The sequence below is a fragment of the Balaenoptera borealis genome (genome assembly GCF_965194805.1).
Source record: "Balaenoptera borealis genome assembly, chromosome: 5".
NCBI classification, from domain to species: Eukaryota; Metazoa; Chordata; class Mammalia; order Artiodactyla; family Balaenopteridae; genus Balaenoptera; species Balaenoptera borealis.
In genome coordinates, this window is record NC_138862.1 from 12,496,507 (window position 1) to 12,618,402 (window position 121,896).

Genomic DNA, 121,896 nt, shown 5'->3' on the forward strand with positions numbered 1-121,896 from the left:
GACAATTCCACTCTGGAATAACCAAAAGAATTGAAAGCAGAGTCTTGAAGAAATATACGTACACCCATGTTCACAGTAGCATTATTTCGCAATAGCCAAGACATGGAAGCAACCCAAGTGTCCATCCCTGGATGACCTGATAAATAGAATGTGATATATAAATGTAATGGAATGTTATTCAATCTTAAAAAGGAAGGAAATTCTGGGACAGGCTGCAACATGAAAGAACCTTGAGGACATTATGCTAAGTGAAATAAGCCAGACACCAAAGAACACATATTGTATGATTCCACTTAGATGAAGTATCTAGAATAGTCAAACTCATAGAAACAGAAAGAATGGTGGTTGCCAGGGGCTGGAGGGAAGAGGAAATGGGGAGTTGTTTAATGGATACAGAGTTTCGGTTTTGCAAAATGAAAAAGTTCTGGGGATTGGCTGCATGACAACGTGAGTAGGCTGGACAATACTGAACTACGCACTTAAATATGGTTAAGATGGTAAATTTTATGTTATGTGCATTTTACCACAATTTTTTTTAATGTTTTTAAGAAATTGGAAAAAAAATCTTGGTTTTAGAAACATTGTAAAAAAAAAATTCTTTTTCTACCAAGAAAGCCATATTTCAGCTAACTCTTATTCAATTCTTCAATGGGCTGGTCAGCTGTCACCAGTCCTGATACCAGCCAAAAAAGGATTAATCAATTTTTCTTCCACACTCCCATGTCCTCTGATCAAAACTCTATTTCAGTAATTATTGCATTCTGATCAATGTTCAAATTCTGTGTGTCTCCACCTCACTCTCTCGAATGTGAGGTTTTGAAGGCGATGGTTTGCCCTACAGCTATTTGGTAGATGCTGCTGGAGGCCGAACCTTCAGGCACTTCTTCTCTCCTCCTTCCTGACACAATCCCCATTTTACTCCGGTGTCTCCCCTTCTCCAATCTGTCCACATGCTTCCGAGGAGGCTGGGCCCCTAGTGCGTGGGCCATGAGAAGTCCAAGTCAATCATGATGGCGCCATTCCCCTTGTCAATGACTGGTTCCAACATAGTCATGGGCCAATTTTGTGGTCAATGAGATAGGAGGGGGTTCTGCTGAGGAGCTTCAGGAAAAGATTTCCTTGCTTTTTTTTTTTTTTTAAAAAAGACACATTTATTCAGCTTCATGATCAGACTATTACATTTAGCAGTCAGCAGCATGGGTGCAAAAAAAAAAAAAATCTACATTAAAACCCTTTGTTGGAATGCTTTATACTTTCCACAGAACAGAAACTAAAATAATCTGTTATACAACTGGTCACAGGGCTTCCCTGGTGGTGCAGTGGTTGAGAATCCCCCTGCCAATGCAGGAGACACGGGTTCGAGCCCTGGTCTGGGAAGATCCCACATGCCGCGGAGCAACTAGGCCCGTGAGCCACATTACTGAGCCTGTGCATCTGGAGCCTGTGCTCCGCAACAAGAGAGGCCGCGATAGTGAGAGGTCCGTGCACCGCGATGAAGAATGGCCCCCGCTCGCTGCAACTAGAGAAAGCCCTGGCACAGAAACGAACACCCAACACAGCCAAAAATTAATTAATTAATTAAAAAAAAAACAAAAACAAACAATTGGTCACAAATACAGTCCTCCAGTTTTTTTTGCCCATACACATGAGTTTTGTCTAAACCATGTCTTCTTTGTAGCAGCTGGGCCCTGCCACCACTGTGCTTGGCTGAGTTCACAAATCTGTTGTAGCCTGGAGCTTCCCTGTTACTTCTCCGGGTCTCCTCTCCTGCTAAGCTTTGTTTCCCGGCGGTAATTAAAATCTTCTGCCCCCGCCATAGCTCCTGCTGCTGCTGGAACCACCACAGCCACCTTGTTTTCGTGGTTTGGCAAAGTATTGGCCTCCACCACCACAGGGGCCAGCACTTCTGCCTCCAAAGTTTCCTCCTTTCATGGGTCCAAAATTTGAAGATTGATTGTTGTAACTGCCAAAATCATTGTAGCTTCCGCCACCTCCAAAATGGCTTCCATCATTACCGAATCCATTATAGCCGTCCCCACTGCCACCATATCCCCCACCACCGTGGCTGCCACCAAAGCCACCTCAGCCACTGAAGTTTCCTCTGCGACCAAAGCTGTCATTCCCACCAAAACCACCTCCAAGACCACCACCAAAGTTTCCAGAACCACTTCGACCTCTTTGGCCGGATGAAGCACTATCATCTCTTGCTTAGGTAGGGCTTTCCTTTCTTCACAGTTGAGGCAATTCACAGTGTGGTATTTCTGAATGACAATCTTGTCTACGGAGTCACGGTCATCAAAAGTTAGGAAAGCAAAGCCTCTCCTTTTGCCACTGCTTCCGTCAGTCATGAATTCAGTCACTTCGATTTTCCCATACTGTTCAAAATAATCTCTTAGGTGATGTTCTTCAGTGTCTTCTTTAACGTCACCACCAAAAATCTTTTTCACAGGTACATGGGCACCAGGTCTTTGAGAATCTTCTTCTCTTGAGACGGCCCTCTTTGGTTCCACCACTCTTCCATCCACCTTGTGTGGCCTTGCATTCATGGCCGCATCCACGTCCTCCACGGTGGCATACGTGACAAACCCGAAGCCTCTGCAGCGCTTGGTGCTTGGATCCCTCATTACCACACAATCTGTGAGCGTTCCCCTTTGCTCAGAATGGCTCCTCAGACTCTCATTGGTTGTTTCAAAGCTCAAACCTCCGATGAAGAGCTTCCACAGCTGTTCGGGCTCTTTGGGACACTCTGACTCGGACATGACGGCAGTGGAGGGGCGAGATGTCAACGATACTTACTCAGCAGCAACCACGGGCAGAAGGCCCATCTACCGAACATATCTCGATTTCCTTGCTTTTAAAAGAAGACACAAGGAAGAGATTGTTCCTCTGCTTAGGAGGGATGTGGTCCACCCGAATGAGACACAGGGGATGAAAGCCGCTCTCTTGACACCAGTCTGAGGGTTAAGCCAGCACCAGAAAGGGGCAGAGGCAAAGGAATCCCAAAAGACAGAGAAAGAGCCAGAGCCACGCTGCCTTTGGATCCCTCACCATATAAAATAATAGAGTGCTTCATGGTTTAAGCTGGCTGAGTAGGAGTGTTCTGTCTCTTGCCTCCAAAACCACCTTAACCAACACCAGTACCTTGCAGACAGGAGATACTCTGCAATTTGCAGGATGAATTAAAGTAGGAAGACGGGGCTGGTTCACTGCCCGCAGAGGACTCCTTAGGCAGCATGACCGTCCCCCATGCTAAGCAACCTCATACACGAAAAGGTTTTTCCAGCTAGAAAGATACAGGGTCTTTTTGTCTGTTTGCTTGCTTGTTTTATTAAAGGATTCTTCATGGGCTACTTTTCCTAGAAAACATTTTAAATGTCTTTTAATTTTACCTTTTGACAGCCTGTGTGTTACAGAGCAAAGTTCAGGAATAGGTCATCACAATGGCAGATGTTTATTGAGCACTTATTATATGCCAGACATTATTACGCTGTTGTCATCTACACAACATCCCTCAGCTTGATACCGTTATCACCTGCCTTTTACAAATAAAGAAACAGAGGCACAGAAAATTTAATTCCCTTGCCCAAGGCTAGCAACTGGGATTTGAACCTGAACAGTTGGCTCCTACATTATGCTGTGTAGGTACACTTTGGTTAGGTGCACTGTGGCACTCCTTAGTTCAGATAACTGCAATCCATTCCGTAGAGGGTGGTCAGAAAAATCTTTAAACTATTAAAATCTCCTTAAGACTCAAATCATATTAACCTCCACTCAGTGCCCTTCAGTGGATTCCTGTGGATGTTCTAGAGAGCATCCAAGATAACTGACACAGCCCACAAGGCTCTGCCTATGTTACCCACAGTCATTTCCAGCCCTGCCCCCATCCTACTGACCACTCTGGCCACTCTGACCACCTTCCAGCTCCTCTAACATTCAGTCTTTTTCATCTCAAGGCCTTTGCACCTGCTTTTCATTCTGCCTGGGCTCACACCTTCCCCTCTCCCCTCAGACAGACAGACAGATACACACACACACACACACACACACACACACACACACACACACACACCCCCTTACTCCTAGATAACTTCAGCTCATCCTTCAAGTCTCAGTGTAAACATTTTACTTTCTCAGAGAGTTCTTTGCTGACCCGTTAGTCTAAGTTTGTCCCACCATCATCCTCTCCCCTGTCACCTTTGTCACAGCCTTTATCAGAATGGATAATCCCATCAGTCAGTATGACTTGCTGCTATGTCTCTGTCCTCCCCAAGGAGAGGCTCAGCTCCAAGTCTGTGTTGTCACTAAGGTGTCCCCAGCGACAGACAGGCGTATCATCGGCAATGGTGGGGAAATATTCAGGGAAAAGGGGGAGAAAGGAAGTTGAGAAGGGAAGAAAAAGTTGGACGGAAGGAAGGCAGGTGAAACTGGGAGAAGACTGGAAGGAAGGAAGGGATTGTGGGGCTCCTCTGAGTTGCCACTTTCATCACTGTAACATTCTCCACTCAAATAAGCAAGGGCTTTGGCCTTAGCAATGGCTAGCTTGTTTCCTTCCTTCCGCCCTCCCTTCCTCCCTCTTTTTCTTCCCTCTTTCCTCCCTCCCTTCCTTCCTTCCTTTCTCTTTGTATGTCTACCCTCCTATTTCCTTATTCCTTTTTTTAAATCTCCATAAAACAAAGGTAAATTATTAAATAGAACCAGCATCAAAACATTAAATTATCCTTAAATTTGAAAGTGAAACATCTGTGTTGGGCACACAAGACATTTTTACCATTTTTTACAGAGAGTCACAGGGATTTTCCTCCTTCCACCTTCCTTTCCTTCTCAAGGACGTATCCATTTACATTATGTGGATGGGTCTTACAATCTCCCCTACATTTCGGTGCAATAATACCAACCAAGCTAATATACTGGAACTAGGCATATTATAACTAAGAAAGGCAACTAGACAAATAGCTGGATCTTTCACATATAGGATTAAGTGACTGTAAAGAAATTGTATCATGGGGTCAAGAGATTTACTGCTTAAACATTTTCCTTTAATGAATTAAGAAAGAACTAGTGAGAAAAATATAATGACATGGAAATATCCAAGCAAACAGAAAACATTTAAAGTTGAGAACTGTTAAAATAGAGAGTAACCTGAGAAAAGCAATACAATTTCTAGCACTTTAAGTCGATTTAAAACAGACAAAATAAATTCATTCTAGAACATACCCAGCTACCTATGAAATGTGATTATATTCAATATACTGCCTTAAAATTTATTTTTCAGAGCACTTCATTAATAATATAAGTAAAATGGTATTGACCAACAAAACTTTACACCACTGACGCCATACATTGTTTTCCTGGGTATGAAAGCACAAAGGATTGTGCTTTGGAAAAGGATTGTGTATGGAAAAACGGGAAATGCCTTCTTTCTTTCTTTGGGTCATTTTCACATTCATTTTATTCAGAGTACCCATCAGTTAAGAGCCTGATGTAGCAATGAGACTGATGAAAGCAAGGAAGGAGGGAATCTATGCATTCAAATTAGTATTATCATTCAAGGGTGTTCCCTGGAGATTATGCATTTATTCTTCAGTAACTCCATCCGCAATTATTTTGGGAAAATTTCCATTTGGAACTATCTTTTCTGTGGCGGTTCTGCTTGGCAGGAGGTGTACAAGTTAGCTCATCACTGATATATGTGTATCACCTGCCATGATAAAGGTTTAGGCTTGGAAGGGACTCTACAGTTTATCAAGTCTTTATTCTATGGATGAGAAAACTGAGATCCAGAAAATTTAAGACAGTTGACAAAGTCACAGAGCTTTCATTCACTTAAAAATCAATGAGAGGGGGCTTCCCTGGTGGTGCAGTGGTTGAGAATCTGCCTGCCAATGCAGGGGACACGGGTTCGAGCCCTGGCCTGGGAAGATCCCACATGCCGCGGAGCAGCTGGGCCCGTGAGCCACAATTACTGAGCCTGCGCGTCTGGAGCCTGTGCTCCGCAACAAGAGAGGCCGCGATAGTGAGAGGCCCGCGCACCGTGATGAAGAGTGGCCCCCGCTTGCCACAACTAGAGAAAGCCCTCGCACAGAAACAAAGACCCAACACAGCCAAAAATAAATAAATAAATAAATATTAAAAATCAATGAGAGAATGAGAAAAGGGATTTGAATCACCACTTCTTTGAATTGTTCAACGTATATAATTCTTTTTTATTGGATCCCCTCATTCATTCATTCCACAAATATTTACTGAGTACATGCCCGGCACTGCTGAGGATATAGCAGTGAACAAAACAGACAAAAAACTGCACATTTTCATGGAGTTCACATTCCAGGGATTCAATAAAATTCCTGATTCTATTTTCTGTTCTAAGGTTGCTGTTTTAACAATTCTCAGGAACCACCTGATTAGAATCAAAGATGTTGAACAAAATGCTCTACTGACATAATTTGATGAGTGTAGGAATTACAAAAATGAGTCAACTCTATTGATTACAAAGAGACAAGAAAGCAGTGTACGTTCAATTTTTTAAAGGAGAAATTAAACCCCATGAAAAAACAATGTTCCAATATGACATCCAGATTCACCAGCCATATCTCCTAAAACAGAGGGCAAGACTGTTAGAAATAAGAGAAAAGAAAACTAAGCATTTTTAAAGGCTTTCCATGTAGGGTAAGAAAACATGAAACTTTTGGCAAGCATCCTGGCAGCTTGCAGGATGAAACCACTCACTGCCTGCAAGTGTTTATCCCACAGCTGTTGGAAATGAAGGATGTCAAAATACGCAAAAGTAAGAATCCATGCACACACATCAAAGAAGCAAATCTCCTGGGCGCACCCAGCGTCGAAGTGGACAATAGATGGAGCTCATGAGGAGACGCAGGAATGAGAGGTCCTGGACCATGTAGAAGACCAACCAATCTTGATGTCACAACCAGAACCTGGCCTGTGTTCATGTCTCCTGTACCGTCATGGAAAACTATCCCAGACATTCGGAAATCCATTTTAATAGGATACAAGGCCTGTGGCTGTTACTTCATTCTGTACAAGGTGCATTTATTTACTCAATGATGACATCAGGAAAACTTAGGCAGAGCTCCCTTTTTTCTTTTTGTGTTTTTTTTTCTTTTTTAAAGAAATCTCATATTTACTGCCCCAAAAGAAATCGTTATTCTTAAAAGCCAAATGTTGATCCTATCTTATAAAGAAAAAAATTTTTTATTTTGAGAAGCTGATATTCTGCAAGTTCATACAACCCTGTAGTTCTTTGGTTTAAGTGAAAATACCACATTCCAGGCACAAAGGAGCGGCTAAATTCACTAATGGGGCAAAGACTATGCAACCTTCTAGGTGACAGTTTCACAATTTGGAGAAATGGTGATATGCTTTGTTTCTCTGTTTTTCAATCTTTGTGGAATTTGACCATGTTTGTTTTACAATTTCAATAAATGTTTACTAAAAATAAAATAGAGTGAATCTCCACTAGGGCTAGAAGAGGCATGTGCTAAGGTTCCCCGTTTCACATAAAGTGACAAAGGAAGGTGACGAAGCCATAGAAAGCAATGGAGAGATTATCCACAGGTCAACCAAGTCATAGAACATGGGATATACAAGGATTAAGTTTTTTCTCTTACATCACCTATTCATTCAAATAATTCAAGACACTTTTGTAAGCATTAGGAAATTGGTCCCTAAAATGTCATATGCTATTAAGGTAAGAAAAAGAAAGAGGGGGAAGGCAGTCGAGGTGCATTATAAATCACTCTGATGAGAACCTAGAGAGGACACAGGACAAGCCACAGTTCAGAGCTGCAGGCCACATGAGGCTGAATCAATAGGGGCAAATATGGCTTCCCAGCCACCGTGTGCTCTGGCCCGCAAAAGTCAGCTGGCAGGACTTGTACCATATAATAAATTCCCAGAGGACAGCTTGACTACATATATAAAAACATGTATATCCTTCAACCCAATAATTCCTCTTTTAAGTCTTTAAGAGCTAATCAGAGAAGTACACAAAAATGTCTGCATAGAAGATGCTCATTTCAGCATTCTTTATAACATGAAAAAAATGGACATGCCCTCAATGTCCCACAAAAGGGCTATATGAGGGACTCACGCTGCCTTTAAAAGGAAATACACAGACATAAAATCAGTGATATGAAAAATATCTCCATGACATACTGTTGAGCAAAAACAAGCAGTTTATAAAATGACATGCATGGTATAGTGTCATTTTTATTCAATGAGATGTACCAATGATAGAGAGACATCTGGAAGAATGGTCTCCAGTCAATTGGCAGTGGATATCTCTAGGCGGAGAATTTAGGAAAACCTTTACTTTGTTTCTTATTCTGTCCTGTGTTGTTCCAACCTTCTAAAAGAGTGCGTGTGGATTTCATCATCTAGTCCTGGAAGGACTGGGAAAGGACCACCGCTGGAGCCTCTTGGAAAGTCCCGGGAAACCCTGGGATACCGGTCAGTGGGAGGCCCCGTGGCTGGATTGGAGGGTAGGCAGAAAGGCTTAAATGATGTGGAAGCATAGAGAGAGCCAAGGCAGTTTATGGCAAGAGGAAGGACTGTGACGAAGCAGAATTTCCGGGTGATTAGACTGAATTCTCTTCAAGTCTGCATGGGATTGCGTGTCCCCATTATTATTCATAGAATTCCTGCCATCAGAGGACTCAGTGGGCCACTGCAACAGCCTGGCTAACCGAGATTTCCCGGGTTAGCTTAGGGCCTGTGCAGGAAAAACAAATACCAAGTTAACTTTCTCAAGAAATACCACCGTGTTTCGAGGTGGAGGAGAAATTGTTCCAGGGAACATACTAAATCATCAACGTCCACGGGTAGGCTCAAAACTATCTTGAATGGCAGTTGCATTCAGCACTATGAGATATACTAAGTTTTTCTTTCCTAAAAAAGGATGAAAAAAGAGATCAAAGGGTATATTTCTTACTATGACAGGAATCCAGCAGTGATTATGGAATATCCTGTAACTATTATATTTAGCTTTGAAATCCTCATAAACCAAAGATGTGTGTAGTTATCTACTAGAAGTGTAAGAGCTCTAATGGGTAAAATTTTCTGGATGGGTAAACGAGAAGCATTTTGGTCCTGGTTACTAGTTTGCCTGATTGGAGATTTCTTATAGAGTGGGTAGAGCTAGCAACAGAAATTAAAAGTATTCACTTTTCAAAGAATCTTCAATACTTCAATAACACATTTTCCATTACCTAAATTCACGAAGGTGTCATAAAGATATACCCAAAATACTTATTTAAAAGGAAAATATCTCCAAAATTATTACCCCAAAGAGTTCCAATTTAAATGTCTGGGAAAATGACATCCTAATTTTCAGAGGGCTTTCCTATTTGATCCTTTTCAAACTTAACTGCCAAAAGAAATAAAAGATAAAACCATAAAGTAAAACCAAGCTGCAACAAAGAATCTTCAAACATTTGAGCCTCTTTAAACATTTTAGAACATCTCAAAGTGAAAAACGTCTCTGCTCAAACCTAGTTAGAAAATATTTGATGTTACAACACAGATTTTCTATCATGCACTTTGAGTTAACACAGAGATACGACCTAATACAAGAAGCATGGCTTCTCCCACTGGGAATTCTTAAGATATAAGAAATATAGCATGCTGCCTATTTACTTGGTTTGAATTAATAGCAATGTATTTATAGGATATTACTGAGATCAACTTATTCTCTGGCTGTTCACCGCTTAAAATTTTTCCCATTTAGCAGAATCCATACATGGCTAATGTTAAAAATGAGTTTTTTTGTGAGACCAAAAAAGAAAAAAAAAAGTATTTGATTGTATAATCTTCAAAGTGTTTAATTTGTATTAAAGCTAAATCCAGAGGCTCTGAAACCTTCGGGGCTCTCCATGTGGATTTTTGTTCTGGTTCACACACCTTGAGACAAAGGCTCATAGTCAAGATGTGAAAAAGACGTTTTTTTGTGTGCGAGATGCGGGGCAAATTTATTCCCGAGGCAGCCTGGAATGGGCTTCAGAAAATGGATAGAGTGTCTTCTTAAAGAAAGGGCCTCTAAGTAAACTCGACTGCCATTCAAAAGATTTGCTCTGACACTTAACAAGTGGTGCGGGAAGAAAGGAAAATCTGTTGTTAGGTTTGGGGTGTTTATCAGCCCCCCTCGAGACACTTGACCTAATGCTTTGGCCCCCCTAATCCGCTGATCTGCATGCCGTGGCTTCGCAAGCCTCAGCCCCCAACTGCCGGCCAAACTGCCTGCAACACTTGTCCCAACATACAGCTCCCTGGGTACATTGTGTGCCGCTCACCTACTCCCCCGCCTCCCCTGCCTCCCCCCTCTCGCGGCTCCCCCTAAATTTAATTCTGCTCACAAATTGTGAAATAAGTTGTTTGGGCTGGATTTGTCGAGGGAATTGTCCCACTAATGAAACAGTCTGTTCATTATACAGTTGTAGGACGGAAGATTTAGCGCTCCCATACCCCGGGCCCCGGGCAGGTTAAGGTTTTTAGACTGACAGTTGACAAAAGAATGAATAGCTCTCTCCTGTCAAATCAGGCTTACAAACAGCTTGGCATACAAACAGTTACTGCTTGTATGCATGCGGATTTAGGGTCCCCGCCTGCTAATGCCCCAGATTTGTAAGTACAAATTGGTTAGGCTTCAAACTGTTTGCAAAAGGAATAAAATGACCAAAAATTAGTTTGTGTTAGCCTTTCCCCAACCTCCCTGCTCCTGCAAGTGAAACATTAAAAAAAAAAGAAAAGGATAAAATAGTGTGTAATGGTCTCATGGAATATTGTTGGGTTTTTGCTTAAGACATCAAATTAAGCAGGACCATTGTTTGGCAGGAAACATTTTGTTCTGTTCGGGCACCCTGCTTCCCAGAAAGCAGCTGAAAATCTAATGGAATTAATTTAAGATGTGTGATTTTAAAAGATGGCGGGGAGGAGATCAAAAACTTTCATTTCTATTCATTTTAGTACCTGTTGCTTAAAAGTAGTCACAATACTTCCCTTCCTTTTAATTGCATTGGTCGTTTAAAATGAGTCATTTAGATTTCTGAACCTTTCTCATAGGCAATTATGTGTAAATTAGATAAAACCCATTTTATTTTTCTATGGCGTTTCAATTGTTTTGTGACTACGTTAAACTAATTTATTGAGGCAGAATGCTTTACAGGTAATAAGGTGAATATTTTTACCATGTAATGTATCATCATTTTGGTGATAATTTTTAGTCTGGATTGGCTTAAGTATAACTCTTTGATTTATTATAAATGCAGGAGAATAGCAGACAAAAGTAATATCACGTATTTCTATCACTTTATAGGAGAAACAAACAAAGGTAACAAACTAAGATTTTTTTCAAATTCAAGCTTGATCTAACTAACATTTTTGACTTAAGAACTCTTTCCTTCTTGATCAGATACAGCCCCAGGAAGGCCAAATTCCCTGTAATACTAGGAGTTAGCACTTCATATTTTAGTAAGTTCGTTATTACGTTTCTGTGTACCCTAAAGACAATTTTAAAAAACCAGATCTTTTGGCAACTTTGCAAGCAGCCATTATAAATTAGTTCAAACATCCCTTAAAACCTTTACCCTTATCAGTGTCTAAATCCTGTACTGTTATCTTGCAGCATTTAGAGTTCCAAACAATAAATATAATCTTAACTCATAAATGTGCAAGGTCAATGATATTTGGCTGTTGGAAATCTGAATAGAGCAAAAACATTAGGCTGCTAGAGGGTAGGAGGGACAGCCTTCATCCCTGATGTGGTCAAATCATTTTCTATGATGTTGTCCAAGTATATACTGCACACGTGAACCCTGATGTCAACATTCGTCCTTTAAATCTGGGGGCAGGAGTAGGAAAGAAAGTTTCAAACAACTCAACAACAAACTCTACACTAGGGCTGCACAAAAACCATCCCCGGGGGGTCTCTTTCCATTTTCCATCTCTCCTCCAAAACTTTGCCAGTATTTCCCTGTAATGGCCATTCTTTTTTCAGCAAACCTAAGATTTTTTCCTACTTCATCATGACATTTTAAGGCATTTCAAAGACAGACGCCATGACTTGTGAAGAACTTTGGGCTGAGGAAACGCATATGTTTAGTGAAATCTTTTTAGAGAATTATGCTTAGAAAAATGGCATTTCCCCATGAATTTTGCCATGGAATGACTCCTTTATCGTGGAAAGCTGTTGGAAAAGTCAAGGGCTTCAGTAATCGGTCACCTGTTTGGGGCAGGCTTCTCTTTACAATCCACTAGGATTAAAAAGAACTCAGGGATGAGTAAGACCAAAGCTGATCCAAATTCCATGCAAAGACTGAAGAAAAATGAATAAATACTTAGGGTTGCCTATTTGCCTTAGTACTGATGAGATACGGAAGTTGCTGGTGGAAGCCATTTTTAATAGCAAGTGGTAGACTAAAATACAAAGCTTTTCTGCTCAAAAAAGGAGACCTGGTGCTAAAGAAAACGGCATAATTAGCAGGGTGGGGGATGGGCATTGTATGCAGGTCTCTGTGGAAGGAAGTGCCATTGACCTACATGTACAGTCTTCCAGCGTGGCAAGATGACCCCTCTAAGAGCTACCTTGCCCCTGCAATATGGGAAGAATAGTATTTCCTACTGTTGTTGTGATGAATAATTTATGTGTAACACTATGCCTGGTCGCCTGGTCCAGCAATTAAAAATATATATAAGATCAGTATCTACATCTAGATCTGTATCTATCCTTATGAGGTTTTTGAGCAATCTCAACAGGCTAAAGCAGAAAAGTACTAGTGTCTTCTGAGGCATCCAAAAAACCCAGTGGAAAACACAGGGCCATGGTTGTAGCCTAAAAAGCTAACCTGACTGGTAAACCCCACTCTGGTGCTAGACTACCAGGTAAGACTTAATTCATCAAGTGTCAGGTGTGGATGTCTTCCTCCCTCATTTCACAGATGAGGAAACCGAGGTTCAAATTCACATGGGGTTAAAACTCAGGTCCTCTAACCCCCAGTCTAATAATGTCTTCAGCACATTCATTTTAAAGGAAATACTGTAAATGCTGTAAGCTGGTTTATCTTTTGGGTACGTAATTCTAATTTTATTTGTATAAAAAGGGACATTTGGGTGAGCTCAGTGCGTTTTCTAATTGACACTGTTTGGCCACTTTTTGCCTTCTGAGTGTGTGTGCAGATCTGTAAGAGCTATTTTTAGAAGTTAATTACAGTGCCTAATTTTTCCAGGTAAATGCTGAGGTGGTGGTTATTGTCTTGTTACTTGTGAAGTCAAATAAACCAAACTAAACACATCTATTCTTTTTTCTTAACATCTTTTAAAAATTTAACATTGAAAATACATTTTTCATATAAAAGAATTATTGATTTGAGAAAACTGTACCTAAACCTGGACCCAAGGGAAAAATGAATGGCAAACAGGAATGCCAATTAAAACAGGTTTTATGAGAAATGTACTTGCTTCACCTTACACAGGTTTTCTAAGATGCCCTCAGTTCCCCTAGAAACCTCTAAAAGGTTTTTGTTTTCTTCTTTCCATTCCCTTTCCGGGGTGGCTGCCAGACCAACTTCGCCACAAGCACCAACTCAACAAGAAGGGACAGAAGCTAGAACAACTACCCCTCAGGGCTCAGGTTAGACTATTAGCAGCTGATCTCTTGGACTACATATTGCATTGATTCAACAGACTCCTTGTAAAATTCAAGTATTATCAGCACACCAGTTTGGCAGAGATTATCTTTTAGAGAAAGGGGTACAGAAAGAGAAAGCTAGATCCCCCAAGATGAATTTCATCAATTCTCCCAGTACCAGCTCACAGAAGATACATACGAGAGCCACCACTGTTTAACTAAAGATGGGACCTGGATATTCAATCCCATGTGAGAAGGAATATGGTGTAGGAGGTTGAAAAGCAAAACAAAAAACAAATAGGCTGTGCAGTCAGAGGACAAGCCTTTGAATTTTATTTTAACTACTCAAAAGCTATCTGACCTTGGTTATTTTTTTCTGCATGTATAGACTTTTTTTTAGTTAATTTTTTGTTGACGTGTAGTTGATTTACAATACTGTATTAATTTCAGGTATACAGCATAGTGATTCAGTATTTTTGCAGATAATACTCCATTGTCGGTTATTACAAGATAATGACTATAATTCCCTGTGCTATATAGTATATCCTTATTGCTTATCTATTTTGTACTTAGTAGATTGTATATCTTATTAATCCCATACCCCTAATTTGCCCCTCCCTCCCCCTTTGGTAACCACAAGTTTGTCTTCTATGTCTGTGAGTCTGTTTCTCTTTTGCCTATACATTCATTTGTATTATTTTTTAGATTCCACATATAAGTGATACCATACATCTGTCTTTGTCTGATTTCACTAAGCATAATACTCTTTAGGTCCATCCATGTTGCTGCAAATGGCAAAATTTTATTTTATTTTTTATGGCTGAGTAATGTTCCATTGTGTATATGTAACACATCTTCTTAATCAAATCACCTATTGATGGGCATTTGGGTTGCTTCCCTGTCTTGTCTATTGTAAAGAGCCCTGCTATGAACATTGGGGTGTGTGAATCTTTTCAAATTAGTGTTTTTGTTTTTTTCTGGCTATATGCCGAGGAGTGGAATTGCTGGATCATACGATAGTTCTATTTTTATTTTTTTGAGGAACCTCCAAAACTGCTGTTTTCCGCAGTGGCTGCACCTTGTTTAAGTTATTTAACTAGGTTGTGCATGGTTTCTTCATCTATAAGGTGGGGGTGACGTTGGATATTCTCAAGCTCCTCCAGTGCCCTGCTCTTCTAACTGAGGTCCTTGGACCAGCAGTATCCACACGACCTTTTTAGGAATGCAGAATCTCAGGCCCCGTTCCACCTGCGGAATCAGAATCTTTTTTAATAAGACACTCCTATGATTCACACACATGTTAAAGTTTGAGAAACGCCGGCTTAGAATACACTTTCCTCTACACTCTCAACTTATCCCTTGAGGTTTTGGCTGGGTGGTGTATAAATGAAGGCTAGGGTTTTCGACTAGGATCCCCCATACACCAGAACACTACCCAGCAGTAGGGGTTGCCAGGCTGGTTATTTAATGAGTTTTATGATACATTGAATCTTCCAGACATCAAGGCAATTTGACCATTAAAGAAATAACTTTTTTTAAGGTAGCCCAAAACAAGCCAACTCAAGCGATTAATGGGATTAGCGTGGCGATACTGAAATCAGAGCTGTACCACGTGAGTCTCTCTCCGTCACTCACCACTGCTGTCCTCACGGCTGATTATGGCACATTGTTTCATCAAATTAAACACCAGAGGGATGTTGTAAAGGCAACATATGGTCCTCTTTCAAAAGTAGTTAGCCTGACATTGCACAAGTGGCCTCATCGTGGCTTCCCTGAAACCTTCTAAATCAATGCATTGAGGGTATTTGCTTTTGCAAAACAATGTCTCATAAAAGTAGTTGCTTCTAATTGCAGGGTTGCTGTTGTCGGAAGCACGACCAGGATATGAGATGCGAAGGAGAGCAGACGGAACCAGGTTAGGAGGGGTTCATCTTTTCCTGGGAGACCATCACGGTGGCAGCAATCATAGGAGAAAAGATGTCTGTTCTCAGAACTGCCACTTGGATGGATGTGGAGCTCTCAGAAATCTATTTTTTGCCCTCTCTATTAGGCATAGCAGACAGGGCGTAGGTTTTAGAATCAAGATATGAATAATTACATGCAATTAAAAGACTTGCTGAAAGGGAGAAGATTTTCTTTAATGATCAGGAGAGAGAGAGGACAGTGTCTTGTGGAAGAGCCAGGCTCAAGGCAGCTTCTTCAGCCTCTGCTGGGTCCAGTGGAACCTTCGGAGTTTATTAGAGGCAGTTTATACACCATTGAAAGGTGAGACCAGCCCAAGACTGAATTTCAAGAGAAAAGTCATTAGGCAATATTAGGAGTAATGTTTGGTTGTTATTTTGCATTTATGTGTCCGACCTTTCCTCCAAGTAGCATGAGCACTCACCAAAGTATAATTACCAAACAGCAATCCTCACAGAGCCCCTGTGAGCCCAGAGTGGGATGGCATCAAAGCCATCTTCCTTTCTTCTGGTTGCAACTCTTTTTCCCACTCTCCCCTCAAAGCACCTCCAAAATAAGAGGGCTTGACCAAACTGGGTGTGGGATTTAGATTACCACGGGGTATGTCAAGTCATTCTGCGGCACACCTTAAATTTATACGGAGCTGTATGTCAATTATATTTCAATAAAACTGGGGAAGAAAAAAGATTTTGCCATGAGGTACCGCCTACCTTCTGGTTTGTGTGTAACACTTTGTCAAATGCTATGGAACAGTTGCCACCATCCGTAGGGGGCAGCCCTAGGTCCATAGCCCCTACTGTGTCTATGCAGAGGCAAACACGACCAAGCAGGTAGGGAATCTTTGAATCACAGCCTGAAAAAATAAATCTTTTTTTTTTTTGTATTATTGAAAAAGAAGATATGATTGTTTTCTAAATTTTTTAAATATACTATAGAGGATAAAATAAAAAGTGAAAGTTTTGTCAACTGACCATCCCCTCTGATCATCCTTCTCCCTTCTGCCTAAGGACACCATTGTTACTGGGTATGTTAGGTATTCTGAAAGGGATCTTAGATGGTGCCTCATCAATTTCCCAATGGTTATTGGAATCTTCTTTATGATGCTGAGAATGAGCAGAAATATCCCTGTAACTTCACCCTGGTGAGAATATCTCACACATAACATAGCCTTTTACACTGGAAGTTGGGAGATACTGATTTTTATCTTGATTGATTGATTTTTTAAACTCTGGTAGGATCATAGGGATATTATTTTACTCTTCATAAAATGGACATGATAAAACTCACCCCCTTCTTACCACAGGGCAAGAAGCAATAAATAACTAGGTATCCAGGATAATAAAATCCAGGACAGTGGCAATTTTAGTGACCTCAAAATTCCAAGTTGTTTTCCTTAACCCAATGAAAGCTTTAAAAATTTAAATAGGCAGAAGTTGAATAAACAGTCGTTAAGGTCGTTATCTGCCAAAGAAGCTATTCGTAAAGTAAAAGGATGATTTTAATAAGAAATAAAACTCATCTACTGGTCTATTAAGAAAATTCAGCGTGAAGAGATATCATTATAAATGTGAGCGAAACATTGTGTTCCTGCTGGAATAACAGGGGCGTGTGTGTCTTAGAGTGGAGCATGGCCCCTCCATTACAAGGCTCAGAACATAACACAAATCTATGCCCTCAACCACGACAGGGGCAGGACCTAACGACCAGGTTGCTCCTAGTGTGGGATTCATGGGGGTTGGTGTGCATGTAGAGCCTTTGTCACTCAGCTGAAATAATAGATAGTCTTAACCAATTTAAATGACTTTAATAAACTCGTGACCCTGGTGTTTTGGCCACTTTGGGATCTGCTGTAGCTGAAGCGTAGCAAACAACCAACCTGCTGGGGGAAGGTGCTACTCAAAACACACCTGTGATGAGTTATTTTTTGGTATCAGTTTAAAGCCCAAACACTGATGCAATTTGGCCCTCTTTAGAGCCAGGCTGCATCAGCCGCTCTCCCCATTAATTAGCGTGAGCTCTAAGATGTTGCTAATAGCTACACATCTTGTAAACATGTTGAGTGGACCCTGCCCCTGAAGGCTCTCACTGTTAAGTGATATCTCAGCTGGGGCTGGCAGAGCCAGCGTCACCCCCAGGGAATAGCGGAAAGGTGTGCAGCCTCTGTGCAGAATCAAAACATCGTGCTCTGAGCGCTCCCTTTCTGGTGTGGTTCCCATAGAGGTGACTGCCTTTTGGTAGTAATGATAGTAATACTGAGGAGAATAAAAATAAAGAAGAAGGGGAGGCGCAGGAGACAAAACTTGCCTTTACACTCACTAGGGAACATTTCTGATGAGGCCGGGTGGTGGGATTTTGGAAATAACTGGTTTCTTGCCCCCAAGGTAAATGGAGACATCAGCCCTGCAGAGAAGAAAGTCTCTTGGACTGTTCCTTAGTCAGCTGAGATAATCGGTCAGCCGCTTTAGAGCTACTAGCTACCAAAACTAAAACCACAGCTGAAGATGATGAAAAACAGGTTTGCAAACCAGCTTTCAGCTAGGAAACAGCTAAGGGAGAAGAAAGGATGAGTGAGGAGGTGGAGAGGCCGCATGGCTGCAGCATGGTTGGCTTGCTAACTTTATGCTTGAATTCTTTTGTAGGATTAGGTTCAATTTTAAGTGTGCAGTGGAATATGGGGAAGGGTGATGGTGGAAACCAAGGAGAGAGGAAGCCTGAATTTGGGGTGAACTCATCCCTGTTTGTCAGTTTCAGCTGAAACTCTGCCAGTTTCAGCACTAGAAGTCCAGTGCCCAGGGAAACCTCTCAGTCCCGGACCAGGACAATTGGTCACCTTCCTGGAGTCACAGAAGTGCATAGTGGACAGAGACCCCAAAGACCATCTCATCCAACTCCTTCATCTTATATAAAGGGAAACTGAGGCCCAGTGGGGTCCATGAGCAGCACAGCATGGGGCTCAGGTCTTCTTAATAAAGGATGAATAGATCTACTGTCTTGTCACGTGGGTAAAATCACCAGAGATTACTAAATGCAAATATGGCACAAGACAAAGGACAGGCTCAAAGGAAGGTGGGTTCTAATCCCAGTTCTGTCACTAAATGGGGACCTTGGATAAGATAATTCCCACCTGCCAAGCACTCTCCACAGATTATTTCAGAATCTGAATGATAGTTCTTTGAGGGAGGATTAATCTATCCATTTACCAGATGAAAAATTGGATTCAGAGAAATCAAGTAATTGGCCTAATGTCATAGTAAGAGGGGAGATTTGAAGGTGGACTGTTTTGACATCAAAGTAAATATCCTTCCCAGAATGACACTTAACTGGTATGAAACTGCAGGCAAATTCCAAGAGCCCATTGCTCCCACCAAACGACTCATCAAATAGGAACGACTGTTGGAAAATAATTTTTTTCTGTTTGTGCACTGCAATCAGAGAGGTAACCCAATCATCACAGAACGCCCAAATGGTTGATAACTGAGGGATAAGTACCTTGCTACTTCCAAGAAGGATTTAGCTTAGCAAGATACACTTATTGACCTGAGCTTTCATTTCTTTTCTCTTCTTTTCTTTTCTGAGAAACTCAGTATCTGATAGACTTTAAAAATTTTTTATGTCATCAGTTTCTTATCTCTACTAGAGTCAGAATATAAACTCAATGAGGACAAGAATTTTGTTCACTGCTATCACATATATACCTGGCACATAGTAGGTTTTCAGTACATCTTTGTTGAATGAATGAAAGAAATTCAAAATTAGACATATAGAAAAGTTAAATAATTTTGCTATACATTTTTATTTTATAGTGTATTCAAAGTTGATTACAAGCTCAATAGAGGAGGAAGTAGAAATTAGGGAAGCAAAGATGTATCTGCCAGAAAAATTTTACTCAAAAAATTATTGGATGGGCTCTTAAATAAATGTGTGTATTTTTAATTTTTGTAAATTAACTATTTTAGTTATACTAAAGGAGATTGCTATTTAAATGAATCAATTTTTTTATGTGTGTGGGGATCATATAATGAAACAAAGAAATGAAATTTTATGGTAAAGTTAAGTCTCACTTCCCTTTGTTTACACAGTGATATATACATAGGGAGCACAAAACTGAATGGTGTGATATTTTATAATTATTTTTGCCTTTTGCATATTTATCAAGTATCTACTGTCAAAACAATAATAAATAAACCGAATTTTTCAAGCTGATTTTTAAAGTAAATCTTTGGATCTTTTCTAAGTGATTAACATTTTTAAAATTAAAAATTTCTACAAATATATACAAGCACCTCTGTTTTTTCAGCATATATGTTATATATAGGTTTCCTCTGATACTGTGGATGAAGTGGGTATGCAAAATTAGGGTTTGGGATTTATGAATGAAGCTTTATATCACTTACCAAGTTTTATGTTCCCTAACTAGTTAGCATTTGAAAATGATAACACATCTTTGAAATGTATATTTGACAGTGTCAAGTAAATAAGAATAAATCACATAACTTCAAAAATGTTATTAAAATAGCCTCAGCCCTTAAAACACATTTTAGAGGAAAAAGTAAACTCTTATACAGAGTTAATCATAATAAAGCAATAAGTCAGGTTTGATGGCAGGAGATCAGAAAGTAAGCTTAAAAGCAATATATGGTGTTTGGAGTTTCTGTACAAATGTAATGGTCTGAGAAATAACTTTCTGATTGGATTGCACTGCCACTCTGTTTTAGATGTGCTATTAAGATACTGATGGAACATCTTCTTTCTTTGTGGATACAAGAGGTCTAGTACCATAAAGAATTGATTAAATCTGTGACCATTTCAAGGCAAACAGTGCATGAAATACCCATACTACAACAAGGAAATGTGTCAAAGCCAGGTTAACAGATGCATGAAGCCATATGAACTCTGCTTCTTTTGGCTTAGTCTTTATATCTCCCTAGAACTATGACTAATCCTCTTTATTTGAACAACTTCAAAGACTCTGATTTAAAACACATGGCACACATATAACAGACAAACTTAGTTCCTGCCAGCAGGTAATCAGAGGCAACAAAAAGTGTCTCTTGATGAGGAATTGCCTTGTTGTCCAAGGCACCACTTCAGTTTATCCAACAGAAATTCATCATGTCACAGCCCACTGCTCAGAGGCAGAATAAAGCCTGGTTTGCTGAGGCAAAAAATAATATAGCCTATCAGACTTGGAAGTGTTCAATTTCATCCCACTGTGCCTACTTATAGAAAAACCTATTAACTTTTGTATAACTAACTTTGTAACCAGGCCCTTTAGTTAGTTATCTTGTTTCTAACAGCTTTTCAATTGACTTTTATGAATTTTAGAAATATATAATAATATCATCTGCAAATAATTCCTAACCCCATATGTATAGGGGTTTTTTGTTTGTTTGTTTCTCTTCTCTTTTGTCTTCTCTTTTCTTATTGCATTGGCTAGTACTTCCAGAATAATATTAAATAATAGTTTCCATAGTGGCCAATATTGTCTTATTTTTGATAATAGGAAAATGTTTTTTCCCATTGTGTCTAGGATCTATTCCTAATTAAAACTTTTTAAATAAAAAATGGCTGTTAAATTTTGATAAAAAGTTCTTTTGGCCACCAAAAATATACTTATGGGGTTTTTGCCCTGTTACCTATTAATATAGTGAATTTTGATATCAGATTTCATACTGTCAAACTATCCTTGCATTCCTATGACTTTTGCATTTTAATAAACTCCTGAATCCTATATGCTAATATTTTCTTTTAGAACTGTACCTAAGGATATACAATATAAAGAAATAGTATTATCCCTCTCCACACTGCTGTTTCTATTCTCTTTGGCACTGTAGAAAGGGGGATGCTGTTAATACACCTCTAGAAATTTTTGCTGAAAGCAAATAATAATAATAATTGTAGTTTACACTTATATAGCATGTATTCTGTGACAGATGCTAATCTAACAGCTTTGCATGTATTAATACCTTCAATCCTCAGAGCAGCCTGTAAAGAAAGTACTATCATCGTCATCATCATCATCATCTTTGTTTTTCAGATGAGGAAACTGAGCTTAAGTAACATGTTCAATGTCACACAGGTAGTAAGTGACAAAGTCCAGGCAATTTGCCATGAAAGTTTATGCTTTTATTCCCTAAGTCACTCATTTATTCAACTGTAACATGTACTTACTGAGTGCCTACTATTTTGAAGGCACTGCACAATACATTTGCCTTTAAATAAGCAAATGAATATTTAGGCCTATGTAATGAATCTAATATTTATATCCCTTTAGTCCAGGCAGTATTTCCATAAATCCTTCTCCCCAACCTTTTTTTTTTTTATACAGAAAATGCACAAATCCTTTGTTCAGTTCACTGCATTTTCTTTTTTTTTTTTTTTTAATTTATTTATTTATTTATTTATGGCTGTGTTAGGTCTTCGTTTCTGCGCGAGGGCCCTCCCTAGCTGCGGCAAGCGGGGACCACTCTTCATCGCGGTGCGCGGGCCCCTCACTATCGCAGCCTCTCTTGTTGCGGAGCACAGGCTCCAGACGCGCAGGCTCAGTAATTGTGGCTCACGGGCCCAGTCGCTCCGCAGCATGTGGGATCCTCCTGGACCAGGGCTCGAACCCGTGTCGCCTGCATTGGCAGGCAGATTCTCAACCACTGCGCCACCAGGGAAGCCCTCCCCAACCTTTTAATATTTCTGTCCTGCCTACTGAGACCCAGTATGTAGACTGAGGGAATATTAAGTTTAGCCCAAGATACTAGCTTAGTCTGATGGCATCCTGGCAGATCCTGTGTGGGTACCCATGGTGACAAGGGAGAACTAAATACCAAATGTGATCAAATATCAGTTTGATAAAGAGGCTGCAGGTGATACTGCCACACACATGTATTATCTGGAAAAGGTAGAAAACTAGCTAGGCTAAGATGTGCCATAAGACACAGAGTGCTTGGTCGGGAGAAGGGTAAAAAACGGGGAGAAAGTACTTCCTCACATCCATCAGCACAAGAAAATCACTGAGTGCAAGCTCCAAACAAAGCTTGAGAGTGGAGCCGTGGCCAGGAGGTGGCTTTCACACCATATGTCTTTTCCCCTGCCCCAGAGCCCCTGTGGCATTTTTGAAGTGTTGGTCCTTGATACCTTCTATTACCTGGTTTTAATTAACCTCCTGAAGCCCCTTTGTCTGGGTGGCAGTGTCAGCTGTGAGGGCGATGAATAGAAGGCACCCCTGTCAATATTTTTTGGAAGGAGCCTTGTGAATGGGCCTGATGAGCCGAGGTTGGGGGGCAGGGAGGGTTGGAAGGAGTGCTTCCTCTTTAATCCGGCATTTAATCACTGGAGCTGAGGACAATGGAGGCTCCTCCAGCCTCCCAGAGCCCAATTCCATTTGGCAAGACCAGCCCTCTTTCGTCAGCCTCCCAAGGAGGCCCCACCTTCCCATGCTCCGCACAAGATTCGCTTCACAAGTGTCATTGAGATGAAACAGCCAGTCCGTGGGACTTAGGACTGCGGGGCCCAGCCTTTGCGACCAGCCCCAGCCCATCCTTCACAGGCCTTTGTTACTCTATAGATCCATATTTCCCTGAAAAGCTTTATTTCAATTTCCAGGCACCTTTATATTTAAAGTTCTCAAAGCAGGTACAACCCAGTGGAGTTATTTTCGACATATATTATTTTTCCTAAGAAAATTATGATTCCACCGAAGAGTTAAGGGTGCCAGGTGGTTTCATAGCAATATGAAATTATAAACCCAGTGGCACTAAAATAAAAGGAAACTTCTCAGTGATTTTAATCTCTTCCTTTTCCTTCTAAGTCCTTAACTGCTATGACTATCTAATTCTATATAATAATCGCAGCAAAGATGGGATTTTTGTATTTTGCGTTTTTTCAGCCATGTGTTGTTGAATATTGCTATGCTGCTTTCGTAACGATTGTTTTAGTGCCTAGATATGTATTTCATCAAGCTCATATAGTTAACCTGTACCCTACTGCTGGATATATATATATATATATATATATATATTTATATTTATATTTATATTTATATTTATATATAAAGGGATGTTATACTATAGGCGAGACAGCTTCAGCCCTGGGCTGCCTTTTTCCAACAGTGTGATCTGTGTACCTTAACCAATCTGAACATGCGTTTCTTCGTCTATGAAGCGAGGGTAACAGCGCTGTACCTCCCAGGGCCACCATAAAATCAGAGATGATGTGCATGAGAGCTGTTTCTGAGCTGCAGAACCCATACAAGTGGTAGTTATTATTAGCTTGTTTCCAAATGTTCAACCTTAACAGTAAAGGTTATAGTGAACATTTTCAAACACATAGTATTCAACTTCTTTTGAATTCTTTGCCTAAGACAAATTCCAAGAAGTCTGATTACTGGATCAAAAATTACGAACGTTTATTTCATGTTATTAGATCTTAAATCCGAATTGCTGCCTGATTTTCAAATGCTTTGAACCAATTTACATTGTAACTGGCTATGTAGCCTTTTGCCAAGGCCTCAGGGACACAGCAAATTTTCATCCTAAAACATGTTGGCTAATCACATAAGTTGCTGCCATTTCCGTTGCTGGACTACTGGTGAAGTCTGAATATTTTTCATGTCTTCCTTTATGAAAAATAATTCCTTTTGTGTGTGATTGCTTATCTATTTGTCACTAAGTGAGCTTTTATACAGTATTAAGACCATTTTTAAAAGAACACAAATTCCCCAAGGTAGCAAGAAAGAGACTACAGCATGTAGAGAAACCAACATGAGCTTTAAAACATCACTTACGTACAAACACATTTGCAGGATTCTGTAGTCAATGAGCTCTCAAAAACCAAGAACCCAAGTCTCAACTTTCTTCTTGAAATACCTCCCTCCACTATGGTTTATCCACATCTGATGCCTGACCCTGACTCTGTGGTCCTTTCCTGGAGAGCGGTGTAATCCGATGGTGTTGCCTCTACGCATCCCAGGAGATCAGGAAACTGGGAGACCATGTAGCCTGAATTGAGTGGGAAAGTCTTTTTTTTTTTTTTTTAACATCTTTATTGGAGTATAATTGCTTTCCACTGGTGTGTTAGTTTCTGCTTTATAACAAAGTGAATCAGCTATACATATACATATACATATAACCCCATATCTCCTCCCTCTTGCATCTCCCTCTCACCCTCCCTATCCCACCCCTCTAGGTGGTCACAAAGCACCGAGCTGATTTCCTTGTGTCATACAGCTGCTCCCCACTAACTATCTATTTTACATTTGGTAGTGTATATATGTCCATGTCACTGTCTTACTTCATCCCAGCTTACCCTTCCCCCTCCCCGTGTACTCAAGTCCATTCTCTACATCTACGTCTTTATTCCTGTCCTGTCTCTAGGTTCTTCAGAACCTTTTTTTTTTTTTAGAATCCATATATATGTGTTTGCATACAGTATTTGTTTTTCTCTTTCTGACTTCCTTCACTCTGTATGACAGTCTCTAGGTCCATCCGCCTCACTACAAATAATTCAATTTCGTTTCTTTTTACAGCTGAGTAATATTCCATTGTATATATGTGCCACATCTTTATCCATTCATCTTTCGATGGACACTTAGGTTGCTTCCATGTCCTGGCTATTGTAAATAGAGCTGCAATGAACATTGTGACACATGACTCTTTTTGAATTATGGTTTTCTCAGGGTATATGCCCAGTAGTGAGATTGCTGGGTCATATGGTAATTCTATTTTTAGTTTTTTAAGGAACAAGCGGGAATATCTTGAGAGAGGAGGCAAAATTGCCCTGCCTCGGATCAACGACAGCAGAACACAGATGTGAGAAGCTGGTCCACCTAAAGCATTTAGTGCTCAGCTGTCCTGTCTATGAGGAACTTCTGTTCCATCCAGGAGATGGGTGTTCACAGAGTCAAAACTTGGAAATAAATGGCAAAACACAAAACAAAGAGATAACTATAAGAAAACTCAAATGATAGTATTATAATCACAATACGTGAGTGTAAATATAATGGTATAATATTTGAGTACGGTGTTATAATTACAATATTTTAGTATTAGTATATTAGAATAATATTTGAGTATGGCATTATAATATGTGAATACTGGTCCTATAGTATATTCTTTGAGTATGGTATTAATCTTATAACATTTGAGTATTAGTATTTGAGTGTAATATTAATATTATAACATTTGAGTATAACATTTAAGAATAGCATTATAATTATAATATTTGGGCTGTATCCTAGCTGGAGGACTTCACGTTAATGTACTTGAGCCTCAATTTCCGCATCTGTAGATAGATATTTTTGTTTTTCAGATGAAGATATTTTTTTCTCAAGGTAACATGAGAAAAATGTGTGTTGAAAGATGCATTTGTAATATTATTTAATGCTTTACCATTTACAAAGCACTCTCATGACCCGGTCTAGATTGAGCCTTATGGACTCATTTTACAGATGGAAACACGGAGGTTCAGAGGAGTCATGTGAATTTCCTAAGGTTACAGGAGCCAGATTAAACCCAGGCCTAGAAGTCTACATCAAATGGTATTTTATTTTGTATCTCCTAAGTATGTGGCAAGCTTATATTTACTTACGATGTCTCGTGCAACCCTCCAGCCTCTCCAGATGAGTGGTCAGTCCTACTTAGCCGTGGCTCATAGAATGACACTGAGGCTCAGGGAGATGTAATCGCCCAGGCAGTTGATGGCAGAGCAGCATGAGACTCCAAAGGCTGTGCTTATTCCACGGCACAACCAGCCTCCCCAGAAGATGATGGATCTTGGTTGGGGGAGAGAGTCAGGAGGCTGCTGGACCCACATGAGGCAGGGGCACTGTGACTTTCTGCAGAAACGCTGAGTGGGCTGGGGACCACAGAGGCCAACAGCTTTTAGCTCTAGCTCGACCAAGCAACAGGTTGGTTCTGAAATGTGTGCTCCTATCTTCACAGCACATCATTGAAAAAGAAGCCAAAATCCCACTACTTATTATTTCGTTTGGGGCGGGCAACGAAGATGAAACGTGAGCAAAAAATTCTTTGCCATTTGAGCTAATCACGAAAACAGATTGCTTGCTCAAGGTAACGAATCTCTTTCTTTTCCTAAACCTTAAGACACACACAAATAAACAATGCACTATCATTATTAGCTTGTTGATAAATAGGTTTAATGCAAGTTTCTATTTCTTTGGTTTTTGTCTTCTGATTACGGTGTACTTTGTAAACCTCTAACAAAGTAAAGTAACAATTAACGGAGTAAAAATTTTCGAGTAAAAATGAAAATGTTCTTCTCACCTCATTTAAATAGAGAAAGTTTATTCTTCAGGTTTAGGGTTCTGCTTTTTAAAGTGTGTGGTTTCGGACTTCCCTGGTGGCGCAGTGGTTAAGAATCCACCTGCCTAATGCAGGGGACACGGGTTCGATCCCTGGTCAGGGAAGATCCCACATGCCGCTGAGCAACTAAGCCAATGCGCCACAACTACTGAGCCCGCATGCCACAACTACTGAGCCTGCATGCCACAACTACTGAAGCCTGCGCGCCTAGAGCCCGTGCTCCGCAACAAGAGAAGCCACAGCAGTGAGAAGCCCGTGCACCGCAATGAAGAGTAGCCCCCACTCGCCGCAACTAGAGAAAGCCCACGCGCAGCAACAAAGACCCAACTCAGCCAAAAAATAAATAAATAACTTTATTTTAAAAACAATTATTTTAAATAAAAAAATAAAACGTGTGGTTTATTAAGAAGGATTTTTGTATTATTCTCACAAAATTCCATGTTAATTTGCATTCCTTCCTTTTTCAGGAGATGTAACAACATTGTGATTGTATTAATCATATGAATTAAATATAATATGCTTTGTTATTGATTTTCATTTCATTCCTTAGCATCCAGTACAAATATTAGAAAGGCCATGCTTGAGTTATGATCATTGCAAATGACTGTAGGTAAACATTTAATATTTTAAAAACAAAATCTTTTCATAAGGTTTCTTTTTTAAAAAAATACAATTAAACTGTTAGTCCTCCCATATTGAAACAGATGCTGTTAAAATATAATTGTTAGTTACAAAGGGAAATGGAAGTCATATTAAATTAATATCATATTATAGCAAATTAACTTGAAATCTATTTATATTATCAGTTTTCATTTTATTTACAATTTGATGGCTTTAAAAAATTATGCTGCCAACAGACACATGAAAGAACGCTCAACATCATTAATCATTAGAGAAATGCAAATCAAAACTACAATGAGATATCATCTCACACCAGTCAGAATGGCCATCACCAAAAAAATCTACAAACAATAAATGCTGGAGAGGGTGTGGAGAAAAGGGAACCCTCTTGCACTGTTGGTGGGAATGTAAATCGATACAGCCACTATGGAGAACAGTATGGACGTTCCTTAAAAAACTAAAACTAGAACTACCATACGACCCAGACCCACTACTGGGCATATACCCTGAGAAAACCATAATTCAAAAAGAGTCATGTACCAAAATGTTCATTGCAGCTCTACTTACAATAGCCAGGACATGGAAGCAACCTAAGTGTCCATCAACAGATGAATGGATAAAGAAGATGTGGCACATATATACAATGGAATATTACTTAACCATAAAAAGGAATGAAACTGAGTTATTTGTAGTGAGGTGGATGGACTTAGAGACTGTCATACAGAGTGAAGGAAGTCAGAAAGAGAAAAACAAATACCATATGCTAACACATATATATGGAATCTAAAAAAAAAAAAAAATTGTCATGAAGAACCTAGGGGTAAGACGGGAATAAAGACGCAGACCTACTAGAGAATGGACTTGAGGATACGGGGAGGGGGAAGGGTAAGCTGGGACAAAGTGAGAGAGTGGCATGGACATATATACACTACCAAACGTAAAATAGATAGCTAGTGGGAGGCAGCCGCATAGCACAGGGAGATCAGCTCGGTGCTTTGTGACCACCTAGAGGGGTGGGATAGGGAGGGTGGAAGGGAGGGAGATGCAAGAGGGAAGAGATATGGGGACATATGTATATGTATAACTGATTCACTTTGTTATAAAGCAGAAACTAACACACCATTGTAAAGCAATTATACTCCAATAAAGATGTTTTAAAAAAAAATTATGCCATTGCTGTACACCTGAAACTAACACAACATGGTGAATCAACTATACTTTAATGAAATTTTTTTTAATTATGCCATTTCTCCATGTCTATCATTAGTTGAATCTTATGCAAAAAAAAAAAAAAAAGTCTGTTAAAACCAGAGATGATTTTGAAATAAATTGAAACAAAAATTTGTTTCGCTGTTTCATTCATAGAGCAAGTTACAAAACACAGTTTGATCTTGAGCTGTGGATGATTAGCATACGTTGAACGTGGTGGAGAACAGTTTACAGAATTAAGTTTGCCCTGGGAAAAACATGTTAATGGCACAATTTTAAAACAGATTTCCTGCATTTTCAACTACAAGCAGGAGAGGATTTTTATGAATCACAGAGGATAGGACTGTGGTCTCTGGAGCTGCAAACTGTGGCCCTTTGTAAGTTTTATTTAGCACCCTTGCAAATCCATTGAACAAGCACAGAAATATTTTAGATTTTTGAAACAATTGATTTCTTGAGTTTCAAAATATTTTTCCCATATTTCAACAGCCATGAAATTACAAAGAGAATAATAACAATATTCTGCAAAGAAGTGTGGTTTTTGTATGAACACAGTTTTTAAAAACCTTACAGTCAGATTTAACTGGCTGGGCTCAGTTTACGGTGCGCGTGTATGACTGATGACTATGTCTGAAGGAAAAATAAAGTGAATAATGATTTGTGATTGTTTGCTACCTGTAACCACATTGACAGCATTAGAGCATAATGCTGGTGACATAAGTAAAATACAAGAGAGCTATGCAACCCTCTGGGGAGAAATCCGAGCCCGAGGAAGGGTAATCTCCCAGCGCCAGGCCCCAGCTCTGCCAGGTTCATTAGGACACCTCGGCCTGGAGCCCTTCGCCCATCTGCCAAGGGGGACTTGGCTTTGCCCACCTTTCCTGGTTCAGCTCCAGAGCTGGGAACACAGGGCTGAAAGACCACGTGCAACAGGCAAACATGGGTGAGTTCTCCTGTTTATCTTGAATGCCCGTGGCCTCTTTTCTCGTCCTTTGCACCCCTTCTTAGTCCCAGCTCTTGGTTAAAGATCTGATATCCATATTTATGCCCTCCTGTCATTTTAGGTAGTGGGGTTGCTTCTTCTATTTAAATCTGAAAACTTATCTCTTAAATAGACGGAAGGGGTTGAAGCTATAGTTCACTCATGAAACTATGAGAACACAGATGGGGTAGGAGAGCCACGGGCCCTGGTGACCAGGCCTGCTAACGTCCCAGGTCTCAAAGCTGCAAAGGCCCCCAGGGGCCATCTGGTTGGGCCTTCAGCCTTCAGCCTTGAGGCAGGTAAGGTGATGGGCCTGGTGACTGCCTAGGTTTGTCAGTCCACCGGGGGAGGACCACTGGGGGAGTAGCACGGGGGAGTAGCACCGGGGCAATGCCAGCCCCCCGACACCGGCCCCACCCCCTGCTGGAGTGAGCTCCTCCCTGTAATGAGGTACACAGCACTTACTTTCCGTGGGTTTCGTGAAGACTAGAATTTCCGTGGCGGCACTGAGAGGAAACAGTAAAATAGCAGGTGATTACATACAGGCTGTAATCAAACAGGCCAGGCCCATGTAGACAAAATGAAGAGCATGGATGAAATGACTTCTCAGGTCCTCTGAGCCCCCAGTTCTGAGACTCATAACAATTAGGGCAAAGACTGCTTTTATTTTTTTTATTTTTTTAACATCTTTTTTGGAGTATAATTGCTTTACAATGGTGTGTTAGTTTCTGCTTTATAACAAAGTGAATCAGTTATACATATACATATGTCCCCATATCTCTTCCCTCTTGCATCTCCCTCCCTCCCACCCTCCCTATCCCACCCCTCTAGGTGGTCACAAAGCACCGAGCTGATCTCCCTGTGCTATGCGGCTGCCTCCCACTAGCTATCTATTTTACGTTTGGTAGTGTATATATGTCCATGCCACTCTCTCACTTCGTCCCAGCTTATCCTTCCCCCTCCCGTATCCTCAAGTCCATTCTCTAGTAGGTCTGCGTCTTTATTCCCGTCTTACCCCTAGGTTCTTCTGACCATTTTTTTTTCTTTTTTTTTCTTTTTAGATTCCATATATATGTGTTAGCATATGGTATTTGTTTTTCTCTTTCTGACTTCCTTCGCTCTGTATGACAGTCTCTAGGTCCATCCACCTCACTACAAATAACCCAGTTTCGTTTCTTTTTATGGCTGAGTAATATTCCATTGTATACATGTGCCACATCTTCTTTAATCATTCATCCGATGATGGACACTTAGGTTGCTTCCATGTCCTGGCTATTGTAAATAGAGCTGCAATGAACATTTTGGTACATGACTCTTTTTGAATTATGGTTTTCTCAGGGTATATGCCCAGTAGTGGGATTGCTGGGTCATATGGTAGTTCTAGTTTTAGTTTTTTAAGGAACGTCCATACTGTTCTCCATAGTGGCTGTATCAATTTACATTCCCACCAACAGTGCAAGAGGGTTCCCTTTTCTCCACACCCTCTCCAGCATTTATTGTTTGTAGATTTTTTTGATGATGGCCATTCTGACTGGTGTGAGATGATATCTCATTGTAGTTTTGATGTGCATTTCTCTAATGATTAATGATGTTGAGCATTCTTTCATGTGTTCGTTGGCAATCTGTATAGCTTCTTTGGAGAAATGTCTATTTAGGTCTTCTGCCCATTTTTGGATTGGGTTGTTTGTTTTATGGATATTGAGCTGCATGAGCTGCTTGTATGTTTTGGAGATTAATCCTTTGTCAGTTGCTTCATTTGCAAATATTTTCTCCCATTCTGAGGGTTGTCTTTTCCTGCTTTTAAATCGAGAACACCATCTAGCTTCCTGCTCCCTGGCACCACCTACATTCCAATTTCTTAGCTCGAAAATTGTCTGCTTCCCCACCCCCGTCCCCCATCCCCACCTCCATCCCTTATGCCCCTTGTCTCCAAGTCTTATTATTTCCTCCTTCAAATTGTTTCTCAAGTCTTTAGCTTCTCCTTCCAGTTATATTATTGCACACACATCCTATCACCTCCCCCACACGTCAGGGCCACTCTTAGGTACTTAATATGAGACGAGCTTTGCCTGCCTAAAATGTCACCTCCATCACGTCACTGCTCCACTCCACAGTGCACCACCCCTCCCCATGTTCTGGCCTACGCCCCTGCCCACTTGTACTCCTTATCGCCTCCCTGATGTCAATCAACCCTCTCCTCCAGGACTCCACTCTCTAGCTCACTACACCCTGCTCGCTCTTGATCAGCTCTTTGTTCACACTGTTTCTTTTCCTGAGAAATCGTTCCCCTTCTCCAACCTTTCCAAGTGTTATGGGCTTAACTGTTCCCTCGAAATTCATATGCCGAAGTCCTAACCCCAGAACCTCAGAATCTGACTCTACTTGGAGATTGTGTTTTAAAGGAATAATTAAGTTAAAATGAGGTCATATGGGTGGGGCTAATCCAATATGACTGGTGTCTTCATAAGAAGAGGACAGGAGGACACAGACGTGCATGGAAGGGAGAGCATGTGAGGATGTGAGGAGAAGACAGCCGCCTACAAGCCAAGGAGAGAGGCCTCAGAAGACATCCATTTTGCTGATACCTTGATCTTGGAGTTCCAAGACCTAGTCTCCAGAACTGTGAGGAAATAATATCTGTTGACGATGCCCACCAGTCTCTGGTACTTTGTTTCACAGCCCCGGAACTCACACATCAGTATCACCCACTCACCAAAGGATCCGTCTGAGTCCCACATTCTCTGACTGCTCTTGTCTATCCTGTTCTCCCCTTTCTCTGAATATCATGATGGAACTATTGAGAGTTCAGCTGGGCAAGGAAAGACATGAGGATGTGACAGTGATAAGAAGTAGTGACAGGGACTTCACTGGCAGTCCAGTGGTTAGGACTCCGAGCTTGCTTCCACTGCAGGGGATGTGGGTTTGATCCCTGGTTGGGGAGATAAGATCCCACATGCTGCACAGCACAGCCAAAAAAAAAAAAAAAATGTAGTGTCAAATCGATAGCAACAATGGATTACAGGTCCAAGTTGGGTCAAAACTTGTGGGAGTTGGGTGTTCCAAAGATAAGTGGTCATAGTTGGAGATTGGAATGCGCAGGAATGGCAGTCATGACAAGGGGTCACATCCAGTGGTTTGCTCTTCAACTGGCACTTATTAAGTTGCACTTATGATCAATCCCTCAGAGGCTAGTTGTTAACAATTCTTGAATTGTCCCACTTGTTTGGGCACCTCCAAGTTACCACATTCACTATTCAGTACTTAGTAGCCTCCAGTGGCACAAGGGAAAGGAGATTGGTCAAAGGGCTCGTCGATTCAGGGCTGCAAGTTGAGGATGAAGGCTGAAAAACAGAAGATTAGGGGAGCACAGGGGGCTAACTTATACCTACCCCAGTGATAGACACTGGGGATACAACAGAGAAGAAGCAAACCAATGCCCTCAGTGAGCTTACCTACTAGTAGGGGTTGGAGATGCTCCAGGGGCCACTGGGGACAGTACATCTATACCCACAGAAAAGTAAAAATAAGGCATGGCACTTTCCCAGTCCAGCTCATGAAAGTCTATTTTGAAGTTAGAAATGGGTCAAATAAACCATACGTCTTTCAAACACAGCTCTCTTGCAGTCATCAAAAAAAAAAAAAAAAAAAAACCACTAAGGTAGCCCTTTATGTACTGATAAGAAATGAATTTCAGAAATGTTAAGAAAGAATCCAGGGACACAACAGTATGTATAGTATGCTTCCATTATGTAAAAATGGGCGAACATACATACACACTTGGACTTACACACACACGAACTTGTGTATTAGAATAATTCTGGAAAGTTATACAAGAAACAGGCAACACTGATTGACTCTGAAGAGGGGAACTGAAGGACCAGGGTGAGAAGAGAACTTAACTTTTTTTTTAATTGGAGTGTAGTTGACTTACAATGTTGTGTTAGTTTCAGGTGTACAGCAAAGTGATTCAGTTATATGTATATATCTATTCTTTTCCATTATAGTTTATTACAAGATATTGAATATAGTTCCCTGAGCTATACAGTAGGACCTTGTTGTTCATTTATTTTATATATAAGAGTCTGGATCTGCTAATCCCAAACCCCTAATTTATCCCCCCACCCCAGCTATCCCCTTTGGTAACCATAAGTTTGTTCTCTATGTCTGTGAGTTTGTTTCCATTCTGTAAATAAGTTCATTTGTATCATACTTTAGATTCCATATACGTGATTATCATATGATATTTGTCTTTCTCTGTCTGACTTACTTCACTTGGTATGATAATCTTTAGGTCCATCCATGTTGCTGCAAATGGCATTATTTCTTTCTTTTTTATGGCTGAGTAATATATATATATATATATATATATATATATATATATATATATATACCTCATCTTCTTTATCCATTTATCTGTTGATGGACATTTAGGTTGCTTCCATGTCTTGGCTATTGTAAATAGTGCTGCAATGAACACTGGATGTATATATCTTTTTGAATTACAGTTTTCTCCAGATATATGCCCAGGAGTAGGACTGCTGGATCATATGGTAACTCTATTTTAAGTTTTTTAAGGAACTTCTATACTGTTCTCCATAGAGGTTCCACCAATTTACATTCCCACCAAGACTGTTTGCATTTTTATCACACAGTGTTACTTTTTCAGTTAAAAAAAAATTAATTAATAAAAAGTAAATAACCACACCTGGAAAGAATAAAGTCAATTTAACTTTTCCTCTCATACTGTATTCAAACCAAAGTCCAGATGGATTAAAATTGTTACATTTTTAAGAATTAATTATATATTGCAATCATCAATGAAATAATTGATTCAAGCAAGAGCTATCAATGGATTTAAAAAGCGAGTAGTGAGAGTTTTGGGGGGGAACAAGAGAGTCACACAGTCTCAAAGCTTCACCCCACAGATTACTTTTTAACTGTGGAAGAAAATTTAACCTGATCTTTGGGTGAGGAAGGATGTTTTCAAGCATAGAAACAAAAGACAAAATCCACCCCCCCACCAACACACATACAAATTAAACAGGTCTGATTGCACACAAATTCAAATTTTCTTTCCCTCAAGAAAATTCCACTGTAAGCCTAAGAAAAAGTAATCTTCAAATTTCAAAAAATAACTACTATGAATACGGTAATGAGTTAGTATATGTATTATATTAAAAACTGACACAAATTGACTTTTAAAAAATAAGATCACAATAGGAAAATGGACAAAAGAAAAAGATATTTCACAGAACATATGATAATAGGAAAAAAAATATTGCCGCATCATTCATCAAAATCATGCCAAGTAAAACGAGATTGCACTTTTTACTTTTCAAATTAGCCAAAATTTGAAATGGGAGACTACTTAAAGTAACAGGCACTCTCACTGAGGCTGGAGGAAATATAAATCAGTTGAAATGCTCTAAAAAGAATTTAGCCAGTGTACATCAAGAATTGAAAAACAGTTCATAGGGCTTCCCTGGTGGTGCAGTGGTTAAGAATCTGCCTGCCAATGCAGGGGACATGGGTTCGAGCCCTGGTCTGGGAAGATCCCACATGCTGCGGAGCAACTAAGCCCGTGCGCCACAACTATTGAGCCCATGTGCCACAACTACTGAAGCCTGCACGCCTAGAGCCCGTGCTCCGCAACAAGAGAAGCCACCGCAGTGAGAAGCCCACGCACCACAATGAAGAGTTGCCCCCAGTTGCCGCAACTAGAGAAAGCCCGCGCCCAGCAACGAAGACCCAACGCAGCCAAAGAATAAAAAAACAAACCAATCAACAAAAACAGTTCATATACATCAACTTAATAATTCCAGTTCTATGACATTAATCTAGATAAATAAGCCAAATGCAAACAAAGCTTTATATCTAAACTATTCATCACATCATTGTTTATAATAGCAAAAAACTGGAAGGCACTCAAACATCCAGTAATAGGGAAATAGTTAATTACAATACTCCCGTACAATAGACTATCTTGCAGCCAATAAAATCAGGATTTTTTTTTTTTTTTGGTGAGATAATAAGTCAAATAGCAGCAAACAAAACCATACAGTAGGATCCCTATTTGGATTTTTTTAAGAAAACTGTTAAAAAAGAATTGGAAGATTAACAATGATCATCTCTGTGTAGTGAGACTATATGTGATCTTTATGTTCTTATTTATACTCCTTTGACTTTTCTAAACTTTTAATCGATTATATAATAGAAGAAAATTTTATGTAATAATGGTAATAACAACATAAAAGCTAACGTTTATTGGGCATTTCTTACACGCCAGGCACATTACCTGTATTATCTCATTTATAGATAATCCTGTGTTGGAGGGATTCTCATTACTCCCACTTTACAGATAAAGAAATCAAGCTCAATGTTAGCTCCAGAAATCAAATCAGGCAGTCTCTCTCCAGAGTGCACATGTTTGAAGAATTTTAATTGATGAAGTGAAATGCTCCTGATAATTAAAAATTATGACAATTTTTTTGTAATGAACAGAGAAAAATGTTGACATCAAAATGTTAGCAGTGGTTATCTCTGGGGATGGAATTTGGGATGATTACAATATTTTTATTTATATTTATATTTTAAAAAATAATCATAGATTGATGATAAAGGAAAATGATAAAAAATATGAAGTATTAATATTATGGGTTAATTCAGAAAACTGACAGCCATGTAGTAGGAACATTTTAATTAGAAAGTATATTTTGAGTTCCAAAAAATTTGAAAATACAGCCCCTTCATAGAGAGGTGGCTGGCTGTGCCATTTTTGACAACCCAATATGCTTATACAGCAAGATAATAGCACTTTTTCAGTGCCTACCAAGTACTTCTTTGTGTATACCAAAGTGCTAGCACAATTATTTTTTATTACTTTCCCTTATCTCTATTTTTTTAAATTTTGTAAATTTATTTTTTATTGAAGTATAGTTGATGTAAAATATTGTTAGTTTCTGGTGTACAGCAAAGTGATTCAGATATATATATATATATATACTTTTTCATATTCTTTTCCATTACGGTTTATTACAGGATATTGACAATAGATCCCTGACTAGCACAATATTTTGAACATAGAATTATCTCCATAAATGTCTATTGATGAAAAGTGGCAATACTAAAAGAAATGTTCTGGAAAAAAAATTTTTTTTAATTAAGAGGCACAGTAACATAAAGCATCTTATAAGGTGAATTGATTCCTAGCTGAGTCATATTAAGACCTAAAGCTGCACTGCCTATTATTCAGATTCTTTCCAAGACAATCGGATAAAGAAAGCTTGTGAATATAGAACATCAGAAAGAAGGAAAGCAAGATTCATTCTCAAATCCAAAGTTAGGTCCAAAGACACTTCCTCAGAAAAGTATCTGCTTCCTGCTGTGTTTTCACTGAAGTGTTTGCTGTAATTAAGTATACCCTCTCTTCTCTTTCACTCATTCTCTTCCCTTCCCTACTTCTAACTCAGTCTCAGTCCTCAGGGGACTGTCAGTATCACTCCTTCCTCAGTAAATAGAAGCTTGTACCACTTCTAAATTGACTTCCTGAGTCAGGAAAGCTACTGAGAGAGCTTGGGCACCTCCTAGAGGAAGCTGGCTAGCCTGTCAATCTGGTTTGGTTTGCAGAGAAACACTGCCATCTAGTGCAAGAAAAAGCAACGTTTCCATTCATTTTCTTGAGCTAATGGTGGATAAAATATTTATAGCACAATCTCACTTTTAAGCTGAATCACATTTAAGCTTTCCCAGGAAAATGTCTGTACCTCTTTCTACCTTAAAACGTATATTTCAGTGAATTGGAAAAGCACGTGGGGCTTCCCTGGTGGCGCAGTGGTTGAGAATCTGCCTGCCAATGCAGGAGACAATGGTTCGAGCCCTGGTCTGGGAAGATCCCACATGCGGCGGAGCAACTAAGCCCCTGCGCCACAACTACTGAGCTTGCGCTCTAGACCCCGCGAGCAACAACTACTGAGTCCACGTGCCACAGCTACTGCAGACCACGTGCCTAGAGCCTGTGCTCCACAACAAAGAAAAGCCACCGCAATGAGAAGTCAGCGCACTGCAACAAAGAGTAGCAGCAACGAAGATCCAACACAGCCAAAAATTAAATAAATACATTTATTTAAAAAGAAAAAAAAGAAAGAGAAAACACGAAATTGGGTACTTCTTTCCTATAGAAATCACCAGAAACCTGAGCTAGACAGGAAAGGGAATGAGGAGAGAATAAAGGTATCTTTAGTTCATGATTAATTTGCCGTTTCCCTCATTATTACTGCTACTTTCCCTTGTTTGTGTACATATTTTGATTCTTTGTCGAAAGCTTCACCTAACCGAGTCCCATGGACTCAAGATTACATATGTGTGTTCGTGTCAGCAAAACTTCCTGATGTGATAGTCTGCTTTGGTAATCTCGTTTTGGGAATATGCTATTAAGAAATGACTTTCAAAATAGAGATGAACTAACACAACATTGTAAAGCAACTATACTCCAATAAAAATTAATTTAAAAAATAGAGATGAACTGATGATCCAAAACTCAGAGTAAAGACTTAAGATTTATCACAGCCAAATTGGGAATGATAAGCGTTATCAGGTGTGACCTGTAGGCCTTGGCAAAGCAAATCTTGGAAAGTTTAGAATAAAAATAGAGGATGTGATGGGGATAAAAAAATAAATAAATCCTTTATGGAGAATAATAATAAAAACAAATTCTAAATATAACAGTAATAATATTAATGGTTCAAATTATCACGTTAAAACAGTTTAGATTAAAAATTTAGCTATATTCTGTTGACAAAAGATAAACCCAAAACATATGGATAAGAGAATAGTGATGATGAATAAAGATATGCCAGACCAAAAAAATCTAAGATAGCCATATTAATTATAGACAAAATAACAATATAGAGGGTAACTAACATTTTGATATAAAATTCAATTTACTAAGAAAACATAGTTCTAAACTTGAAGGCATCACATAAAATAGCATCAAAATATATAAAGCAATCACTGGAAAACAGGAGATTCTAAAATTAAATGGGACTGCAAAAGGCTAAGGGGAGCCAAGCAATCTTGAAGAAGAGCAAACTGGGACATATTTATAAAGGACCTATTGTAAGGCTATAGTAACTAAGACAGTATGGTACTGGCACAAGAATAAACAAATAAACCGATGGAACAGAATAATGAATAAATAAAGAGACCCACCTATATACAGTCATCTAATTTATGAAAAGCTAATACTGGGACAGTTGAATAAAAAAAAGTCTTGATCCCTACCTCACATCAAATATGAATATCAATTCCAGATCGATTGCAGGTTGAATACGTTTGGTTGAACCACATGAAACTGATGGTTTTGTAGGTTGACTATTGGTAATTTCATATAATGCAACCCAGTAAAACAATAAAGCTTTTGAAATAGAACATAGCAGGATATTTTCATGTATTGAAATAGGCAGAGATTTATTAAACTGACACATAAAATGTGATAATAGTAAAGAATAAAATAAGTGAATTAGAAAACCTTTTAGCTAAGAAATTTGTTTCTTAAAAGACACCATTTAGGGACTTCCCTGGTGACACAGAGGTTAAGAACCCGCCTGCCAATGCAGGGGACGTGGGTTCAAGCCCTGGTCCAGGAATATCCCACATGCCGCGGAGCAACTAAGCCCGTGTGCCACAACTACTGAGCCTGTGCTCTAGAGCCCACGAGCCACAACTACTGAGCCCGCATGCCACAACTACTGAAGCCTGTGCACCTAGAGCCCGTGCTCCGCAACAGGAGAAGCCACCGCAATGAGAAGCCCGCACACTGCAACAAAGAGTAGCCCCTGCTCGCTGCAACTAGAGAAAGCCCATGCACATGCAGCAACAAAGACCTAACACAGCCAAAAATAAATTAATTTAAAAATAATAATAAATAAATAAATAAGATCATTGAATGCTATTCCAAAACACTTAATAATAAAAAAAAAAGACACCATTTAGTGTGAAGAGGTAAGTCCCAGAGTGGGAAAATACATTTAAAATACATGTACTCAACAAAGGACTTACATGTAGATTAGTAAAGACCTCCTATAAAGTGATTTTTTAGAAGCTAGAAAACCCAATGGGCAAAATTATGGACAATTATTCATTTCACAAAGAAGATATCCATCAAATAGTTATCAAGAAAAGGTCAACTAATATGTGGCAACCTGGATGGGGGGCAGTTTGGGGGAGAATGGCTACATGTATATGTATGGCTGAGTTGTTTTGCTGTGCATCTGAAACTATCACAACATTGTTAATCGGCTATGCTCCAATATAAAATTAAAAGTTTTTTTAAAAATTTAAAAGAAAAAAGGTCAACTAAGCCCACAATTCTATACTGCTATATACCCACTAGAATGACAAAAATAAATAAGACACTACCAAGTATGGATAGGATAAGGAAAACCTGGAACCTTCATATACTCCTCGTGGGAGTGTAAAACGGTCCAACCATCTTTGGAAACTGCTTCACAATATGTACTAAAGCTGAAACACTTGTGTACTCTATGACCCAGCAATTCCACCCCTAGGCATGTATTCAACAGCGATGTATACAAATGGTCACCAAAAGACATTCATAAGAATGTTCATGGCCTCATTATTTGTAATAGCCGAAATCATAGTATAAGCCAAATGCCCATCAATAGAGAGAATGGATAAATATATTGTGTTATATTCACACAGTGGAATAATATAAAGCAGTCAGTGGGAATGAGTCATTCATAACTATTCAAATGAATAGATCTTATAACCATCACGCGGAGTGCAAGAAACAGATAAAATACAAAAATAATATTTCCATATATATAAAGTCCAAAAACTGGTATAAAATCAATCTAGGGTGTTATAAGTCAGAGTAGTGGTTATCTGGGGGAGGGGGAAAGACTGGAAGGGGACTTCTGAGTCTGGTAAAAGTCTCTTCCTTGATCTGAGTGCTGGTGACAAAAGCGTATTCAATTTGTGAGAATTCATGGAGCTTATACACAATTAAGACCTGTGAACTCTGTTGCAAAGAGGCTTTATTCCAATAAAAATTTGCTTAATCAGTCTAACGAATGATGTGCAAGATCTCTATGGAAATGTCTCAAACTCTGTTAAAAGACATCAAAGAATATTCAGATAATGGAAGTGTATGTCATATTCACAGATAGGGAAAGTCACTATCACAAAATTCAAAGTCTCTCCAAATTTATCTACAGCTTTATTGCAAGCCTGATTTTTTAAAATCCTTAGGGGGTTTTCTGGGAAATGAGAAAAACTGGATCTAAAATTTTTAGAGAGGAGCATGGGTCTAGGGTAACCAGTACACTCCTGGAGAAGAGGAATAAAGTGGTATAAAGAATTTATTGAGATTTATATCAATTAAGGCAATTTGATATTGGCACAGGGATACACAAATTTGCCAGGAGAATAGTATAGAAAGCAGAAACAATCTCAGACATAGATAGAAATTTTATGTTTGCATACCAATAAATGGAACTGGGAAAATGAGTTATTCACATAAAAATGGATACCTACATCATATCATGCTCAAAATTCGTTATAGATAAATAACTCAAATGTGAAAAGCAAAACTTTAAAATGTTCAGAAGAAAATATTAAGAAATATTAAGAAATATCTTTCAGGTTAGGGAAGGGCTCCTAGGGATCCCAGCCCTAGGATTCACTAGCTGTGAGATCCTGGGCAAGTTACTCCCTGTTGTTTAGTTTCCACATCTGAAAAGTGAGGATACTTGTAGCACCCACCACATAGAGTTGCTGAGAGGTTTCCATGAGGAATATGCAAAAAGTGTTGAAAACACTGCCCGACACTTATTAAGTGGTATATAGGTTCTTGCTTTTGTCATTATTATTATTTGTTGTTGCTGTAGAAGTAGTTACACTCAGTTACAAGGGACAGGCATTCTCAACTTGGCAGATCTATGCCTAACAAAGTTCAGAAATTTTAGTAACTAAGGGAAGAAAAGGATATTCAATAGTGGAGGGTAGCAAAGAAGACGAAAAAGCAACAGAAAAACATAATAAAGAAAGGACAAATTAAGAATTCATGATCCACTCCTATCAAAAGCCAAGCATATGTAAATGGGTTGAATTACTCTATTCATCGTTTCATTTAATCTTTATCTGTGTGCATCCCTGCTACTTACCCCCAAACTGCCCCCACCAAGAATAAGCTCCATGGGGATGTATTTTTGTCTTCTCTCTGTCTACTTCCACATTCTGAAATGCACAGTGCATCGTGGAAATCCAATAAAAATCATTTGATCAAAGGGACAGAATCTCCAACCTTGATGGTGCAAACATGAACCGGACAATGTGTTCTTTGTCTATTTGGAGGCACATTTTCTGGTAAGATGCTGCAGAAATCAGAAACATAGCAAAACAGAATCTTCTTGGAGGTCCGGTAGACTTTGCAGTAAGTCTTTTATGCTCATCTGTTATAACAAGTAAATATTTATGACTACCTAGAGTGTTTTAAATTGTTCTTTAATTTCACAGTATTTTTACTACATGTTCATAAAACATAGAAAAACTGCAATGTACAAAATTATGACTCACCTGCCCAAACAAATGACATTACGCAGATACAACATTTTGTGATTTTGCCACTATAAGGGTGTGTTTTTTCTGCAGTAATTTTACTGTTATACCATGCTTTTTATTAAAAGATTTATTACTGTCATCCTAATTTTATCAGCCAGTTGAACACAGCATTTCCTGCTTTTGCAAGTGACATTTAAAATATTGAAAAACTGATTTTTTTAAAATTCTGTGAACCATAACCCTAAATTTCATTTCTAACTGACCAAATAGTAACATTGCTTTGTCACCTAAAGCCAGTCAGATTCCTTGAGTTTATAAAAACATTATTTTGGGCAAGTCACACAAATGATAGTTCTATGATCTGAAATATCCAGTGTTTGCTAATTCCTCCCCAATAAACTTTAAGGGTTTATAATAGGCACCCAAATCACCATTTGAGAGCTACATATTAGGAGAAATCAATCAGAATTAGTACAAGGTTGAATAACTAGTGCAATAGGCCTTTCTTCCCATCCTCTTGACTAGCTGGGCCCCCCTCCCATCAAAACAAGAAGCTGATTTTTTGTTTCTGGTTTCATCATATCAGTGTCTATTATATCAAAATTAATCTCTTATTGCTGCATGGATAGCATCTCTAACAGACATTAAATTTTTGTCAATAGTTTGAAAGTTCTAGAAGAAATGAGATCCAGCGAGTGCGAGCACCTCCTCTAACAGAGAATTTGTTAAGGTTAAGTGTTGCTAGTAAACCTTTGGGACAGCAGGGTTTAAGGGCTGATTCTGTGAGAATCCAGTGTCACCAATAGGTGGCGTACCTGGTCAGAAATCCATAGGCTGTGGGGATGTATGGAGGTTACAGACAGCTACAAACGTTGGAAGCAGAAAGTGAAGAGATGCTCATGGTCCAGATAGATTAGCAAAGATCAGGAAGTGGGTATTTAATAAGTGAGGCACAATACTAACTGAAAATGTAGGATGTAAGTGAAGGATGGCCCCACTAAACTGGAGCAGCCCTCCGCTTTGAGTGCACTCTCTCTTGGGCGATGGAGCCCCAGTCTCTGGTCCTCTGGGCCAGCACTCTCTCCATCTAGCTGTCGGTGGATTCCAGCCACCTGCCCTTCAACAGGCAGCCAGCAGATCCCCAGAGTAGCTGAAGGCACAGGCTTGGTGGGGATTCAGGAACTAGGCCCAGCAAGTTCCCGCATCTGGGATACGTGAACCTACAGATACCATTACACTGGTTATTTAAATACCTGGGCAATTCGTTTCCCAGGTCTCCTAAGAGTCCCCTACCTCATGGATGTAGATTTTTCTAGCTGGGCTCTCTGTACAAAGTTAATAAAAAAGCGAATAGGTGTCCATTCCCTTCCCCTTCCTTCTCCTGCCCTTCATTAGCTGTACCCTGCCCCAGGCAGTCAAATGCCCACCAGGTTTATACTTCAGTCTCCTAAGACTTCAGGTAGCTTGAGCCATTTCCTCAGATCATGATCACTTCCAAGTTCACTGAAAAAAATGGAATTTCTGTTGCCTCAAAATTAGACTAGATCCTGAACCATGATCACCTTCTAAATGACCAGCCATCCACTTCTGTGGCATCTCTAAAATATCTCTATGTTCACAGTATAAAGGGTGTCCTTCCATTATCATATTCCAATTTTAAGTCCGCTTCCAGTAAAAAGAGGTGATACTGGTTTTAATGAATGATTCTCTGCAATCGGCCCCAAAAAAGATGGAACAGTTATGCATAGGGGCTGCTGACTGTCAATTAATGGATATGCTGTTCCCTGGTTATACTGCCTTGAAGAAAGGGAAATTCCAAACTAAGCCAAATCATGAATATATCCAGAATTTTAAAATACTACAAGCAGGTTTTAAGAGAATGGATGTTGACAAAATAATTCTTGTGGACAAATCATTGAAAGGAAAGTTTCAAGTCTTTTTTAATTTGCTCAGTGGTTCAAGAAAACTTTTATGCGAGTACGATGGAAAAGACTATGACCCTACTGTAGCTGCTAGACAAGGTCAAGATATATCAGGAGCATCTTCCCTTGTTGTTAGAGTTTGAACAAACCAGCAGTGCAGCTCCTTGGAGGCCAGTTAGACTCAAATACTAATACAGGTTCTGGCTGGGAGAAAAGATCTTGGCTTAGGCAATGGGTATTATGAAGCAGTGAGATTAATGCTGCAGATCAATGTATTGAAACAGCTGACAAATAGGAGAAGCAAAGGATTTCTACTTTGGAAAGTTAAGGAACTTTGAACTGATTGCCAGGAGAATGAGGAAGAAGATTGCCCTGTATTGGGAGTGTGGCGTCTTTGTGCCACAGATGAAGCTTTGTGATTCCTAAGGAAGGGGCCCCATGGGAAGGACCAGCAGAGCATTAACAGCCTGGACCAGCAAAGCAGCAACATCTGAATGCTTCACTCCAAATCGTGCTTAACTGTAAAACACTCTCCTTTATTATACTTAGAGGACTTGCTGGTTTCTTTCCATAAGCAAAAAGCACTTCTTAAAGTGCCCTTTGCAGCAGTGTTATTTCTTTTCCAATTAGTTTGAGTTGGGATCATTTTTCCTTACAGCACAGTATTAACATCTAGTAGGTTCACCTCAGAAATGAAGAGGTTGATCTTGGGAGCTCTCCTTTGTGCTCCTGGTAAAGGATGATTTCTGGGGAGGATGTGTTATGAGGTGGAGTCTTCATAGAGAAAACCAAAGACTGAATTGAAATAAGCTACAGTGAAATCTGGTTACAGAACATTTTAATGACTTTTACCACAGTTAATAAGAGGGAAAAAAGAAATCCAATGAAAAATTTTCAGCTCTTACCTCATTTAATCTCTCTGCCCTTTTGAACACCATATATTCCTATCTCATTTGAGAAAATATTTAGGATAAGGTTAATATTTTTGGAATGTATTATAATAGGTTGATATTTTCTTACTTTTTCAATTACATTTTTAACAGCTTTATTGAAATATAATTCATATGCTATACAATACCCTTGTTTAAAGTGCAAAATTCAATGGTTTTAGTATATTCACAGAACTGTGCATCCATCACCATAGTCAATTTTAGAAACTTTTCATCACCCCAAAAAGAAACCCACACGCATTAGCATTCATCCCTATTTAAGCCCAAGCCCCCAGCCCCAGGCAACCACCAATCTACTTTATGTCTCTATAGATTTGCCTACTCTGGGTATTTTATATAAATGGAATTATACCATATGTAATATTTTCAGACTGGCTTCTTTCACTTAGGTAATGTTTTTAAGGTTTATCCATATTGCAGCATGTGTCAGTACTTCTTTCCTTTTATTGCCAATTAATACTCCATGGTATAAATACACCACATTTTATTTATCCATTTGTCAGTTGATGGATGAAGACAACGTGGGTTGTCTTCACTTTGGGGGTATTATGAATAATGCTGCTATGAACCTTTGTGTACAAGTTTTTGTGTGAATGTGTATTTTCATTTTTCTTTGGTACATACCAAACAGTGAAATTGTTGGGTCATATGGTAACTCTGCATTTAATCTTTCAAGGAACTTTCAGACTGTTTTCCAAAGTGGCTGCACCATCAATTACTTCGTATCTAAAAAGTTTCTCAGCGTTCCAGAGATTTAATCACACTATCCAATTAATTTTCTCCTTATTTTTCTATGATTCTATATTTTAAATTCACTAATCGCATATGGACTTCATTCAGTAAATTTGAAGTTTGGATTTTCCTCCAAATTCCTCACCAGTGATTCCAGAATCATTGCTGAGTAATCTTTAATCTCCTCTTTGATATGTATTCTCTTCGTTTATATATCACATTTTTATATTTAATAAATGATAATTCTGAGTTGTTTATGCTGTTCCATTGATCAGTCCAAGTCAATACCACATTATTTTAAAGACTGTTAACTTTGTTTTAATAATGCATGTTACTAATCGCTCCTTATCACCCTACATTTTTGGAATATTCTTTGTTTATTATGTCGTTCGAACTTCAGAAAATTTGTATTTACTCCTTTGAAAAAAAAATCCAATGGGATTTTATCACTATTGCATTAGCTCTATAAGTTAATTTGAGGTGTTATTATTTTTACAATATTTAAGTCTTCTACCTTGAAACATGCAATTTCTGCAGGAGAAACTTCAGAACAAGTCTTGAGTACTTAGTGACTTGTTTCCTCTATGAACTAAAGGAAAAGGAAGAATCAAAAATGTTTCTGAGATTCGGGGTCTGAGTGACTAAGAGAAGCTTAATATAAGCCGACAGAGTATTGCTAAGGACTATCAAAAAGAAGAGGGAAATTTTTTCAGTGTTACTTTGGAGGACAGAAAAACAGTCAATGTCTCAAAATTATGAGGAGATAGATTCGGCCAAACATACTAAACCATTTTACATAGTAGAGCTCTCCAAAAATGAAAAAAAAAAAAGCTGCTGTGTGAGAAGGGAGAAGGTAAACCCTTCATTTCCAGAGGCATTCAAATGAGGATGGATTACCAAGTATCAAGATGACAGCCTTCCTATTTCTAATAGTCTGTGCTGACTACTTGTTCTCCAAATGGCCTTAGTATAATTGAAACAAGGAACTGGAATTTATGAAGAAGAAACGTAAAAGAAGATCAGAGTCAAGGATGGGCTTTGGGTAGTGCTCAAAGGAAGGAGAAAGAAGAGACAAAAGAAGAGAAAGAGATGATTCGAACAATGAAGTAAACACTAGAGAAAAATCACAGACCCATGGATGATAATGGAGGACCAAGGAAAGGCTGGCTAATAGTCAAATACAACAGAGAGGCTTAGAAAGTAAAATAGTAAGCTTTATTTTCTAGTAAAGCTTAGAAAGAGTCACTAGATTCAAAAATAAAGGCATAGGACAACCTGGCGAGTGAAGGTCCAGTAGATCTATTTGACAATAGAGTCATAGTTGAGTGACACTGTAAAGTCAAGTGAAGGTTTATTTTTTCCTGTTGAAGAGGTTGTGCACATCCGAAGTTCAAAGTCCAGACAATACAGATTTAGAGATAGAAAGTACAATAGACCCTGGCATTTGTAACTTTGATACTCATGGTTCTTACTGTTTGTCAATGACCCCATGATCCAAGGCAAGTAGTAATTTTTAAATGTTGCCAAAGCACACACTGGAATCATGTCTGCTGTGAAAGTGCTGTGCAGGAGTGAGTCACTTTTTTGGAGAGCAAGCCTAGCCAGCTGCCCAACATCTGTATCATATCATGGCTTTGTTATTCTCTACTAATCTCTGAATATGCTGTAACTGTCATGAAGTGGTAGGAACTCTACTTCTTCATAGATCCAGACAAGCTCATGGATAATGTTGCTATTACGGTGATGTACTATGACAAATTACTTTAGTCCAGGTGACGTTTGAACAATGTGGGGTTTAGGGGCACCGACCCTCCTCGAAGTAGAAAATCCTAATATAATTTAAGTGGACCCTTGGCATCCACAGCTCCTCCATATCCTGCATCCACAGTTCCTCCTCCACAGTTCCGCCCATAGATTCAACCAACCATGGATCGTGTAGTGCTATAGTATTTACTGATGAAAAAGAATCCGCATGTAAGTGGACCCACGCAGTTCAAACCATGCTGTTTAAGGATCAACTGTACTTTACAAAGCCACCGAAGTGCCTGAAGACATCACCATGATGTTTTGGATATTCTCTCCATTTTCTGGAGGTAATCATACATGAGAGATACTCAAAACAGTGCGATTTTTGAAGCTCTCAAGACACATTTCTTAAAATTATTAAGATTCTACTTACTGGAAGAGGTGAGGCCATCACTGTAGAAGAACGCTCTCTCAGGAAATGGGAAGGGCTGTTTTTTAGCTCAGAGAAGGAGGAATTTGGAAAGAAGAATAAAGGATGTGTCTCAGACTATTTCCCCAGAGAGCAGACATCAGAAAAATTGTATCTGCATGTCCTTTATTGTATCTGCATGTGATCTCAAGAAGGAGTATAAGAGAGTGAAGCAGTGAGAAGCTACACAAGATATGTTACTAAGTTGCTTGATCCCATGGACCTCTTGAGAAGCCATATGACATCGTCTCAGGACTGCCAGTCTGGGATGAGAAGGGAGGAAGCATTTATCCAGCAGCTCGCATCCCTCTCTAGTCAAAGAACACTCCAGGAAGCATTAGCTCTCCAGCACTTCTGGGTTGTACTTATGAGGATGCCGAGGGGTGCCTGCAGGGTCCCAAGCCACAGTGAAAACAGATAAGTCCTAGGATGGGAGGCAGGAGGTGCTGGCAGAATGCCTCCATGTGCAGTTGGTTGGGTGGCTGGAACAAAAGATAAGTGTGGCTGAAAGGATCTGAAGTGGTACATGAGAGGTGCCTGATCCAAGATGTTTGTGGTTTAAGAAGACGTGTGTTGGTGTGAGCAGGATGATAAGAAAACTCAGACCAGGTCCTGGCTCCTCTCAGGGCAAAAAGATGCCGGGCGCTCTTACAGGAATGAGGATGCTGTGTTGGGAATGAGTATTCGATATAAGTAGGGAAGAGTTGTCAAAACCACTGGGAAAAGCAGACTGAAAGGATGATGGGATAGTGGTAGGGGTCCATCTGATGCCAAGCATTATGAACTTCTAATTCTTTGCATTTTCTCCATGAGTGCCTTCACCCTAAGAGTAGGAACTGAGAAAGCAGACTCTGTGGGTCGGGTGGAGTGGTATGGGGCGTCTAGCAATGGTTGGGGGGGAAGGTCATCAGAGTGGTGGGGAGGGCAGCATGGAAGCAGCTGATCAGAGAATCAAGAGTAGGTACAACAGACAAAGTAACACCAAGGCCCCAATGTATAGAGGTTTCTGTGACAATAGGAGCAGAGCAGGAGCATGGGAGAAAGAATGAAAAAGGAAGACATGGCATCTTGAAGGTGGAACAGAGCCGTACACTGATGACAAAGTCTACAGCACACTCAGTGCTACCAGGTGAAGACATGAGTGTCACTTCATCCTGCAGTGAATCGAGTAATATGGTTGTTGACATCGCCAAGAAGGAGTTGAGAAGGAAAGAAGGAAACTGACATGGTTCCCGAAGTTGTCCAGGACAGAATAAACAGTATTAGATGATACTGGTGATGATTTGGAGGTGGCTAAGCCAATGGTAGTAGAGACCTAGATGATAAAACATAGAAGAAAGCCTGTTGGAAGCGATGGGGTATGACCTCATCATAAAAGAGTTTAAGGAGCCAGCATGTTAATGAACAATCAAAGCAGCTGCTGAAGTTTAAAGACAAAGCAAGATTTGCCTCAATGAAGACTTACACGAGCACTATTTCTCCAGGACGTGTTGGAGAGGTAGGTGTAGATTTTCACTCTTACTTAATGCACTGGGAATCATTTGAATGTGCTAGCAGGAGCCTGCATTGCTCTTGTGATGATAAAAAATGAAAGAAACAAAATTAGTCAAGGACAAAAGTAGGATTCAAGCCCACAGGGAACAAACACTTTTCCACCACCCCCTTGACTCTGCAGCTGAACAGAACAGGCAGTGGAATGGTTTCTTTAGTCTTCCAAACACTTATCTTTGCTAAATCAACTTAAACCATGTGACCCCATTAACACAAAGAGCAAATGGAAGTGAGTGTTTCAGAAAGATGGAGAGATATATAACCTGTGGTAAATGTTTAACATGCCACACACAGAGATCCAGCCATATTTCATCGGCAGCTGTCTTTTTTTTTTTTTTTTTTTTACTTCAAGTTTCCAGGGAGGAACCCACCCCTACGCCCTCTGTGCCTTCATTCCAGCCCCTGACTCGGCAAGAGGTCCTGGAAAGCATCCATGTCATAAAGAGAGATGGTGACAAAGAGTAATGATTATAATAGCTACCATGATTGAATGCCTCCTCTGTGCACAGTTTAGGCTAAATACTCTATGTAGTTTATCCCAGTTAGTCATTAAAATAACTGTGAGCAGATAATATTAACTCTATCTTGAAGACTGGGTGGTACAGAGCTGCTGTAGGGATTCAGCAATGTCCTCAGGGTACCAGGCTCCTTCACGTTCCTGCCCTGCCCTCAGTGATAGGAATTACTCCCCCAATCTGTGTCTGTGTTCAAGCAGGAAGAAGCAGCGGAAGAGGCAGTACCAGCAAACTTACCTTGTATTGGCCAGAACTAGTGTTTCATTCAGGGATCACGTCGATTAGAGACAACAGAGTCCACTTTAGCTGGTTTAAACACAAGGAGTTCCTTAAGATATACAGAGAGTTCTTAAATCATTGGGGAGGGCTGAAAAGATTTTAGTTGAACTCAGAATGCCACCATAGAATTGGGTCATCAAGGGAGCTGCTGCCTCTTCCATAATCAGGCAGTTGCTGAATTAAGAGGCCATCTTCTCCTACAGGAAGCCAGCGCCACTGTCATCGGCTCCAAGGCACCTGCCACAACCTGGAAGCAAGTCAATCAGAAAACACCCCCCACAGCACTAGCTCCCAGGCTAGGCCAGTTCTGCCGAGACCCAGGCCAGCAACAGAGGTGCTCATAACCCTCCTCTTGCCCCCCACTGAACTCAGTTCCCAAACAAACGCTCATGGTCCTCTCTCCTTGTGACTCAGTTCCGACTCAAGGATAAAGGATCAATAAAACTTAAATCATGTGTGGAGCCCCAGCTGCCATGGCAGTTGAGGACTCTGCAAATTGACTATTTTGGTTTTCCAATCTCTGTAGCAGAGGCAAGCGAGAGAGAAAAGCGTTGGCACAGAGTTTGAGTACACCAAGCCATTGTATTAGCCACAATTGTTCTGGAAAGTTGGGAAAGCTGGTGTATGGACAGTTATCCTTCCTTTCTTCCATCCTAGGCATCCCGGCCACACATATCATCTCATTTAATCCTCACCTCAACCTCTCAATGACATATTGTTATCCCCACTTTATAGATGAGGAAACTGAGGCTTATAAAGTTTAAATAATAATGTTCAATATCCTTTCATAACCTACAGCGGAATATAATCTGCAAAAAATAATAACTGGATCACTATGTTATACCCCTGAAACTAATGCAATATTGTAAATCAACTAACTGCAATAAATAAAAAATTAAAAGGTAATAATGTTCTAGACGGTAGCAGAATCGAGATTTGAACTAAAGTCCATGTTCCACTATCCTCATGTGGTAAAATTAATATGTTTGCTTTGCTGAGACTAAACACCAACAATAATGGACTCTCTCTATTCTTAATTCCCTTGCTTCTAAATATGAATCACTGGCTTTCAAAGAACACTCGTAGGTGCTCTCCAATCTCGAAACCTTTGCTCCAGCAATTTTCTTAATTGCCTGTGTTGCTTGATCCCATGGACCACCTGAGAAGCTTGATGATGTATGTGTCAGGACTGTATGAGGTGAGAAAGGAGGAAGCATCCATCAACTCACATCCTCCATTGGCCAAAGAATCATCCCATGAGGCATTATTGCCCTTTTTCTCCCATATCTGACTACTCATATCCAGCCATCCTTTCAGGCCCAGATCAAGCACCTTTCCACAGAGACTTCTCCAGTCTCCCTGCCAAAATGTAGTCCTGCATTTTCTGAATCTCCTACATATTTTCTTTGTACCTCCCTTCATACACTTCCCACATTCAACATATATAATCACCCTTTTCACATTATAACTTCCTTGAAGACAAGAATGATGACATTTATCTCTATTGTCCTTTAAAGCTTCTGGCACAATGCGGAGTGTAGAAAGGGTTCACTAGATGAAAAATAAAGAAATGAATAAATTTCCCTAGGGAGGTGCTCTCTTCTTTAATGTATTGGATAATCTGTATCCGGGTAATTATAAATCAATTGCTCTAGTTTTCTAATGTTTTTAAGTAGAAAAACTTTTCTCCATCACCATCATCCACCTGATTTCTTCCATAGTGAGCCCTCATCAATTAATGTAACAGAATGTTTTTTACATATTTATTTGATTTTAACATTTTTATAAAAGGAACTAAAAAAGAGAGGACAGGACAACATCTTTGTTTTTTGTTGTTGTTGAAGTATAGTTGATTTACAATGTTGTATTAGTTTCTGGTGTAGAGCAAAGTGATTCAATTATACACACACACACACACACACACACACACATATGTTCTTTTTCATATTCTTTTCAATTATATGTTATTACAAGATATTGGGTACAGCTCCCTGTGTTATACAGTAGGACCTTGTTCTGCATCTGTTTTACATATAGTAGTTTGTATCTGATAATCACAAACTCCTAATTTATCCCTCCTCCTCCCCTTTCCCCTTTGGTAACCATAGTTGTATGATGCTATTTGTTGGGGCGGGGGGGGTTGCGGGATCTTAGTTTCCCAACCAAGGATCGAACCCACGCCCCCTGCATTGGAAGCGTGGAGTCTTAATCACTGGACCGCCAGGGAAGTCCCTGGTAACCATAAGTTTATTTTCTGTGTGTGTGAGTCAGTTTCTGTTTTGCAAATAAGTTCATTTGTATCATATTTTAGTGCTGGCTTTGGCAGCACATATACTAAAATTGTATCATATTTTAGATTCCACAGATAAGTGATATCATATGATCTTTGTCTTTCTCTGTCTGACTTACTCCACATAGTGTAATAAACTCTAGGACTACATCTTTGGAGTTGAAATGAGTTCACTTTCTCTCTGGAACAACCACAATAGGTCAATTTTTATACTAGTTCAGGCATTTGCCATAAGTAACAATTCATTGGGCCAAAATGAGTGGAACAAATCATGATAGTGAAAGCATCAAGGAGTCTCCACGCTCTACACTTAATTCATTCAATTTCCTGCTAAAGTAGAATTTCTTGCATTACTGTTAGCCCTTCAGGTCAGCACAGAGCAGCAGTCTCCTTCATTTCTTCTGGAAACTTTCCACTTTGGAACCCCCAAAAGAGTAGCCAGCAGTCACCAAGGTGGGTTGTCTCCCACTGCGTGGTTCATGAAATCGGTAGGTGGGCAGCTTCCTTCTGGTTGCCATGGAAATGACCAGGGCCACTGGCCCTCTGAAAACGGAAAAGAACAGCAAGTGCAAGAACAGGCATTCCGTCCGTCCTGCCTTGCAGATTAGACCAGCTGTCAAGCCAGAGTGAAGGATCAGGCAGAGGTCTGGGAGTGGCGGAGCCAGCCTTGCAGTGGAGCTTGAGATGTAAGTAATTTCTCTGTTCTTTTTTTTGAAAAGCATGTCTAGCTTAACAGTTTTTAATAGCTTCACAATTTCTGCTGCATGGCAGGAAAGTTCTGTGATGGTTTGAAGAAACACCATCGGCGCCACCTTCTTCTTGTCGTGTTTGCATTTCCTGAATATAACGCATACTTATAAGTCACTTTCACCGTGAAACACTCCTTGAAGCTTCCAGGCGTATGAATTGCTCTTTACTGAGATTCTGCCTTTAAAAGGAAATGTTTTCAGTACATTAAGCAAAGAATGAAATGGTCTTCTCAGTCCCTAAATAGATAAACTCACTTAGGTTAATATTATATAACAAATATCGCCGTGGAATCTGAGCTTCCTGTTTCTATTTTTAAATCTGGCTAAAATAAAATAAAAAAAAGAAAAACAAAAGAATCCGGCTATATTTTCCTGTTGGTCTTTAATGCTAAATAACAATTAAATGAAAGAGATTTGTGTCATATCTCTTTTCCTTACCGTGATCACCAGTAAAACTAGGAACTCTCAAAACATTGGCTTTTATTGTTTCTTCTCTCTGATTTTATCTAATGGTATTATATTTACTGTTTCTTTACACACTAGTCATTAGAAAACATAGGAAGACAAGAAGAAACCAAATTTAGATGAGCATCAACATTTGGATTGGTTAACTTTTTAAAAAACTGGTTCTTGTTTTCAAAAGTGAAACAAACACGATAAATACTGTAGTAAAACAGTAATGGGGATGTTTTAATCAAAACCAGTAATCCTTACACAGTTCTGCATATATTCATTGTTTAATAAATATGTTTTGGGGCAGTTTTTTAGCAATAACTGTGTTGGTGTATATTGAGGAAAGGAAATGTTTCAAAAGAATTGTGCATAATATTTATAAAAACCTGTCCTTAAAAACTACCAAAAATATCAGACCTCGCTTGCTTGAAATGTTTTTTAATGAAAAGGGTGATATTTCGCAAGTTTTTTACTTTTATTTTTATACCAAACAATTCAATGTAATGCATTATTTAAAAATAATGTTTGAAAGGAAAAAAGGATTTCTCATCATGTTTTTGAGAGAAATTGGGCATTTTCTGAAAATAACAGATTCAATACAGTGTCTATGGAAATGAATACTTTTCAACAGTTGACATAGCACTCCCAATTTTCTTTTTCGCATCCATATTTTTATCACTTGAACCTAGTATATGATCCACTTTTAAAATTCAGGGTCTATGGAATTCCCAGGCAGTCCAGTGGTTAGGACTTGGCACGCTCACTGCCAGGGGCCCGGGTTCGATCCCTGGTCAGGGAACTAAGATCCCATAAGCCGTGCAACGCAGCCAAAAAAAAAGAAAAAAAAAAAATTCAGGGTCCAGTGGCTCGTGTCTCTGTGTCAATGGAGAGAAGAGACAAACCACACAGTTCCATGGGTGTGTGATTAAGGGGGCCAGACCTGCCGAGATGGGGGTTGGAGCACCAATGATCTAATTAGCTAAACGTATAGCAAGCCATTCACAGGAAATGCTTGAAGGGTTTGCAACCATTGGTTAATAAACTCTCACAAGAACCTGTGTTGAGTAGAAAGGTGCAGTAGTTACATATTTTAGTTAAGACTTCCCACTGGCTTGCTCTCTGAGAGTCTTTGTCCCACATTCCATGACTATGTTAACAGCAGCAGCATTCAACCAATGTTGTCCTTATTTTAAAATCTAATTTATAAGCCATTTCTTTTTTTAAAAAAAAAAAAGTGTTCTGATGCTTGTGCATAATAGAACTCACTTCGTTCCTTTTGTTTCCTGTTCATCTAGCGTGAGGTTTCTATACACACTTGAGGTTAGAGGCCACGGAGTCTAGTAATAGAATCCGAGGCATGGAACGTCATGTGAGTAGGAACTTGACCCTGGGGTGGGAAATGAAACAGTAATTTCCACCATGACTCCTTAGAGTATGTTTGGCTGTCTGGGTTCAAGTCTCAGTTGTTTCCTTCTGGCTCTGTGACTTTGACCAAGCTATTTAACCTCTCTGTGTCTTCATTTTCTGATAAGAAAATGGGGCCATAATATCTACCTTTACGATTATTGTAAGGATTAAATGAAATAAAACACGTAAAATACTTCAAACAGTACCTGGTACAAAAGAAGCACTTATTAAATATTATTAATCATTGAAAAATATGTGTAGTTCCTAATTTCAGTCATTTTTCAACACACATGGAACTCCCACATTTCTTATTTGAAAGTACATTGCCTCTTATCGATGACCGTTTTCTATAGTTAGCTAGTTTAGCCCTGGGAACACAGGGCTGAGGGGCAATAAAGGTGTGTGTAGTAAAATGTGAATACAATAACATCTGTTCTCTATCTAGTAGTCTGAACTCTCTTGGGAGTCAAGAGTTGTATATTTGACAAGTTAAGTCTGAGGTGTCTGTTAGCTATTCAGGTAGAGCTATTCAAGTGAGATGCTGGATACACGAGCATGAAGCTCAGGGAAGGGTTTGGAAGCTGGTTAGTCATCAGCATATAGATAATACTGAAATCCAGGGGTCAGCATGCAATCGCCAAGGGAGTGGACATACAGAGAGAAGAGAGCCAGGCGCCAAGCCAGGGGCATGCAGCACTCAGGGAAGACGAGAAGATGTCAGCCAGATACTAAGAATGAGTCGGCGTTGAGGTAGCAAGAAAAACAGGAGCATGTGGTGTCAAGGAAGAACAGAAAGGTCTTTGCTCAGGAAGGAGGGAGCTGGCAACCATGCTGAATGCTGGTGAGAAGTCAAGCAAAATGAGATGAGACATTAACCATTGATTTTGGCGCATTTTGGGGGGTGGGAGTCACTGGGAATCTGATAACAATCATTCCAGTGGAATGACCCTAAGAACAGCCGGTTTAGAGGGGCTTGAAAAATCTAACATAAAACAGGCACTGGGCTCTCTGTATACTTATAGATTTGCTTGCAAAAGCTTGGTTTTTAATTTCTTTTATGGTTAACTGATGTGGACCTATAAGAGGTCTGAGGTAGGCAAGAACTGTCATCCATGAATCTAGCCTACTAAAGATTCGTGAAAGATGTGAAGACAGTTTAAGAGATGAGGGTGGTTTCTTAGCAGATGAGAAATAGAAAACACTCCTGACACAGGGGGCAACATAAGCAGCATGAAGGAGGCATCACACACACACACACACACACACACACACACACACACACACACACACACATACATACAAGAAGACAATACACAGACACACACACACACACACACATCCATCAGGACTTGTTCTAACAATATTCCCTGATGCCTTTCCATTCCAGTTTTGATCCATTTCCCATAGAATGATCACTTCTCATTTGCATTTCTGAACTGCCTGGGCTCCAAGGTCATTAGGAAGCCAGGATCTTCTCTGTGTCCAGGAGCTTTACAGGATTCCTTTGGAGTCATGCCTAGTCACCATTTCATGGGTATTCAGTTTAGCCCAAATTGTGTTGCCCATATTATCCACTAGAGTTCTGCTCTTGTCACAAAAATAACCTTCAATGAGTCATCGATGAGGTCAGGAGGGCTTCTTTTCAAATAAAATTCTTATGTTAGAATAGTTAGAGACTTACAGAAAAATTGTGAAGATAGCACAGAGAGTTCCTATATACCCTGCACCCAGTGTCCCCTATTATTAACATCTTACATTACTGAATTATACATGTGTCACAATTAATGAACCAATATTGATACATTATTATTATTTTAACTGATATCTCTATTTTATTCAGATTTTCTTAGATACCTAATGTCCTTTTTCTGTTCCAGGATCCCATATTACCTTTAGTGGTAGGCACGTAAAACCCTAAAAAATCTTCCAAGAAAGCAACAAGGTTCAAATTACCTTTGGTTCCAATATTTGTAACTAAAACCACTAAAGGAAAAATTTAACTCTTACTTGTCTAAAATCTAATGGTTGAATACAGATGAAAGGAAAAAGCTTAAGGCTTACATCTTAAGGAAATAGTTTAAGGTATTTTATGGGCTGTAATAATGTACAACTGTAAGTGGAGGACCTAATTCCCTTTTTATTGCCCTGGAAGCAGGTTATTAAAATATTAAAGGTCTGCCAGCATTTTTTTGTTTCTCATCTCCTGGCAAAGGGATTACTCTGACTTATTTTCCTTGGCAACCTCACACTCATATAATACAGGCCCAGTAATTTGAGCAAAGCTCTCCCTGAATTAGTTCCACAAGACTGGATGCTTAAATGTTAGATTGTGGGGAAGTTTGCAGCACGGGTTATTATAATCCCTCAACGGAGAGCAATTAAGGCATTGGCTTCTGATGCCCACAAATATCTGTGAGATCAATATATACTAACTCAGCTCATGCTTCCCTTAAGCCTGGGGAAGCCATGTGGAGTGAGGTAGAAGGACGGTGATCTGGGGTCCTGACTCGGGGCTCATGGTCCCTATCCTAGGTGAGTGTGTTTCACCCTTTGTTCCCATCAGTTTCACAGAAAAGCTCCAAGGCAACTGCAAACTTAGACGATGCTCACTGGTAAAGTCACAAGAGGTTGGGGATGCCTCATGGGTCTTTTGCCAGATGTCATTCGATGACCTTCAAGGAGATTCACAGGCAAGGCATAAGATATTGAGCTTAAATTGCCACCCTCTCACCAGTACACAAAATCTCCTTATACTTCCTCTGTCATGGCTGAGCCACATGCTGAAATTCCTGCTAAAGAAGATGGATTTTGCTTGCTAATTTGATATGATACACTCCACAATTCCAGGAGGTAAAAGGTAAAAGAGGGGGCTTCCCTGGTGGCGCAGTGGTTGAGAGTCTGCCTGCCAATGCAGTGGACACGGGTTCGAGCCCTGGTCCGGGAGGATCCCACATGCCGCGGAGCAACTAAGCCCGTGAGCCGCAGTTACTGAGCCTGCGCGTCTGGAGCCTGTGGTCCGCAACGAGAGAGGCCACGATAGTGAGAGGCCCGCGCACCGCGATGAAGAGTGGCCCCCACTTGCCGCAACTGGAGAAAGCCCTCGCACAGAAACGAAGACCCAACACAGCCATAAATAATAAATAAACTTAAAAAAAAACAAAAAGTATAAGTATAAAAGGTAAAAGAGGAAGTAAAGGATCAATAACATGCCTCTCTGACTTAGCTAATATAGGGATTTATTTGGATAATATAAATATTTACGGAGTGCCTCTATGAGTCAGGCGCTAAGGACTGGGGAAACCATGGTCAACGTGAAGACCAGGGCTGTGTCACATCAGAAATCTGACTGACACAACATACCAGCAGCAATTGTTCCAGCATCCAATAGACAAACTAGTGGGGGAAATCAACATTCAATTAAGCTGAATGCTTTCAAAACATAAAACGTCTGCTTTTCAGTTAGTTCTTTTAAAAAATAGCTTTAGAGATATGGGAACATATGTATATGTATAACTGATTTACTTTGTTATAAAGCAGAAACTAACACACCATTGTAAAGCAATTATACTCCAATAAAGATGTTTTAAAAAGTAGCTTTATATATATATATATATATATATACACACACACACACATATATATAAAAATAAAGCTATTTTTAAAAAATATTTATTTATTTATTTTCTTGGCTGCATCAGGTCTGAGTTGTGGCACGTGGGATCTTTGTTGCGGTGCTCGGGTTTCTCTCTAGTTGTGGCACACGAACTCAGTAGTTGTGGCGCAAGGGCTTAGGTGCCCTGCAGCGTGTGGTATCTTAGTTCCCCGACCAGGGATCGAACCTGCGTCCCCTGAATTGGAAGGCGGATTCTTTACCACTGGACCACCAGGGGAGTCCCCAGTTAGTTCTTCATTATCTTAGTCTAGATGCTTTTGAGCACTTTAGTTCATTTCTATCATTAACTATGTTTAATCTGAAAGCAGTAATCCAATTGATACTTGAAGAGATCCTGGCTTCACCAACCAGTGGGCACAAATAAGGTTTAATTAACACCAATCGCTTGTATCTGGTTGGTTTGTGCTCCCATCTACCTGATACAGGTCCTTGCTTCCTTCCCACCCCCGTGTCTACACAATAGAGTCTCCTCTAATTATTTCTTGGGGTCCCCAGGAGTGCCTCACCTGTATTCACAAACAGTCTTCTCATGTGCCTCTGTCCCCAGCCGCCATTGGATGTTGACTGCCCCCCACATGCCGCTGCCATGGGGCTCCTTGTTAACTTGTTGCCTGGAGAGCAGTGTCTGGAGACATCCCAGTCTGTCCTCCAGGAGAGGCCAAATGATGCTATCTGCCCCTCATCCCTCGCTGTGCCAGAGCTGGGCTGCCCTCAGTGCAGAAGTGGGGAGAATGACTCTGTCCCCTGCTCAGTGTCACACTTTCTCACCTGGGCAGGGGCCACTGTGCCCCGCATCTCCAAGTTCTTGAGAGCCGTCCATGCAGTATCTGCCTACAACTCCACTGGACTCAGCCCAAGGCTTTAATTAGTCTGGGTTAAGAAGAGGCAAGTGCTGTCCCGTCCCTCCACTCATTCCTGCCCCAGACCCTCACACATCACCTTTACTCTTCCTTCTTTTTTCTCAACAATTCCACATATGCAAAAAACCACCTGGATACGGTCAGCCCCTGAACTCGTGAGACGTGTCCAGATGCACCTGTTCAGACTGGGCTGGGTCCAATACAGAGTGGCTACTCTATGACAGCTCTGAGCTTGGTACTACAGAAGAATGGAAAGGAGTTTAGGACATTGTTACCCTAAGAGCTTATGATCCAGTCTAGTGAGAGTAATAAGACACGTGACACAACTAGTGAATACTGCAGGGCTGTGAATAAAGACGAGCTAGTGTGTTTGATCCAAAAGTGGTTTGATTGGGTGGTTTTGTTTCCCCATAATTTCTGTATTCCTTTCCTATCACCATTCTAACAAATTCCCACAAACTTAAAACAACACACATTTATTCTTTCACATTTCTGGAGGGCAGAAGTCCAAAATCAGTCTGACTGGGCTAAATTCAAGGTATTGGCAGGGCTAATCCTTCTGGAGACTCCAAGGGAGAATCGATTTCTTGCCTCTTCCAGCTTCTAGAGGCTGCTGGCATTCCTTGGCTTATGGCCACATCACTCCAATCTCTGCTTCTGTTGTCACTTTTTCTTCTCTCTCTCTTCCTGCATCCCTCTTAGAAGGATCTTCGTGATTACGTTGGGCCTACCCAGATAATCCAGGATAATTTCCCCATCTCAAGATCTTTAACCTAATCACGTATGTAAAATCCTCCTTGCTTTGTAAGGTAATATTCATATTACCTTATCCTAAGGATAAGGATATGGATATCTTTAGGGGCCGTTATTCAGCCCACCACAATATCCAGCAAGCACAGGAGAAGATCAGAAAGAAAGTGTTTTGATCATATCCCATACTCTTGCTGTCTCTGTAAACATTTTACACACATTTAAATTAGTAGAAATGGGAATTGGACAGTTATTTCCATTTACCAGACTTGCTCACTCATAATTTCAAGGCCTCGCATTCCCCAGAATTTACAGGAGGACATTTGTAAATTAGGTTCAAGAAAAAATGATACAGAAAGATCTTTTTGTTTTATGCTGAGCTTGTTCTCTGTTCCAATTTTCAATGCAAGCAGTGCATTCAATTAACCAGTACTAGGGCTTCCCTGGTGGCGCAGTGGTTGAGAATCTGCCTGCCAATGCAGGGGACACGGGTTCGAGCCCTGGTGTGGGAAAATCCCACATGCCGCAGAGCAACTAAGCCCGTGAGCCACAACTACTGAGCCTGTGCGTCTGGAGCCTGTGCTCCGCAACAAGAGAGGCCGCGATAGTGAGAGGCCCGTGCACCGCGATGAAGAGTGGCCCCCACTTGCCGCAACTAGAGAAAGCCCTCGCACAGAAACGAAGACCCAACACAGCCAAAAATAAATATAAAAATAAATTAAAAAAAAAAAAAGACCTAAAGAAGAAATACATGGTGAATATCTTTAAAAAAAAAAAATTAACCATTACTTTAGATTTTGGGGAAGGTGGCTTTTGGGATGTCCTAATATCCCCAATATATATATATTCCTATTATCACTATAATTCTGACATTACAAAATACCATAGTTTATGAATAGTACTATAGTACTCTGTGTATTATAGTTGCTTATGAGTAGTAGTAATAGTACTTATGAACAGCACTAATAGACTATATATTATGACATGCACCTTGCTTTACTCGTATTATAGCCTTGGGTGGTAGGTATTATCATTCCCATGCCATATTGAGAAAAATGACTCAGAAGAGCTCTTTGGCCTAAAAATATTCAGTGAGTTTAACAATCACAAAAATGCTTTAAATTGTGTCCCCTGAAGACCCGAATTGCATGCTTGAAGCTAATTTGGCCTAAATTCCAACTTATGGAGACATGAACTTGTATTTCCTCTTTTTCTAGATGAGGATATCTATCAGATGATAGCAAAGAGTGTAGGTCTTACTGTATAAATCAAATGAGAAATTGACCCCATCAGAATCACAGCGAACCCCGTTTCCTGCCTCTCACGATGAACCATGTGAACTTCGATGAAGGGGAAGTGATTTTCGTCAACAGAGACTTTACAAGGCGGTGACTTCAGAATCACTTGGAAGGGTGTGTGAAAATTCAGTTGCTCGTACCAGGGATGGGAGTCTGCCATTGTGGAATGTGAAGAAGAAAGAAAAGACAACACTTATCCTAGTAAGAAAACATGGAGGAGAAACCCAAATTAGCTTTCAACATTATAAGCTTTGAAATATTAAGCAATAAGAACATTATTCCTGGTTCCAATACCATCTTACGTAGTGCTTCTCTCTAAACTGTCTCCTGCAGTGCACTTGTGGAGCAGAGCCAAGGAAAAGGAAAATGCTAAAAATCTTTTTTTTTTCAAAAAATCATTCTCAAGGTCCTCCACCTAAAGCCTTCATCCAGCATCTGTGCGAGCTTCTCACCCACAGAACACAGAGTAGCCAAAATTTCCTCCCTGGCCTCCATGGGAAGGGTGATTGCACAGCCACAAACGAGTGGGAACTGGGCCTGAGAACAGGTGGCCACACAATTCTGGGTCCTAGAAAGGAGTCTCACCCCACACTTCTCCTGTATTTCTATTTAACCCTCACTATCCCTCTAACAAGGGGCAAGGTAGGGATAAGGCTTAAAGCGCAATCACCTTGGGCAAGAATGTGTTTACTTAAGTCTGTATTAAGGCTTAACCAAGTGATATTAGACCCCTGTATGAGTGGGGTTTCAGCACCAGGCATCTGTAAAGAGTGGATGAGGGGATGACCAAGGAACTAAGAGGAAGGCACAGCAAGGCGACAGCAGGGCAGGAGCCTCGACCTCATTCCCACCTCCTCAATCCCACTCTCTTGTGCCCTCTACCCCCTCAAGGATTCCAGATAGTGAAATTAATTTATCTGGAGAGCCTGGAGTTAGAAGGAGTCAGCAAATGAAGAGAGATAAACCTTCAAAGAAAATACAAAAGAAAAGCGTTTTCTCACTTAGAACTCATTGTTTTCTGGTCTCTGCCCCTCTAATTCAATCTCCACCTGGCACCTCCATGAACTTCCTTAAGCACAGATCTACACGGGTCTCCCCTGCTTACAAACCTTCAGCGCCTCACTTTTGACTCTTGCAGGGACCTCCAAAGGGGGTGTGTACATCAAAGGGAGTACACGAGCCAGTGGGGTAGAGCTGACAATACTCAAACTTCCATTTTTTTTTTTTTTAAAACATCTTTATTGAAGTATAATTGCTTCACAATGGTGTGTTAGTTTCTGCTTTATAACAAAGTGAATCAGCTACAGATATACACACGTTCCCATATCTCCTCCCTCCCGCATCTCCCTCCCTCCCACCCTCCCCATCCCACCCCCCCCCCCAGGCGGTCACAAAGCACCGAGCTGATCTCCCTGTGCTATGCGGCTGCCTCCCACTAGCTATCTATTTTACATTTGGTAGTGTATATATGTCCATGACACTCTCTCATCCTGTCACCTCTCACCCCTCCCCCTCCCCATATCCTCAAGTCCATTCTTTAGTAGGGCTGTGTCTTTATTCCCATCTTGCCACTAGGTTCTTCATGACCTTTTTTTTTTTTTTCCTTAGATTCCATATATATGTGTTAGCATACTGTATTTGTTTTTCTCTTTCTGACTTACTTCACTCTGTATTACAGACTCTAACTCCATCCACCTCATTACAAATACCTCCATTTCATTTCTTTTTATGGCTGAGTAATATTCCATTGTATATATGTGCCACATCTTCTTTATCCATTCATCCGATGATGGACACTTAGGTTGCTTCCATGTCCTGGCTATTGTAAATAGAGCTGCAATGAACATTTTGGTACATGACTCTTTTTGAATTATGGTTTTCTCAGGGTATATGCCCAGTAGTGGGATTGCTGGGTCATATGGTAGTTCTAATTTTAGTTTTTTAAGGAACATCCATACTGTTCTCCATAGTGGCTGTATCAATTTACATTCCCACCAACAGTGCAAGAGTGTTCCCTTTTCTCCACACCCTCTCCAGCATTTATTGTTTGTAGATTTTTTGATGATGGCCATTCTGACCGGTGTGAGATGATACCTCATTGTAGTTTTGATTTGCATTTCTCTAATGATTAAGGATGTTGAGCATTCTTTCATGTGTCTGTAGGCCATCTGTATATCTTCTTTGGAGAAATGTCTATTTAGGTCTTCTGCCCATTTTTGGATTGGGTTGTTTGTTTTTTTGTTATTGAGCTGCATGAGCTGCTTGTAAATCTTGGAGATTAATCCTTTGTCAGTTGCTTCACTTGCAAATATTTTCTCCCATTCTGAGGGTTGTCTTTTGGTCTTGTTTATGATTTCCTTTGCTGTGCAAAAGCTTTTAAGTTTCATTAGGTCCCATTTGTTTATTTGTGTTCTTATTTCCATTTCTCTAGGAGCTGGGTCAAAAAGGATCTTGCTGTGATTTATGTCATAGAGTGTTCTGCCTATGTTTTCCTCTAAGAGTTTGATAGTGTCTGGCCTTACACTTAGGTCTTTAATCCATTTTGAGTTTATTTTTGTGTATGGTGTCAGGGAGTGTTCTAATTTCATACTTTTACATGTACCTGTCCAGTTTTCCCAGCACCACTTATTGAAGAGGCTGTTCAAACTTCCATTTTTATTTTTCATCTCAAGTATTTAAAATTCTACTCTTCGTGTATTGTTTACAATGTAGATAGTATAATTATGGTATTTCTAATACCTTTAGAAATTAAAAATTATATCTACTGGGGAGGGGTTATATTGGTGGGGTGAAGATCAGAAGCATTTGGAGATCAAACCCCTTAGCTTGGCTGGCACAGTCCCGGCCTCATGGCCCCAAGACAGGCCAAGTACTCTAGTCTGAGATTTTGCTCAAGCAACTCCTCTATATGCAGCACCTCAGCTTTCCTCACCCCATCCACTCTTTTCTCAGTCCACACAGCACCATCTCTGGGAGTCTTTCCCATTTCCTCCTGCCCAACACTTGGTCTGTGTCTTTAATAAGCACTCACCATGCACATCACCTTATAGTTAGTTGCCCAGTTGTTTGTTCCCAGAGTACATGCGATGTTCCTTGAGCAACCCATTAGACTCCAGCAGTGAGCGAGGCCATCTTAACTGCTGTCCATGTCAGCAGGCAGTGTGCGCCCTTTTTTTTTTTTTTTTTTTATCCTTATAAAAGACTTCTACAGACAAGTTTATTGACCTAGATGGAACATTTTAGAAAAACATTTTCTAAATGTTTACTGTAATGTATATTTAAATTTCCAAATGATAGTTAACCCAGGATTTTACAACCAAGCCTAGAATTTTGTTACCAAATGTAGTAAAAAGCTTTTAAAACCCTTTAACAATCAATGGTATAAGTTTCACGTTCTCCTGAATATATAAATTTGGTATACTTCACTTCTACTGATAACGTTTGCATTGTTTCTAAGAGACCTTAACTTTTAATTTTCTGGAACATGTTATCATTAAGTCACAAATAGTCTTTTTATTTTTTGGTGATAAGAATGAATAGCAGGAGCAGCATTTGTTAAACCAAATCTAATATGAAACTGACTCTTTCTTGTGAGTAAATTTGAATTTTGAAACAGTAAAACAATAAGGTTTAATATAAAGCAAAATAATTTTTTTATGTTTATGATCTGCCAATTTCCCAGAAAAAGTTTTGTGGTGACTTTAGTTATATACCAGATATATTAAAATCACCAATGGACAACACATAGTTTATTCAGGTGCCATCTGAAAGTTTTAAAAATCTGTTGACATAATATCACTGAACTGTCCACTTTAAAATGGTTGAAATGATAAATTTTCTGTTTTGTGTATTTTACCACAATTTTTTGAAAATGTGTTGTTTCAAGATTTTTAGGTTTTATAAAGGTATTGTATTAGCATAACAATGAAAAATTTAAAAGACCATCTCTAATCTCATTATCCTATCAAGCATTGTTTACATTTTTTTTTTCAGACACACACACTGTATTTTATTTTTACAGGAGATAAATAGACTGACACCAAGCATTGTAAATGGATGACCACAACAAAAGCAACAATGATTTCAATTACCAAACACGAAACACACTCATACTATGTCATAATATTGACATTCAGTCCAGTAATCCTCCAGTGTGCGCCCTTTTGATAAAATACACTCCAAGAGTATGCATACACGTCTCACTTTGTGGGATACACCTAAGATTCCAAATTGTCTCCTTTTCAGGAATTCCTCTCATTTTCACCACCTCCAAATCTTCAAGGATTTTTGCAGGGACACACTCTGGGGATTACATTTGGGAGAGACATCCTCACTTAGCTCCGCAAGTCCTGCTTCAAAGTGGGTTTCTTGGGATGCCCAGATGCTGGATTTCTTCTCCCTTTCTTCCCCGTGCTGCGTTCAGATTTATATTTCAGGCTGTCTGCTTCTTGCTGGAGCATCTCATCAGTGTCTGCTTCTCTTACTTCTCCAGTTTCTTCAATTGAGTCTTTCCCTTAATTGTCTTTGCACTTTAAAAAAATCACTTCTAATTTCAAATTAAACTTACATCTGAATTAAAATTTGAAATCACTTGAGCTTTGATTGCTGTAAGGATTTGGAGAGTGTCACTCTATTTTCCCACAATCGTATGTCTTGTCTTTTGTGTTAAGACTATAGAATTCAAAGCATCATTCTTCATGACATTTCAAATCTGTTTCAGGCAAATGGTCCAAAGGCTATCCTCCTGCTGACACAATATCTCCTTACTAGTAATACCTTCTTATGAACAAAACTAGTCCAGTTTGAAACATTCCTTTTGGAGCCAAGTATAAACATTATCTACATTTTGGGTGTAATCCTAGATTGAGAAGGAATCTGTGTGGAATTTGTTTTGAAGTAACTGATGTCTGTATCTGCTCAATTCAGGAGTCTTTGCTTTCATGCAGCTAGCTGCTACTATTAATTCCTCTCAGGATTTCTCCAACTGAGATATAAAAATAATATTTCAAATGAGTCTGAATAGGAGCTCCGGTTTCTAAACATGTTCAGTGATTCAATGATCAAAGATTTAGCGGCCATACATTGTTTTCAGCATCTTGCCTGAAAAGTTTAGGTGGACTGATACCACCTGAGCTTCTTTTGTCATGGTTGCATAAAGCTGTTCATTGTATCTCACAACCTAGGTATGTCAGAAACTTCTAGTGCCCACCAGTACCCACATTCTCCTCTCCTCTCCTGGCAAAGTGCTGGGCTTCATTTCCACACTGCTTGCAGTCACGTGGCTCCATGTGGCTGAGCTCTGGCCCATGAAACGTGGGCAGAAAATACTGTGGAGGGGACTCCCCTGCCGGTCCAGTGGTTAAGACTCCCCGCTTCCCCTGCAGGGTGCGCGGGTTCGATCCCTGGTCAGGAAACTAAGATCCCGCCTGCCGCGCAGTGCGGCCAAAAGAAAAAAGAAAAAAAAGTACTGTGGAGGACCTGAGGGCCCTAGAAGCTGGCCTAAATAAATAAATAAATAAATAAAGCCTGGGTCGCTGAATGACTGTGTGGAGCGGAGCACACACTCCCTACCTCCATCCCCCCCCCCCCCTTTAATGGCATTAGACTGCATGTAAGGGAGGAATGAACCTTTACCCTAGTTTCACTGTGCATTTGTCCATTAGCGGGCAGACTGCAGCATGGCATAAGCAGAATGGCCACAGATAAAACCCACGCCCCTCTGCCCCTCCCTATGCCTCTGGCCCTCCCTATGCCCCAACCCTAGGGGTGTGGAGCGGGCTTATATTAGGACACAGTCTGCAAATCTCAATGATGGAGCCCACAAAAAGCTGGGATGCTGAGAAAATGATCTGTCAGACGAAGTCAGAGGATTCCAGCCCCACAGGACCCCTCGACTGCCCCTTCCCACTGCCACCCCTGCCAACCTCCTATCCTGTCAATCTCTCTATCTTACTTTTGATTTAAAAAATTCTGGTTACTCTATGCTAATTACATAGGTAATTTTACTTTTAGGTTTCCCACTCAAGAAATATTTCTCTAATCAGATATTATGAACTTAGCCACTCCCAGGCAGTCCTAGGTGCAGACTTAATATCCCATACAAATTGTTATTATAATTATTATCACATTATTCTGTGATCATTGGTTCCAGTGTGTCTTTGACTGGGGTATAACCCCTTGACGAAGCTCCTACTAGCTTTATTTTCTAGCACAGTGCCTAGCACAAAGCAAGCGCTCAACAAATGTTTACCGAGTGACTGAAAAAAGCATAGTTTACCAAATGTCAGTGTACCAAGACACTTTTAATTGCTTCTTATAGATATCCCAGTTCAGATTGGCTTGAGTAGGGAAAAAAACTTGGCTCATATATTTTTAAAAAATCAAGGAAGAATGTCAGGTGTGGCTTGATCTGGGTGCTGAAAAAAAGATTGTTAAGAATGTCTCTCTACTTCTTGTCTCTGTTTTCCTCTGTGTTGGCTTCATTCTCAAGCTTACCCATTCTAGACACAAGGCAGTTACCAATAGATTTGTATTTCCCATCTACAAGCTGAGCAACCCCCAGAGAAAAAAGTGTCTTTCCCAACAGTGCCCCTCCTACTGTGGGCAGAAGCAGGTCAAGGGGCAGGGGCAATGTGATGTATCTGTGCCCATTCTGCTTATGCCAGGCTGGAATTTGCCCACAGATGAATAGATACATAGTGAAAGTAGGGTGTTCATAATCCACATTCAACAAACCTAAAGAAAGAAATCCATGGTAAAGCTGAAGGAGATCCTTAAAAACTAAAAATAGAGCTACTGTATGATCCAGCAATCCCACTCCTAGGCATATATCTGGAGAAAACCATAATTCAAAAAGATACATGCACCCCAGTGTTCATTGCAGCACTACTCTCAATAGCCAAGACATGAGAGCAACCTAAATGTCCATCAACAGAGAAATGGATAAAGAAGATGTGGTACATATATACAATGGAATATTACTCAGCCATAAAAAAAGAACAAAATAATGCCATTTGCAGGAACATGGATGGACCTAGAGATTGTCATATTGAGTGAAGTAAGTCAGACAAAGACAAATATCATATGATATCGTTTATATGTGGAATCTAAAAAAAAGGGTACAAATGAACTTATTTACAAAACAGAAGTAGAGTCACAGATATAGAAAACAAACTTACGGTTACCAGGGGATAAGGGGGGGGGGGAATAAATTGGGAGTTTGGGATTGACATATACACACTACTATATATAAAATAGATAACTAATAAGAACCTACTGTATAGCACAGGGAACTCTACTCAATACTCTGTAATGGTCTATATGGGAAAAGAATCTGAAAAAAGAGTGGATAGATGTATATCTATAGCTGATTCAGTTTGCTGTATACCTAAAACTAACACGACATTGTAAATCAACTATACTCCAATAAAAATTTAAAAAAAAAACTGAAGGAGAAAAATGTCCAACTAGCATCTCTGTGGAAACCCCATCAGTTGGTTACCAGGGATACTTGTCCCCTTCTGTAACCCTTCATGAGGCTTCAGGCGTCTGACCTCCTTGTTCTGGCCTTCAAGTTCCCTGATGTCCAGAAGGCAGCGCCCCCGCTGCTGAGGCCCAGCCAGGACCTTGACTGCTAGGAAGTTGCTCACAAATCCCTTTGGGGATCTCCAGCTCCACTGGAGAGCTCCAGGAAATCCATATCTTTTTCCCTTCTTACCCCTTGTCTTCTTCCATGCACGCCTCTGAATGGTAACAGCACCTAAAAGAATGAGGTAGACACTTTTGTCACCAGGTTCCAGCTGATGTATAGGTGCCCATCCCTCTCTTTCCCTCTAAGGCTGGGGTCAGAGCAGGCCATTGATACTGATGACAGCATTCCTAGTTCTGGGATGATGGGGTTACTGGGACATGAAGTCCTAGAAACCTCCTGTGGAATCTGGGACAGGTGATCATCTAAAATTATCTGTATTTAATAAATTATGCACTGTTCCTTACTAAGTGGGGTACTTGCCACCACATTCTAACACAATTTAAAACTCTTAAGCCTCTCATTCAGGGAGAATTCTGGATCTACATGTTTCTCAAAGCCCTTTCTTCTACTACAAAATGAACTAATGAATAAATCCTTTAAGAAAACCCTGTGCCATGGACCTAGAGATTGTCATACTGAGTGAAGTAAGTCAGACACAGAAAGACAAATATCATATGATATCGTTTATATGTGGAATCTAAAAAAATGGTACAAATGAACCTATTTACAAAACAGAAATAGAGTTACAGATGTAGAAAACAAACTTACAGTTACCAAGGGGAAAGGTGGGGGAGGGATAAATTGGGAGATTGGGATTGACAGATACACACTACTATATGTAAAATAGATAACTAATAAGAACCTACTGTATAGCACAGGGAACTCTACTCAGTACTCTGTAATGACCTATATGGGAATAGAATCTAAAAAAGAGTGGATATATGTATATGTATAACTGATTCACTTTGCTGTACACCTGAAACTAACACAACATTGTAAATCAACTATACTCCAATAAAAATTAATTTAAAAAACCATTTGAAAAATCCATTTTTAGAAAGAATAAAAACACTACTTATACTTAAAAAAAAAAAAAAGAAGAAGAAAGCGCTGTGCCAACTTCAAAATAAACACAAACACTATCAAACGCCTTATCCAGTCTCCTGAATGGATTTTAGCCTACCTCTCTCCTATGATCCTATATTTGTGTGTACATTCAGGAGAGCTTTCTCAGTTCAGCCTTCCTTGTCTTCCTCTTTTGCACATGAGCCCTTGGGCCAAGGTCCAGGGCTTGTTCATTTTTGTTTCTTCTGCTTGGCCTTACCTGACTCCTGCCTTTGCCTCCTTCCCGTTCCCTACTTCCATAGCCTCTGGTCCTCACACACAGGCCTGATCCACCTTGGGCTCTGGAAGCAGAATCAAGTCCCTTAGAACATAAGCTCGTTGTCTTATTCTGGGCTGTATCCCCTGGGCTAGCAAAGTGCTTGCCACCTAGTAAACTCCCAATGGGCATTTGTTGAATGAATGAATGTATTATGATTGCTGTGAACCAATGTCTTACCTTCCATTCAAGTTTACTTGGCTGAACTGATTTTTAATCTCCCAGCACTCACTCCACCAACCTGACGATGGACTTACTTGTGCTGCCTGCCTGTGTACCTGACCCCAGCGTTTTTAGCTCTGCCCCCCACCGTAGATTTCACATTGACTTACTCTGCCATCCTGTAGCCTCATCTTGCTCCCTGAGGGGTGCAGGTCTGCCTAGCTTCTTTCCTGCTGTCACCATCCTCTTTGGACACATGTTTAACTCCCTGGAGTGACCTTCCATCAATCCTTTCTTACCATACTTCCTGCAGGGGGCCATCACTAGCTCTGGACTCTCCTATTCAGAGGTCTTACCCCCAGTATCCTGCCATACCTACCACCATATGTACAGATGCACTGAACTGTATTGTTTGGTCTGTCTGTTCAGTCATCAGCTAACTCAGGAGAAATGTCCTTAGTTTTGCAAAACTGAAACCTGGTGCCCTATTTCATAATGTGAGTCTTATTCCAATCACACCATAAAAGAAGACCACACGTCTATTACGTGCCAGGCACTGTAGGGCCTTTTCCCCCAAATTGGACATCAGGGTTGCTCTTTAAATTAAACATCCATTCCTACCTTATTAAGGTCATTTAACCGTGCTTATATATTGCTTCCTTTTGGAGCCCTATAGTAAGTTATTTAATAAAGTCAATTTATAATATTTGTTCTGGGAAAGGAGTAGGTAAATCAGGGTCATTGTGATTAACTGGTGTGTGATTAATCTTTTCACTGTCGAGTAACACAGTTAAAGTGGATTCTAATACTGGACTAGGAGACCAGGAGAAGTATGAATGGTCCTACAAACAGATTAATACGATTGAGGGGAGCATGTTTGTCTAGTTAGAAATTGAAGTTTACCATTAACTAAGTGTTTCACCGGTATTCATGCTGTGTTAACAGGTAGCACGTGGGTAGCTGATTCCGACAAGGAACTGTTTGTCTCCTGAATTCCAGGAAGTCAGATACTGGGGGCGGGGGGACTGATATGTGCCTGTTTAGAGAGTAGACAGGCATTCAGTACTGGCAACGGGAAGTTTGGAGGATGTGTGCACTCAGATCACTCCAAATCCCTGCCTGCAGAGAGGCTGCGGTAGGTCTCCTGTCCGGCATCTGCTCTTGCTTACTTGTTGGCATGTTAGTCTCACTACCAACAGACATCACGGGGAGTTTTACAGCTCAGGTGAGCAGAGTTCATGGGATTGGCTGAGGCCTCCCAGGAGGTTCTGAGAAAAGAGCATGGCCTGCACTTGGGCTCCTAGCATTGCCTGCCTTTGCTAGAACTGCAAGAGAGAAAGTTTAAGACGGGTTATTTAGGGGGCTCCTTTTCCGGAAGCTGCACATTTCTAACGAGAGGCTGTGATAAAGCTGCACATCTTCTTTCAGGTGAGTTCCAATGAATCGGCTCATGAAGGGGAAACTCGCTGGCCCACCCTGAGAGAAGAATGGCACCACCCTCTGGGTGCAGCCTCCTTGTCATTGGTGCACTGGGCGTCTTTGCACTTGACTGCCTCGCGAGAGCTCAGCAGAACAGCACGCTGATTTTCACGAAGGAAAACACCATTCGGAAGTGCAGCTGCTCTGCGGACATCCGGGATTGTGATTACAGTTTGGCCAACCTGATGTGCAGCTGTAAAACCGTCCTGCCTCTCGCAGTCGAGCAAAGCAGCTACAATGACCATCTGACCATCTGGTTCACAGACACGTCTGCACTGGGACTCCTGTTGAACTTCACGCTGGTCCGGGACCTGAAGCTTTCTCTGTGCAGTACCAACATTCTCCCCACTGAGTACCTGGCTATTTGTGGTCTGAAGAGGCTTCGCATCAGCACCGAGGCCAAGCATCCCTCCCCAGAGCAGAGTTTACTCATCCACGATGGTGGGGAGAGAGAATCCAGAGAGAAGCCCATGTGGTTACACCAAGGCTGGCAAACCTGTATGTATATCTCCTTCTTAGATATGGCACTTTTCAACAGGGAGTCATCCTTAAAATCATATAGTATTGCAAACTCTGCTGGCATGGCCGGCAACTTCCCCTCCTTTTCCTACTTTAAAACCTTCCCAATTCTAAGCAACAAAAGCTATGTTGTCACATTCATTTACTAACATTGTAGCTGTGTCCAACCTTTGGGACCTTTGGCACATTATGGATCATTTCAGCGAGGAATCTGTGAACAAGGTCATGGGTTTTCCTATCCTCAACTTCACTTCACCCTCAGCCCCCATTCTGCCGGCCCTCTCTGCTCTGCCCATGCCCATCCATGGGAAAACAAAATAAAAAGAGCCAAAAAACCTACTTGATTCAGTCCAGAAACGTGCCTTGAGGGCCAGCTAGAGGCTATGTCCTTGCTACTGGGGGCAGATGGAGAAATGTCAGATCAGAAATGGAGAGAGCAGTGCACCCCAGGAACCACTTAGTGGAGCTCAGCAGAGGGGATGACCCCCAAGAAAAGCATCTTCCTTCAAAACATTGCCTTAATTTTTTTTTTTTTTTTGCTTCATTTTGTTAGATAGGTTGGAATTCCCCTAAGTAGAGAATGATAGACTTCAGCATTCTGAGACTGTGAGCGCCACAAAATGATTAGGTTCTCTTAGACTGGTATTTTCCAAATATCTTGTTAAGAATATTCACATTGAGAAAGGGGAGTCTTGTGAGTGTGTTTAGTGAAGGAGGTTTGAAGCTTGGAGGATAGGGTGGGACCTTAGGACCAAATGAGGGCACTAGGATCCTGAGGAAGGGATACAGAAATAAAAATTGGAAGTCACAAAAACCAAGTGCATTGGAGTCTTTCCTTAGAGCAAGGCCTAAACCCAGGGAAAGTTTTCCTCTTCTAGCCCTCCATGTCCTTCTCTTGTCTTGCCTCCTATCTTCGGCCCTGCTGTACCACTTCCCCATTTTTCCTCTCATTGTCTTCATCTCCCTCCTCCTCCTTCTCCTGCTGCAGAAATCAGAATTTAGATTAATACCAGTAGAACTATGTTTGACTACGTTAGGGACTAGCCTGGGAATGTAATAGTCCCTTATAACATTACTCCCATGGGTAAATATGCCCAGATTACTAATAGATAATTAACGAAAGAACTTTTAGCACTCGGTCCATTTGGAAGTTTAAGACTGGAAAGTCAAGACACTTTGTATGATGGGGTTAACACAGAATGGTTTTATGTGCATTGATACAAGGAACTAACACAACATATTTCTTTTTTAATTAAATTGACTTGGGGATTCCCTGGTGGTCCAGGTTAGGATGCCGCAGTCTCACACCTGAGGGCCCGGGTTCAATCCCTGGTTGGGGAAGTAGGATCCTGCAAGCCATGTGGCACAGCCAAAAAAATAAAAAATAAATACATTTTAAAATTAATTAGTTAATTAATTAAACTGACTCATCATTGTACGAAGAAAATCTTCTCTCCCAGAGACCCAACTAACCATTAAAGTGGAATATAAAGAATCTATGGCAATTATGGTATAAATGTCTAAATTCAGAGTGCAAAGAATTTGAAACATTACTGAATTTATGATATCATAATAAGAAATAGTTTTATTATGCAATGACAGGCTGTCTTGGAATTGACGACTTTATATCACATTCATCACATTTTTCTCTTAACTTTAACACAGGGTAACTGAAATAACCTGAAATGTCTACATTAGCTTAATTGGTGGGGGATTTGGCCATTCGGGCTAATTAGCATGCATCTATAATATCAGTGTTTAAATTAGGCCAAAACTAAGACCAAAATATGAATTCTAATAGAAAAACGTAATGACCTCATTACTGACATTGTATTTGAGAGGTAAGATTAAAGTGATGGAAAAAGACAAAGAAGAAAAAAAGAGCGAGAAAGAATGCCAAGAAGGATACAAGTGAAAAGATTAATAATAAATATATTTACTGTCATTAGTTACTGAAAATGTAACAAATTGAATTTTAATAGATTTTTATTAATAAAGTATAACATTAACTGATGTTAGACATTATGAGCATCTTAATGTGCATATCTTCCATTTGGTGGCTTTTAATAGTTTCAGAGCCATTTCACATGTGTTTTAAGTGATTCTTATAAGAAATAATTGTGGGTCAATGGGACTTAAATCAATAGAGGAGGAAAGCTAATTAAGTTATAAATCAAGCCTGAGGTTGCCAGGTTTCTAGACTGAAATGCGGTTCAGGTTTTGTGCTGACAGAGGACAAATAAGCATATACATGGGGAATCATGGCATTTGGTGCTCAATCACAAGGTTGGGAGGACAATAGGGAGTGGTGGGGATTGTGGCAAGCTGAGCATGCACATCCAACTGAAGGGTCCACAGCAGTGCAAGCTGGCTGAGTGTCACTGCCATGGGAGAATACAGCAGGGCCAGATCTGATCCTTCAAGGGAATTAGGAACTCCAGGTGATTTGTAAATGTTGGCACATTATTCTGTTTTTTGTTTGTTGCTTTAAATACCACTGTGTGGGTCAAACTATGTCAGTGGTCCCCATGGTGTCTGGGACTAGCCATTTGTCACCTCTGATCAGTGGTGTGCTAGTAAAAGTTTAACCGCCAGCTCTCCCCCCGAAAGTCTGTGTGTAGATATAAATGTGCATAAGTTTATTATAAATTTTATTGATAGAAAGGATGTGCAGCACACAATTTACAAATGATAATAAAATGTGTAATGCTCTTTATTATAAACTCTGTACGCAATTAACTCTCAAAGAATGCTTTAGTTGATTTTTGCCAAAATCTTGTATCCAAAGCCAACCTAGGGTGGCAATTGATGAGCAAGTATAATTCTGGCATAAGTGTTCGTTGATATTTTCATTTATTTTTAGGAGTAAGAGGAAAGTTAAACAATAAAGATGTATGTGGGAATGTCACTTGTTAGTCAATGATGTAAGCAACTTCTTTGCTGAATCAAATAATAGGTTTCAAATACTGGAGGAAATTTTCCTCAATTTAGGGGACTAGTCACAATGTAAGGGCTACAGACATGATACATTTTTAAGTTTAGTCTGCACTGTTAACATTTTTCCCATCACACTCAACAAAATAAATAAAACCCTGATATGTAGTGTTTTAAAAGACATTTTAAAGACCTATTTCTTAGCTTTATCCACTGAGAGGGCCAAGAAGCAATGACACTCCTGTAGCAAAAAGCACACCGATACCTACATTTTGGTTCCTCAAAACCATTCCCCATTAAAACAAACAAAAACACAACAACAAAGAAAATAGGACCCCGGCACTTCAACACAGGGAGCCCGGGTTCGATCCCTGGTCGGAGAACTAGATCCTGCATGCCGCCACTAAGAGTCCGCATGCTGCAACTAAGTCTGCACGCTGCAACTAAAAGATCCCACAGGCCGCAACTAAGACCCGGTGCAGCCTAAATAAATAAATAAATAAATAAATAAATAAATAAATATTTTTTAAAAAGAAAATAGGAAATAACTGATTCCACAGGGCTAGGGCAGCAAATATTTAAGGGTGAGCCTGGAGCATCTTAATGTGACAGAAAGTAAGAAAAGCTCAATAAATTGATGGGGACATATAAAAAAATATAGGAGTCAGCTTAAAGAATTCCACTGATCACAAAGGGACCATCTGAGCATCAATATGATTAATTACCGGGGCTTCCCTGGTGGCGCAGTGGTTGAGAATCTGCCTGCCAATGCAGGGGACACGGGTTCGAGCCCTGGTCTGGGAAGATCCCACATGCCGCGGAGCAACTAGGCCCGTGAGCCACAATTACTGAGCCTGCGCGTCTGGAGCCTGTGCTCCGAAACAAGAGAGGCCGCGATAGTGAGAGGCCCGCGCACCGCGATGAAGAGTGGCCCCCGCTTGCCGCAACTAGAGAAAGCCCTCGCACAGAAACGAAGACCCAACACAGCCATAAATAAATAAATAAATAAATAAATAAAAATTGTATAACTTAAAAAAAAAAAAAACCCAACAGATTTATTTTTTTTTTTTAAATATATGATCAATTACCAGAGTGGATTTTAGCATATTGACTTGAAAAAAATTCCATGAGTTAGTACTGTCAAAACAAAGGAAGGAAGGAAGGAAGGAAGGGAGGAAGGAAGGGAGGGAGGGAGGGAAGGGAGGGGAGGAGAGGGAGGGAGGGAGAAAAAGAAAGAAGTGGGAATGGGGAAGGGAAAGTACTACTTTACAGAAGAATGGCAACTAATATATATAGAAGGAATAATAGAAATACAAAATCACCATTTTGCAAACACCACAATAATAATTAATTCTGAAAAGAATCATTAATGGATGCTAAAAGGATTGGATGAAATACTGTCTAAAAGTATTATCATCCTGCAGATTAGTTATTAACCACAAATGGTACCTTTATGATGGAGAAAGGTCCTTATTTAGGGACTGAACTTAATGGGACAAATGGGCATCATGGGCTGCCTGATGTGATACACTGAGAAGAACACATTACCTATGTAGTATTCTTGCCTAAAACGTTAAACCTGCAACTAATCCAAATCCAAATTGAGGGACATTCTGCAAAAACAACAAATAAGCAAACCAAAAAAACTGGCCTGGACTTTGCAAAAATATCAGTGTCATGAAAGTTTAGAAAAAGGGATGAGGTGTCCTAGAATGAAGGAGACGAACCAGTCGTGACAACTAAATATAATGTGCAATCTTCACTGGGTCCTGAATTGGGGAAAACCCAACAGCTATAAAAGACAGGAGAATGGGACTTCCCTGGCAGTCCAGTGGTTAAGACTCCTGTGCTTCCACTGCATGGGGTGTGGGTTTGATTCCTGGTTGGGTAACTAAGATCCTGCATGCTGTGCGGCATGGACAAAAAGAAAGGGGCAGCAGAAGATAGATGTCTCAAGCAAAGAGAGTAAATTTCTCTTTCTCTGACTTTCGGTTATATTCAGGCCCTCAAAGGATTGGATGATACCCATCTGCACTGGTGAGGGTGATCTTATCTCTACCAGACACCCTCACAGACACACCCAGAAATAATGTTTTATCAGCTGTCTGAGCATCACTTGGCCCAGTCAAGTTGACACATAAAATTAACTGGTACAAACAGGAAAAGGCAACTCCATAGAATAAGGATCCATTTTATCTAGTGAGAACAAACTGCTGTCCCCTTCATGATGGAAAGGGTCTGGTATAATGAAACTGGCTGGTCCTCCCAGGGAGTGTTCCATATTGGGAGATCAAGATTGGTCTCTGCTGTTGACAGGTTGGATGCTAAACAGATCAGAGGTCCATGTTGAATCCATACAGAGCCTTCATCCCTGACACCATGGCTACTTTGTTCATGAGCCCATTGGGTAAGCACAGGAATAGCTAGGGAAAGAGGTAGACTGGTATCTATAGAATGAGTCATCTCATCCACCTTATTATTGGGAGCGCTCTTTTTGGTGGGGGCACTTTGGAGTATTCACACAGACCCAAACATCCTCTTACCTGTGCCTCTTCTGAGCCTGTCCCTATAACTCTTCCCCACATCTCCTTGTCTTATTCCTTCCAAGTCCTGTTAACATTCACCCCAGCCTTTCTTCCTCTGGGTTTTGTGAGAGAAGTAAACCATATAGAAAATGATTTGAATGACTATTCTCTCAATTCTCCCAAGATGGAACACACCTAGATGCATACAAGGTAAGTTCATTTATTACGTAAAATGGTTACCTTAGGGCATTATGGCTAATTGCCTCTAGGAACCCCAGTTGAGAAGTGGTGATCCAGCCAAGCCATTAGTTACTACCAATGAGTCAGAATAGATCTGTAGTTCTACCCGTGTTCTTTGCAGGCAAAGCAGACAACCAGATGAACTGCTTGGTGTTCTGCTGCTGGGAAGGTTTCCCTTCACTGCTTCCCTCATGCCTATGCCTGATTGGGGCTATAACGCTACTGAGCCCACTTCAGATGATGCCAGCACATCATGTGGAACCATATGTGTTCTAGACTTGAATTGTTTCTTCCTTAATCAATTGGTCATAGGTATGGCTCAAGGGACACGTAGCAATGCATCAAGAGTAAGAGCAACAAAGCACAGGGAACAGGTAAGTTACTCTTTCAACTTGCTTGTGTCTTCAAGATCGCTAGCATCCAGTCACATATATACGACTTCCACTCATTTATAGAGGGCTGTTCTGCATGCCCATCATTATATTTTTAGTAGATCAGATAACTTCAGTTTATTTGGGGCAGCTAAGATCATACGGTCACTTGGTGTCCCATGGTTAAATATTCAGTCTCTATTAGGGCTCACATCAAGCCAGGAGCAATTTCTCAAAAGGAGAATACTTATTTGTCATTTAATTGAATTCAACTTCAGCTTACTACCTGATCCATATTGGTCACAGGCCTAAGATTCTCCTTACTATAAGAGTATTTAAAGCCACAGGACTTAATTTGGTCACCTAACAAGAGAGTGAAAAAGAGGGCCCAGGATCAAAAAATAAAGCACCTGAATACTTAGGGATCACTTAGAGGAGAGCCAATAAAGGGTTGACAAGGTTAGTGAGGAAGGAAATAACATGAGCCTGGGATGTTTTTGAAGGAATGGTGTTCTGGTAAACGTTTAATAATCAGCTCTCAAGGAAAAAGGAGTCCAATTTGAGGCATTTGCTGATTTCCATGGTGTAAATACTCCTACCATGGCCAATTTCAAGCTACAATGTGGCATCACTGAACTTGAAGTTGGGAGGAGATGTGCAGAATCAGCTCTGTAATCTAGACGAGCCAGCCCCAGCACACCTTAGAGAGGACCGTGTTTTCAGTAGGAGAGTGGGGTCAGTTCCGTTGAAGGCTGTTGATGGGTCAAATAAGGTAAACATAGGAGGGTCCTCTGGCTTTGCGAGAGGTAAGGCATTGGTGACCTCAATAATGGAAGTGTTAGTAAAGTTGTAAGGACAGAAGTCAGATTGGAGAGGTTTGAGGAATGAATGGGACATGAGAAAGGGCTGGAGTTAGTGAAGACAAATGTATGGAGAAGTCTGGCTGTGAAGGAGACCAGAGAAACAGAGCAGTGGCTGGAAAGAGTGGTCAAAAGAAATTTTAGGATGAACTTACTAATGTAGGTGTGCATGCTGATGGGAATGACACAGTACAAAGTGTTGATGAGGCAGAAGATAGGAAGGCCAAAAGAGTGAAGCCTTTAAGGGGATAGAATTCTGAGCACAAGTTGATGAATTCATCTTTGATAGGGAGAAGGCCACTTTTTTCATTTTCATGAGTGGAGGCAAGGAAGAGGAGTACAGATGCAAGCTGGTTTGTAGATGTGGTTCCCTCTGATGGTTCTCTCTTTTCAGTAAATAATTATGTAGTTATTAGTTGGGGATAGCATGAAGGGTTTGAGAAGAGGTACATAATAATGTCCTGGTATGGGAAAGCAAACTTACCACGGGAACATTAAAAATACGAGATAGATAAATTTGTTGAAATCCCTAAGGTGCAGATGACTCTCTCATGATCTCTTCATTGCCATATGTTTACACATTTTAAGCCTTTGCCGTTGTTTCACTGGAGTGATGGGAGAAGGAAATGATAAAAACCTACGGTTATTCCCACATCTTTAACTCAAAGTCGATTTACCTCTTACTTAAAGTCTTTCCTGCTTCTTCTTTGCTTATTGGTTTGCTAAGAGCTATTAGGCTCTTCTTAAGTCAGTTGTGAAATTTGTATTTTGCTAGAATACACATTTTCTGTAGAATTTCAAACGTATTGTCACTGGGTTCCGTATCACACTTTCTCATAATCAATTTGGCTCTTCCTTGTGTCTGGTTATATGTAAAGTTGTGGGGATATGTGTGTGTGTTCTGTATTCTTCCTTAATTAAGCTTGGGTTTTTCTTGTAATTCCTATGTTTTGGGATTTATTTTATTATTTTCTAATTTATTAATTACTGTTTTATCTTTGACTATTCCTACTCCACACATTCTTTGAATTATTTTGCTGGGTTTTTCTTTCCTTTGTCATTTCTGAGGCTGAATACTTTATTTCTGCTTTCACTTTGGTAATTATAAACTTAAAGTTATACATTATTCTCTGTATACCCCTTTAGCTATGTACTATATATGTTTATATGGAAATAACATTTTTATTAATTTCTAGAGTTTTTAGATAATGTATATTTTATTTCCTCTTTGATTCAGAGATTTAGATGACGGTTTATTAATTCCAACGTAGTGAAGGCTTTTTTTTTTTTTTTTTTAATTAGGAAGTGTCGTTCAACTTCTTGAATTTGGTTTGTCATTTAACTTTTTCTCTGGTTGGAAAACGTGCCCTATAAAAATCTCTATTTTGAGGAATTTGTTCAGGTTTGTTTGTTTGTTTTTTTGGTAGCCAGGTTAATGACTGATATTTATAAATGTCTCACAGATGACGTAGGTGATTAAATAGACTCTGTTTGGAGAGTACAAAATTCTATCTATCTATATATTTGAGCTCACTGATTATATTATTAAAATCCCATATAAACTTACACATTATTTGACTACTTCATCTGCCTGACTGAGACTGAGAAGCATATTCAAATAATATATTACAAAGAAAAATAATGTATTTAGTGTCCATTTGAAGTCTGTAGTTAATTTAAGAGAAAATAAGGAAAATTAGCCACTCAGGGATAGATAACGAGAAGGCCACAGTCTGGCTCAACTATGACTAGGGTTTTGCTGGGTGAGTACAACAAAGCAGGAGGGGGAAAGGGAATTGAAGTTGTTGCAAGGGAGTGACTATAATCTTGTCCCCATGAAATCCAATCTGGATAAGGAGGGAAACAAGGGCAGGAGCAAGAGGATGGGCAGTGAAAAGTGATGGGTTCATTGGACCGGAGGTAGAGTAAGCAAACTAGAAGGATGGAAGTGACGCTTTCACTGGGGAAGACTCCCAGTAACTCCCTAGTAACTTGGAGGAGGTCCAAGATGCAATGATTATGATAGGAGGATTAGAGTCAGGAGGTTAGAGAACTAACTCCAAGTAGATATTGCACTGGAATGTTGAAGCCACTAAGAATGAATGAGTGAATTTTCATAAAACAATTCTGGAAAGAAATTCACCAAAGATTAACTGTTAAGGTTATAAGTGATTCTTATTTTCTTCTTTGTATTGTTCTACATTTTCTAAATTTCTAAAATGTAGTAATGCAGGTAGTACTCTTAAAATCAGACAAAGGTTAGTTTTTAAAGTCAACTTAGTTTTTTCAATAGTTTTTTCAAAAATTCAAAGCTCGGGCTTCCCTGGTGGTGCAGTGGTTAAGAATCCGCCTGCCAATGCAGGGAACACAGGTTCGAGCCCTGGTCCGGGAAGATCCCACATACTGCGGAGCAACTAAGCCTGGGCGCCACAACTGCTGAGCCTGCGCTCTAGAGCCCGCGAGCCACAACTACTGAAGCCCGCGCACCTAGAGCCCATGCTCCGCAACAAGAGAAGCCACCGCAGTGAGAAGCCCACGCGCCGCAACGAAGAGTAGCCCCTGCTCGCCGCAACTAGAGAAAGCCCGTGCGCAGCAACGAAGACCCAACGCAGCCAAAGATAAATAAATAAATACTAAAAATAAAATTCAAAGCTTGATTTGATGTTTCCCTCTGTAATCATACTATAATGTTACTGTGTATTTATTGTATAGTTTTGCTGCCCTAGAGTAAAACTAAATAACACAGAAAAAAGAAACATTCTTTTGTCTTTATACCCAGAAGAGATACTTATAACTCTGTTGTTTTTTTTAAAAATTTACATATTTTGGCTGCACCAGGTCTTAGTTGTGGAACACGGGATTTTCACTGTGGCATGCAGGATCTTTTTTATTGTTTTTGTTTTTGTTTTTAGTTGTAGCATGCAGGCTTCTTAGTTGCAACATGTGGACTCTTAGTTGTGGCATGCATGTGGGATCTAGTTCCCTGACCAGGGATCAAACCCGGGCCCCCTGCATTGGGAGCGCGGAGTCTTACCCACTGGAGCGTCAGGAAAGTCCCCAACTCTGTTGTCTTTAATAACGTATCTGCTTTTGACTTTTTCCCCAAGAAGGAAAGACAGTAATGTACAAATGATATTGCGCTAACAGAGATAAGTGAGTTCTCTCAGAAAGGATGCATCACTAGTTTTGCTTTTGCATTGGTTGTATAGTTCTTAGATGTATTCATAAAGTGTCCATTGTGAATGTAATATAAATATCATATAGGTACTATGATTATGAATTATATACTCTTTTACATTTTAACACTAGAAGATATAAAATACTAAACAGATAAAATGATTTCAGCTGCTCCTCATTTTGCATGAAATATTCAAAGAAAAGTTTACTAAAAGAGACATCCTGGAGCTACTAACTGTAATCATCTTGAAGGAAAATGCTCTACACAATCCCAGAAATCTTTCCACATTTACTAATGGTGAAGATATTTAAACGGCCAGGGACTTCCCTGGTGGTCCAGTGGTAAAGAATCCGCCTTCCAATGCAGGGATGAGGGTTCGATCCCTGGTTGGGGAAATAAGATCCTACATGCTGCGGGGCAACTAAGCTCGCGAGCCTCAACTAGAGCCCGGGTGCCGCAAACTGCAGAGCCCACGCGCTTTGGAACCCGTGCACCACAACTAGAGAGAAACCCGAGCACTACATCGAAGACCCCACGCGCCTCAACGAAGATCCCGCGTGCCGCAACTAAGACCTGATTCAGCCAAAAATAAATAAATAATAAATAAATAAATCTTTTTAAATAAATAAATAAATGGCCATTGGCACAAAGGAAAAAAATGAATCAAATTGAAATTTATGATTTTATATCTGTGGTTTTTGCATAATAATATCCTATTGACTTCTTCATAATATTAACTGCAATTGTAATAAATTTTTGGCTTTTTACATGTTTTATCTGTCTTTAGCACCTGACTAAAGATCCAGAAGGCGAAAGAACACACCTTTCCTGTTCATTATAACAACACATCTGCCTTGTTCATATTGATTCCTATTGCCTAGCATAGTACCCAGACCATAGCAGCTGCTCAATAAGTACTGTTGAATGAATGGATGATAATAGAATTACCCAGTCTAAGTAGAAGATGTATTTTAAAAATACTGAATAAGCTCAGTATTTCCATGCAAGGAAATAAAACATCGTTTACTTTTATGTTACTCTAAATTTGGATGAAGAGAAATTTCACCAACTTTCTTTTTGTTGAAGAAACTGTCATTTCAGAAAATGTAAGGAATAGCCATTACAGTTGAATTGCCAATACATTTATAAAAGTTGAGTGGCTTTCCACTGGGGATACTAATATGGCAAAAAAACAATTTTTTTAAACTTTTAAAAGTCTGACTCTTTTAAATCTGGATCCCATCAATAATCATGGTTTGACTGAAAAGATAATCTTACTGAATTAGATACAATGGCTAAATGCAGTTTGAGACAGAGAATATAGAAATTTTCTAACATTTTTAAGAGGACCATTTACCTGCTCTGGATGGAGATACTTGTCTCTCTTTACTTACAATAACTATATACTTGCAAGGTAAAGAGCTTTCCTCACTTTAACCCACTGCTTAAATGTCAGTGAGCATACCTCTATGAATATCTTAAAAAAAGAAAAAAAGGAAGAAAGAAAAGCTCCTCTCTGAACAAAAGCTATAACTGAAGAGTTATTAAGTTGGATAAAATTACCATTACTACAAAATTAAAATAACTCTTGTTTATTTCGTTAGAACTCTTTGGTCCTAGTGTTCTTAGCTTTTAATTAATGGAAATAAACTTGAACTACTTTAAGCAAACACGCACACAAACAAAACATCATCAACGACAAAACAAAACAAAAAGACATTTATTCTAAGGATTCTGGGGGTATCTAAGGGAACCCACAGACAGGAGTGCAGTCCTGCTTTAAGAAGAGTTGAGAATAGGAACCGGGAAAGGCACGAGAATCCCATATGCTATCCTTTTTGTCCTCTTCTGCTTTCTAGCACATTTGCTTCATCCTTCTCTCCTGATACACAGACTAGCTTTCTCAGCTCCTGAATTGACATGGTAATTTATGGCTTTCCTGCAGCTTCTGAGTTCACTGCAAGTCCAGCCACAAGCAGGGACTCACTTTCTCTGTTTCAAGTGCAAAATCTTGGGAGAACGTGATTGGCCTACCTTGGATCAGGTCCCCATCCTTTGCTTAGTCAGTACAATGTAACCAGGCTTCCAGCCTTCGCTGGGTGGGGTGCCTTTCTCCCAGAGAAGGCAGTTCCCAAAGGCAGAGGGGGAGGTATCTATAACTACTTTAAGAACTAATCTACCCAGTAACTTATAACAAATGTCTTGTGATCTTGTTTTGAGAATAAAGAGATGTAAACTGTTGAAAATATTGATTTATACCAACATAGGGTAAAACATTTACCACTAATCAAATACACAGATAATGTCTAGTACCATTCAGTCAACAAATATTTATTGCCTACTGTGTGCCAGGCACTATGGTAGGTACTCTGAAGCTAGCAGTGAACAAAACATAAAATCTCCTCCCCCATGAAGCTTACATTTTACTTTAAGTTAATGCAGAGCTGTCTTTGCCAAGGCAAGGGCTAACATAATTTAATTAAATAATTAAATGATTTCTTCAGCTTTTTTTTTTTTTCCAGAACAGAATTATTGAGTTATAGTTTCAGGAAGAAAAGAAAACTTTGTAGATCAGGGATTCATAGACTATTAGATTAGACTATTATTTAGACTATTTATTTGCCTGCCAAATAAAATTTTTAGATAAAATAAACAATTTGGGAGGACTCATAGCTTTCACTACTTTTTAGTTTGCCAAATAAGGGTATAAAAACAAACACACTACCATATACTATCATCATTATTTCATATAAGGAAAGAGATTTCAGTATCTTAACATGGAAAGAGAAAGACAATCTCTGAATAAAGGACCATTTTTTCCCCCCAAGAAAGGACATCTGGCTACTCTACATGAACAGACTGTTCTTACTCTTCTCATCTGGCAGCTGCCTAGGGAAAACTTCACAGGTTCATAGACCTGAATTTGGTAACTATCGTTCCAGACTACAGAGTCTGAGTCGGCAAATAAAACAAAAGTGGTTTGCCTTTTTTGTCTGAATTTATGGGCCAGTTAATCCATGTAAAGTCATAATTTGGTGGAAAAAAACACACCAACTAATCAGAATTATTGCTTGGAAAGATAACTTTAAAAAAGCACTGAACTAACCGATGATTCAAACAAAATGATGGATGTAAGAGTTCTAAGGAAGCAGTCTTTGTCTTCCCAGATACTAAAAGCACTCCAACATTAAATAGTGATGACACACTTGGGACTTCCCTAGAGGTCCAGTGGTTAAGACTCCGAGCTTCCAGCGCAGGGGCCTCGGGTTCGATCCCTGGTGCAGGAACTAAGATCCCACGTGCCATGCAGCATGGCCAAAAAAAAAAAAACATAGTGATGACATACTGTATTCAATAAACAAATTAGTCAGTTTAATACTCAGAGCACAGAGCATTTTATAAAATAATTAGTTTCAGGTAATATACTGGATGACAGGCAATTAAAGCAGCTACTCAGTTTCAGGAATATAATTTCCACAGGGTCTATAACCTCTAGAAGGACCTTTGGCTTGCTTTGGCAGCAAGGTAACTTCTAACAGTTTAACTTTGCCCTTCAATTACCTGAATAGGTAGATTGTCAAAGTTATAAATACATGTTGTCTTTTAATTTGTTAGCTTGCTTTAAAACGACCAGTGTTCTCCTCTCTACCCATATTCAATCACCACTTGTACAGTGGAAGATCTTTTTGAGGTTTTAGGCCAAAATATTAAATAGTCCTTAAGTCCTCTGGACCTAGTCTTTGTTACCTCTACCCTAATCAAGTTACTGCAAATCTGTCTCTTGGCTCTGGAGTTGGTGTCTAGAGGCTGACCAGGCACAATTTGAATCTTTTGTGATAGGAATTGGAGTTCAATTTCACCAACGAAACACTGTTGGAATCAGAACTTAAATCAATGCTGAATAGCCAGAATATAAGAACTTAGAGTAATTTGAGTAGAATGGAAGCTAGATGTTATTAACTTTCCCTATCAACTGGAAGAAAATGTTACAGAGGACGCTCTCAGCCTAGATCATCTTGCCAGTTTCCAAAAGTGAGTCATGGGGTGGGCAGATCTCAAATCCAATCAAAGAAAACCAGAGGCAGATGTGTATGACATAGAAATTCTTGAGCTTGGGATCTTTTTCAACTTGGAACTTAAATCTCAAGTGAAATTTTGACAGGATGGTGTAGGCAAGTAGGCACTTTGGTAGGAGTACAGACTGGCACAGCTGCTATAAAGAACAACTTAGAATTAGCCAAATTACAAACGCACACCTTTGGATCTAGCAATTCCACTACTAGTTCATCCTACTAGTGACCATTTTTCGAAGCTTCTCATTGCAGCATTGATTATTACAGCAAGACTGGAAATAACATTAATACCAATTTTTTAATGGGACTGGTTAAATAGATTATGGTACAATCTAACAATGGATCACTATGCAGGTGGGTATTAGAAGAGACAACGTTTTAAGAACAGATATGAACTGATCTCCAATTTATGTTAGACTAAAAATGCACTGTTTGCACATTGTGTAAGAAGGGTAATTCATAAAATATACATCTTTGCTTTTATGTTCATAGAATATCTCTGGAGGATCATAAGAAACTTTTAACATTGCCGGCAAACTGGAAGGCTTCTAAGGATGGGTGGCTTTTTTTCACTATATGAATGAATGCCCCTTGTTACCTTTTGAATTTTGAGACAAGAAAATTCGCATATATGCACACAGGTGAAGGAAAAGGCCCTACGTTTGGTGGCACAATGAGAAAGCAGGTGAGTTCCACTTCAAAGTCAAATACCCGGTTCCGCCCTTGGCAGTTAAGATTGTTACTCTGTGACACAAGTCTGAAATGTGTCACAACCATCTCCAACCCTCAAGTCGATTTTTCCTTCCGTTTGTTTCTGAAATCAGCCAGGTTTCGGAACTGCTAGCAAACCTGGCATTCTTTCGAAAACACCAAAAACACTTTTGCTTTCGTTGTAACAGAGGGAAGGTGGCTAAAATATCAGGCCAAGGAACATTTCATCCTAAATGAGATTCAGTGTTTTTGAAAGTGCTCGGTAGCCATAAAGCTGTAGACATACGAAGTATTACTCAGTAGAATTAGTCATAATTATCATACCACACCTCAATTCAGTCTCGAGAGTAACATCTCACCCTCCGGATTGCACTTTCCCTCGCCAAACCTGGCTTCCCCTTCTGGCTCCTCCCCTCCCCCCTCCCCTCCTCCCTCCCCCTCCCCCCTCCCCTCCCCTCCCCTCCCCCCTCCTCCTCCCTCCCCTCCTCCCTCCCTCCCTCCTCCCTCCCCTCCTCCTTCCCCTCCTCCTTCCCCTCCTCCTCCTTCTCTATTTGCCCCTCCCAGCGCTTGGCGGGAGGTTTCCTCGCGTGACTACGTAAGTGCGGAAGGCGCACTGCAGCTCCCTGGGCTGAGGGACGGCAGGGTTTACTCTGTCCTCTCATCTCTATGATCCTCTTTGTGACCCGTCGGATAGCACCGGAGTCCCAGAGTTCCATGCCGATAGTCCTCCACGCCGACAGAGGACAGTGCAAACAGCTGACGTTCTCGCGAGAGGCGCGGAGTTCTCTCCAAGTACTGAGAGCGTGAGCGCAAGAGGGCTCAGGGGGTGCGCTGTCGCTGGAGGGAAGACGCGACGCGGCTGAAGCTTGGGGGAGCGCGCGTGCGCCTTCGCCAGTTCTGCGCTGCAGGGGCCGCCGTGTGAGAGCCGGTGTGAGACCGACGTGCGGGCCGCGGGAATGTTCCGAAAGGCCCGGCGAGTGAACGTGCGTAAGCGGAATGACTCGGAGGAGGAGGAGCGAGAGCGCGATGAGGAGCAGGAGCCGCCGCCGTTGCTGCCGCCGCCGGGCACCGGCGAAGAGCCGGGCCCCGGCGGCGGCGACAGGGCCCCCGGGGGGGAGTCGCTGCTGGGCCCGGGGCTGCCGCCTCCTGCCGCGCTGACCTCGGGCCCCGGGATTGAAGCCGGGGGCTGCTTCCCGGGAGGCGCGGAGCCCGGTAACGGGCTGAAGCCGCGCAAGAGGCCACGAGAGAACAAAGAGGTGCCCCGGGCCAGCCTGCTCAGCTTCCAGGATGAGGACGAAGGTAACCGCCGCGCTTCGACCTCCCAGATCCCGACATTCCTACCCCGCGCATCCACCTCGAGTCCCCGCATTCCCTGGACTCCCAGCCTCAGCCCCCGGGAACGGAGCCCCTTCCCGCCCGACCCGCTGCACACTGTCCCCGCCTCCGGCCTTCTGCTCTGGCTGGGGACGTGTTCCCGCGCCGCCACCAGCCTTTTCTTAACTACCGCCTCCTCTTCATCGTCCTCCCGTGCATCTTCTATTCCTGGATCTCAGATCAGTCATTCTGAGTTTTTCAAGTGAAAATTCAGTGTTCCCTGTCCTGCCTCTTTTAACTGGCGGGTGTGTTTTAGGGAGAACTCGAGTCAGGTCCCCAGACTGCTCTTGGCACGTTCTCTGAGCCCTCTGTAGGTCACCGTGCCCACGCCTTTTGCCATCCTCGTCCTGGTTAGACATCCTTGACCAGGAAGGCCGGGTGTGTAAGGAGGAGTACTCGGTCTGGGAACAGACGCCCGGAGTTGAAGCTCTGGTTCTGAGTCACCTTGGGCCAGTCCCTTGCGATCGCGGAGCCTCAGTTTACCCATAAAAGTAAACAGGGGTACAGATGTGCGGCCTTCCTCGCATTGACATTTGGACAATGAAGAGAGACAATGTAATGGTATTTCAGGGCAGTTTATCCAATCTGGTGTGAGGGGCCAGGCTGCAGTGGATTTAGATTTCTGATCGTAAATGAGCCTTAAATCTTAAACCATTTTACCTCCCGAATTGTTGAGTGTGTGTTTATATAACCCAATTAAGTCCATGTTATGAGGCATCTCGACGCGGGATGCTTTCTTGTTTCCAGTAATAGGCAGTTTCTCTTTGGCTTTCCTGTTGTTTTTTATCTTACGTTTGAGAGGAGTACAGCCACATTTTTGTTTTTAATGATACAGGGACAACTTGGTAAAGTGTTTGCGTTTGACTTTTAAAGTTTTCAAATCAAGGATGATGGATACGTCATCAAAACTTATTTTTGAAAAGTGATTAGCTCTCAGCTTAGTCTTGAAATAACAGTATGTCAGTTTGTGATGGATATAGAGTTACTCAGATTTGACAGCTCTGTAAACTAGCACCTTTTGATTTTGGGTATTTTGTTTCAGATACCTTAATAATATGATAATCAGGTGCTTTTTCAATGACTTTTTTTTTACTCCTGAAATAGATGATTCAAGGAAGACAGTAGGACACAGGAAAATTTTTTGCAGTTACATGGGTTTTGCCTTTTAAAAAGTCTCAAATTGGCCTTATTCCAGATTAATTTATGAAGTTGACTCAGTTTTTGAGAACCTATTACAGATTTGAAATAATTTCAAGTTATGTAATGATTTGGCATGTATGAGTATATATTTGGAAGAATTTGAAAGTTAGAATGGAAAATACTGTCTGAAAATGGTTACTACAGACTTGGTTTAATTTCTTTTCTTAAGAAAATGAAGAAGTTTTCAAAGTGAAGAAATCAAGTTATAGCAAAAAGATAGTAAAATTGCTTAAGAAAGAATATAAAGAAGATCTTGAAAAATCGAAGATTAAGACAGAAATCAACTCATCAGCTGACAGTAAGTACCAAACGAATACGATTCTTTTGAAATGACAAAATGAAACTCTTTTCTCACAGGGATTGAATAGATTGGTATATATAGTGAACTTGTTCAGTTGACTTTGTCGTTGTCAAGGGTACAAATTGAGTACCGATACAGTTCTTTTGTTTAATTATAACACAGTTGCATTGTAAATGCATTTTTTAAAAAGACAGAACCATTGCCACTGGAATGTTTCTGCTGCAGTGACTAAATTGTCTCCCAGTTTTCCTACTAGTTTTCCAATTGCTGTTGAACAGAGAAGGGAGGTTTCCGACTTAAACCTGAGATACAGGTTTATTCCTATTTGAAGGAGTACTGTGCAAATTCCTGTACTTGTATTTTGCAGAGACAAGTTTTTGATTCCTTTGGTGTTATTTACACAGTTAGTTAATTCTTAGAGAACTTTTAGGAATGCCCTAAGTCTAATGTTGATAATACTCCCATTCAGCAGCCTTGTCAGCTACGCAGATGAAGACTCCTCAGTGTGTGGCCCCTGCCTGCATTGTACAGACATCTCTCATGTCCTCTCACAATCTAAGTTAAAATTTTTAAGCAGTTATTTGTCCTTAGGAAAGTGGTTCCATTATAATATGCTAATATGAGTTATTCTCATGCAAGTGCTTTAGGGAAATCTTTTTATTTTATGGAATTAAAGATAGAATTATTATTTCCCAGTTCTCCACTATAGGCTTAATGTGGAAAAGTATGTCCTTATATCTCAAATTTGCAATCTTATTTTGGAGACAGCATCACTTAAATGTATAACTGGACCCAGTATTTGGCAAAGTGTCCGATGAAGGTTAACTACATTTTTTTTTAGAGGTGGGTGAAGGAATGCTTCATAGATAAAGTGGAATTTGAAGCCAGCTTTTTGATAATTTAAATACCAAAGGCTAAGGGAGGTATGGGGATATTAAAGATTAATGTGGCCTAGGCTGTTTTCGAAAAGAGCAAGTATGCCTGATAGGCCAAAGTAGACGATTTGTGGAGGAAGCGGAGGTTTAGGGTGAAAGGTACCTTGCTGACAGACTGTGAAGGATGTTTAGTATCTAGTAAGGGATTTAGGGTAGCTGTTTCAGTGGCCTGCAAGATGCCAACATGATGAATGCCTTTTGAAATCTTAACCTGGTATTAGCATGCAGCATGGATTGGCACAGGGAGAGATTGGAGGCCTAAAGCAGTTTAAATACAAGGGCCAGCCTTGATCCATTAATAGTGGGTTTAAAAAGGTCTCAGTTGAGCAAGACTGAGGCTTTTCCTGACTCGGTGGGAAACTGTTGATGAGTTAACAATGTTTGCTGTGGGTGTGGGAAAAGAAATAGAAAAAGATTATTTGAGAAGTATTGCAAGGGAAGAATTGGTAGACCTAATGTATGAGTCAGCTATTGGATTTAAAAGAAATAGTCAGATTTGAGCTTTTGTGCCAGGTGACTGAGAGAATAATTATGTATGATATACAGAAATAGGGAATGCAAGTGGGAGGAGGAGGGTTTTTAGGGGAACTGATTATTTTGGACTCTAGGAAGCTGCTTCATTTTTTCCAGATCTCTTGAGAACCAACTGTGTACGATGAAATCGAACAAGGAAGGTCAGGAAAAGTGAGAACTGAGAAAGGACCATTTACTGTTGGGTTAAGAAATTGAAGCAAGTACAAGGTTTTTGAAGCCACCTTCTGTGACCTCTTCTATCTTCTACTTTCATATAACGGATTTCCTACTCACCCAATAACTCAATTAATGTCCTCCCCAAAGGTGGAGCCTCTGTGTTACATAGGTCGTCATCCCTGAAGTGATGGTGCTCTGTAGCTCTTTTCATTCATCAAATCACAATCCCAGACTTTTCCTACCCCAGCCCTCCTTAGACAGGCAGAGGTGCATTAACTTGAAAACAAGGGTAGTATCAATCTACTTTTGTGATATTCCTAAAATAATGAGTTTACCTTTAAACTTGAATTTGAGTGGAAATGGCCAGTGAAGAGTTGGAGATGTAGATTTAGATATGGTGCTCATTGAGGTGATAATTAAAACCAAGAGTAAATGGAATTGATGAGGGAGTAGCATAAAGGAAAAATTCCTGAGGACCAAAGACTTCTACCTGTAATAAGCATACACATAGAGAAGAGGGTTTACTGAAGAGGTAAAAAGAATCATAAAGTCCAAAGGAGAAAAGATAGGAAAGTTTCAAGATGATGATTGTCAGTTGTGTGAAATAGTATCAGAAGGGTCAGGAAAAGTAAGGGCTGAGGAAGGGCTATTGACAGGGTTGCTGTGGTTTTTTCCGGAGGAGGGCATCTGGCAAAAGAGACTAGTTTACTTGCCAAGCTCTGTGCCTGTTTGGAGGAAGGAACATCTTTTACTAAATTGCTCAGTGATACTGTATGAATTAGCTGTGGCTGCAGCCTTTGGGTTAGTTGGTGAGCTTGGAATGGGAGGGATCAAAGGCTGTTCGCCAGGGTTGAGGCACGCAAATTGGTGAGGAAGCGGGGGGTAGCAGGTCTGCACTGCTGCTTTGGGAAGTTTGGCAGAGAGAGAAGGAAAGGACAGTAGAGAAACAATTGGGATCAAGCAGAAGTTCCTTTGCTAAAGAGAAGCCTGTGTGTCTTTGTAGACAGAAGAGAGGAGAGGGAGAGCCTGACCCCCACCTCCTCCTTTCAGATTATGTTAAACTCCGACTCTGTCCAAATGAGTTCACTTCCATTTTCAAATTTGGAGCAATCATAATTTCAGTTTATATATTCTTAATAATATTATGACCAAGAATTTTATCGCATTAATTTTTCAGTGTAGTTTGTTGTTTAAAATCATGTAATCATCCAAATGATACATAGTTACACTACTATTAACTAGACTTCCATATATCAGTGTTTATTTCCTTGTGTTAAATGTATACTTATAAATAAAATAGCGGCAAATCTAAAAAAAAAACCATTCAAAGTAGAATATTTGTGACAGCAAGTTTCTTAAAGTAGTAGTCAAAGAAGTTGAGGCACAAGAGGAGCCTAGAAAAGGTTATTTAGCATCTCTTTTTATAAAGCTGTCTGGAAGGATAATATATGACCAAGTAACAAAAATTCACCTGTCAACCATGTTTTGGACTTGTATTTGCTCAGTCACAAGCAAATACTTAACAACTTATTGAAACACTGAATCTTTTGAAGTCTGCAGAAAGCTTTATCTGGGCATATCTGATCTAGTAAACCTTCTTGTAGTTCTGTTTTGTGTATAAAGAGCCATTGATGTAGTGTAGATTGAGGGCAGAAGGAAATGGGTATTTCTTGACTACATCTATCTTTATATATCTGATTCAACTGAGTTTTAAAATCTCACAGCCTCAGAAGTCACTTCAGAGGGAGTCTGTGGCTAACGAGGTAGGATGGTAAATTTAAAAAATTAAAGAGGCTTAAAGCAGAATGACCTAAATCTTCTCAGTAAAGCTGGGGGGGTGGGGAGTCATTATCCCCAGCACTCTTCTTTAGGGAAGTAGAATATGGTTTGAGAAGAATTAAGAACTTTTGAAGCAGTTTTGGGGAGGGAGGGGAACATGCTAGGGAAACAACAGAAGTTTACTTTTCATATTTAGAATGAACTTTTGTTTTACTCTTCCATTATATTCATGGTGCCTCTTGTGTGCATTGCCAGGTTCAGTGCTTCAAGGTGAAAACACTGATTTTCTGAGTTTTGCCTGGGATGGAAGGTGTAATAGGACTATTTAGTTGTAAGTAAAGTAAACCGTTTGGTGCAAAGTAAACCACTGTAACAGTGGTGCCTCCTGGAACCCTGTGGCAGGAAAGTAGTCTTGAAACTGGCCTCGGGAATGGCCTGAGAACTAGAGAGCTCTCTTCTCTGTCCACGTGGCCAAGTACGGCTACTCCACAACTCCCTTCCTAGTTTGCATGTGGTTTTTAGTGCCACCTAGTCTCTGACTTGTCTCTGTGTCCCGATTCCAGATTGCCAGAAAAATCAAGTTTAGTCACACATCCACTCTTAAACGTTCAGTAATGGCAATGGGGTCAGGGGCTTACACAGTGTAAATGTGACTTCTGGGTCTCAACCCCTCAGATGATGGGTGACAAATGGCTGTGAACTAAGACGATGTTGCATAAAGTGTTCATTACAGAGAGGTATATCTGGTCTATAATCTTTGTTCTTGATAGAAAGCTGCCTCAAATGGGCTTAGAGTTTAACGAAACACTGACATGTAAAGTGAAATAATGCTTCCAAGAGGTTTGAACAGTTACCTATGAGAGTTTAGAGGGAGAAACTGTTTTGATAAACTAGTAAAATTTTGATAAAATTAAAGATAGCGATTGGGCAGGGCCTCATGCATCCCTGCGTCCCCTGTATTGTTGTTACCTCCCAGTTGTGTTTATTGTGATTATTCATTTTCACACATCAGTGGTTTTAGTTTTTTATAAACAATTAAAATAGTTCAAGCTTTTATGAATTGAGCCCATAATTGCATTAGAAGTGACTCCTTAATTTATGGATCTTGTTTTATTACTTTTTTCAAAAATTAGACGAACCTCCTTTGGACAAAACAGGTCATGTTAAGGACACCAGTCAAGAAGATGGAGTTATCATCAGTGAACACGGGGAAGATGAAATGGATATGGAAAGCGAGAAGGAGGAAGAAAAGCCAAAGGCTGCCGGAGCCTTTTCAAATGCTTTATCTTCTTTGAATGTTCTCCGTCCAGGTGTGTACTTGCAAATTCTCCTTAGAACTGAAGTAAGCCCGCAAGAATGAGCCGTCTGTAAAGATGGTCATTAAGGAAGGAGTTAGCTAAGTGGTGTTTCTTATGACATCCCTGTTTGAAGCCAGGTTGTTTCGTTTTGCAAATACAGAAAGTAAGAAAACTAGAAACTTCCCAACTTTCCAAGTTCATTCTCAGACAGGCAGTTTTATTATGAAAGCAAACGTAGGGCTTCAAGTAAGTGGTACTAAAGGCCTTTTTTTGTGTATTTCAGATTAAGATTTTAACTTTTTTAAGAACTGCTACCAAAAGCAAAATTGCTGCTAGTTTTATATTCACACTTTTTTTTTTCTTTAACTTTTTTATGGAAATTATTTGTAGATCTATTCACTGGCTAATCAGCTTTTGAATAAATAAATGCTTAGTAGCCAAATTTAAATTATGAAGAGAAACCATTTAACTCATTATAAAATCTAAAAATACTTACTCAATGGGAATTCCCTAGCGCTTTCACTACTGTGGGCCGCGGTTCAATCCCTGGTCGGGGAACTAAGATCCCACAGGCTGCTCAGGGTGGCCAAAAAATAATAATAATAAATTTAAAAAAAATAAAAATGCTTACTCTGGGTTTGTAAAGTTGTGAAAAGTTATGTACATAGATCTAGTAGCATTCTAATTGGTACAGTCTTTATGGGAAGCAGTTGGACAATATGAATCAGTAGATTTCAAAAGTTCTTAGTCTTTGACCCTGTAATTCCATAGCTAGAAGTTTATCCAAGGAAATAATGTTTTTATTGCAACGTTATTTGTAATGAGCAACATTTAGAAAATGTCTAGCAGGAGAGAAATGGCTTAGTAAGTTAAGGTGCATTTACACGATGGGATATTACATAGCTATTTAAACAACAATTAGAAAAGTAGCAAGGCATTAATTTTTACTGTAGGTGAAAATGTCAATTAATTTGATTATGTAGTAGATTATGCTTTATTGAGTGAATGTTGTAAACCACTAAAAATTATGTTTATGCAAAACAACATGGGGAAAAGCTTATGTTTTAATATGAAGAAAAAATTAGATACAGAATTATATATTCAGTGTGCTTACACGTCAACTGAAAACTATTTGCAAGAGAAGTATACTATAAATCTCATAGTGTTTTTTAAGGTTGTAAGATTGTAGATCCCTTTTTTGTTTTTGTTTTCTGGTTTAGTAATAATTGTGATTTTATTGCTTTTGTTTATTTCTTAAAAATGAAAAAATATACCATTAAAATAAAACTGCTTTGGTGGATTTTCCCTTCCCCCCCTTCCTGTACATATTGCCATTATACATATTTTTTAGTTTCCCTAGCGACTTTTACTTTCATTTAAACTAAATTGAAAATAAATCAGTTGTTTTGCAGGCACAGTTTGGGAAGGGGGGCGGGGATGCCAGCAGATAACATTAGAACATTACCGTGACAAGGTTGTCTTGACGAGATTCACTTATCTTTCATATTTTCAAGAAAATAGAAACTTTATTCCCTAATATTGCATTTGCTTCCAGGAGAAATTCCAGATGCAGCTTTTATACATGCTGCAAGGAAAAAGCGTCAGATGGCCCGGGAATTGGGAGATTTCACTCCTCATGATAGTGAGCCTGGTAAAGGCCGCCTTGTTAGAGAAGATGAGAATGATGCCAGTGATGATGAAGATGATGATGAGAAACGCCGTATAGTCTTTTCTGTGAAAGAAAAATCACAAAGACAGAAAATCGCAGAGGAAATAGGTAACTTGATTTAATGGGACAGTGAGCCAGTTTCATTGCGATTAAATATAATTTGATACCACAATCAAATAAAAAGTACCTATACTTATTTAACTGTGTTTAATGTTAGAGAACTGTTCTTGCTTGGGTGTAAGTGTCTTACTGGAATTTTTTGAAAAGTGTAGCATGATTTTGGCAGCTAGTGTTTATTGAGCACTGTGTGACCAGTATTGTGCTAAGCACCTAACGTACATAAATGTATGTAATTGGCTCTTCATTCTTAGGAGGCATTAGGTTTCCAGAGGTTAGGAAACCTATCTAAGGTTTTAATCGTTACATTGATACTGCCTTTTGCTTAAGGTATGCTGTGTGTTAAGACAAGCAAAAGCAGAAGTATCAAATGCGAGAGAGATCATAATAGACGTTTTAATTTTAGTACGATTGAGTTAATGCCAATAGTTTTGCTTGATTTTTGTGAAATATCAGGGTAGCATCTCTTCCCTCGCTGTTTTTTTGGAATTATTTACTTTGCTGCTTATGGCTGTAGGTATTGAGGGGAGTGATGATGATGCTTTAGTAACTGGAGAACAAGATGAAGAGCTCAGCCGATGGGAACAGGAGCAGATAAGAAAAGGAATTAATATCCCTCAGGTAAGAACCAAAGAATTAAACTTCAAAAATTAAAAAAAGAAATTAAAAACATTTTTAGCCTATCTTGTTGAAGTAAAAACATACTGCACATTGAATTGATCCTTTGTCATTCATTCAAGTAACATAATGAGGAAAATTATATAAAGTTATGTATCCAGTAAGCTGTTAGAGGAAACTATATTAAATTTTGCTTTTTACCATCCAAATGATGGGAGACTTTCTGGTTTCCTAGGTAAGTGTTTCTCAAAGTGGTCCTTCAGCCAGCAGCAGCAGCATCATATGGGAGCTTGTTAGAAATGCAAATTCTCACCCTCCTGAGTGAGACCTAGTGCATGAGAAGCCCTGGGGATGGGGCCCTGCCATCTGTTTAACAAGTCCTCTGGGTGATTCTGTTGCTCCTAAGGTTTGGGAACCACTGTATAGATAAGGTGTTTCTTTCCTATAGAGCTTATTTTTTTCCGACTTTAAAAATTATTTTGTAGAAGATGAACTTCTCAGTAATGCAAAAATCTTATTGTATATGAAAAATATCTTCCTAAATAGTTATAACAATTTATTTTATAGAAGTAAGTAGTACAGTGGAAATATCACATAAAATTTTTTTGGTTGCTAGTGTTTTGACACAATTTAATGTCCCTTCTAACTCTAAACTTCTCTGTTATTGTTTTCCCGAAAGTTACTAGAAATGAATCCAGTAATCCCATAAGAATTAGAAATGAATCCAGCCCTACTTTTATCTGATTTTGAGGAGCTCTGCAATTACTTACTTTAATTACATACTATTTGGAAAATGAGTATAATGTTTATTGTTAGTGGTTTTTTTGTTTGTTTGTTTTAACACTAAAGGCATGAGATTTTTCTTTTCATAGTTTCAGCTACTAGTTTTAATATACATCCCATTTCTTTTCTAGGTTCAAGCAAGTCAGCCCACTGAAGTGAACATGTACTACCAGAACACTTACCAGACAATGCCTTACGGTTCATCCTATGGCATTCCTTACAGTTACACAGCCTACGGATCATCCGATGCCAAATCTCAAAAAACAGATAATACAGTCCCTTTCAAAACTCCCAGTAATGAGATGACTCCCGTTACTATTGATTTGGTAAAGAAACAGCTTAAAGACAGGTAGGGCAGATCAACTTCTTAAAGACCTGTCCTCTAGCTTTCCGTTCCCTCAGGCAACATGTAGTCTGGGGTAGCAGATGCAGAATATCGGCAAAGAAGATTCACTGGCCTATCTTCAAAAGCTAAACAGAAGATGACTTCATACTTTGTTCTGCTACCTTCTTGGATTACTTCTGTGGAAGCCTCGAAAAGTTTTTAAAAATACCACTCCATGATCTTGTTGAAGACAGTTCTGAATTTGCACCTCTTGGACTCTGAAAAAGTGTAGTCAAGATATGGGGGGAGAAACAAAACAGTGAGATTTTGGTTAGCCCACCGAATAACTTTATATGAAGTCTGTAAACTGCCGTTTTTTGAGGAAAAAAGCAGTACAGATGAAAAGATCCACTCCAAGCATTTTTATATTCTAATAGTGGAACTAAATGCATTATTATAAATATTGCAAGAGTCCTGACAGCATAGACTTCCAGATGTAAATGTGTTATATTTATCCTTTTCTGTTCTTAAGGTTGGACTCCATGAAAGAACTGCACAAAACAAATCGACAGCAGCATGAGAAACATCTGCAAAGCCGAGTGGACTCCACCAGGGCTATTGAAAGATTAGAAGGGTCTTCTGGGGGTATTGGTGAACGGTATAAATTTTTGCAAGAAATGCGAGGGTATGTCCAAGACTTGCTTGAGTGTTTCAGTGAAAAGGTAAGAATGCAAAAATATTAATCTCTTTGAATAAGGCAAAATTAAGGAGGTCTAGATTTCTATATTTCTCAGAAAGTATCCACTGAATTCAACTTTAGAAGTGATGAAAAGTCATGCTTCATTTTCTCCACTTCATTAACAGCCTTCTATCTTGGGGTAATCTAGTGCCTTGTAGAAAACAAAAAAAGATAATTCAAAGCATATTTAAATAAGACTTTGGCAAATCCTGCCTTAATTTAATGGTGGATTATTGGCCTGTCCTGAATTATTAAAATATAAGGGACTCATGAAATTTTCTTTTTTATGGTTCAGATCTAAACTTATCTTTAAACTGTTTCTACAAGTAATTCCAAATATGCATATAAAGTTGCAATATTTTATTAGCTTTTTTTTACCCTAGATAAAGTTGATTGCCATTGCTGCTAATAGTTTTCATCTAAATAAACCTGTGCTTTATCCATTTCAGAAACCATTCATTGGCCATAATTTCTGTTAAGGTCTCATTTCTTCCAAGTTCATTTTTTTTAGTATGACAGTCAGCTGGCACAATTATTTGCATCCTGTTGTACCATTTGTTTGCGTTTTTTGTTAGCTGCACACAGAGTCCTTTTCTGAAACAGCCTTTTAATTGATTTTTCTTGAAGATAAATGTTATTGTTTGATGCATTGGTTTATAGGCATTTGTGGACTTCACAGCCTTTTCTTTAAAAAAAAGTAAAATCATGGTGCTTTTGAATATCCTGTCTCCATAAACTTTCAACTGATACAGGATTAGAAGGCACATTTTCTGTTATTCTTGGCCATATGAGTTAGCATAGAATCAGTAAGCATACAGTATTTTAACTTTTTATTATCTCCGTTGATTACTTCAGTATCTTAAGGCCAAAGGCTGGCTAAAGAACAGTGCCAAACTGTGTCTTCCAAATGGATCTTAATGGTTCCAGCCAGTCTGGTCAGATCCACCAAGTCTTCTCTGAAGGATTCATGTTCTTGTCCTTATCACCTGATTTGTGGAGAAGCAGCTACATTCTAAGTTATGATATCCCTTGTGGCAGATCTGTGGCTTAGGGTGACAAGTACAGGGGTGAGAAAGAAACATAAGTTTGACTCTGCAGAGGGGCTAGAGTCAAGAGGGGAAGTGGACATAAATGTCGGAGCTGGCAGTTGTGTCCTTCCTACTAATAAAGCCCTTATGAGCCCAGGGGACATGGTGCTGGGAGCAGGTCTAATAACCTTTTGTGACTAGAGAAAGGATCTCTGTCTTAAACCATACTTTGTGAGATTTGTCCCTATGGAGCTTTTTCTTGAAGTATCTGGGTCTTTGCTTTGGAACTTACTGAGTAAACTTACACGCTTGTAATTGCAAACTGAACTCTTAAAAAATATTGACAATAATATGATCAACTAGATTGTACCATTCTTGAGTTAAAGAGACTAGTAGAATATCTAGTTCATAAAGTTTTCAATTGCTTACTATTTTAAAAACACTTAGTAGTGTACTTTCTCTCTCCTTGATTACCCTGTTCCTAGGGAGGTATCCCTCAGACTGTGCTAATACGTTTTTACAGAATCACTTAGATAAATGTTTATGGAGCAGATCTTAAACTGTATCTATTATATAGTGACTACATTTTAATTAAAAGAGAAGTAGATAATTCCCTTTTAAATATGAGTATTTTATTTTGACATTTTCATATGCATTTGATTTTATTGAGTCTGCTGCTGAGTTAATAATGTCATAAGTTGTCATTTTGGAAATACTGAGGAATAATTGGATAGATTTGAATATTCATTCCAGTTATACTATAAAAATATTGTTTCAGGGTAAGACCATCAAAATATAAACATTCTTTTGTTTTTTTTCTCTTTTGTTATAAAAGTTTAAGTGGTTTTGAACTTAGATTTTTAATTATTTTGCAGATTATTTTAACTTTACATTGTTTTGTTTTCCTGCAGTCATCTTCCTTCTTGTGTTCTTTGTCTTAAATTTGGCCTTGAAATAATGATAGTCAATAACAATTTCCAGTTTGGAGAGGGTAAAGAAATTGTCATGGTGCGCTCTTGTGCACTCTTGAGATAAATCAGTATTGTTAAGAAACATGAATGAGAGCTGAAAATGTGTTTTAGGGCTTTTATTCTCAGTAGAATTTTCTCTGGGCTTTGTTAAAAGGCATTTTAATTACCTAAACAGGAAAATTACGTTATCGGAATTTTAACTATAAATTGAATAATTAAGGTTCTGTCTGATGCAACCTCAGGCGTGTAGCTCTTACAGTAGAGGAGTGTTAATAATCTCCAGGACTAAAGGAATGCATAGGTACATTTGTCTTTAGTCCTGCACAGTTTGAAAAAATGAGGGGGTAGGTAAGTGTAAGTCACAATAATATGACAGTAATTGCTTTAAAAATCGATTCTAGTTAATTTTAGAGTCTGTGGGCTCAGCTCATATCACCAAGATAATCAGTGCAGATTTGGGGACATTGTTGCCCATGGTGTGGCATATTAAAAAATAAAATAACTCCATCAGTTTGACCTTTCTGTGAACATTTGCTGCTTTTGCAATGGGATCGTGCAAGTGTGTAAAATTGCTTTTATTACAGACATCTTTGTATTCCACCTGCCTTTTTCTATTTTCCATTTACAGTCTGTTCAGTTCAGGACGCTGCTATAACACTTGGTGCCAGTGTTCCCAAACTCTCAATAATGTGTTTTTTCATTTGCACTAACCATCAGGAAACTAGAATTTCTGGTTTCCTCAGGTACGTGTAGTGGTTGTTAGCGTTTTGTGACAGTTTCATAGCATTTGGTTATAGCATAGGTATTTATAAAGAGAACGTTTTCTGGTTTTTCCTTTTAAGTTAGGTCTCATTCCGTAAGCTTTTTGTATTCCATATGAACCAAATGAATGCTTAGCTGTGGCTATTAACCTGGAAAAATTTGTTGACTTTGTAAACTGACAATTTATACAAAGAATTTTATTATTTTACTTACAAATATGGAAAAATTTAAACATTTGATAGGAAGAGAAGAACTTTCTGAGTTTTAGATAGATTGATTTTAGACAGGTTAGTGATAGCTAGAAATTTTATTCACTGTATTAATGTAAATGAATGCAGTTCATGTTTTAAATGTGTAATAAAGCCACAGAGATGCCATTGCATCTTTTGGTATTACACAGCAATAATGGTTTATTTTAAACTACAAAAATTGGCAAGGGAGATCATGCTGCTAGAAAGTTAAAAATGGACTTTTGAAAAGGACTTTCAAGTACTTTATTCTAAAAGAAGCACTGAAATTTCTGACAATTCTTTACTCGCTCTCTTTACTAATGTTAAAGTGTTTAACCTAACCAAACTTTTGCTCCAATAACTAGGCACTGGACATTATAGCTCCATATATGGAATAAAAGAAGAAGTGGTGTTTCCCAGAAATCATAAAACTGAATTACTATTTGTGTTTCATTGAGAATTCATGATTATTCTGTCCAGAGGGTACTTTTTCAGAAATCCGGAAATAATATGGAACCCTCAAATATATAAGCAGCTGAGGAGTTTGGTGTTACGGAGTGTGTTGTATTTTTACAGGTGCCACTGATTAATGAACTTGAATCAGCAATACATCAGCTGTACAAACAGCGAGCTTCCCGCCTTGTCCAAAGACGACAAGATGATATTAAAGATGAATCTTCGGAGTTTTCAAGCCATTCAAGTCAGTCCATCTTGAAGGTTTTTATTATTCATTAAACAACCTTGTTTACTTAGTGCATCCTAATTGAAAATTAGACGTCTCAGAGCATTTTTTTTTTTAAAGAAACAAATTTCCTTGCTCTTGTGTCAGGTAGATCTAAAATTAGCATGTGCTTGGATTGTGTTTAAGAAAATATAGCTTTGCAAAGGAACTCAAATCATGTACTAATAATATTCTATCGATCTTATTCTTCTTTGGGCATATTCTTTCATTCTTTATAGTAAAGACATAATCAGTATTTTATCTTAAAACCATATCTATTTGGCCTTAATTGATTTTCCCCCCATTTTAACACCAATACAAATGCTGTTGTTGATCACAACAAAGGTTTTGAGTTAGGGGCTGGGAAATTTTGTATGGGAGAGGGGGCTTTATTACATAACAAATGATACAACTCCAAGATTAGGGGAGTTTTGAGCTTCACCCCTTAGATAAAGCAAAATTTTTTGTATTTAAAATTTTTTTGTATTTTCTAGTTTGCCTCATATAGTGGGTTTTTTTTTTAGTAAGTCATTTGGTGCTGACACTTCTTGAAATTGTAGTGTAAAAATTTGGAAATTGAATTTATATTCCTTTCATTATGATGTGTGTTATGGAAAACCAAAATTAATTGGAAACATCTTATTAAATAGTTGAGCTGAAATTCTTTAACCAGACAGTTTAAACATTTTAATTCCGCTTTTTCATTGCCCTCTATATTCTTGGGTGCTGTAATAGGAATTTTCCTACGTTGGATTTCTCGTGGCTTCTTTTGTCATCTCTTTGGGCCCTATGTCAGCAGTTCTTAAATGGAAGTGTACATCAGAATTACCCATGATATTAATTTAAAATGCGGATTTCTTGGTCCTGTCCCCAGAGATTCTTGCCAGGTCTTGGATGGTGTCCAGTAATCTGCATATTAAACAACCACCCCAGGTGTTCCAAGTGCAAAGGGCCCAGTTATTCTTTCTGAAAACCATGCTTTGTCATATAGTGTGTCCTCTAAATTAAAGAGACATTGAATCCCTGAGAAAGCATTCTGCTGCGTGCTGGATGGGTTTTGGAGCATCATAAAGAGGTGGTAACATAGCCGTCAGATGAGTCAGACTCAGATGTAAGCCACATGAATGACTTTGACCTTCTGTTTTTGCCATACACGTTTAAATTGGATTAGTGCCATTTTGGGCACCTAAATAACTAATGCATCCCGCCCAAATCACTTTTGATCCAGACAGAACCAGATTTCTGGGGCAAATTACAGGTAATCATTATACCTATGACAAGAAGTAATTTCCTTTTAAGTTAAATGGTTGGGTGAGCTATGCATTTCATCAAATACTTTTTCCTGCCTATAATCTGTTCTTTATAATTTGGAGGTATTTACGTATATGGAATTTGAAGTAAGGATTGAATGATGGATGTTAATTAGATTGATAGCTGGCAAGAAGTGAAAGGTAATGAGAAAGTGAAAAGTATTGTCCTAGAGGGAGTATTCATTAATTGCCAAACATTTGAGAAAAATTGCATGGGGTACTGAAGTATCAATTCTTTTTCTGATCTTTTTTTTAAAGAAACAAAAATACAGCCAGAAATTCATTTGTTTAGATTTGTAAACACTTATCAGAGTTACTGCATATAATTCTTACCGAGATGAAGGAGGCTATCTCTTGAGTCATGTACTCTCTTATATCTCCCTCAATATATATTTTACAAAATCTGTAAATATAATAACATTTTAAGTATTTATTATAGTAGAGAATTTTCTTTAAAATATTTCTTTAATGAAGGGTAGCTCTATAAAGAGGCAGGAATCATTTCTGTAGTTTAGGACTTTTTAGCCAATTCATCTATGGTGTGTAGTGGAGTTCCAGTTGAGGTAGAGCTGGGGCATCTTGTTTACTATACTGATCTTTTTTTGTAATTTGAACTCGGGAACATACTTCCTAATATCCAAGCTATTTTGAAATATGAATGAAAAATTCAGTAAAAGAGTCAACTTTTAAAAGTAGTAGGATCTAGGATAGTTAGGATACACTGAAGTGGATACCAGCTCAGTTTTGGTTTTATTTTTCCTGTTGCTGCTATCGGTGACACATCTTTGATATCAGGAAAAAAACTGTGGAAAAGCCTTAAATTGATGTCTTTCGTTTTGCACGTGATCTCCCCCTCCCCCACCACCACCCTTTGGGTTTTGTGCTTCTCGTTACTATCCCATGTAATACAGAATATCTCCATAGTGTAGAACTTAAATGTAGACAGGAGGAAGCATCACAGACAGATGTTTCCCCCACTCTTCCTTCTACCCTAGGCAAGAGATTCGAAGATTCTTCTCTGGAGAAAGAGAGTGGGTCCAACGAAAAGACCATGAGACACTATAACGTCTGGGGGCCCCAACAGAAAGTTGACTTGTACCCAGGGATCTGATGGAGATGCCTCTGTTAGACAGCTCCCACCTACATCCACGAAATTTCCAACCTCATTCTTACCTAGGAGGTAGTTAATGATCGTGGTGAACAATACAAGCAATAGAACCAAAGGGACTGAGGAAACAAAGACAATGCAGGTGACAGTAGAAAATTTAAAACATAATTGCTGTCCTCAGGGAGATGTTGGAAGGGATCCTACACGTAGCACAAGTAGAGGATGCTATAGAAAAGGAATGTTCTAAGAAGAAAAGCCGTATCTCAGAAACTAAAAATACGGTAACTGAGATATAAATTTAAATAGGAAGGTTGAAAGCTAAAGCTAGAAAATTGCCCTAGAAATTAAAAAAAGAGAGATGGAAAATAGGGGAAAAAAGAAATAAGGGAATTGTGCTTTGAAAGTAGGGTTTGAGAAAGCACAACTTGGTCCTATCAGGTATGATTTTCAGTCTATATGTTGATTCTGCCCTTGTTCTTAAAGTAGTAATAGAGAATAAATTTCTACAAAGAAAAATTAGAATGAAATAGAATAAATGATTAAACTCCTGCAACAAAGCTGTTTTATCATCCTTCCTACTTATGTCTCTGCTGTCCTATCATTTAACATGTGATGCCTAAGTTCGTCCTTAAAAAAGTAATGTATTATTTTTCCCTTTACACAAGTAATTTAGATTTTTAATTTATTTGGTCATCATGATAGCATAAACTAGTTCTGTTACTTAGACATAAGAACAGGGATTAAGCCCATTTGCATTTGTGTAGTGTTGTTGAACTCTCCATTTATTTTTCTCTTCCTTTTTGTGGGAACACAGATTAATATTGAGATTTGCTCTAAACTAGAAAACTGGCTGGTTTATCGGTTACTGCAGAATCCTGCTGTTGAGATTAGAAAGCAGTCTATCATTATGGCTTATTCTGTGCAAACTCTTTCCTCAAGATTGTTGAAGGAAGGCTTTTAATTTTAACCATTGTTGTTTTACAGATAAAGCTCTGATGGCACCAAATCTTGATTCCTTTGGACGAGATCGGGCACTGTATCAAGAGCATGCAAAACGTCGGATTGCAGAACGGGAGGCGAGAAGGTAATTCTACAGATGCTTGCTGTTGGTTTGTTTGTGAAGGGAGGAGTCTCTTTTATCTGGTTTGGGAACTTGATATTTGTTATTTAGGACTCGTCGTAGACAAGCCAGAGAGCAAACCGGTAAGATGGCAGATCACCTTGAAGGCCTTTCCAGTGATGATGAAGAAACGTCTACAGATATTACAAATTTCAATCTGGAAAAAGGTTAGACATTTATTTCGAAATGAGATTCATTGTCAATGTGCTTTCTCCTTGGCTGTGGTTTCTACCATGAAATAATTTGAAGTTTTGTGGCCTCTGCTTTAGAACTAGGCACTCTGGTTTAATTATAAAAACTTGCACCCATTTTTATTGATGAGTTCTCAAAATTAGTGGTAACACTTTGTTGTGGGGGTCATCTAGTACTTGCATTATAAATGATATTACTCTTTGAATCACAGAATTTTAAAAGTGACAAGAAAATGTTTCAGATCCCAGGGGCAGCTGTAATGCAGCCTGTCTGGTCTAGAAAGGTAAAGGTTGGCAGTAGGGCATTCAGCCCTAAAGGAAATTCCTGATTTGGGGAGCCCCGAATAATTCAATCAAAAGGAATAGTTAGTTCTGTTACATGAAGACATTTCCAGAAGGATCCCCAAGTAAAAGTCTTTATTCCCCACCACTGGCTGTGATTATTTGGAATTATATTGACTGCGAGCCCTTTGGAACTTAGTTGGATAAGCTTATATTTTTCTCCCACTCTTTTTACAGTGAACATTTCCAAACGTACGGAAAATTGGAAAGAATAGCACAGTGACCACCCATATACACCTGTCACCCAAATTCAGCAATTCTAACCATCATTTAGCCAAGTTTGCTTTGGATATATGTGTGTTTTGCTGAAACATTTGAAATTAACTTACAGACATCATGGCACTTCCCTCTAAAAACTTTAACATCTTTAATGTCTTCTTTAAAAAAAAAAAAAAAAGGATGCTTTTCTACCTAACTGCCACACTATTTTCACACCTGTGAAAATTACCTAGAACTTTTAGTATCATGTCTGCATTCAGTTTTCCTCCGTAACAGCCCCCCCCCCCCCGCCACCCCGTCCAGAATTCTTTGGACTGTTTCTGTTACTCTATTTTCTAAACCTGGATCCACACAAGGTTCCTGCATTGCACTTGGTTGTTACATCTTTTTATGTAGAATTAGTGAATATCATGATACCTTATACACATACATACACACACCCGTATTCTTTATTTGTTTAAGGCATTAACTTTCTGAAGAGACCAGGCCACTTATCTTGTAAAACGTCCTACATTCTAAATTTGTCTGTTTCCTCATGGTTTTAACTTGTTCTTCCAGTCACTATATTTCTTGTAAACTGGAAGTTAAGTCTTGATTAGATTCAGGTTAAAGCTTTTTTGGCAAGAATACTTCACACAAGATGCTGTTACCAGCATGATACCAGATGGCAAATGTTAGGTTGCCCACTATTAGTGGTGTTAAGATGGATCTTGAGAAGTAGGTTGTCATGACTAGGTCTCTTCATTATAAAGAGTCTGCTGTTCCAAGTCATATGGAGCATTAAATAACCTTTTACTTAAAGATCCTAGCATCCATTGCTGATTCTTGTCTATGTCAGTTATTGCAATCACCAACAGACTTTGAAAGAAGAGAAATGATTGGTCACTGATCATGATACACATCTGTTATTTACGTGGTGATTTGTGGGCTGAAGAGCTAGATACAGAGTTTGTACTTTATGCAATTACTCACAGTTACTATTCCATGGTGCTTGAAATTTGAACTGAGTTTTTGGGGACAGGTGTTATTTAGACTGTGGTGGCAGATAATAGTACATATTGGAACTATGCAAAGCGGAGACTACCTGCACTATGGTTTGCATGATAGACGTTTGGAACCTGAACTTATCTCTGGTTCTTTTAAGTTGCAGTTAACAATTATTCCTTTGCTAATGAGCCTATCTTATTGATACTCAAGCTACAAAGAAAACACTGAAAATATTTGAACTGTGTTTTTTCTACTGCATACTAAGTTTTGATTCTCTGTGGGGTTTTTTTTTTGTTGTTGTTGTTTTTAGATCGCATTTCAAAAGAGTCCAGCAAGGTTTTTGAAGATGTCCTTGAAAGTTTCTGTTCAATCGACTGTATTAAATCCCAGTTTGAAGCATGGCGTTCAAAATACTACACATCCTACAAGGATGCTTACATCGGCCTTTGCTTGCCAAAGTTGTTCAATCCCCTCATAAGGCTGCAGCTTCTCACTTGGACTCCTCTTGAGGTGAGTGGCTTCTATCACTGTTGAAAAGCAATACACTGGACTTCCCTGGTGGCGCAGTGGTTAAGAATCCACCTGCCAATGTGGGGGACATGGGTTCGAGCCCTGGTCCGGGAAGATCCCACATGCCACGGAGCTACTAAGCCCATGCGCCACAACTGCTGAGCCTGCGCTCTAGAGCCCACGAGCCACAACTACTGAGCCCGCGTGCCACAACTACTGAAGCCCGTGTGCCTAGAGCCCGTGCTCCGCAACAAGAGAAGCCACCACAATGAGAAACCCACGCACCACAATGAAGAGTAGCCCGCGCTCGCTGCAACGAGAGAAAGCCCACGCACAGCAAGACCCAACGCAGCCATAAATTTAATTAATTAATTAAAAAAAAACAAAAAACACTTTCTTCTAAAAAAAAAAAAAAAAAGCAATATACCATGATGCCTTGGGCAATTTTAATCTCAAAGCTAGAGATGTAAGCCTCAGCAAAGTGTTTTTCAGGGGAGATAGGTCACCCACAGGGCTATAATTGACACATTATCACTGGGTATAATCTTATGATATTTCCTTTTATGTTCTGTCCCTTCTCAAGAGAACTGTCTCTTGCTTTTCGATTTTTATACACTTTCTCAGTCAACTAAAATTACATGTAGTGATGCTGAGATATGAACATGAATGAATAAGAACTTGGTTCTTTGATTCCAGAAAAACAGAACATCATGGGAAAGCTCAATGAGGAAGATGTGAAATGGGACCCTGAACTAAGTCAGTGGTGATGGAAATCAGGAGGATGAGATAAACTGATAGATTTAAGAGGTGGAATCAATAGGACCTCGTTGCCTGTTACATAAGGGAGGAAACTCAGATTGTCTGTACACATGTAGTGGTCATGTTTAAGATATGGTTTTGGAAGTTACCAACATATGGATGGAGCCGTGGGCATGAATGAGATGGGCTGGGTTGAATATGTAAACTGTAACAAAAAGAAGGCTGAGGTTGAAGCCCTGAAAACAAGAGGAAAAAAATCTAAGCTCCGGGAACCATTGAGCTCCCAGCTCCCGATTGCTCTTTGCCAGACCTTGTGGAGTCCTGCCCTGGGCATGTGTTTCTTAGTGTCCAGCAGAGGCTCGGGGACACTTGTGTGCATCTGGGAGCTCTCCTTCTGTGTAGCTCCTTCCTCTGCCCCACAGCTTCTAGCGTTCCAGCCTTCCTGAACTTAGATTGTCTCCTAACTCAGCAGGACTGCTTTGCTTGCAGTTGCCTACCCTCATCTCCTCTTCTGGCCAGGAGCTCACCTCATTTGATTCCGTTCTTTCAGGGTCATGGTCCTGTACTGCCTGTGGTCCATTGTCTGAAAATAGATGTTTCATATTTTTGTCCAGTTTTTAGTTTATGACTGAAGGCTAAATCCAGTTCCTGTTACTCTTTTCATGGCTAGAAGCAGAAATAGCCACTATTTTAAATGTTTGGGTAACCTTTTAAATATTTTCTAGGCAAAATGTCGTGACTTTGAGAATATGTTGTGGTTTGAATCTTTGCTGTTTTACGGTTGTGAAGAGCGAGAGCAAGAAAAAGATGATGTAGATGTTGCACTGTTACCAACCATTGTGGAAAAGGTGATTCTCCCTAAACTAACAGGTAGAGATTACTGAATTGAACATTCAAACACATTGGGTTTTTCACATCTGTTTTTAGGAGTTTTTAATCAGAGCATATTTTCTCATAGAAATTACATTATTAATAATAAAGCTACCACCAGACCCAGAGATGGCTAAAGAGTACCTATCTCTTAACTTGGGACTTAAAGACCACCTTGGGGAGGGCCTGGAGTTGGGGGCAGTAATTGATCCACAGGCAAATTTCAGGCTCTTAAGAACTGCCTGAAGCAAAACTGAATACATAGTTTCAGGGGGAATATGCATTTTTCTGGGGAGCAGTTTCATTACTTTCATCAATTTCTCACAAAAAAATTAGGAATCATTGACATAGGGACCTATTTAAAATATTGATATTAAAAATAAAGCTCAAGTTCAGTTAGAAATTCTTGATGCTGGGACAACATCTCCTAGGATATAGAAATCCTGCTTTCCCCAATCTTTATTTTCACCAAGCAGCAGAAAATAATAGGAATCTGTCCCCTCGCCACATGTGCCTAATCTTCTCAACATTCCCACGGTTAAGAGGACAAAGAAGACTGAAGCTTACACTAGAGGAAGAAAAAAATCATGATTGGCATTTCTAAGTTGGGGACTGCTTGACATCAGATTTAAGTCAGCAGCAATTTACTTCTGTATCTCAGTACGTTCTACTTTTTGTTTTCTTAATAGTGATAGCTGAAAATATGTGGGACCCCTTTTCTACAACACAGACTTCAAGAATGGTTGGAGTTACCCTAAAATTAGTGAATGGATATCCTTCAGTAGTGAATGCAGAAAACAAAAATACACAGGTAATTTAATTATTATCTATGAAAGGTTTTTTAAATTTTTTAAAATGTATTATTTTATCTTCTCCTTTCCCTTTGAAAATGAGCAAGAGTTGAGAGAATGAGTGGTTATATTCTGAGCCAACGAGAAAATCTGATTCTCCCACTTGAGGCATCTGTCCTTTATAGCCTGAAATATATAAAATATGAGATAGTAGTTTTTAGTTTCAAAATATCGATTGGGAAGGATGATGTAATTAGTCTAGATAGCCTCTCATTTGTACTGTTTTCACCCTCCTCACCACCCACCCCCATTCTCAATCGGATTAATCAGACATCCCTTGAAGAACTGTATTTTTTTCGGGAAAAGAAAAACTACTGGAATGGATAACAATTGATAATTTAAATGCTGAAACATTTAAATAGCATGTAAAATAACTAGGTATTGTTTTATAAAGTTTCAAAACTTCAGATTGCCACTGCCCGCACTGAACATTCTTATGAGCTATTTAGGTATGAGAAAGTACTCCTTATCATTGTTTTATTTTCACTGACCTCATTTTGAGAGGAACCAGATTATAGGTCTGATCTTAAATCTTTATATAGTAGATTAAGAGGTTGGAAGATTTCTAAATGGCTTTATTGCTTGGTAATTGATGAGGGGTGAACGAAGAGTAAGTAGTAAATATTAAAGACCTTAGGACCTTCAGTGGGGAAAGTTAAAAAATTTGAGATGCTGTTCACTCAAAATTGAATACTCTATATGATTTGGAATATTGCTTATTTTTATTTACTAAAATTTAACTTTTATCATAACCCTTTTTAAAATGCATGATCTATTTTTAACTCTTTAGGTTTACCTAAAAGCGCTTCTATTGAGAATGAGGAGAACTTTAGATGATGATGTATTCATGCCCTTGTATCCCAAAAAGTAAGTAACTCCTGAGAACATTAAAGATGGTAATATTCTCCATTATCTTTCAGAGAAGACTTCTTAAACTCCGGAAAACTAAGCATAGCTTGAAATACAAGCTTTACCTACATAGTGTAAACCTGTAGCCCGAAGAGAGTGGCTCAGTGGGGAAATTGCTCCCTTAAGCAGCATAACGCAAATAGTCCTCCCTTAGTGTCTCACAATAAATTGCCATTACCTTTTAAAATTATCTCCTGGAATACAGTTGTTTGAAAATTTGAAAACTTAGTTAACTTCTTATGTTCACCTCTTTTACTTACAGAAATCTTCTAGGAATCAGATGGCATTTAACACACAACTTTGATCATGATGTGTTTCTCTTTTTTTCTTAGTGTCTTGGAAAATAAAAATTCTGGGCCTTACTTGTTTTTTCAACGACAGTTTTGGTCTTCAGTTAAGGTATGTGTCTGTAGGCTGTCTAAAAGACTTCAGATTTTGTTTGACTTCATACAAACTAATTTTATTCCAAAAGTTTATTCAGGTTTGATGTTTGCAGAGGTGAAAATGTATTCTGAGTTCCAGTAAGGTCCAAACTAGCCAACAAAATGCCTTACTAAGCCACAGCAAATAGAGTACCAGACACTCTTCTAAGTTGCAGAAATATAGCACTGAATTAAGGTAGAAGTAGACCCTTCATGGTGTTTATAACCAAGCTCAATTGACAGTAGCAAATAAGTAATCTCAGGTGTGATGAATTTTGAAAAAAATTCAAAGTTGTATGGGAGCGTATGACAAGGGGCACAGATACCTTGATGGATGAGTCACAGAAGATTCCCTTCCACCCTGAGGAAGTGATATTTACGTTATTAGTTGGCCCTGAGGTAAGGGAGAGCAGGGTACACTAGAATGGAGAAAAGGCCAGGATGGCTAGAGTTAGGGAAGAGATGAGCAGTTCAGATGATATGGGAGCTCTCATTTACACGCAGACATGTAATCACTCCCTAAATCAAGATGTATAGCGCTTCCATCATCTCCCCCAAATTCCCCATGCCCATTTGTCGTCAAGCCCACCCCTACAGCCTGGCCACCCCTTTTTATCGTCCTGTAGTTTTCTTTGTAAGAATGTCTTAGGAATGGAATTATATACTAACTAGCCTTTTGAGTCTGGCTTCATTCACTTAACAGAATGCATTCGTGATTTATCAGTGTTGTCTTGTGTTCACTCCTTTTTATTGCCAAGTAGTATTCCATCGTATGGTGGATATACCACAGGTGTTTTTGTTTGGTTTTTTATCCATTCCCCAATTGAGGGACACTGGATTGCTTCCAGTTTGGAGTAATTATGAATAAACCTGTTTGCACACAGGTCTTTCTGGGTATATAAGTTTTCATCACTTGGGTAAATACCTAGGCAAAGCTGTTTTCTAAACCAACAATATATTAGCGTTCTAGTTATTCTTTCTCACCACTCACCACACTTGGTATCTTCAGGGTTTTTATTTTTTTTAAGTCATTCTCCTAGGTGTATAGTTGTGTCTTGTTATCGTTTTAATTTGCATTTTCGTAACAGCTGATGATGTTGAGCATGTTTTCTTTTTTTTCCCCTTTTTTTTTTTAATAAATTTATTTATTTTATTTATTTATTTTTGGCTGCATTGGGTCTTCGTTGCTGCTTGCGGCTAGCGGGGGCTACTCTTCGTTGCGGTACGCGGGCTTCTCATTGCGGTGGCTTCTCTTGTTGCGGAGCATGGGCTCTAGGCGCGCGGGCTTCAGTAGTTGTGGCGCACAGGCTTAGTTGCTCCGCGGCATGTGAGATCTTCCCGGCCCAGGGCTTGAACACATGTCCCCTGCACTGACAGGCGGATTCTTAACCACTGCGCCACCAGGGAAGCCCAAGCATGTTTTCATGTGCTTACTTGCCATTTGTATATGTTCTTCGATGAAGTATCTGTTCAAATCTTTTGCCCATTTTTAAAAATTGGGTTTTCTTATTATTGAGCTTTGAGTTTTGTATTCTTGATACAAGTACTTTATCAGATACGTGATCTGCAAAGAGTTTTTCCCCCCTAGTCTGTGTCTTAACAGTCTTTCAGAGTGCAGAAGTTCTTCATTTTGAAGAAGTCCAACTTATTATTTTTTCCGGTTATGAGTTGTGCTTTAGGTGTCGCATCTAAGAAATCTTTGCCTAATACAAGGCCACAGAGTTTTTTTCCTATCCTTTCTCCTAGACATGTCATAGTTTTAGGTTTTACATTTAAGTCTGTGATCCATTTTGAGTTAATTTTTATATAGGGCATGAGGCCTTGAAGTTCCTTTGTCCCAGCACAGTTTGTTGAAAAGACTATCCTTTTTAAAATTAAATTGCTTTTGTACCTTTGCTGAGAATCATTTGCTCTTATATGGGTTGTGGAAGGGTTTTTAGTAGGGAAGTGACATGAAAATATTGCCCTTTTTATCATATTCTGGCTTCTGTGTGGGGATAGTGAAATGAAGTAGGTGAAGATAGTAACAATGAAAACGGAAATTAGTACTTATTACATATTTACTGTGTGCCAAGCACTGTAGCACACCCTCTTACATAGATTATCTCATTGAATCCTCACAGCAGCCCTAGGAGCTTGACTCTGCTGGTGGGACAGGGAGGCACAGAATAACCTGCCCAGGCTCATCCCTTTGTTAAGCGGTAGAGATGCGAGTCTAACTCAGCCACTCAAACTCCTGAGCGGCTCTTCTCAGCTGGGTTTCTGTGGAAGAATTAATACCTGATGCCCTAAGGCCTCCATTGCGTATGCAACTAGAATGGTACTAGCTTGTACCATCCTTGGGAAAATTATGTAAGGAGTCACTCAAATCATTTTCTGTAGGTTTTAGTTTTCTCACAGAGCCCTGCTTGAGAAAAACTATACCAGAGCTGTTGCTCGTAGTCAGTTGAATAACTGCAGGGTCCACAAAGAGATGACGGCAGCTTCGATCAGGGGCATGGCAGCAAGGACTGAGAGAAAGGGACAGAATGGGAAGAGGTGGGGTTCGACAACTTGAGGGAGAGGTCAAGAATGATAAGGCTCATGTAGGCTCTGGCTTGATTGACTTGTTGGATAGTGTTGCCATTTCCTAAGATGAGAAATACTGGGAACTTAGAATTTTATGGTGGAATGGGCAGGGGCTTCCATTTTATATGTATTGAGCTTAAGTAGTTCCAATGTCCAGGTTCATGAAGTCTGGTGAACATGCAATGTGGTAGTCAAAAAGAGAATTTCCATCTTTTTGCAGGGTCATAGGACTGGTTTAGGCATGATTTTCAAGGGAGGACATTTATCTAAGAATCATCATTTGCCCACCGGAACTTTCTGTTATGATGGAAAATGTTCTGTATCTGCATTGGACACTATAGTAACCACTAGCTCCATGTGGCTATTTAAATTTTAGTTAACCTCAGTCATTATCAGAAATATTCAGACCCTTCAAAACTGCTTATTAGTGCTTTGGCAAGACATGGTCCAGGGTATTTCATAAGGTGTTTTATTGTGTAAGTAATTTACTTTGTACTTAATTTAATTGCTTTACATTGCCTCTCAATTTTTTTTCCTTCTCAAAAAACCAAACTTTTAGTAACAGAAATCAGATTTGTGGTTGCCACAGGTGGGGAGTTGTGGGGAGTTGTGGGGAGATTGGATAAAGGGGATCAAAAGGTACAAACTTCCAGTTGTAAGATAAGTTCTGGGGGTGTAATGTACAACATGATGACTGTAATTAACAATAGTGTATTGTATATTTGAAAGTTGCTAAGAGAATAGAAAAAAGATTTGTAACTGTGAGGGGAAGGATGTTAACTTATGGTGATTATTTCACAATATATATTTAAATCATTATGTTGTATGCCTTAAACTTACACAATGTTACATGTCAATTATATCTCAATAAAACTGGGGAAAAAATAATTTTTTTCTTCTTTCTAGCTCTTAGGGAATTTTCTTCAATGGTATGGCATTTTCTCAAACAAAACTCTTCAGGAATTATCAATAGATGGTTTATTAAATAGATACATTCTCATGGCTTTTCAGAATTCAGAATATGGCGATGACAGCATCAAAAAAGCCCAAAATGTGAGTTAAATGACACATATTGTAGTTTTTAAAGCATACGAGTTAAGATGGATTAAGTTTTCTTTGTTTGAAGAGATTTGAGAATTTCATGAAAACCCCTTTGATTATCGAAGTTGGTGTAATGTTGACAATCTCCCCTTAGCACTTTTTACATAAAAAGTTGTACTGTTATATATGTGTATATTTGTCCTTCTATCAGTCTATCTATATCAATATTTTTATAGGTATTAATAAAAGTTTTAATTTGGGGATAATTTTTTAACAGTTGAATGAATGCTATTTTAAGTGTTACTAATGAAATGGTCTCTTTTCTCATTTAAGAAATAATTTTAGTTAATTTTTTTTACTTCATATACATGAGTTACACAGTTTTGATAATTTTTTAAACAGTCATATGATTAAAGAAAATGTGCAAGTACAGTACAGTTTTTCAACCTAACCACATCAGAGTAATTCTCTGACATGATACTCCCTCACCCTCAAATAGTTTTGTGTCTGTTTCCTATAAACATGGATTTTCTTGTACATGATTACAATATGACCATCAACATCAGGAAATTAACGTTTATATATTACTGTCACCTAATCCTTAGGCCCCTTTTCACGTTTTATCAGCTATCTCAGTAACATCCAAAGGAGCTGACAAAAGAAATTCCCAGATCATCCTTTGCATTTAATTGTCATGTCTCTTTAGCCTTCTTTAATCTGGAAGAGTGCTTCATTCCTTGACCTTCATACCTTGACACTTCTGAAGATGATAAGCCAGTTATTTTGTAGAATGTCCCTCAATTTGGGTATGTCTGGTATTCTCTCATGAATAGATTCAGATTTTGCATCTTTGTCAGGAATTGTCCTAGACTTCATTAGTGTGAGTCCCTTCAAGTTGACCTCTGCGACCTTGTGGCATGTCCTCTAATTTGGGGGGAGCACTTTCTTGCTTTCTGGCACACGATGTTCCAGGCTTATCTTGTACCTGCTTGGCCCAGCTGTGGCATCAGTTATTTCTCCAAGCATCCCTGGGTTCTTTGGTGGGGAGCTATCTCTACCCACTGGCTGCTTTCTCCCGGGTGGGAAACAGCCTCCCCTTGCTCGGGTTTTGGTACCCCATGCCAGGTTGCCGCCATGCCCTGTTCATGTCCTGCTCGGGCTCTTGCCCTAGGCTGCCCCTCCGATGTGATGCTCTCTTCACTCCATTCTGGGCCAGCACGGCTCCTACAGCCAGCAAGGATGCCTACTTACTGAACTGTTCAGCATGGGGAGAGGCTGCAGTTTGGTACTTATGCTATACATGTTTTTACATCAAAAGCTGCTGATCAAAGGACAGTTGAGTTCATTTAGGGCTTTCTGGAAGACTGGAAAATGAAGCAATTGGTTATCAATTTTATGTCCCTAATTTACTTAAATATTGGAGAAATTATTTATCTTTTGCTTTGAGTGTCTATATATTGAAGTTTAAAATTAGGGTATATCTAGGTGTATTTGTATAGTTTATGTAGAAAATCAGGTTTAAAAGAATATCCCTTCTAAGTAATTAGTTATATGTTGCTCAATAGCAAGTCTTCTAGTTAAATACATGATACGCATTATCTAGACTCAACTTTTAGATGCTTTAATTTATTTTTGTTTTAACTGTTTACATCCTTCTTCTTCATAGGTAATCAGTTGTTTCCCCAAGCAGTGGTTCATGAATCTGAAAGGAGAAAGAACTATTTCTCAGTTAGAAAACTTCTGTCGATACCTTGTACACTTAGCAGATACAATTTACAGAAACAGTATCGGGTGCTCTGATGTGGAAAAAAGAAATGCAAGGTAATTACTTGTAATTATTGAATGAAACAGTGATCTAGAGTCTTTAGTTGTTAGGTTTAGTATTATTAAAATGTTTTCAGTAGAGACATGTTTATATTTTACTTTAATTTTTATTTTATTTTGATTCTTTTCTTTCTTTTTTTTAAAATTTATTTATTTATTTATTTTTGGCTGCTCTGGGTCTTTGTTGCTGCGTGCGGCCTTTCTGTAGTTGCAGAGAGCGGCAGCTACTCTTCGTTGCGGTGCGCAGGCTTCTCATTGTGGTGGCTTCCCTTGTTGCAGAGCACGGGCTCAAGGCACATGGGCTTCAGTAGTTGTGGCTCGCAGGCTGTAGAGCGCAGGCTCAGTAGTTGTGGCGCACGCAGAGGCTTAGTTGCTCCGTGGCATGTGGGATCTTCCCGGTCCAGGGCTTGAACCCATGTCCCCTGCGTTGGCAGGCAGACTCTTAATCACTGTGCCACCGGGGATGCCCTATATTTTACTTTAAATTGTAAACATTGACGTAGTATTGATAAACCTACCAAAAATACACATTATTTTTTTCATTTTTGCAACTTTTACCTAATCTTTTTTCAATATGTTATTTATGAAGATATTAAGGGAAGATTTCGGTAAGTGAATCATTGCTTTTTCTGTCTCCTCCCTTGAATAATTGGGGAAATCTCAGGCTCTTAGAATGTCATGGATCTTGGTTTTTGGAGGTTCATTTTACAGATACAAACCCTAGAAAAGATAGCCACTGAAACCCAAAGTATATTGAAGGTTATATCTCAGTTTTGAGATGTTTGTGCTCTGTGTTGAGTTTTTCTGTATCCGTCTCATGGACTAAGTCATCACTCATGATTTATGGGGAGCAGCTTACACATATTTTTTATCAAGGTTTCAAGGAAGGAATGAACAAACAAACCATTACCCCTTTTTCAGTACATTGTCTTGGGTGTTCATGGAATTTGGGGGTAGATCTCTAGCATAAAAAGTAAGTAATAGTAATAATAACAACTAGTACCATTTGGAAGAATTTTTATTTTTGTTTTGTTTTTTGTTATTTGTTTTTTTGGGCACGCTGCATGGCTTGTGGGATCTTAGTTCCCAGACCAGGGATTGAACCCAGGCCCACCGCAGTGAAAGTGCCGAGTCCTAACCACTGGACCACCAGGGAATTCCCAAAGACGAATTTTACTTTTTAAAGTTTCATTTCATATATTCTTCCTAATGTCAGAGTTTCATTTTCATTTTGATCACACCATTAGTCATACCCCATAACAAAATCTTTTTCTTTTCCCCTGTTCCCCTTCCAGGAAAAAGAACCTTATTTTCGTGAGAGAAAATTTGCTATCTTTTATAATAAAATTAAAAGCAAAGTAGATAGTAAATACTTAAGTGGTTAAAAAAAATCTTTGCCAGGTGATTTGGGGGGTTTTTTTTGGCCACACTGTGTGGCTTGTGGGGTTTTAGTTCCCCAACCAGTGATCGAACCCAGGCCCTTGGCAGTGAGAGCTCAGAGTGCTAACCTCTGGACCACCAGGGAATTCCCTGGTTTATATTTTTATTTCATCCTTAACATGTCATTTTGGTGTTGGTTGTTATTTAGCACTAATATTTCTTCTCAATGTGTTGTTTTTTACTAGATAAATCCTATTCACTTCACTTTTTTTTAAATTTTGATTTATATATGTAACAGTGTTTTTGTTTGGGAGTAAATATCAACAAACAGTATTCACTTTTCTATGGAAAAGAATTTCAGCAGCTGTTTAAGCACCTGCTGTGTGCAGTGCACATAAAGTAGGTTCCACGTGAGTCACAAAATCTTAAAAATTATAATCCTTCCCTAAAAGGTGCTTACTACAATTTTTTTTTTTTTTAAAGAAATTCACGTTCTTTTATTTATTTATGACTGTGTTGAGTCTTCGTTTCTGTGCGAGGGCTTTCTCTAGTTGTGGCAAGTGGGGACCACTCTTCATCGCGGTGCGCGGGCCTCTCACCATCGCGGCCTCTCTTGTTGTGGAGCACAGGCTCCAGACGCGCAGGCTCAGCAATTGTGGCTCACGGGCCCAGTTGCTCCGTGGCATGTGGGATCTTCCCAGACCAGGGCTCGAACCCGTGTCCCCTGCATTGGCAGGCAGATTCTCAACCACTGCGCCACCAGGGAAGCCCCACTACAATTTTGTAGAGAAGAGACAGCTAATAATGTCACATTGTGTGTTGTTTCTCACAAGTGGTTCAAACTATTGTAAATGTTAAAAGTAGTTCCTGGCAGCATCACCTGGGAGCTGTGTTAGAAATGCAGATTCTCAGACCCCGCTCCAGACCTACTGAACAGAATTCTGAAGGTGGGGCCTGGTGATCTGTGTTTTAGAACACTTCTGGGTAATCCTGATGTATGCTAAAATTTGAGGATTACTGAGAATGACTTCTAGCTGGGTGATAAAAGAAGCCAGGTTACACTTTATTAGTGAATTTTGGAGGAGTGGAAATTACTCTGGATCTTGATGGATTGGTCATGAATACCCACGAATATAATTTGTGTTCCAGGTGTATTCTAGGAGAGCTAGGACTCTGGTTTGGGAAGGAATGGGAGGCAGGGCTCTGAAGTAGTTAAGTTAGGCAATAGAGTGCTTTCTCGCCTTTCTCGATATTAATGAAAATCATGGATCTGAATGAGATTTTGGGGTGTTTTTATTTTTGAAAATGGGTCCTCTGTTTCTGGGCATTTAAACATGGGCAGGTTTTTTTTTTTTAATATGGACAGTTTTTTTTTCCACATGCTGTAACCTGCTGATCTGTGTTTCCTTTTTTCTCTTTTAGGGAAAACATAAAACAGATAGTAAAACTCCTTGCAAGTGTTCGAGCTCTGGATCACGCTATATCTATTGCAAGTGACCACAATGTGAAAGAATTTAAGTCTTTGATCGAAGGAAAATAGATCTATGAGATTGAAAAGAAGCCTATTTGTTCTAATACCATTCCCAATGTAAAAATTTTGTATATATGTAAAGTTTCTTAAACTGTAAAATATTGACTCTTGTTTTAATACAAAGAACATTATTAATATTCAATACTGTGTCCTTAAATGCGATTTCTTCGGAATGAAAGGAATTCAGATCATTTCTAGGAAGTCTGTGAATGGTTTCCTTACTGCCTGTCATACTTTGTTTACAGAAGTATTTTATATGGTCATTTAAATTAACCCTCTCAGCTAATTGTTCTCTGTAAACAATGTGTGCAGTGTATAGTGTATAATTATGCATATATATATATATATATATATATATTTATACCACCATGGAGTTACTTTCACACTGGAAATTTGTGGTGTTTTTCTACAGAGTAAGCCTTTTAACAGCAGAAAATTATTCAATAGCAAATTGTCTTAGGGAAATTACTACACTGTTGCAACAAAAGGGCTGGCAAGTGAC

The 121,896-nt window shown here is 39.5% G+C and overlaps 2 protein-coding genes and 1 pseudogene across 7 annotated transcripts in view; 2 read left to right on the plus strand and 1 right to left on the minus strand.

The window, feature by feature from the left end:
• The window catches only part of LOC309630178 (heterogeneous nuclear ribonucleoprotein A1 pseudogene), a 14,242-nt pseudogene extending 6,394 nt beyond the window's left edge, over positions 1-7,848 (minus strand). Inside the window, exon 1 of the transcript in view lies at positions 1-7,848. This exon is cut by the window's left edge and continues 6,394 nt beyond it. The product of the transcript in view is annotated as a heterogeneous nuclear ribonucleoprotein A1 pseudogene (transcript).
• Positions 7,849-47,817: 39,969 nt separating this feature from the next.
• Positions 47,818-75,928, plus strand: EPCIP (exosomal polycystin 1 interacting protein). 3 transcript variants are annotated; one of them, XM_082395115.1, is made up of 3 exons: positions 47,818-49,621; positions 50,672-53,444; positions 72,451-75,928. In XM_082395115.1, the coding sequence occupies exon 3, from the start codon at positions 72,510-72,512 to the stop codon at positions 73,167-73,169; it is 660 nt and encodes a 219-aa protein (XP_082251241.1). In that variant the 5' UTR covers positions 47,818-49,621; positions 50,672-53,444; positions 72,451-72,509; the 3' UTR covers positions 73,170-75,928. The 3 variants fall into 3 exon arrangements, with proteins under 3 accessions (XP_082251241.1, XP_082251242.1, XP_082251243.1); XM_082395116.1 differs by lacking the exons at positions 47,818-49,621; positions 50,672-53,444 and adding an exon at positions 67,689-72,247; XM_082395117.1 differs by lacking the exons at positions 47,818-49,621; positions 50,672-53,444 and adding an exon at positions 67,689-72,157.
• A 12,646-nt stretch (positions 75,929-88,574) lies between these two features.
• PAXBP1 (PAX3 and PAX7 binding protein 1) lies at positions 88,575-121,536 on the plus strand. Of its 3 annotated transcripts, none has more exons than XM_082395046.1 (18): positions 88,589-89,211; positions 90,656-90,784; positions 95,349-95,501; positions 97,045-97,266; positions 97,793-97,896; positions 98,808-99,025; positions 99,534-99,723; positions 103,308-103,431; positions 106,855-106,954; positions 107,042-107,157; positions 109,040-109,239; positions 110,724-110,868; positions 111,558-111,679; positions 112,510-112,586; positions 112,961-113,027; positions 116,525-116,671; positions 118,326-118,480; positions 121,286-121,536. In XM_082395046.1, the coding sequence occupies exons 1-18, from the start codon at positions 88,869-88,871 to the stop codon at positions 121,401-121,403; spliced, it is 2,730 nt and encodes a 909-aa protein (XP_082251172.1). In that variant the 5' UTR covers positions 88,589-88,868; the 3' UTR covers positions 121,404-121,536. The 3 variants fall into 3 exon arrangements, with proteins under 3 accessions (XP_082251173.1, XP_082251172.1, XP_082251171.1); XM_082395045.1 differs by having other exon boundaries at positions 88,590-89,211; positions 95,325-95,501; XM_082395047.1 differs by lacking the exons at positions 116,525-116,671; positions 118,326-118,480; positions 121,286-121,536 and having other exon boundaries at positions 88,575-89,211; positions 95,325-95,501; positions 112,891-113,002.
• Positions 121,537-121,896: the final 360 nt, after the last annotated feature.

Excerpts from the sequence above, each read along its gene's own strand:
- EPCIP (XM_082395115.1), top strand. The coding sequence starts at position 72,510 with ATGGCACCACCCTCTGGGTGCAGCCTCCTTGTCATTGGTGCACTGGGC.
- PAXBP1 (XM_082395045.1), top strand. The coding sequence starts at position 88,869 with ATGTTCCGAAAGGCCCGGCGAGTGAACGTGCGTAAGCGGAATGACTCG. Across the intron at positions 89,212-90,655 it reads CTTCCAGGATGAGGACGAAG|AAAATGAAGAAGTTTTCAAA; the intron begins GTAACCGCCGCG and ends TCTTTTCTTAAG. Across the intron at positions 99,026-99,533 it reads AAGAAACAGCTTAAAGACAG|GTTGGACTCCATGAAAGAAC; the intron begins GTAGGGCAGATC and ends TCTGTTCTTAAG.